Below are 121,896 nucleotides of genomic sequence, written 5' to 3'. Positions count from 1 at the left end.
GTTCATCCCAAATTCCATCTCCTAGTATAAGAGATAGCCTAAACAAATCATATTCAGACAACTAAAACTAAGGAAAGTATAGGAAACATTATTTCTCCTTAAAGAGAGAATTCAGCATTGCAGAGACTGTCAGATTGTGGAAGGTCTTAATTATTAAAGACTAAAATATACTATGAAGAAAATACCAAAAACTAGCAACAGGATTATTAGACTTTGAATTTAATTTCCTTCCATTGGCCAGTGGTTTATCACAGCAGGGGAGGCAGAAAATGGCCCAAATTATAAACAAACCTGTTTTCTTTACTAATTCCTGCCTCCAGGATTTTGGTAAAGCACCAAACAACAGTTTCACATCCTGTAAAACCACACAAACTGTACAAGCAACTCTCTGTAACCAGAGGCTAAAATAAATCTTTATTCTTTTTAAGTTGATAATTTCAGGTAGTTTTCTTTAGCAATATAGAAGTAACTAGTATCCAAAGAACAAATTTATTTGAAGAAAATTATGTCTAACTCAGAGAGTAAGAGTTTACCCGTTAGTTAAAAGGTATAGTTAAAAATATTGAAAGACCCAGAAAACATGCATTGATTATAGAGGAGGCTTGTCAGGGTAACCCCTGCGCATGGGGTGAGCATTCTGGGACAAGGCTTGATGCTCAGAGAGGATCCTTTGTATTTTGTCCAGGCAGACTTTGTTTGCTGCCTGCCATGCTTCCAATTCCTGGCGTTCCTCTTCCTTTTCTGCTTCTCTAGCCTGCTGCTGGTAAGCAATTTGCATCTGAAGTTGATTCCTATACTCCTTGGCCAAAGTGCAGCGCCTAATGTTTGAAAGATAACAAAGTATAACATTAAAAGTTACCATTTAGTTTTATTTATATCATTATGGTTAAGTATAATGTGTATTCTTAATGTTTCCATTAATATAGACATGCAAATATCACTTTGAAACCAAGAACTGGGATTGTTAGGTCCTGTGACAGTTCTGGGTTTTTTTGTTTTGTTTTGTTTTGTTTTGTTTATGTTTTTATTTTAATATTTTAAGAAACTCCAGGGCTGGAGCAATGGCTCAGTGGTTAAGAGCACTGACTGCTCTTACAGGGGTCCTGAGTTCAAATCCCAGCAACTACATGGTGGCTCACAACCATCTGTAATGAGATCTGATGCCCTCTTCTGGTGTGTCTGAAGACAGCAATAGTGTACTTAAATATAATAAATAGATAAATAAATAAATAAATCTTTAAAGAAAAAAAGGAAAGACGTTCCAGTTCCCAGTGCTGGAGAGATGGCTCAGAGGTTGAGAACACTAACACTTTTAGAGAATCCAAATTCAGTTCCCAGTAACCGAGTTATAGGTTACAACCATCTGTGACTCCAGTTTGAAGGGTTCTAATATCCTCTTCTGGTTTGAGGTTACCAGGCACATGTATGGTACTGGCAAATACACACACACAGACACACACACACACACACACACACACACACATACAATAGAGATAAATACTTTTTATAGACAAAAAAGGCAACTCCAGTTAGTTGTTCCAAAGCGATGCTGATGGAATGACCCTGGCACTATCTTAACCCAAAACCCTTGTCTGCAGAGTAGGCATGGACAACTCTTTAAACACTCCTAACAGTCTCATCCACACCTGCTGTGGGCTCTCCTTTGCTCTATGACCCATCTCTAATGGATCATGGAGACCTTCTCCAGCCTCCCTTCCTCCCAATCATCTCATAATCCCAACCCCACCCATAAGCAGTCATTCCCTGAAAACATGAGGGTCACACCAGCCAGGGAACCAAGAAGGCTAACTGCAGTTCTTCACCTCCTCTTCCTCCTCTTTTCCAAATCCAAGCCCGCAGTCTCATCATCAGCTCTGTAGCAGAACACTACTTCACCTCCTCTGCCCCCATCTTTATTGGAACACATGAATATCAAGACCTCAAATTACAATCTTCTCAAACCCAGATGCATAGATGGCAGCATAAACAAACAAGAGCCAAGAAAATATGTCTCCACCAGAACTCAAGAACTACCACAATAGGCCCAGAGAAGTGAAACATGCCTGAAACCCAAGACAAGGACCTTAAAATCACCTTTATAAATATGATGGAGCTTCTTAAGGAGGAAATGAATAAACCCCTTAAAGAAATCCATGAAAACACAAAGAACAGAAGCCGATGAACAAAACAGTTCAAGACCTCAAAGTGGAAATAGAATTAATTAAAAAAAATCCAAACTAAAGGAAATCTGAACATGAAAACTGTAAGAACTTGAATAGGAACCAAAGAGGCAAGCCTCACTACCAGAATATGATATATGGGAAAAAAAAATAATCCCAGGTATTGAAGACATGATAGGATAAATGAATATTTCAGCCAAAGAAATATTACATCTAAAAAACTCTCTCCTGGCACAAACAACTTAGAAAATCTGGGATACATGAAAAGATCAAATGTAAGAATAATAGAAATAGAGGAAGAAATAGAAACTCAGGTCAAAGGCATAGGAAATATTTTTTACAAAATCATGGAAGAAAAATTTTCTAACCTAAAGAAGAAATTGCCTATCAAAGTAAAAGAAGCATACAGAACACCATATAAGTCTGGACCAGAAACAAAATTCATGTGGAGCATAATAAACAAAGCTGTAAACATGCAGAACACAGAAAAAACATTAAAAGCTGCAACAGAAAAAGACATAAAGACAAACCTATTAGAAAAACACCTGACTTCTGAATGTAGTCTCTAAAAACCAGAAGGACCTGGAAAAATGCTCTACAGACTCTAAGAGACCATAGGTAGAAGCTCAGGTTACTATACTCCCAAAAATCAATCACAGTAGATGGAAAAGAAAGACATTCCATGATAAAATTAAATTTAAGCAATATAAATGGACAAATCCAGCCCTACAGAAGGTGTTTAAAGGAAATCGCCAACCTAAGAGGTTAAGCATACCCAAGAAAACACAAATAGTAAATAATCCCAGACCAGCAAATCAAAACAGTAGAAACACACACACACACACACACACACAAGCACACACATGCACACAAGCACACACATGCACATGCACAGACACACCAACAAAATAATGGGAATCAACAACAAATTCTGTTCATTAATTGCTATCAATACCAGTGGTCTCATTTCCCCAATAAAAAGACACAGACTAGATGTGAAAACAAGTTCTATCCTTCTGCTGTATCCAAGAAACACACATTAACATCAAAAATACCACTTTGGGGTAAAAGGATAGAAAAAGATATTCCAAGCAAATGAACCTAAGAAACAAGTTGGTTTAACCACTTTAATATCTAACAAAATACTCATTGAATTAAAACTAATCCTAAGAGATACATAGGGAAATTCCACCAAGAGGACATTGCAATTCTTATCATATGTGCACCAAACACAAGGCCACCAAAGTTTATAAAAGAAACACTATTACAGTTTAAATCACATATTGACCCTCATCCATAGATAGTGGGAGACTTTGATACCCCACTCTTGACAATAGACAGTCCATCCAGACAAAATGAGGCAGAAATGCCATAGATAACCAACATTATAAACCAAATGAACCTAAAAGATATTTACAGAAAATTTCACCCAAACACAAAAGAATATACCTTCTTCTCAGCCCTTCATGGAACTTTTCCCCAAATTGGCTGCATATTTAGTCACAAAGCAAGTCTTGAAAACAAAATCAAGGAAGAACAAAATTTTCAACTATCCAAACCCACCACAGTTCCCAGGAACTAAAACACCAACCAATGAGTTCGCATGGAGAGACCCATGATTCCAGGTGCATATGTAGCAGAGGATAGCATTTTCTGACATCAATGGGAGAAGAGGCCTCTGTGTTTTCCCAGTGTAGGGGAATGCCAAGGTGCTGAGGTGGGAGAGGGTAGTTGAGAGAGGAACACATTCATGGAAGTAATGAGAGGAAGAGAGACAATGGAATCGTGAGAAAGGGATAACACCCATAATGTAAAGACAGAGAACATCCAATAAAAAAAATTGGGGAAGAAAATAATAACCAAAATATTGAAATAATGCACTGCATCCTGTCTGACCATCATGGGTTAAAAAAAAAATATATGAACAATAGAAACACCAGAAAGCTTACAAACTTATGGAAACTGAACAGGTCTCTACTGAATGAAAAACGAGTCAAGGAAACAAAGAATTGAAGACTTTCTAGCATTGAATGAAAGTAAATTCTCTACATGCACAAATGGATGGGACTCAAGGCAGTTCTAAAAAGAAAGCTGATAACACTAAGGGCCTACATTTAAAACAAAAATGGAAAAAAATGAAAAAGTTTGCATACTGGTAACCTAAGAGCACACCGGAGAGCTCTAGAATAAAAAGAAAAAAAAATCAAACCCAAAAGGAGTAGCAGGTAAGAAATAATCAAACTCAGGGCTGAAGTCAATAACCTAGAACTATAGAAACAAACAACGATAACAAAACAACAACAACAAAAGTATACAAGGAGTCAAAAAAAAATGTTGGTTCTTTGAGAAAAATCAATAGGATTAATAAAGAGTTATCCAAATTGACTAAAAAGCTGAGAAGGGGTATCCAAATTGATGAAATTGGAGATAAAGGGGGGCCCATTAACAGACACTAAAGAAATGCAGAGAATAAATAATGGCATACTTTAAACACCTACATTCAACCAAATTGGAAAATCTAAAAGAAATAAATAATTTTTTGATAAATACCACTTTCCAAAGTTAAATCAAGATTAGATAAACAATTTAAATAGACCTATAATCCTCAGTGGAATAGAAACAGTAATTAAAAGTCTACTAAAAAAAAAAAGAAAGGAAAAGAAAAAAGAAGTACAGAATTCTTTCAAAGAGTTAATACCAATACCCTAAAAGTTATTCCACAAAATAGAAATTCAAGCAACACTGCCCACTTCATTTTACTAGACATGGTAACCCTAATACTCAAATCACATAAAGACCTAACAAAGAAAGAAAATTACAGACCAATTTCCTGCATGAACATTTGATGCAAAAATTCTCAATAAAATACTTGCAAACAGAATCCAAGAACACATCCAAGGAATCATCCTCTGTAATCGGGTGGGCTTCATCCCAAAGATGCAGGAATGGTTATGAAAGGTAAAAGATTTACGGTTGCCATTGTAGACAGAAGTTTAGGGCAAAGAAAAGAATAACAATAAAATAGTCTGGCCTTAAAACTACCTGTTCGAGGAATTGACTGACCATGGAACAGATAATTCAAAAGCTGGTTCAGAGACTATGTTCCAGGAACTGGCTGACCACAAGGGTAGATTATAATCTTGAAAACAATCTTGAGAAGCTGGGCATTTACCCCTTGTGATTTCTGGTATTTTCCAATGATCCCCTCCCTTCCTCCTTGAGTTGTGGTTTCTTCCTTTAAATACCCCTCTCCCAGCTACTCGGGGTCAAACTCCTCTACCCCTGTGTGGGATATGAGTCTCTCGACACCAGTGCACTGGTTCCTGTCAATAAACCTCATGTGATTACAACATGTGATCTTGTGCGTTCTTGTGGGTCGTGTAATTCAAGACTTGAGTGAGGGTCTCCCCACACTGAGGGTCTTTCAGTTAAATATACATAAAGCAATCATTGTGATCCACCATATAAAGAACAAAAGCCACATGATCATCTTCTTAGATGCAGAAAATGCCTTTAAGAAAATCCAACACCCCTTCATGATAAAAGTACTGGACAGTTTAGGGATATAAGAGAAATATCTCAGCATAATAAAGTTTACAGCAATCCCAGAGCAACAATTTAAGTAGAAATTGGAAGTGATTCCACTAGTTTCAGGAACAAGACAGTTCTTGAAAGACAGTTCTACTCTATACCTATTCAATATAATACTTGAAGCTTTAGCTAGAGCAATAAGACAACTGAAGGATTTGAGAGTTTAAAGAGATACAAATGGCAGAAGAGAAAGTCAAAATATCCCTATCTGCAGATGATACAATAGAATACAGAAGAAACTCCTACGGCTGATAAAACACTCACAATAAACTCACAAAATCCGGCACCCTTACTAAATATAAATGACAAATTGAGAAAGAAATCAGGGAATTATCACCTTTTACAATGGTCTTAAAAATATAAGGTATCTTGTGGTAACTCTAACTAAGCAAGCAAAGATTTAGATGATAAAACCTTAAGACTCTAAAGAAAGAAGCTGAGGAAATAAGGACTGTCCACAGTAGGCTGGGATATCTCAGTAGCCCTCCCTCCATAGCTCTTTGTTTAAAAAACAAAAAACAAAAACTTTGTTCCAATTTCAACGGCTATGTAGATTTCATTTGTGCATGACTACTTTTCAGTTGGCCTTGGTGTGCAAAATGATTCTATTATATCTGACTTTCCTACTCCCTTATTCTGCTCTGAAGAATTCTGTGAAACTAGATGTTCCTTGATGTAATGATTCTTAAATAATTAAAAATTGAGGCTCAGGGGCCCAGCACAGCACAGTCCTAATGGCCCAGATGCAGGCTGGGTGCTCTCATCTCGGAAACAATGTAATAACTGCACAATGGTGGCTCCAGGTTAATGTTGACTTGCAAAGAAAGTTTGAAGAAATGATGTTTAGAAATATCAGAAAATGACAGAGCCTTGTACTGCTGGAGTCATACAGGGTCCTTTACCAGAAAGGGAAGGAATTTACTGGAATCATGAAAAGGCATTAGCACGATCCTGGAATAAGGGGACACAAACATGGGATACTTTAATTCAGAAAGAAAAAAGCTACTGGAGTTAGGAAATGAGTTTTGCACAACATTTGAGAATAGTTCCTGCTCTCCTTTAGATTTGTATGGATAAGAAAGCATAAAATGCATAAAATTATATATTAGTAAAATTAAGTCGAAACACTGGGACTCTTTAAGAGAGCCATTGTGTGTGATGTACAGAAGCAGAAAGCTAGCGGACTTATTGAGTTAAGGGTTAACTTGATTCTTTGTGGCCACCACCTGGCAGTTTGGCCCATGTCATTTATCATTAGAGCTTCACAGAAAAACACATGTAGCTGACTACGGGGCTCTGAGCTCTGAAGTATAATAAGTCAAAAGGTAAAATTTAAATAACGAGAAGTTTGTGATTATTATTTTGGCCACAGGCCTGGGAATAGAGGAAACTTGAAACTTTGAGGAAGAATTGTAATTCTTGATTTTTTGTGGGCTATGGGATTTTTTGGGGGGGGGGAGGTTGTTTTTGTTTTTGTTTTAATTTGATTTGGCAATGATTATTCTTTTTTTTTATTTAAAGATTTATTTATTTATTTTATGTATGTGAGTACACTGTAGCTGTCAGACACATGAGAAGAGGGCATCAGATCTCATCACAGATGGTTGTGAACCACCATGTGGTTGCTGGGAATTGAACTCAGGACCTCTGGAAGAATAGTCAGTGTTTTCAACTGCTGAGTCATCTCTCCATCCCCACAATTATTCAATGTCTTTTTTTTTCTACTTGCTTTTGGGGTAACAATAAAAGACTGGGGCAAATTAAAGGTGAGAGAAAGTGTGAAGAATGTGAGGAGAGAGTGTGGAGTGAAAGAGAGAATGTGAGCTGTATGGGGAGAGAGAGAAAGAGAGAGGGGGGAGGGGAAGCATGTAGTGTGTGTGTAGAAGAGGAACACACAGAGTGATTGTGTGCATGTGAAAAAGTAAGTGAACAAGAGAGCACAACCTCCAGCCCGAGGAGGGAGCAAAAGTATGTACAGGTTCAAGCTGGGGGGGGGGGGGGAGGTGAGAGAGAGAGGGAGAAGGAGGAGGAAGAGAGGGAGGGAGACAGAGCTCTGAAAATTTGCCTGTCAGCTTGTACTGAAAAGTAGTCTGTGTTTGTTTATTATGCGACTTCCAGATATCCCTGCTTCCAGTTGAGAACCCAGATCCTATGTTGAGGCTGGACCCTGACACAAAAATACTTTGTGATTCCATCGTATATCTGTCAGAAAAGCTAAGATCAATAAAACAAGTGACATCTCATCATGGTAAGGATGTGGAGTAAGGGGAGCACTCACCCATCCCTGGAACTGTAATAAACTTGTACAGTCACTTATGAAAATCAGTGTGGCATGTCCCCAGGAAATTGGGAATCAGCCTACCTCAAGACCCAGCTATACAACTCTCATGAATAGATCAAAGCAACATACAATACACAGAACCACAGAGGTTAGGTATAGATTAAGCAACTCTCTCATCCCTTACTTGATTAGCACCTTTGCAGTGACCCTATCTAACCCTCTCATTCCTTTCTTAATTTGTACCTCCACATGCTCTTATCTAACCTCATCCCTTTCACTAAACCTCCACTGTGGTCTTCTCCTTAAGGATGATCCCTCTTCCTAATGGTCTTAACCACTACCTCCTTTCTTATCCCAGAAACTCTAAAACCTACTTCTCATCAAGCTTTCACTGTACCTCATGCCACCAATTACACATTTACCCATCACACCCATCCTACCTTTCATGTCTCTATCTTCAGACTGCTCTTCAAATCCCTGCACTCAGCCCTCCTCTAGTCTCCCATATTCTGGTATCCACCCCTCACCTAAATGGGGATACCTTACTGCCAATGGACGCCTCTCCCACAGATCGCCTTCACTTCTGTCCTCTAGTTATGGACAACACTCTTATAGTGTTGTACTGTGGGGAGCCATGGCTAAGAAAATAGCCAAACTACAGCCATCTTGACACAGCAGCCTGTGAGCAGCTGCACCCCAGCCTGTGGGAACCTGACCTTTCACCTGAGCCTTCCGGGAAGCACCACAATGGGCCCTGCCAAGAATAACTGCCAGGTGACAAAACAGGATGTTCCAGAAAAAGCAGGAGACCGTGAGCACACCACCCTCTTCTGTGTTCTGAAGATTTTGTAAAATTCCACTGCATCCTGCCTTCCCCCTGCTTAAGCTTATATAAGCTGTAAGCATTCTATCCTCAATGAAGCCTTGACACCATCCAGACTGACTCTGTGTCATTCTTTGTGTGCTTGACTTCCTTTCTCTCTCACCCCCATGACTTTCAGGACAAAGACCTCTTCGGGACCCTGAATAACCTGACCTGCTGGACGGGTCATTGTACTACCTTACTAGTGTCCCTGTCCAGAGACTTTATTGATGCTTTATTTATGGCAGTGCCTTAAAAACATAACTGCCTCATCACCTTCCAAGAACAGCCAAATCACTCCCCACTCGCTCAGCTCATGGAGGCCAGCCTGATTCTTCCCAAGCCCACCTTTCATTAGGCAAAACTCACTATTCTCATTTTAGCACTGATCCTAGCCACCAGCGCACATGTCTTAGTCAATGTCCTATCACCATGAAGAGACACTATGACCACAGAAACTCTAATAAAGGAAAGAATTTAATTGGGGCTTGCTTAGAGCTTCAGAGGCTTCCTGTATTTTACTCATGGCATGGAGCAGGGCTGTACACAGGCAAACATGGCAACTGAGAGTTTGACATCTGGATCCAGCGGCAGCAGGAAGACACTGTGCAATCCACTGTGCCTGGCTTCAGCTTCTGAAACTCCAAAGCTCACTCCCAGTGACACACTTCCTCCAACAAGGCCACACACACACCAACAAGGCCATACCCCCTAATCTCTCTCAAGTAGTGCTACTCCCTAATCGACCAAGCATTCAAATATTGGAGACTACAGAGGCCTTTTCTATTCAAAACACCATAACAAATATTAACATTAAGCTTGGGAGCAAGTGAGAGAGAGCCCCAGTTTGGAACTTCCCACTAAGCCTTAGGGAAATACCTTGAGTCCCCCTCCCTACCTAGGAAATTGGTGAAAAGGTCTCCAGGATCAGCAATCATTACACGCCTAGTTGTTCTTGCTATAATCAATCTGCCCTCAAACACTGTATAAAAAGCTTATGAAAGAAAGAGAGGGGGTTGCCTCTCCTCTGGGTTCAGGACAACCCCAGTGTGCTGGAACAATAAGCCTCTTGCTTTTGCATCAAACTCCATTCGTGAGTCTCATTTGGGGAGTCTTCTGGTAGCTAAGTCTCACTTTGAGTCTTTCATTTGGTGCATTGGCCGGGAAGCCAGACCCCCAGTGATGGTGAGAGAAACAGTGATTGGAGGAATGTTTGGCTTAAGTCTAACAGAGTCAGGTATCATGGTTGTCTGTTCTCGTGTGTGTGTGTGGGGGGGTGTTCTGTCTCTCAGTGTGTTGTGAACATTTGTAAGGCTTAGAGAAGCTTCTGGTCTGTCTGGTCTGGACAGTTGATTGTAGTGGGCAGATGTACCTTAAAAAACATGACTGTGGGGAGTCTGGAGGATGCTTTGGCTACCCTGGAGGGGGTCAGGAGGACCCCACTTCTGGAATCTGGTTAGACTCACTCCGGAGAGAGCTGGTGAGTCATCTGGTCACTGGCTTATTCTGTCCTTGGAAGAGACCAATTGTCTGTGTCTTTCTTGTGTCTCTTTGTGTTATTGGACTCAGACTGACGTTATTTTTGAACATGGAACAGACTTTTTCTCACATTAATCTTATTCTGACTAATTTAAAGAAAGTTAGGGCTAAGGACTACTTAATGCAACTTGAAGTGGCTTGCTTTTGATGTTAGATAGCCACCAGAGGGTGGACCTTTTATCTTCCCAGGGTATCAGTAGTAGAGGATAGAGTATTTCAAAAGTCTTCCCTCTTTCCCCTAGGCTAACACTTCTTTGTCAACAGAAACAGTAACTAGGAACAACAGAAGCTGAATCCATCCCAGCAGCCAGATCTATTCTTCCTGGCAGCATCAGCTTTAGGGCTGGAGAGATGGCTCAGAGGTTAAGAGCACTGACCTCTCTTCCAGAGGTCCTGAATTCAATTCCCAGCAACTACTTGGTGACTTCCTTTGTTCTCTGGGTTTTACGGATCACACAGGCTTATCCCAGTTCCTACTGTACCCAGCCTACAGTTGACAGCTATTACAGAACTGAAAGATGATGATTTAATAGGGTCAGAGCTACCCAATGGACTCATGAATATGTTTGGACTAAACTATGTGCCCTCTATAAAGCAGGCTTGGTTCCAGAACCACACAAGTCAAAGAGACTGGGTCTATGTGAAGAGATTTCACCAAGGTGTGCTTAAACCCAGGTGAAAGAACGTTACATAACCCTGTTGATCACACCAACTGCCATCAAATTAGATAAAATTACTGCCTGGGTGCACTAAACTCTAGACAGACCTGCTTCTCCAACAAAAGAAGACTACCTAGCTCCAGCTGTACCAAAATTGAGGGTTCAAAAGGACACTAAGTCCCTCAAGTTAAAGTTGACTCAGTCTTAGTCCTTCGTCTATTGTCTTATATGTACTGTGTGTCTTATATTCCCCTCATATACTGGTATAATTCTTCCCCCACAGTTAACTACCTAAGTGTCAACCCTAACTGGACCTTTCATTATTCTACTTTTGCTGCTAACTTTTGGGCCCTGCATTTTAAACCACTTGGTTACTTTTATTAGACAGCACATTACTACAGTATAGCCGGTGATACTTAGACAACAGTTTAAAAATGTATCCCCCAATGATTCTACCTATGAGTTAACAGAATGTGGTTAATTGCTTCAAGATTAAAACACTCACAGGAAAAAGTGAAGAATGAGATAGAGCCCCAATTTGGAACTTCCCACCAGGCCTTAGGGAGGGTCCTTGAATCCCCCTCCCTGCCAATTATCCAGCCACCTGGAGATATGAAAGATCCTTGAGTCTCCCTTTCCTGCTCAGCCAATTAGTATGAAGGACACCAGGACCTCTAATCATTTTGTGCCTAGTTGCTGTTGCTATTAACTGCCCTCAAAAACTGTATTAAAAGCTTATGAAAAAAAGAGAGAGTGTCACTTCTCCTCTGGGTGCAGGACAACTCCAGTATACTGGAACAATAAAACTCTTGCTTTTGCATCGAACTCCAGTCTCATTTGGGGGATTCCTGGTAGCTAAGGATCACTTTGAGTCTTAAAGCAATCACCTACACCTACTAACCCATTTATCTTGGGTTCCTTTATTTCCTTTTATTGAGACAGTTTATTCTGCATTCTGCACTGGTCTTGAATGCACTATGTAACCAAGGCTACACTGAACTCCTGATCTTTGCTTCCATCTCTCCAGTGCAGGTCTAGCTTACACGAGTACAGTTCTTTAATATTAGCTGGTGGAATAATGAGAATTCTATTTAGCCTTTGCCTCCAGTAGGAAAACAGAGTTACAGCACTCTAAACCCTTGAGAGAATAACAATGTCTTTTTTCACTCACTGAATCAAGTTTGCTTATGCTAAAGAGGCAGTTCCCTAGGTAGGTTCAGACAGGCTTGTAGTTACCAGTTCTCTGGCTGCCCAGGTAGACACTGATCCCACTATGTAGCTGAGGATGGCCCTGAGATCCTTTTTATTAAAAAACTGTTTAAGGAATTTTTGTTAGGAACTGATGTCCCAAGCTACTCCACAGTAAAGAATTACAAAATTAAATAAAGGAATGCTTTACATTGTTGTACTTTGCTGAAAATTTTACTCCAGGGTCTATAAAATATTAATTTGTTTTTATATTTTGCTAATTTTTTGCATTTTTTGTTTGTTTTAAATCAAGTAATTTAAAACTAGCACTGTTTGCTAGACCTGGCATTTGCTTGATACATAAGGCTCAATGTTTCCTTTTCTTTTAAAATTTATTTTATATTTTGCAATGTTTGTCTTTCATAATAGGCCCTGAACTCCTAATCCTCTTGCCTCTACCACCTGAGTACAGGAATTATAGGTGTGTGCTACCACATCTGTCTTGGCTGGGTTTTTTTGTTTGTTTGTTTGTTTTGTTTTGTTTTTCTTAGACTTGAATTTAGAGCCAGGGAAATGGCTCGGTGGGTAAAGGGTTTGCCATGCTAGCACGGGGACCTGAACACCAGAACCACAAGAAGTTGGTCACAGGAGCCCGCATCTGTAATCCTAGCATTCAATCCCCATTCTTGTTCCCTTAGTTACCAGACAACTAGAACAGAGGACTGGACCCAAGGAATTAGAGTTTGACAATAACAGAATGCCTTGATTAGAATTAAAAAAAAAAAAAACAGGAAAAACCAGATTTCTGTGAGGTCACAGCTGGCCTTTGCTGAGACATCCTGTTTCCTGAAATAGTCTATCCTGCTTGAGCAAACAGTTCCAGGGAGAAGAGATCCTTGTAACCTACATGTACCTCCCAAGGCACTGCCTAAGTCCTTACCCCAAAGTGAAGCAGAACACCTGCCCCTAGGAACCCAGGTACACCCAAAGTCCCTCCCCCACTCCAGGGCAGAGCCTCCACTCCCATAGGAGAGAGTCTGTCCCTTGCTGTGTATGCTAATAAACCCAGTCATATGTGGAGGTTAAACTTCCAGCCTTTCTTTCCTTACATTGCTCTGCAGTCCAACTTCTAACAGCTAAGGAATACCCTTCTGGCTGGCTCTGGGGACAGCCGATAAGAAGTATGTCTCCTGGCAGAAGACCTGCAACGTGTCAGGAGAGACTGCGGCTTTACTGATTTTTTTCCATATACCCTTCTCCACTACTTTTCTTCCACCCTTTCAACCCCCTCACACTCGATAGGAGAGGGAAAAAAGGACGTGAGCCAAGTGAGCCGTGTGACCAGGGGTCCAAACCTGGTCAGGTCAACACCTACCCAAATCGCCAAAAGTTTCATTTTGAGACCAGCTGGAGAAAGTATGGCTCCGTCTCTGTTCTGAGCCTTCCAACCCATACCTTCACCACCGCTGAGGCGGTCACATAGCTACGTGGAAATATTACAGGCTTAACTTCCTCTCCCTATAAGGACATGTCCAGCAAGCACCTGGAATTCCTGTTCTTGCAAATGAAGCCTTTCCGGCACCTTGAAAGGAACCTGTAATGTACACTCACCATGAAAACTCACTACCGCACTCTCCAAGGAGTATGTAGCCTGGACTACCCTGAATAAAGAGAGCTGTGTGGCAGAACACCTTCCCAGAGAAGGCTGCTTCTCCCCAGCACTCAAGCCTAGGAGTTCCTAATGGACAATCTTCGTTTCTCTCAGTTTGGCCCAACATACTGGGTGGCAGCTGGCACCCAAGTGAATTCAACAGTAAAAGACCCCCGCTTAGCAGCAATAACGACATTTCTGCAAGGCTGTGCACACACAGGGTGGGCCAGGTCAGGGACCCAGGTGGCCAAACAAGATACCGGTGGGCAGCCAGCTTGTAACAGACAGAGAACAGAAAGCTCCCAGATAAGCCCAAGGCAACTGCTCTCAGATAAGCCCTATAAGGCAACTACTCTCTCAGATAAGCCCAAACCAGCTATTCTCGAAAAAACCGAAGCCCTGGCTGATACCTGGAGCCGTGTCCTTGGACTCACTCCCTGGGCACAATTAAACTAACCAATTAGAACCCTGTAACTATGCTTCTGCCTCTGTACCTCATTCTGCCCCCCAAGCCCTATAAAAAGGAAACTGTCCCTTTGTCCAGTGCACCAGTCCTCCGAATAGGCTGTCGCCCACGGACACCCGTGTGTGAGCAATAAACCCTCTTGCGACTTGCATCCAGTGGTCTCGGCTGGTTCTTGGGTCCTGGGGTCTCCTCAGATAAAGGTCCTCTAGAGGAGGGTCTTTCATTTGGAGGTCCCACCGAGATTGAGGCCCCAGACCCGGAACCCCCAACCCACCACTGGGAGGTAAGCCGGCCGGCATTCCTGTTTGGTGGAGCGCTCCTGTCTTCTGTCATTCTGTTCAGTGTTCCTTGAAATCGGTGTACTTCTCAGATCTGAGTTGCTCTGTATCTGGTGGGCCAGAGAAGGAGCTGACGAGCTCGGACTTCTCCCCTACAGCCCTGGAAGACGTTCCAATGGTAGCACCTGGGGCCCGATTTTTCCGAGCCCAACCCGTATCGGGAGGATACGTGGTTCTGTCTGGAGCCCGATTTTTTGGAGCTCAGCCTGTATCAGAAGGATACGTGGTCCTGGTAGGAGACGAGATAGCAGGCCCCTCAAGGTCTCTGTCTGAAATTCTGCTTTCGGTTTTACGCCGAAGCTGCACGGCACAGTTTTGTCTTGGTTTCGTTGTTACTGTTTGTGTTTGTATTGTCTCTCTGTTGGTTTTCTTTGAAGAAACTATGGGTCAGACAGTAACCACCCCCTTGAGTCTTACACTAGATCACTGGTCTGAAGTGCGTGACCGTGCACACAACATGTCAGTGGATGTGAAGAAGCAAAAGTGGCAAACGCTGTGCATGGGGGAGTGGAATTTAATGGGTGTTGGGTGGCCTAAAGAGGGTACCTTTAACTTGGATATTATCTCCCAGGTCAAGGAGCGGGTCTTTGACAATGGACCGCATGGCCATCCCGACCAGGTGCCATACATTGCTACCTGGGAAAACCTAGCCCTGGAACCCCCACCTTGGGTGACTCCCTTTGTACACCCCAGGGGACCCTCACCAGTAACACCAACTACGCCGACCGCCCCTATCCTGACCTCTTCCTCTTCCTCTTCCCTCTACCCTGCCCTCACTAAACTCCCTAAACCTCTCACCCCCTCCAAAGAGGTGATCCCCCCCAGACTCCAATATCCACCTTATCGACCTCCTTTCTGAAGAACTCCCTCCCTACGGCTCACAAGGAGCGGGGACCGGTGGGCAGGAGAACCAGCCTAGGGAGCCTCCGGCCCCCTCCCTGGTGGCTGGGAGACTCAGAGGGAGGTGTGAGCCCCCGGTGGAACCTCCCTCCCACCTGTTGCCCTTGAGAGAAGGTTCAGGTGGCCAGACCCAGTACTGGCCCTTTTCTGCCTCAGGCCTCTACAACTGGAAGCAGCACAACCCCGCTTTCTCCAGCGATCCTGCAGCCCTTACTAACCTGATTGAGTCTGTTCTAGTCACCCATCAGCCCACCTGGGACAATTGCCAACAGCTGCTGCAGGCACTCCTGACCTCTGATGACAAAGGGTGTTCTCAGAGGCCCGCAAAAATGTTCCAGGGGAAGATGGCCGTCCCACTCAGCTGCCTAATGAGGTCAATGCGGCTTTTCCCCTGACCCGACCAGACTGGGACTACCGCACGGCTGCAGGTAGGGGAAGCCTACGTCTTTATCGCCAGTTGCTCATGGCGGGTCTCTGAGGGGCAGGCAAGCGCCCCACTAATTTGGCCCAGGTGAAGCAAGTGTTACAGGGACCAGATGAGCCACCGTCAGTGTTTCTAGAAAGGCTTAAGGAGGCCTACAGGAGACATAATCCCTATGACCCAGAGGATCCAGGGCAACAGACTGGCATGTCGATGTCATTCATTTGGCAATCGGCCCCGGACATTAGAATAAAGTTACAGAGACTGGACAATCTCCAGGGATTCTCAGTGCAGGATTTGCTTAAAGAGGCAGAGAGGATCTTTAACAAGAGAGAGACGCCAGAAGAAAAAGAGGATAGATCACGTAGAGAAAAGAATGAGAGAGACAAAAAGAGAAATAGAGACTTGAGTAAGTTGCTAGTCACCGCCATGCAGAAGAATGAGAAAAAGGGAGATAGGGGAGATGAAAGGAGCCAACCCAAACTGGATAGGGACCAATGCGCCTACTGCAAGGAAAAGGGACACTGGGCCAAAGAGTGCCCCAACAAGAAGCCTTGGAGATCCCGGAAGCAGCGGCCCCAGACTTCCCTCCTGACACTGGATGAGGATTAGGGAAGTCAGGGCCAGGAGCCCCCCCCCAGCCCAGGATAACTCTCCAAGTCGGGGGGCAACCTGTCACCTTTCTGGTGGACATCGGAGCCCAACATTCAGTTCTCACCGGGACCCCAGGCCCATTAAGTTCTCGAACAGCCTGGGTTTGAACAGGGGGCTACAGGCAGTAAGACCTACCCGATGGACTACTGATTGCCAGGTGGAGCTGGCCACCGAGCAGGTAACACATTCCTTCTTACATGTTCCTGACTGCCCATATCCCCTGCTGGGGAGAGATCTCCTCACTAAATTACGGGCCCAGATTCACTTTAAAGGGGAAGGGGCGACAATCACTGGACCCAAGGGGAGGCCTCTTCATGTCCTCACCTTAAATCTCGAGGACAAATATCTCCTCCATGAATCTGAAGTCACCAAGGAGAACTCGAATCCTGATCTTCAAGACTGGGTAAGCAAGTACCCCCAAGCTTGGGCAGAGATGGGAGGAATGGGACTTGCTGTATCACCGCCCCCGTTGGTAATTGGTCTTAGGACATCAACCACTCCTGTCTCAATCAAACAGTACCCCATGTCTCATGAGGCTCACTTAGGAATTAGGCCTCACATAAAGAGACTGTTAGATCAGGGTTAGATCTTAGTGCCCTGCTGGTCTCCCTGGAATATACCCCTTCTACCAGTAAAGAAGTCCGGGACTGGGGATTACCGACCAGTACAAGACTTGAGGGAGGTCAACAAGAGGGTCGAAGATATCCACCCGACGGTCCCCAACCCCTACAATTTGCTTAGCACACTGCCACCCTCACATCAATGGTACACAGTGTTGGACCTGAAAGATGCCTTTTTCTGCCTCCAATTGAGCCCCCAAAGTCAGCCAATATTTGCCTTTGAGTGGAAAGATCCTGAGCTGGGGATCTCAGGACAGCTAACTTGGACTAGACTTCCCCAAGGGTTCAAAAACAGCCCTACTCTTTTTGATGAGGCCCTACATCGGGACTTGGCTGACTTCTGGGTACAGCACCCATCCCTCGTCCTTCTTCAGTATGTCGATGATCTTTTGTTAATTGCACCCTCCCAAGAAGAGTGTACTCAGGGAACTGAGTCTCTACTGCAAACTCTAGGACGAGTAGGCTATCAGGCCTCAGCCAAAAAGGCCCAGATATGCCGAACCCAAGTCACCTACCTTGGGTACCTATTAAAGAATGGACAGAGATGGCTAACACAGGCCCGTAAGCAGACTGTGGCCAGCATCCCCGTCCCCAAGAGCCCTCCACAATTGAGGGAGTTTCTGGGGATGGCGGGGTTCTGTTGCCTCTGGATCCCTGAGTTTGCCGAAATGGCATCCCCCTTGTATCCGCTGACCAAACAAGAAGTGCTCTTCCAGTGGGGAGCTGAACATCAAGTGGCCTTCGATAACATCAAAAAGGCCTTATTAACCTCCCCAGCGTTAGGGCTCCCTGATCTGACCAAACCTTTTGAACTATTCCTGGATGAAACCCAGGGCTTTGCTAAAGGAGTTCTTACTCAAAAATTGGGACCCTGGCAACGCCCAGTCGCCTACCTGTCCAAGAAATTAGACCCTGTAGCTTCTGGGTGGCCCCCTTGCCTCTGTATGGTTGCTGCCATAGCAGTGCTCATTAAAGATGCCAGCAAACTAACTTTGGGACAGCCCCTGACCATCTTGGCCCCGCACGCGGTGAAGGCTCTGGTCAAACAGCCACCCGACCAATGGCTATCTAACGCCAGGATGACTCATTATCAGGCCCTCCTGCTCAATGCAGACAGGGTGCAGTTCGGGCCCGTTGTCGCCCTGAATCCGGCAACTCTACTCCCCCTCCCAGGAGGAGCAGAGACCCACGACTGCCAACAGATCCTGGCAGAAGTGCATGGAACCAGACCATACCTCACGGACCAACCAATGACGAGTACCAACTTCACCTGGTACATGGACGGCAGCAGTTACCTTGTCAACAGAGAATGGAAGGCTGGAGCAGCCATCACTACCTCAGACCAGGTAGTATGGTCAAACGCCCTCCCAGCAGGGACTTCTGCACAATGCGCTGAACTAATAGCCCTGACCCAGGCACTCGGATGGCAAAAGGTAAGAGACTCAATGTCTACACTGAAAGCCGCTATGCCTTTCCTACGGGCCAAATACAAGGAGAAATATACCGGAGAAGGGGGCTGCTCACGTCAGAAGGCAGAGAGATTAAAAACAAGACTGAGATCCTAGACCTCCTAGAGGCCCTCTTTCTGCCAAAAAGACTGAGCATTATGCAGTGCCCTGGCCGTCAAAAAGGCAATGATCCAGTAGCAAAGGGAAATCGCCTAGCAGACGCCACAGCTCGGGAGGCAGCCATGGGAACAGTCGTCCTGTCCCTCCAAAAGAGAGCGGGCCCTGACCCAGGCCTATCCCATGGAAATATTGCCAAGAAGATATCCACATGCGAGAGAAAATGGGGGCCTCCTATGACCCGTCACTACAACTTTGGGTCTATAAGGGGAAGCCTGTAATGCCTGAAAGCTTAACTTTTGAACTCATTTCTCATTTACGCAAACTGACCCATCTAAGTCCCAAAAAGATTCGAGAACTGTTAGACCGGGACAAAGGGGGTCTCTACCTTTTAAACAAAGGAGGAGCACTCCAACGAGTGGCTGAAGAATGTCAGGCATGTGCTCACGTCAACCCTGGAAAAGCAAAAATAGGACCTGGAATAAGGCCCCGGGGACACCGGCCCGGTGCTCACTGGGAATTGGACTTTACAGAAGTTAAACCTGGAACGTATGGATAGGTATCTGTTGGTTTTTGCAGACACTTTTTCAGGATGGGTAGAGGCCTTTCCGACAAAGACTGAAACTGCCAAAATGGTGGCCAAGAAACTGCTAGAAGAAATCCTGCCCTGGTTTGGGGTACCACAGGTACTGGGTTCTGATAACGGACCTGCCTTCATCTCCCAGGTAAGTCAGGCGGTGGCTAGGATACTGGGGATTAATTGGAAACTTCATTGTGCTTATAGACCCCAGAGTTCAGGACAGGTAGAACGGATGAATAGAACTATCAAGGAGACCATAACCAAATTATCGCTTGCAACTGGCTCTAAGGACTAGGTTCTCCTCCTACCCTTGGCTCTATACAGAGCCCGAAACACCCCGGGGCCCCATGGGCTGACCCCATTTGAGATTGTCTTTGGGGCACCTACACCCTTGACCAACATGCTGGGGTATAAACTGCCCTCGGGTGCTAACCCCCCTTCTCTGGAAGCTCACTTACAGGCCCTCCAGATTGTGCAGAAGGAGATCTGGAAGCCCCTGGCTGCTGCCTACGAAACCCAGCATGAAGTAGGAGCTCCACACCCTTTCGAGACTGGAGACTCCATGTGGGTACGACGGCATCAGACCAAGAACCTGGAACCCCGCCGGAAGGTACCCTACACCGTACTGGTCACCACACCCACGGCCCTCAAGGTTGACGGAATCGCCGCTTGGAGCCATGCTTCCCACATAAAGAAGGCGACTCCTGGTGAAAAAGACACTCCTTCTAATCGGTCATGGCGAGTACACCGGACTTCCAATCCTCTAAAACTCAAACTCTCTCAGGACTGATCCTTATCCTGTGCTTGAGTCAGATAACTGCTATAGACGCCAAAGATAGCCCCCACCGAGTCTTTGATGTCACATGTAGAGTATCCAATCTAATGACTGGAAAGGTGGCAAATGTCACTACGGTGCGGGGGGCACTGCAGGATGCCTTTCCCACTATCCATGTAGACTTGTGTGATTTAGTGGAAAACGAATGGGGCCCCTCACCTCAGGACCCTTCTAGTCCCAGTTATGGATGCAAATTCCCCGCACAGAGAGAAAGAACCCAAAAGCTGGATCTATATGTATGTCCTGGGCACAAACCCAAACCAGACTGTGGGGGACCCGCAGAGGGGTATTGTGCCCAATGGGGCTGTGAGACCACAGGAGATGCATTTTGGAACCCCTCTTCTACATGGGACTACATAACCCTCAAAAAGAAACCCCTCCCCCTTTGACCCCCGGCATGAGCGTAGCAAAGTCGTGTGCGGCCCTTGCTATGACTCTAATACCAGCCCTGGGGTACAAGGAGCCACCCCAGGGGGAAGGTGCAACCCTTTAATGATTTAGTTCACTGACAAAGGAAAACAGTTACTCTGGGATTCCCCTAAATCCTGGGGTCTTAGGCTTTACCACACAGGAAAAGACCCTGTAACCTTGTTTTCCATCACTAGACAGTTCCTATCGCCCGCTACCATACCGATAAGTCCCAATCCTATGTTGCCTGCCCAAAAACTTCCATCTCTCCCAGCACCTGTTCAGCCACCAGCAGTACCTGCGGCTCCGAGGCCCACCCAAGGTGCGGTAGGCAATAGGACTGACACCACTCAGACCCCTACCACGCTCCAGCAAGAGACCCCACCGCCGCTCCACTGGGAATAGGTGACAGGCTCCTTGGCTTAATCCACAGAGCTTATTCAGTCCTCAATTCCTCTGCCCCTGACAAGGCTGCCGAGTGCTGGTTATGCCTAGTCTCCTCCCCACCCTACAACGAGGGAGTGGCAGTACCAGGCAACTACTCCACTCTGAGTAGTGTTCCGGCCAATTGCACCAACACCCCCCCCCCCCGGCACCGCCTGACCCTCTCGGAGGTGTCAGGCCGAGGACTATGTTTAGGGCTAGTTCCAGCGTCTCATCAGGCTCTCTGTAATCAGACCCATAATGTTACCAACCAGTCGGGGAAATATTTAGTAGCCCCCCCGAACACTTATTGGGCTTGTAATACTGGTTTCACCCCTTGTATATCCTCCACTGCCTTCAATCACACATCTGAATTTTGCATCCTTGTTGAACTGTGGCCCAAGGTAACTTATCATCTTCCTGAATATGTGTACTCTTTAGGAAAATAGGTATACTATAGGAAGGTTTAGGAGGGAACCAGTGTCTTTAACTCTAGCCCTACTTCTTGGAGAGATAACCATGGGAGGCATTGCTGCCAGAGTAGGCACAGGAACCACTGCCCTAATCAATCTAAATCACATAGGGCAACTACAGGCAGTCATGCATAATGATATTAAAGCTCTAGAAGAATCTGTGACAGCACTAGAGCAGAGTCTTACTTCCTTGTCAGAAGTAGTCTTGCAAAATAGAAGAGGACTAGACATTTTGTTCCTCAGAGAGGGAGGCTTGTGTGCCGCTCTAAAAGAAGAATGTTGTTTCTATGCAGACCAGACAGGATTGGTCCGAGATAGCATGGCCAAACTCAGGGAACGACTAGCCCAGAGGCAGAAACCAGAGGGTGGTTCAAAAGTTGGTTTTCTAAGTTCCCCTGGTTGACCACCCTGCTCTCCTCCCTGATGGGACCCATAGTGATCTTACTCATGATTCTGACCTTTGGGCCCTGTATCATCAACAGACTCCTGCAATTTGTCAGGGAAAGAATTTCTGTTGACCAGGCACTGGCCCTGACTGAACAGTACTACCAAAGATTACAACAGCAGGATACAGAGGTACCCTGATGCAAAATAAGTGAAAGATTTCTTTTAATGCAGAAAAGAAAATGGGGGAATGAAAGACCCCCACTTAGCAGCAATAACGCCATGTCTGCAAGGCTGTGCACACACAGGGCGGACCAGGTCAGGGACCCAGGTGGCCAAACAAGATACCGGTGGGCGGCCAGTTTACAACAGAGAACAGAAAGCTCCCAGATAAATCCAAGGCAACTGCTCTCAGATAAGCCCTATAAGGCAACTGCTCTCAGATAAGCCCAAACCAGCTATTCTCGAAAAATCCAAAATCCGCAGCCCCGGCTGATACCAGGAGCCGTGTCCTTGGACTCACTCCCTGGCCACATTTAAACTAACCAATTAGAACCCTGTTACTATGCTTCTGCCTCTGTACCTCGCTTCTGCCCCCCAAGCCCTATAAAAAGGAAACTGTCCCTTTGTCCAGCGCACCAGTCCTCTGAATAGGCTGTCGCCCACGGACGCCCGTGTGTGAGCAATAAACCCTCTTGCGACTTGCATCCAGTGGTCTCGGCTGGTTCTTGGGTCCTGGGGTCTTCTCAGATAAAGGTCCTCTAGATGAGGGTCTTTCAACAGGACCTCCAGTTTGAGCAGGGAAGGATGAATGTCCCCAAGCCTTTGGCAAGAGCCCAAGGGGCCTAAGCCTCCCCACTCTCAGGGCCGGCAATCTTAACTTTTCCTATTTTATTTTCAGGATAATAAAGGCCATCGTGTGGATTCAGATAACATTGTCAGGACAGTAGGCACCTATTACTCTCTGCTATTGGCAGATTTCTACACCTCTGTCTGGAACCCAACAGCCATGATGGGGGTTGTTGGAGGCAGTGGGGGTGGCAAATCCTCCTATCACTGTTTTCTACTTGAAACAAAAATTAACAACCGGTTATGCAGTGATCAGTAAGTGCCACTTAGAGCGATCACTGGAATTCTTAAAACCTGGGGACAGGGTGACATTTTCTGGCCTCTGTAGAATTCCCTGATAGCCATAAGACCAGGGGGCAGAAAAGTTCTCATTGGACCAGGCATTTTCTTTTTCTTTTCTATCATGGGAAACAACTGTCGTTTTTTAAATCCTTAGATTAGGGAAATAAAATGCACCTTTAAAATCTCATGGAAGGGCTGGAGAGATGGCTCAGTGGTTAAGAGCACTGACTGCTCTTCCAGAGGTTCTGAGTTCAATTCCCAGCAACCACATGGTGGCTCACAACCATCTGTAATGGGATCTGATGCCCTCTTCTGGTGTGTCTGAAGACAGCTACAGTGTACTCACATATATAAAATAGATCTTCAAAACAAAAACAAACAAACAAACAAACAAAACCTCATGAAGTAAGACTCGCCAAAATATAAGCCTCCTTCAAGTAGTAGGATGCATGGCCATGGGTAACATTTACAGTCCTGACTCCACTGACCTGACAGCTGAAGGGAAAATCTCCCTCCCCTGATTTTCTTCCTATAATGTATTTTATCCAACAATGCATAGGTCCGCTTAGAACAGGGCTCACCAATAACGCTCCATCCTGCAGTCATACAAGTCTGAGAATCAGCGCCCTACAGACTGCCCTATTCCTTATCTCTGAGCCTCTGAACTAGAAATCAAAACCATGGACCTACTCCTACCCCTTTTCTACTCTTTGGAGGGAGCTACACAAGCCCTCAGCCCCACCCACCCTTTCTTCCCCTGCAAACCAAGCCTAGATCCCATAGGACACCATTACAAAGGAAGGCAGAGTGCTCTTGAGGATCCTCCTACTACACCTCCCTACCCCAAAGCCAAGAGAGCATTCCGTGCTTCTTCTTCCCCAAGCTGACAAAGCTACTCCAAATCACACACACACACACACACACACACACACAGAGAGAGAGAGAGAGAGAGAGAGAGAGAGAGAGAGAGAGAGAGAGAGGACAGGGGAGTGCTGGCTGCTTTTTGTCTTAACACTACCATGTTTACAATCTCCACAATTCCCAAAGTGTGGGGGGGAATGCCAACTAAACCCCTGGTTAATTCCACCTCCCCCTCTACTCATAACTCTGATATGGACCTGGAACTCCAGACATTCCCAGTTAATATGAATCCCACATGAAATAAACCACTTAACTAGTAACCACTCACACCAGCTCAGAGTCTACAAGACCAAACAGGAGCAGAGTCCCCACCCCACCCCTGTCATGTCTGCTCACCCCAGTCCTGAAAGCAAAACACGAACACAAAAGCAAGATAGAGGAGACACAGACAACTGCTCCAGCAGCTCCTCTAATTCACTGTCCTCCTGTGGGTCCCCCAAAAGAGGTGGCTTCCTGGACAATGCACCAAGTATGAGGTTCAGATAGGACCTTTACTGGGACCCTCTGGGTGAGACTCACAGAGACGATGATCATGTAAACAGAAGAGGAGCTTTATGGTTCCAACATATTGGGGTCACCCCACTTCAAGAGGGGGATGACCTTGAGCAGATTCTAACAGGGAATTATACACATTTGATAAGGGCATAATTCAGAATGGTAACTGGGTGGGGTACTATTGGTGGGGTGAAGTGACCTTCAAACTGACTCAAGGTCAGTGGGCAGTTCAGGACTTTGGGGGGGTTAGTTGGAAGTCACAGGTTTGTTTGGCAGTTTCACTTGTTCCACAGTTGTTCTAGGAACTAAAGTAGCTCTGCTCTTCCTGGAAGGGATGGGTCTTTGTGCTCCAAGGTTTGTGGCAGAATTTTCCCACTGACCTTAGACTGACCTCAAACTCTGGCTCTTTCAACATCACATGACATAACTGAGTCTCCAGAACTGGAAATGTCCACTTTGAGAAGGCATAACTCCTGAATCAAGGCTTGCCTACCAAGGTCTCAAAAATGACCGATATGACCGGTAAGTTGTGGCTACTTAAGGCATAGGAACATCATCACATCAGGGAGGTTCCATATCTCAGGCTTTATCAGTAGCAATAAAAACAGAAGGGATCTGCTTTAAATGTGGAGAAAAAGGACAATGGAAAAAATGTGCCTAAATAAGGCCCTCCCCACAAAGGACTCCAACACCCTAAGACAGTCTGCCCCCAAAACGTTGTCTCTGCCATTATAACAAAAATTGCAAGCAACTAGAGCCTTTAAACTTAAAACAGGGCAACCCTTAGCCTCAAGAGTAAGAGGAAAAACAGCTTCCATAGAGGAGTTATTGCTGGCCAGAGTCTCAGAGGGCAGCTACCCAAAAATAACCATAAAAGTAGATAACAAGCCATTTAAATGCCTTATTGATACATGGGAAGACAAAACAATTTGAGACAACAAGACATCTCTCAAGATTGGTAGCTAATTCCTAGACACCAACTTCTAGGCATAGGGGACTGCTCTCACGCACTCATCCTACAGATAAGAAGACCCTGGTGGAGTTTCCGGTCTGGTATGTCCTGTAAAAGTCAATATAGCCACCAATCTTCTATGGAGAGATATTTTAGAAGCTCTGGAAGTGATGGCTGGTATGCAATCAAAAAGGAATTGCACCAGGTTAGATGACCACACCTATAAAGTAAACAATGCCCTAAGAAGCCCTAAATACTCCCTCCATGTCACCCCCAATTCTAAGGGCAACTGTTCATTTTAATACTCCCTGGCATAATTGGCTTTTAGATAAAGTCATCTGGGTTGACCAGTGACCTCTATCAAGGGAGAAACTTGAAGCCCTCATGCAACTAGTAAAAATTCAGCTTCTACTACAGCATGCCTACCCCTCCCACAGTCCACGGAACACCCCTGTGTTTACTATAAAAAAAAAAACCTTGGGGGGTGGAGACCATTACTAGATTTAAGGGCATTTAATTAAACCATTCAAGTCTGGGGTTCTCCCTGAAGGAGGCTACCCTGTGTCCCAACATCCCTGCCAATGTCTGTCTACTGGTGTTAAAAGAGTTAAAATTTTAAGTTGGCCCCACTGACCCTGCCTTGAGGACCAGTATGTCTCAAGGCTCAGAACAAAATAACATGTTCAAAGAAATGGCCCAACCCCAGACCACCTGGTCTCAATAAGGTCTGGCTCCACAGTCCTGAGTAAAACAAGTATGAAGGTCAGCGTGCCCCAAATAGAGTGGCCTAGAGTTGAATCATGTTCAAAAGAGACAGAGTATGCCAATTTAAATAAACCAATACAATTGCTATGCACCTGTTGCTAACTGCTTATGTGATTTTCCCTATAAATACTTCTCCCCATTTGAGTTCAGGGTTGACTCCTCTATCTCCTGTGGGAGATATGTGTCATCCCCAGAGCTCTGGAATAAACCTCTTGCCTAATTGTAGCAATACAGGCTCTCTGTGAGTTCTTGAGTTCTCGTTCTCCCAGTACTTGAGTGAGGGGCTTCTCCAATTCTGGGGTCTTTCAGTTGGGGGCTCGTCCTGGAATTTGCAACCACCCACAACTCCAAGACTCTCTTGGAGGTAAAAGGGGATTCCCCAATTCGTGTCTGAGTATGCGGCCGCTGTCTGTCTCTGTTCTGATCTGTATCTGAGAAGCGCTTTCGGTTTTGCAGCTGCTCTCAGAGCCATAGGTTCAAGGGCTGTGATCAACAAACATGTCTGGGGGATCGCAGGCTGCATGGGGATGCCCCAGGAGGACAGGAAAGTCAGAGTTCCCTGGCTGTCTCCTATGTGGGTAGGGGAAGATCCCATGATCCTCTTGGAAGAGAAACCTCTTCCCTCTGAAACTGCTTTTGGCTGGTGCCCACGGACTAGGCCCAGCCGCTGTTGTCTGGATATTGTGGTCTCTCTGTATTGTCTATTGCTTGTCTGTTTGGTGATTTTTGTGACTGTAGGGCAGATGGTAACAACTCCCCTACACTGATGCTAGATCACTGGACTGAAGTTAGGGACAGAGAACACAATATACCACTTGAAGTTAAAAAGGGAAGGTGGTAGACTTTCTGTGCCTCTGAGTGTTCGGCATCGGGTCTCCCGATGGCACTTTCGACCTGACTGTAATTTCTGATGTTAAAGCCATTGTTTTCCAGGAAGGATGGGGATCACACCCTGGAGGAGTCCGTGGGAAGGAGGAGGCTCGTATGTAGAGCAGGGGCTGCACGGAAAGGGAAGAAGTGTGGGGAACAGTAGGGCCTGGCTGACCAAAGGGCGCCCTCACCGAGGGGCCCGCGAAAGAGGCCAAGAAGTTTGGCGGCTAAGAGCACAGCACCCCTGAGTTGCAGGGGCCACAGTGAGGGCAGCTGGGACAGCAGAGCCATAGGAGAGAGCGTAGAAGAGATGAGGCCCGCAGCTAGCTCCTGGAGCGGCACGGTCGTGGTCGTGCCAGTGCAAAGTTAGCCCGGGAGGACAAGCTCTATAGCCTGGGCCATGGGAAAGCACCCCAGCCGCCTGCACCCAGGCAGAGTACATCGAGTGGCTGGAGCCAGAGGCTGAAGACCGACTGTCCCCTGCGGCGCACTCCTCGACCAGCGAGGAAAGACAACCACCACCAGAGGATTCTTCTCAGATCACGCTTTATTGTGGGAGCCTCTTGGTTGAAGGGGAGAGCAGGAAGCGAGGGGCCCGAACTACCCTAGCTGTCCGCTTATATAGGGAGAAGCGCATACGATTGGTTGTCACCAGTCTGCTGACACCAGAGGCCTTGGGATTGGCCGGAGATAGGTTATGTACTGCGCATGAGCAGGGTGCAGCGCCTTAGCTGACAAGAACATTACTATATATGGAGTTGTTTACCTCAAACCGTGAGGGAGCCAGCGCCATCTTGTAATGGTGTCCACATTTGGCTCCCCACAGTTCCCCCTTCTGTTTAAACTTGAGCACAAGCAACATCGGACTTACTCCCGTACAAGTCCCCACCTCATGATGTGTGGACGGCTCGAAGGAGGCAGTGTCCAAGGCGCACCTTCTCCCATGCAATGGGAACTAGCCCAGGGAGGTGCAAAGGCTACGCCAAAGACTGGGTTTTACACGCACTTTCCCTAGTGCAATGAGAACATGGTCTCGTGGGGGTGCAAAGGCTGCATGTGCAACCTAACTTAAGTGCTCTTTAAGGCTGAGAGCCAAATTTGGGGTGAGGCACCATCCTCCAATGCAGCAAATGCCTGGGTAATAGCAACCTTATCTTGCTGAGTCTGGGCACGAAGCCAGCACACCAACGATAGACAAAGTATGCAACCTCCCAGACAGCAAGCTATAAACAACCCCACCCCCACCCATTCTTTAAAGTAGGACACAGGAGAGGAGAGCCAAGAGGTAAGTCCCTCAGCAAATCCAGGATCTACTTGAGGAGCATTGATGGCAGTTACTGCTCTTCTTAGTTCGTCAAGGTTGGCATTGGAATTTTCAGACCAATTTTGGGAGTGGCAGAGTAATTTTTAGTCTCAACCACAGGATTTTTCAGGGTCCAGCAGGCCTCAGTTAAATTTAGCACTTGTACATCTTCCACTGAGGGCGACTCATTCTTGATGGGGTGCGTCAGCTGGGCTGGGACCCAATGAGGTGTTTCCTTTCCCTGGGGGAAAACACAAAACAGCTCCCCTGGATCTCAATATAACCAGATCCGGTCCATACCATTTATTATCCAGCACATCTTTCCACATAACTAGCCTCTTCTCATCTGGTGGTCTCTCGGAGGCATGCCTGTCTGCAGCTGATTTTCCATCATCATTTAGATGCAAAAAATTAAGGGTAAAGAGTGCAAGAGAGACTCTTTCCCGGGGGGTAGCTCCTTCTGCTATACCCCCTTTCTGTTTTTGTAAACATTCTTTAAGATTTCTATTGGCCCTTTCAACAATGCCTTGGCCTTGAGGATTATAGGGCAATCCTAGTGTATGGTTTACTTGTAATTGCTCACAGAATGAATGGAAGCCCTTGGATGTATAGGCTGGGCCATTGTCTGTTTTCAGACGCAGGGGTTTTCCCCAGGCTGCCCAAGCCTCTAAGCAATGGGTCTTCACATGAGACACCCATTCACCCACCAATGGCATGGCATGAATGATCCCAGAAAAGGTGTCTACTGAGACATGCAGATATTTTAGTTTACCAAACTCGTTTAAATGGGTCATATCCATCTGCCAGAGGGAATTAGGTTTTAAGCCTCTGGGGTTAACTCCAATGTTAGGAGGATGAAAAAAGGTCACACAAAATGAGCCAGCTTTGACAATGTCTTGGGCCGTGTGTCTGGAGATGGCGAACTTTTGCCTTAAAGTATTTGCTGAGACATGATATAGTCTGTGGAACTCCTTTGCAGACTCAATGGGATCAGTAGCTAAAAGTGCCACATTTCGGGTGGCATGGTCTGCAAGTGCATTGGCCTTAGACATTGGTCCTGGTAATAATGTGTGACCTCGGATATGGCCAATGTAGAAAGGGTGATCTCTCTTTAGGATGCAATCTTGAATCTTAAGCAGAACATTAGAAACTGTAGTGGTCTGTCTAACAGAGGTGGCCACTTCTAGGGAGGCCACTGAGTTGACAACATATTGTGAATCTGAAAATAAATTAAATGGCTCAGTGAATCTCTGAAAAACTTCTAATACTGTAAGGCATTCTGTTATTTGAGGTGAATCTGGTCTAAAGGTAAGTACAATGGGCGCTTGATCTCCTACCACCATCACACCTCTTCCTGTCTTTGAGCCATCTGTAAAAATGGTCAGGGCTCCTACTAGGGGGTCCCTAGAAGTTATCTTAGGAAAATAGACCAAATTTCTTTCAACAAAACTAAGAAGGGGGTGTTTGGGTGTGGGGAGCCGAATGTGGACACCATTACAAGATGGTGCTGGCTCCCTCACGGTTTGAGGTAAACAACTCCATATATAGTAATGCTCTTGTCAGCTAAGGCGCTGCACCCTGCTCATGCGCAGTACATAACCTATCTCCGGCCAATCCTGAGGCCTCTGGTGTCAGCAGACTGGTGACAACCAATCATGGCAAGCCCGTATGCGCTTCTCCCTATATAAGCGGACAGCTAGGGTAGTTCGGGCCCCTCGCTTCCTGCTCTCCCCTTCAACCAAGAGGCTCCCACAATAAAGCGTGATCTGAGAAGAATCCTCTGGTGGTGGTCGTCTTTCCTCGCTGGTCAAGGAGCACGCCGCATTTTGGGATAATGATTGTCTATAATTCCTGAGAAGGCACAAAGCATAACTGCCCACTCATCCACTGTGGCTGCTAAGGTCTCAACCTGTTCCCTAGTGTAGGGGATAATCAGTTTTTCAGGCATTTTTGCAAAATAGGCCAGGCAGTATTTAAGTCCTTGTAAAGCCTGAGTGGCCACTAAATTGGGGTAGTACTGGACAGTTCTCCCTCCCAAGGAGTTACCATGGACCCACCATAGCGGCCCGTCTTGCCAGAGGACACCAGTAGGGTAATTTTTTGTTTTTAGGATACAAAAAAGGAGTGGTTGTGCTGGGTCAATTGGGCGCTAGCCATGGCCTTTTCGATCTTTTTTAAGGAGCACAAAGCAGCTGGGGTCAAACTTCTGGGAGAGGTAACATCAGGATTGCCTTCCAAAATGGAGAATAAGGGCAGCAGTTCTGCCCGCGGGATATTTAGGAATCCTCAGACCCAATTAATGTCTCCCAGCAGCTGCTGAAAATCATTAAGCGTTGTTAGATGATTTGTGCGAATAAGAATCTTTTGAGGTCTAACTGCCTGAGGGGTTACAACAGCCCCCAAAAATTTTACAACTGTAAATTGCTGAATCTTATCAGGGGCAATTGTAAGCCCTCGCTCGGACAATACCAAGGTGGTTTTTGGAAGGCCTCGAGAAGCTTTTCTCTAGACGAGGCTGCCAATAAAACATCATCCATATAATGGATCATTCTAACCGTAGGGAATTTCACTCTTACTGACTCTAAGGCCGAATCAACAAACAGTTGGCACATGGTAGGGCTATTGGCCATACCCTGAGGGAGAACCCTCCACTGATAGCGAGCATCTGGTTGTTCATGATTAACGGAGGGCAATGTAAAGGCAAAACGTTCCCTGTCTTGTGGGCTGAGAGGGATGGAGAAGAAGCAGTCTAATGTCTAAAGCCATAGCAGGCCAGTCACGCGGTAATGCAGAGAGAAGTGGAAGACCCTTTTGTATTGGTCCCATAACCTGCATCTGAGCGTTGACTGCTCTCAAATCGTGAAGTAATCTCCACCTTCCTGAGGCCTTTTTAATGACAAAAATAGGGGTATTCCATGGAGATAGAGAGGGTTCGATGTGACCCAAGTGCAACTGTTCCATTACTAGCTGTCTAGCGGCTTCCAACTTTTCTTGAGAAAGGGGCCACTGGGGTACCCAAACCGCCTTCTGGGTTAACCAGGGAATGGGTACCAATTCTCCCATGGAAGCCTTTGTTTCAGCAGCCCCTATGTAAAACCCAATCCACCCCTGTCTGTTTTTGGGACTGGTTCTACTGGATCCCTTCTCCCGTGCAGATGCTTTCCAAGTCCTCGAGAAGGGACATAGCCCTGTTGTACCATCATGTTTTTACTGGCTTGTGAATAATCATTAGTGAGTCTGAGCCTAAATTGTGGTTGGATATCTCGGCCCCATAAGTTGATGGGGACCTGGACCACAAAAAGCTGCACTACGCCCTTTTGGCCATCAGCTCTCCAGGTAAGCTCTCTGGTGCTGATGTACGGAGTGTGAGCGTAACCAAGTCCCTGTAGAGACTGGGAGGACCGCTGAAGGGGCCAACATTTTGGCCAGGCCTGTGCTTGAACTATACTCCGGTCAGCTCCAGTATCCACCAAGCCAGAGAAAACACGTCCTTCAATTTCCAATTCTAAAACGGGTCTTTGGTCAAGTTGTAAAGAAAGACAGGCGAGATCAATTCCTGAGGACCCCAGGGCTGCCTTCCCCCTTTTCACGGGATGTGCAGGAAAACACTCATGTTGGGAGGGCAAAATTAAGAGCTGGGCTACTTTATCTCCCGGGGCGATAGGAATAACCCCATAGGGGGAGTGGCAAAGAATCTTAAAGGTCCCCGAGTAATCTGAGTTGATGACTCCAGGGAAAACAACAAGCCCCTTCATGGTGGATGAGGACCGCCCCAGTATGATGCCCACAGTACCCTGTTCTAGTAGGCCAGTCATATCTGTGTCTATAACTTGCACTCCCATGTCCGGGGTCAATACTGCTCTGGAGGTGGCACAGAGGTCCAACCCTGCGGAGCCTGCCGTGGCCTGTCGGACTGGGAGGGGCGGGAGAGGCTCGGGACTGGAGCCGGGCTCTGGAATGCACGAAATATTTTTGGGCCCTGGGGACGAGGGCCCCTCACCCCGTTGTTTTGTTCTGAAGGAGATAATTGAGGGATAGTCTCTCCATTAATGTGTTTAACTGACCTGCATTCATTAGCCCAGTGTCTCCCCTTTTTGCATCTTGGGCATGTGCCTGGCTGTCTCGGGGCAGCCAGAGGGGTCTGTCCCTTGGGCACTTGTTCACCCTTAAAGGGGCACTGCAGGTTAAAATGTCCTGGACGGCTGCATTTAAGAGCCCTTTTCCTTTTGCTCGCAGGCTAGTTTTGTGGCCGAAAGCATAGCTGCAGCCAGACCTGCATTAGTTAGTGGTCCACTGATTTCTCGGCATGTCTTTATCCATGTCTCTAGCCCTTTGTCTCTAACAGGGGCTATAGCCCTCTGACATTCCTTTGTACTTTGCTCATAAATTATCTGCTGGACAAAAGGCATGGCTGTCTCTAGATTCTCAACAATCTTTCCCGCCGCCTCAGTCATTCTAGCTACAAAGTCAGAAAACGGTTCATTCCGTTCCTGGATGATTTTTGTGAGGTTACCGGCTGCTGCCCCTTTGTTGGGGAGGGCTTTCCATGCTTTACAGAAAATAACACTAACTTGCTGGTAGACTTCATATGGGTAGCCGGTCTGGTTTATGGCCCACTGTCCTTGTCCCATCAACATGTCGACTGTCCAGTCAGGATGCCCGTTTTGTAAATAAATTTGGGCTTGGGTTTGGGCCTTGTCAGTGACTATGGATTTAGAATCTAGAAATTGTCCTAAAGTCAAACATGCCCGGGCCACCTCAAACCAATCTGTGGGGGTCAAGGCTGAGGTGCAGAGCCGGCGGAGGAGAGTGATGGTATAATTAGCAGTGACCCCGTAATTTCTAACCAACTCTACTAAATCCTTGAGCTGTTTGTAAGGAACAGGCTCGTACAGTCTCTGATGAGTTTGGGTGTCCTCAAAAACTGGGAAAGCAGACGCTAGATGTCTCCAAGTCTCCCGTTTAATAAAATGGCAACCTTCACTCGCCTGAGTGTAGGCGGGGGGGGGGGGTGCAGAGGGCAGAGGCCGGGGGCCGGGCAGATGCCTAGGCCCTTCGTTCATCTCCGCTGAAAAATTATAGGCAGGAGGCCAATAACCCCCATACCTGTCACTTTCATAGCTCGCTGCGGCTTCCTCTAGGTCTTCTTCTTCTTGCTGGTCTAGCTCATCATCTGTTAATTCCAGCCTAGCAAACTCAAGTACGGGATACAAGGTACCCTTACTTTCTTGTTCCTTTTGGTTTTCTTTTTCACCTCCAGAGCTCTGGAATTAACCTCTTGCCTGATTGCAGCAAGATAGGCTCTCCATGAGTTCTTGGGTTTGTGTTCTCCTGGTACTTGAGTAAGGGGCTTCCCCAAGTTGGGGGTCCTTCAGTATTATTTATCAAAGACTGCTTTTTTCCTATCCCTCTCAAACCTTGAGACTATAAACATTTTGTATTTCCAGTAACCCCCATTAATAACTCTGGGATGGCCTCAAGACATGAATGAACAGTTCTTTCTCAGGGACTAGCCAATGGCCTCACCCTCTGACATCGAAGAAAATGAGAGATCATTTTTTCTGCTCATCAGGCTGGTCTTCCAGTCACACAGGGCACCATGGGAGCTATTGGAGCAGATCTCATCCAAACACATTGTCTAGCCAGTGGCTTCCAGGAAGAGCTTGACCAGGCTCTGGCTTTCACTACAAACAGTCTTGAGTCCTTTCAATGACACATCCTAGTGGGTATTGTTTTCTGAAATTGGAGGGCCCTGGACTTAATGACTGCTAAACAGAGAGGAACTTGTGTTGGGGAAAGAATGTTGCTTTTATGTCATTGGATCTAGGATAGTGGAACAAGACATACAAATGCTCCAAGATCTTAGGTGAGACCTCACACTATGCACCCAACAACCTTAAGTCATGCTACTCAAACCCTTTGGTAGCTTGGCTTCTACCTCTCCTTGGTCCTGCTCAGGCCATTGGAGTCATACTCCACCAGACATCCTGCCTCATCCAATGTCTAAAATGATGACAAAGCAGCACTGACAACATCTTTGTCAATTAGGTTCATATTCAATATCAAAAAACTGCCAAAATCTCATCTCAACAGCAGTAAGCGTGTGGTTTGCTCACTCCCTGTTCTGAGCCTGCATGCCACTGTGCATGTAGTCTGTGATCCCCACCTCTACCATGGTTGAGGTAGTCTTGCAGCCTGGTGGCCAAAACACAGGTTTAACTTCTCTCCCTATAAAGACATGTCTAGCCATCACCTGAAATTCCTCTTCTTGCAAATGAAGTATCCATAGTGTTTCAGTACCAACCAATCATGTAAACCTTCTCACCATAAAACCCCTACCCACTCCCCAAGGTTTATATAGCCCAGATTACACTTCCTTTCTCAATAAAGAGAGCTGTCCCATTGTAATCTTCTTGGAGAAGGCCATTTCTCTCCAACACTCAAGTTGATGATGGAGTTCCTTTGAACCCCCCCCCCACCCAGTACACAGCTGTGTCTGAATATCCTAAAGGCAAAAACAGATCCTTCCAGGATAAAGGGGAAAGGGTGCAATGTTATCATTAGACTTCTTCCTGCTGATTAGGGACACTGAGTTCCTAGAAGCAAGTTTGAGCTTCACTGTCAAAATATCTAATTTCTTCGTCCTTCTTCTTCTTCTTCTTCTTCTTCTTCTTCTTCTTCTTCTTCTTCTTCTTCTTCTTCTTCTTCTTCTTCTTCTTCTTCTTCTTCCTCTTCCTCTTCCTCTTCTTTCTCCTCCTCTTTCTCCTCCTCTTTCTCCTCCTCTTTCTCCTCCTCCTCCTCCTCCTCCTCCTCCTCCTCCTCCTCCTCCTCTTCTTCTTCTTCTTCTTCTTCTTCTTCGTCTTTGTCTTCATCTTCTTCTTCTTCTTCCCCCATCCTCCTCTTCCTTTTCCTTTTCTTCTTGCTTTGTACATGACCAATTAACAAACCATGACCATAAGCAACCAACAGCAACCAACCAACAACTGCAACCCTTATTTCCTCTCTGGGAACTAGCATCTAATCTACCCACTCAAAAACTCCAAGAATCTCAAATGTCAAACAATCACAGAAACTACCTGCAGCTGACAAAATCACACCCCTGATAGACCTTGAGGCAAATCATAATCAATTGCTGTGGACAATCTGAATCAGCCCCACAAAATGAAAACATATTCTTGTAATATTAAGGTGTTTTTTTTAAATAAAACCAAAATTTCAATACAGACTTGTCCTTTATTTATATCTTACCCTAACAAAGGATTTAAGGGGTTGCTGGGTCTCTTTGTCCCTTTTTCCAATGTGGCCACATTCAATAAACTTCTTTTGATTTCCTGCTTTTAACTATTAATCTGGCTTTTTAAATTGGCTTATACAGGCTAAGTGTCCAAACCTAGGTTGTTAGGGCTAACGTTGTGACCCATATTTGATAAAAATCAGGCAGGATGTGAGGTGGCTGGGTGAAAGGTAACACTGAATCTGCTAGCAGGAGAACTTGAATTCAGTTCTCCAGCAACTACCAGAAAGTTGTACATGGTCAGATATGCCTGTAGTCAGGCTATTCGCAACAAGTAGCTCCCGGCTCAGTGAAAAGCTGCTTTAAGGCCATAAAAGTGGAAAGAGATAGAGAAAGAACAAACTCCACTCTGGCCTCTGTTACAGGTTTTTTTTATTTCACCATGTATCCAAAACAATGCAGGTAATGTTAATTTGTAGATAGAAGCACTCTTGTTTAAAGTAATGTCTAATTGAGTGGCAGAAAAAGTGATGAATCAGAGAAAGATTTGACAATATAGGATACGCCCAACTCTCACAAAAAGAGAGAACAAAGGGAAACTATTTAAGAGAGAGCAGTCCAGTAAGAGAGAAGAGGGGGAAGCAGTCTTATTGGGAGAGTTTCACAGAGGCAGGATGAAGAGAAAACAAGCTAGACACAGATGAAGACAGAATGACCCAGAGAATGAGAAAGAACTGGAAGACTAAACAGATTTCCAGAGTTGGTTTAAGGCCAAGCAGAGCAATTCAGTGAGAAACTGACAGAAGCTAGATTAAATCAGTCAAGTTGGAGAGCAGTTTGAGCTAGAACATCTGGGTTAAGCCAACTGAGTTCAGAAAAGAACAAGAAAGGGTGAGCTTATTTAGCAGTAAACTGAAGAAATTGAAAATATTCTATACCCAGATTAGATTGTATAATGGCTAGAAACTTCCAGGACTAAACCTAGGTTAGCAGACAGAGGCAAGATAGCCTTGAAGATGACAGTTACTTCAGAAGAACGAAATTTATCATTTATAGACCTCTGGATATGTGAATACTGTCACATGGGCATAAGCATATGCTCACATGCTTATAAAGTACACACACTCCCTAAAGCTCCACAGTCAGCTACATGGTATGAACAGCAAATGAAAGAATACCTCAACCAAGATTCAAGGGCAGATTTGACCTCCACCTGTGCTCTAAGGTATATTCCCACACTCGAACAGGAGCACACACATACATCACATATGCACATACAGTTTGCAAATTTTGAATTTTACCATGTGTTAGGTTACACACCTATATTGCTTAATACTTAGAAGCCTGAGGCAGGAGAATCCCCGTAGGATTGAGGGTAATCTATCAATGTTGAAACTGCAGATTATCCAGGATAATATAGTGAAACTGTCTCAAGACAAATCAAAACAAAATGAAAAACAAGCAAATACCAAACAAACAAACACAAATCTTGGACTTGCCAGGTGTGGTGGTACACACTATAATTGAAGAGTAAAAAGTTGTCAAAGGACACTGATTCCTTGCCCTAGGGCCCTCAACTCTGCAGGTAATCACTCCTGGAAGTTTCTTGAGATTTGAGTTCCCAAAATAACCACAGAAGATCTGGATGACCTCTGTGGAATGTTTCTACACCCTAGGTGTGCCCCGGTGTACGGTGTACGGCTAAAAAATGTATGATTCTTCCCCTTTGAATTTCCTCATTACCCCCTTTGAATTTCCTCATTCCCCCTGTCCTCCCCCTTTTGTGGTGTTTGCCTTTATAAGCCCGTTACAAGTTCAGGCCAGGGTCAAACTCCTCTACCCCTGCGTGGTGTGTGAGTCTCGACCCCAGCATGCTGGCCTGAGATCTCACTCTGTTTCACTTTCAATAAACTTCTCGTGTGATTGCAGCAAGTCTGGTATTGGTGCCTTGCTGGGTGCGCGCCTCTCCTGAGATTTGAGTGAGGGTCTCCCTTCAGGGGTCTTTCATTTGGGGGCTCATCCTGGATTTGCGCGACCACCCAGGGGTCCTATATCTACTTGGAGGTAAGGATTTTCTTTCCTTTCTTTCCTTGTTGTCCTGTTGTGACTCTGTGTTTGTAGATCGTGATTGTTCAGATTGTGATTCTGTGTTTGTGGATTGTTCAGAGGTCTGGTGCGATCACAGTTCTGTTTTCGCAAACGCTCTAACTGAGTCTGCTCTTCCAAGGGAGGAGCGAAGTGGATGGGGATAGACGTGTCCAGGTGTCCGCCATTTGCTCACCCTGGGAGATGTCCCAGGAGGACAGGGGGAGGACCAGGGACGCCTGGTGGACCCCCGCGGGAAAAGTCAGGAGATCAGTTTTTCTCCTTGACGAGCTGTGTCAGAGGGACAATTCTGGGCCATCTGGCTCTTTTCAGGATTTCGGGTCGACTCAAGGTCGGCGACTGACTTTGTCTCTCTGTTTTGTAGTATCTGTGAGTGTTTTTTTTTTTTTTTTTTTTTTTTTTTTTTTTTTTTTTTTTGTGTGTGTGTGTGTCAGAACTAGAAATGGGCCAGACTGTGATGACCCCACTAACACTGACTTTGGACCATTGGACGGACTTTAAGACAAGGGCTCATAATCTTTCTGTTGAAATTAGGAAAGGACCGTGGCAGACTTTCTGCTCCTCCGAATGGCTGAGTTTTGGCATAGGATGGCCTTCGGAGGGAACTTTTAATCTATCTCTCATCTCCGCTCTTAAGCGAATTGTTTTTCAGGCTTCAGGGGGACACCCTGATCAGGTTCCATACATCATCGTGTGGGAGGACCTGGTCCAAAACCCGACATCCTGGGTGAGACCCTGGACAGCGGGGGCAGAAACAGCAACGGTGGCTGTGGCCGCGAAACCAAAAGTACCTCCTCCAGACAAGCCGGCACCTGCTCCATCGGCCCCCACGCAGATCTATCCTGAAATTGATGATGGTTTTCTTCTCCTCGACAACCATCCACCCCCATACCCTCAACCAGTTTCTCATGCAAGTCCCCCACAGGCGCTGACTCCCACTGACTCCCAGATGACCTCTGAAACAGGACCAGCGGCCGGGACCCGAAGCCCAGGGTGAGATGGCGCGGGGCTTGGCTCTGCTATCGCCCTACCATTACGGGCTTATGGACCCGCCCCAGCTCCGGGAGAACTAGTCCTACTACAGTATTGGCCGTTTTCATCAGCCGATATGTATAACTGGAAAACTAACCACCCCTCTTTTTCAGAGAACCCCTCGGGCCTGACGGGACTCCTTGAGTCCCTGATGTTTTCTCATCAGCCCACTTGGGATGACTGCCAGCAGCTTTTGCAGGTCCTCTTAACTACGGAAGAGAGGGAGAGGATCCTCCTGGAAGCTAGAAAAAATGTTCCAGGACCAGATGGGACCCCCACCAATCTCCCTAATCTTATAGATGCAGCTTTTCCCTTGATCCGCCCTGACTAGGATTACAACTCTGCAGAAGGTAAGGAATGTCTCAAGGTCCACCGCCGGGCTCTAGTGGCAGGTCTCAAGGGAGCCGCAAGGTGACCCACGGATTTGGCTAAGGTAAGAGAGGTTCTTCAGGGACCTGTTGAACTGCTGTCTGTGTTTCTTGAACGTTTAATGGAAGCTTACAGGGGTTATACCTTGACCCAACCTCTGAGGGTCAGCAGGCAGAGGTGGCTATGGCCTTTATACAGCAGTCATCATCAGATACTAAGAGAAAGTTACAATGGCTAGAGGGGTTCTAAAACTATACCTTGCAATATTTGGTGAAGGAATCAGAGAAAGTGTTTCATAAGGAGGAGACTGAGGAAGAGAAGCGAGAAAGAGAGAAGCAGAAGGCAGAGGAAAGAGAGGACAGGAGGGTAGTAGACAAAAAAGGAATTTGTAGGATTTTGGCCACAGTAGTGAAGGGCCAGGGAGTTAGGAATCAAGTCTGGCACTAGGAGAGAGCCTCTTGACAAAGATCAATGTGCTTACTATGAAGAAGAAGGCCACTGAGACAAAAATTGCCCCAACAAGAAAAAAAAGGGGACACCAGCAACAGAAGCCCCGGACATGTGGCTCCAAAGTTTTAAATATTTATGGACTACCCGAAGATCTGTGGATCTTGGAGTGGGCCGGGTATCCCACTTATTCATTGTAATGCCAGACTGTCCCTGCACCCTGTTGGGGAGAGACCTCCTGACTAAGATGGGGCACAGATTCACTTCTACTCTGATGGACCACAGGTTAGAGGTCCAGAAGGGGAGCCTGTGCAGGTTCTAACCATCCAGTTGGAGGACAAGTACCAACTCTAAACAGCCTGCCTCAGATCAGACGGACTGGTGGCTGCAGGCATATCCACAGGCCTGGGCGGAGACTGTAGGAATGAGAGAGGCTAAGAACCAGCCCCTGCCCATATGGAGCTGAAAGTCCAGGCTAGTGGTGCCTTAGTACCCCATATCAAAGGAGGCATGAGACGGGATCAAGACACTCATCATTCAGTTACTCCAACAACTTCGTATGTGTCCATCATCCTGAGGTGTGCCTCTCCTACTGGTGCAGAAACATGGAACCAACAACTGCTGGACAGTTCAAGATCTCTGAGAGGTAAACAAATTGGTGGCAGAACTCCACCTCACAGTACTTAACCCCTATAACCTGTTGAGCTCATTGCCCTATCCAGGACCTGGTGTACAGCACTGGACTTGAAGAAAATGCATCAATGGACTCATGTAGAGGTAGACAAACTTGTAAAGACTGTCTTGAGGTCAAATTCTTTTGTGCCAGATTTGACTAGATAACTGTGTGCCATGTTAGAAAGCAAATGTATGTAGAAGGCCGGAAGGAGAGAAGATAGACCTGAGGTTTACTGAGAAGTGGATTTTACAGAACTGAGCCAAGAAGACATAGATATAAGTATCTATTAGTCTTTATAGATACCTTTTCTGGGCAGGTAAAAGCCTCCCCACAAAGAGAGAAATGGCAGCAGCGGTCATAGCTAAGAAGATTCCAGAAGAGATCTTCCTTAGGTTTAGCACCCCTAAGGTAATTGGATCAGACAATGGGCCATCTGTGTTGCCCAGGTAAGTTAGATATTAGCTTGTTTATTGGGGACTAATTGGAAATTACATTGTGCTTACAGACCCCAGAGCTCAGGACAGGTAGAAAGAATGAATAGAACTCTAAAAGAGACCCTTACTAAATTAGCTATTGAGACCAGCAGCAAAGACTGGGTGACCCTCCTCCACTTTGTGCTTCGTAGAGTCCAAAACTCACCGGGGCGTTTCGGCCTTACCCCTTATGAAATTCTACATGGGGGACAGCCCCCCTTAACGGAGTCGTGTGGGATATTGGGTCCTAGCACTAACTCTCACTCCTCCTCTGTTCTATTTACCCACTTAAAGGCCTTAGAAGTTATTCCTCCTCTGTTCTATTTACCCACTTAAAGGCCTTAGAAGTTATTAAAACACAGATCTGGAGTCGAATCAAAGAAGCCTACGCTCCAGGAACCACCGGGGTGCCCCCCTGGTTCCAGGTCGGAGACTCAGTCCTGGTCAGACGACATCGCGCTGGCATGCTTGAGCCCCGGTGGAAGGGACACTACCTGGTGCTGTTAACTACCCCCTCGGCAGTCAAGGTCAACGGGATTGCTGCTTGGGTACAGTGGCAGTCAGTGACAATTCTCTTATGCTGCGCCTTCGTCGTAGCCCCAACCTTGGGTAATAACCCCCATGCCCCTCAAAAATTAACCTGGGAAGTGCTTAATGAAGAGGGCGACATCGTTTGGTCAACAACCGCAGTGCACCCCCCTTGGACTTGGTGGCCTGATCTTGCACCCGATGTCTGTAAGTTAGCAGCCAGCTCTATGGCCTGGGATCTTTCCAGTTATACCAATTTAGAAAAGCCACCCCCAGAAGAACAGTGTGTCCCTCATGGCATAGGGAGCACATTGGGGTGTTCAGGACAGTTTTTCCGAGCTAACCTTCAGGCAGCAGACTTCTATGTCTGCCCCGGACAGGGACACACCAGGGAAATGAAGAGACGGTGTGGAGGGTGTTGGGATTCTGTAAACCCCACCTCTCAGTTACCTAATAACAGCCAGGTATACCCCACCCCTCAATTACCTGGCAGTAGCCAGGTATGCTTCGCCCCAGTGACCTGACACTATAAAAGGAGCTGCTTGACCCCTCCTCTCTCTCTTGGCCTCTCTTGCCCTTGTGCTCTTGTAGCCTTGCTCTCCCCTTTCCCTCCCCCCCCCCATCCCACGTGCTCATGGCCAGCCTCTACTCCTCTACTTCTCTCTCTCTCTCTCTCTCTCTCTCTCTCTCTCTCTCTCTCTCTCTCTCTGCCTCTACTACCCTCTTAACTCTCCCATGACCTGAATAAACTCTATTCCGTACTATACTGTTGTGTGGCTGATCCCTCAGGGAAGGGATTCCCAACATGGGCCCCTCAGAGGCATCTCCCTTGCCCTCAGGCCTCTCTGCACCTCCATGGGCCATATGCCCTCCACTCTCTTCATCCTTCCCCTAACATTGGTGCCGTGACTTGGATCGTCATCCTTTCACAACATTGGTGCCCTGTGACTTTTCCTTTCAGTGACTTTTCCTTTCATTGGTGCCCCGTGTGAGGAGGTTAGAGAACCCTGATTTCCCAAAAAAGGCCTGGCCCGCCTTTGCGGGCAAAGAGGGTTAATTCTCTATAGCCACAGTTTTGAGACAGACATTGACCATTGAGAAGGTCCCTTCGGGAGTGCCCTTCACTCTTTATCCCTTCCCCCAGGGCTCTAGCAGCTGGTTCACTCAGCCGAAGACCAGGCCTGGCGAGGGCACACTCTGCCAGATCCGGGATCTGGTGAAGCCACCAGGAGTCCAAGTGATGACTCTCGACCCCTGCGCATAGGCGAAACTTTTCTACCGAGTTGAATCCACTGGGACACTGGATTGGATGGCTCCGTAGCCCCCTCCCTGTACCTTCCCAATGGACAACTTAATGTCTCAAAACGGGTCACCAGGCTCCCCACTGGGATGTCTCCTGGAAAATTTTCAAATCTCTAACACTGACACCTCAGCTAAAGACATCTAAATTGATACACCTCTACAACAATGTTTGGACTCAGTATCCACTAGATAATGACTCAAAATGGCACCCTAGACTCATTAATTTTATGAGACCTTCACTCATACTGCCAAAGATCTGGTAAATGGAAAGAGGTTCCCTGTGTACAGGCATTTGTCTATCTCCGCTATAATCTTTCTCTGTGTTCTTGTAACCCCACCCACCTCCTTTTAGCAATGAGGCAATAAGGCAGATGACACCACAGCTCTCGATCCAGCCAACGAGCCATCGCCGCAAGATCCAAACCTGTACCTCAGCTTCTACTCATGTTATTCTAAGCTTTTCAAAACTCCCCGCCACAGCCAGACTCACATGTGGACGTGGACACACCACCAGGCCTCAAGCACCACTGCCGGTGCCCCTTTCCTCCCTTTCTGTCCTCTTCTGTGCCGCAATCTTATAGTCTGATGTTCCATGCTTTACTATGAGACTCACTAATAATTTACTTCCTGAGGAAAGCCAGCGAGTTTGGGAGCAGAAAAAATGCATGCAGACAAGATCCATCAAACAGATAGACACTAACTTAGACCCTAAAAACCCAGAAGGTAAACGACTTCTAATGACCTATTTCTTTACCCAGAGCTACCCCGACATAAGAGACTAGCTTAAAAGCTTGAGAGGGGACCCCTAACTCCACAGGCAGAAGTCTTGGTGCTGGCCTTTAAAGTGTACCATGGAAAAGGTAAAAAGGCTCACAAATACCATATGCTGGCAAAGGCTTCCCGACCAGCCCCAGCCACTGCTACACCACTGGGCCCCTGCTACAGATGTGGTCAACAGGTCATTAGACAAAAGCTTGCTCCAGCCCTCACCAGCCAAGGGGCCATGTCCTAAGTACGATCCAGAGGAACATTGGGCTGTCGATTGCCCTGTGTCATGCAAGACAGAGGGACATCATGCCCAAATAACCCTCCAGCCTTCTAGGCTTGGCTATGGACAACTGAAGAGGCCCAGGGTCCCTTGACCTGACCACTGCCATCACGAACAGGGAGCCACGGGTAGCTATCATGGTATGTGAGCGGCCCATCTCCTTCCTCTTGGACACTGGAGCCACTTACTCGGTTCTGACGGAGTTTTGGGGACCTACTTCTCCCTCCCATTTTCCTATTGTTGGGTAAGAAGACACCTTACCTTCCTCACCAGATTCCAGCACTTACATTTTTAAGAGTGTACCTCTCAGTCATTCCTTTTGGTAGTGCCAACATGTCCTATCCCTTTATTGGAGAAGAGATCTAGCTAAGTTGGGAGCCTCTATTTCCTTTGCTTCCCCCCCCCCATTTGCCTGAACCCAAGCTTGCTAGCAACCCCTCTGCTTCTTCTATCCAGTCAACCTACTAACACAAACATGTTTCCTTTACCAGCTTCTCAGGTAGACACTGAGCCTGTTGCTAAACACTCTTCTGTTGTCATCCAATTACTAGACCCTACCAAGACCCTCTTAAGGTGATTCTTGAGACACCTACATCTCTTTTACCACATACAAGATCCATGAGAACCCAGGTGGGAGAAAGAAGTTGTTGGTAAGCTCTACTGTAAAAAACCAGCCAGAGTCCCCCCTGTAAGTACTATCAACGTTCAGCTGCCCTGACTCTGACATTGCCATGACTCCACACCTTTCCCCTATCCCTCTTCAAGGCATGGCAAGCCGTTTTAAAATATCCGGGACACATTATAGTAATTTGCTCCAAACCTTATCAATCTTCTGACTACTTCAACAACAGACCAAAAATTTCTAATCAAACTATTAATTAGTTCCTGTTACAGGACTACCAGCCACTGTCCATAGAGGAGCCTGATGTGAACATCTGCCAGGTGGATCCCGATGGTGAAAGCCAGCTGCACCCCCTTACAACGCCCCAAAACAGCAGGAAGTAGTCAATGAGACTCGACGCCCCTATTCCCCTTTCACCATCGGCCTCCCCCTCCCTTTTTTCTCCTTTTTATAATAAGAAAAGGGGAGGAATGGCAGCATTAGGACTGCTCCTGAAAAATCTTTCATTCTTCCAAACCAAATGTACTTAATCTCTACCTATAATGTATACATATGTGTGTTCCAGCATCTTGTCAAGTCTAGGTGCTTATTACATCTAGAACAGCTCCAGAGAAGCAACCTACAGATGCTTCAGCCTTCTCTCTCAGACACAGATGCTTCCACTGGACCTGTTACTTCTGACCTATCCTCAGATGGTTCCACAGACCCTGGACAACAAGGAAACAGCCAACTCTTAAGACTGAAACATCCCTACCCCCACTTTTCTGGCCTCTCTAAAAACATCGCCCCAAACCAGCATGAAGCAGTCAAGAAATCACAACGACCCTATTCCTGGTCCACCATCACCTCTAATTTTTCTTTTTTAATTAAACAAAAATGGGGGAATGTTGGGATTCTGTAAACCCCACCTCTCAGTTACCTAGTAACAGCCAGGTATACCCCACCCCTCAATTACCTGGCAGTAGCCAGGTATGCTCTGCCCCAGTGACCTGACACTATAAAAGGAGCTGCTTGACCCCTCCTCTCTCTCTTGGCCTCTCTTGCCCTTGTGCTCTTGCAGCCTTGCTCTCCCCTTTCCCTTCCCCCCCCCCAGTCCCATGTGCTCATGGCCAGCCTCTACTCCTCTACTTCTCTCTCTCTCTCTCTCTCTCTCTCTCTCTCTCTCTCTCTCTGCCTCTACTACCCTCTTAACTCTCCCATGACCTGAATAAACTCTATTCTGTACTATACTGTTGTGTGGCTGGTCCCTCAGGGAAGGGATTCCCAACATGGGCCCCTCAGAGGCATCTCCCTTGCCCTCAGGCCTCTCTGCACCTCCATGGGCCATATGCCCCCCACTCTCTTCATCCTTCCCCTAACAGAGGGGCCTCAGACTATTTTTGTAGTAAATGGGGATGTGAGACCATGGGAGAAGCCTTCTGGAACCCTTCCTCCGCTTGGGATCTAATTATAGTTAAAAAGGGTCATAGGCCAGGGGAGCCAGAAAATGGGGAAAGAGATCCATCCAAATACCCGGCTTATAGGACTGGGTGTGCCTCTGAAAGCTCCAGTAGCCCTCAGGGACCATGCAAAGACAGTTATTGTAACCCTCTAAATATCAGCTTCACCCCACAGGGAAAACAAGATCGTCAGTGGGTAAGAGGAAACCGTTGGGGATGGAGAGTCTATACTGGCAGAGGGGATCCTAGATTCGTTTTTGTTATTAAGATAAAGATATAGAGTCCGCCCACACGACCCATAGGCCCCAATTCGGTGCTTGATAACCCTGTACCCAGGCCTGAGAGACCTCCTCGTCTCACTCTGTCACCAAAGGAAGATTTGTATCCCCTTTTGACCACACCCTCCTATCTCCCTATGAGAACTGAGGACTGCCTGTTCAATCTGCTTGATAGTGCATTTGTTGTTTTAAACCGCTCTAGCCCTGCCGCTACTCAGTCCTGCTGGCTGTGTTTTGCTTCCAATCCCCCTTACTATGAAAGAATAGGTCAGCTATGAAGCTATAATGCTATAAAAGAAAGGGTGAGTGCTGTACAGGTAATGGTCCTAAGACAACAATACCAGATATTACAAGAAGCTGAGGGATCGCTCTAAGATGAGAGCTTTTTACAAAAAGAAAAACGGGGGAATGAAGAGTAAAAAGTTGTCAAAGGACACTGATTCCTTGCCCTAGGGCCCTCGCCTCTGCAAGTAATTACTCCCGGAAGTTTCTTGAGATTTGAGTTCCCAAAATAACCACAGAAGGTCTGGATGACCTCTGTGGAATGTTTCTACGCTCTAGGTGTGCCCGGGTGTACGGCTAAAAAATGTATGATTCTTCCCCTTTGAATTTCCTCATTGCCCCCTTTGAATATCCTCATTCCCCCTGTCCTCCCCCTTTTGTGGTTTTTTGCCTTTATAAGCCCGTTACAAGTTCAGGCCGGGGTCGAACTCCTCTACCCCTGCGTGGTGTATGAGTCTCGACCCCAGCATGCTGGCCTGAGATCTCACTCTGTTTCACTTTCAATAAACTTCCTCGTGCGATTGCAGCAAGTCTGGTCTCAGTGCCTTGCTGTGTGCGTGCCTCTCCTGAGATTTGAGTGAGGGTCTCCCTTCGGGGGTCTTTCATAATCACAAGGCTTGTAAGGCTAAGGAAGAGCTGTGAGTTAGAGGTTGGCTTGAGTTACATGTTGAGTTTGAGGCCAGCTCAGGCCATAGGAACATTTGTCTCAAATCAAAATGAAAATATACTAAAGCCTTTTAGGCAATGCTTAGAGAGCTTCTGGAATGAAAAGCAAGGTACCTCTTTTCAAAGTGAGAAGCAGGTAAAGATATGTAAAACATGCATGTAAGACCCAAATTGAGTCTTATCTATTTGAGGCTCCTATGAATGAGACAAGAGATCGGGGATCAATGTAAAAGCAAGAGGGTTTATCAGTCCAGTGCACTAGAGTGCCCTACATCCAGAGGAGAGGCAATCCCGAAAGGCTGTTACATCAGCAAGGTTATAATTTAAATTGACTGGCTAAGCATATTGACCTTTAAACCTGTTGGTTAGTGAGCATAAGCATCAGGACCCTGTCTGGGACCAAAGGGGTCAGATAGCTATCACTCAGCACATTCTATGATTCTCCTGAGAATTATTTACTTAAGGCAAGTTGCTTAGGCCGAGGTTAGGTGGACCACTGGGCCATTGTTTCAGCACGGGTAGGGAGAAAAAGGAGAATTTAATGAATGTGTAGTGCAGGGGTATCAAAGGTAGAGCATTTCCTACTGTGACTTCTTCATGTATTACATAATTACATATACTTAATATATGTAACTACACACATATGTGAATATATGTAAAAATATATAGGTGTAAAAATATATATGTAAATATATGTAAAATATGTCATATCAATAAATACATAATATGGGTAAATACACATATTACATATATCTAAAATATGTTTATGCATATATACATATACTACATATATGTGATGTGTATACAATATGTAATCCTGTGTGATCTGTAATATTCATGGGTTTTGGAATGTTTTTTTGGCACCAGTTGACTGCAGGAATTTTGACATTACCAGGACAAAGGAAATAAACTCCAGGCAGGAATGTGACTCTGGCCTAGGGCTCAGGAAACAGGCGTGGAATAAGAACATTTACATTTGAAGCTCTGGGCGGGCTCAATGGATGTAGGTGTGGCAGTTCCTTTCTTTCTTGGAAGTCCCTTTTGTCTGTTTCCCAGGTCTAGCAGACTCGTCCCCAAAAACATGTTTACAGGATTTTTGATTAGTGCCTGGTTTGTTCCTTTTTTCAGAACTGATCTTATCTCTCTGCATGCAATTAAAGTGGTTTAAAAGCAGACTGAAAAAATAAAAAGCTCAATTCAGCCTCCGAACTGGCTGGAGTCATGTTATAGTTTTGTCTCATTGTTTTTTTTTTTTCCTTTCAATCCTAGTTCCTGCCGCGGGGAACCTGTTGTTTGACTGAGCTGGACTTGGTCAATGGGTAATTCTATAATTTAAATGAATAGTTGGATAGTTGTTAGTAGCAGTTAAAATAGCTATCAACTTGCCTTTCAGCCTTGAGAGCCATTCCAGCTGGGGTGGAGCTTTTTTTCTCCACCACTGGGAATCTGCACATTCAATACATGCCAGTGTGACCCACGGAAGGCAGCAAAAGTAGTTCTCTGCTGGTCCTGGGCCTGGCAATCTCTGTTTCTTTCTACGAGCATGTTCTCTCTCTAAACAAGTTACCTGACTATTGAAAGACCCCTGCTTAGCAACAATAAATGTCATGTCTGCAAGGCTGTGCACACACGGGGCAGGCTAGGTCAGGGTCCCAGGTGGCTAAGCAAGATACCGGTGGGCAGCCAGCTTACAATAGACAAAGAAAGGGAGACACTCAGACAAGCCCAGCTTTCAAATAAGCCACAGCCCCGACTGGTACCAGGAGTCCTTGGAGCCATATTTCTGCCACAGTTCCCACACTTAGATAAGCCCAAAGCAACTATTCTTGGGAGCCACAACCCGGGCTAGTACCAGGAGCCATGTCCTTAGAGCCATATTTTTGGGCTCACTTTCTGGCCACATTTAAACTAGCCAATTAAAACCCTGTTACTATGCTTCTGCTTCTGGACCTCGCTTCTGCCCCCCAAACCCTATAAAAAGAAACTGTCCCTTGGTCCGGCGTGCTAGTCTTCTGAATAGGCTGTCGCCCATGGACATCTGTGACTAATAAAACCCTCTTGCGACTTGCATCCAGTGGTCTCGGCTGATTCTTGGGTCCTGGGGTCTCCTCAGATAAAGGTCCTCTCGACGAGGGTCTTTCACTATCAGTATTCCAAACCTCAAGCGAGGGAAGTGCTTCAGCTGCTCCCACCGGTGAGATCCCCTACCAGTGAGGCGCACTGCCAATGACAGAAGTTGGTATCTTCAGTGCTTACCGAGCTAAGCCTCCAGGTGGATTCAGCTTCAGTTCATATCTGACTTCAAGCTCATGAACTATCCTGAGCAAGGCCCCTGGTCTGAGCCTTGCCAACTTGCAAAATAAGAGGAAGTAAGATGTTTTACACCATAAATTTTGAATATTTCCAGGTAGCAATAGGGATCTACGGTGCTTCCAGTGGACGGTCTTTTCTCATCTTTTAGTTGAGTGTATATTGGATGCGAAGAGGTGGTAGTTACGAAGACCTTTACAAATCTCCAGCAACAAGCTTTTCAAAGCAGGGAGGAGGGGCTCTCAAGGTGGCTCGGCAGGTAAAGGAGCTTGCCACCTAACCTGATAACTTGAGTTTGTCCCCTAGGACCCATATAGTAGAAGGTGAAAACTGACTTCAACAGTTTGTCCTCTGATTTCCCATGCATGCCATGACAAGCTCACACACACACATACACACATGGGCTGTGTGTGTGCATGTGCTTTAATAAAACAGGCCTCTGGATTTCCAGCCCACAGAGAAAGAGAGAGTGCCAGGTCACCGCCATCAGGACTCAGGACAGGCCCACAGATGGCTGAGCACCTAGCAGAGGCACACAAGCACTCTCCTATCTGAGCCCACAGAGAAGAATCGAGTCACTGGCATCAGAACTCACTGCCTGACTGCAAAGAACCGAACACCCAGGACCAATCTCCCTCCTGAGCCCACAGGCCCTCATACTAACAGGAGAAACAAGCTCCAGTCAGAGACAAGATCGCTTAGAATCACAGATAACAAGATGGCAAGAGGAAAGCACAAGAACGCAAGTAATGGAAACCAAGACATCAAAAGGATCATTCACCATGATCAAGTAGCCTTTATCCCAGGAATGCAGGGATGGTTCAATATACAGAAATCCATCAATGTGATCCACCATATAAACAAACTCAAAGGAGAAAAAATACAAGCATGATCATTTCACTAGATGCTGAGAAAGCATTTGACAAAATTCAACACCCCTTCATGTTAAACATCTTAGAAAAATCAGGAAATTCAAGGCCCATACTTAAACATAATAAAAGCAATATACAGCAAACCAGTAGCCAACATCAAACTAAATGGTGAGAAACTTGAAGCAATTCCACTAAAGTCACAGGCTAGACAAGGCTGCTCACTCTCCCCCTACCTATACAATATAGTACTGGAAGTACTGGCCAGAGAATTTGGCAACAAAAAGAAGTCAAAAAAGATACAAGTCAGAAAGAAAGAAGTCAAAACATCACTATTTGCTAAAGATAAGATAGTATACTTAAGTGATTTCAAAAATTCCACCAGAGAACTCCTACAGCTGATAAACAACTTCAGCAAATTGGCTGATTATAAAATTAACTCAAACAAATCAGTAGTCTTTCTCTACTCAAAGGATTAACATGCTGAGAAAGAAATTAGGGAAAAGAAACCTTTCACAATAGTCACAAACAACATGAAATACGTTGGTGTGACCCTAACTAAGCAAGTGAAAGACCTGTATGATGAGAATTTCAAATCTCTGAAGAAGGACACAGAAGAATATCTCAGAAGATGGAAAGATCTCCCATGTTCATGGATTGGAAGGATCAACGTAATAAAAATGGCCATCTTGCCAAAAGCAATCTACAGATTCAATGCAATCTCCATCAAAATTCCAACTCAATTAATTCTTCATAAAGTTGGAAAGAGAAATTTGCAAACTCATCTGGAATAACCAAAAAAACCTATGATAGTGAAATTTATTCTCAACAATAAAAACTTCTGGAGGAATCACCATCCCTGACCACAAGCTATATTACAAATCAATCGTAATAAAAAGCACATTGTATTGGTACAGAGATAAGAAGATAGATAAGTGGGACAGAATTGAAGACCCATATATGAACCCACACAACTATGGTCACTTGATCTTTGACAAAGGAGCTAAAAACATTCAATGGAAAAAAGATAGTCTCTTCAACAAATGGTGTTGGTTCAACTGGCAGTCAGCATGCAGGAGAATACAAATTGATCCATTCTTATCTCCTTGTACAAAGCTCAAGTCCAAGTGGATCAAAGACCTCTACATAAAACCAGGTACACTGAAACTATTAGAAGAGAAAGTGCGAAAGAGTTTAGAACACATAGGCACAGGGAAAATTTTTCTGAACAGGACACCAATGGCTTATGCTTTAAGATCAAGAATTGACAAATGGGATCTCATGAAATTGCAAAGTTTCTGTAAGGCTAAGGACACTGTGAAGAAGACAAAAATGGCAGCCAACAAATTAGGAAAAGATCTTTACCAATTCTACATCTGATAGAGGGCTAATATCTAATATATACAAAGAACTCAAGTAATTAAACAACCCTATTTTAAAAATGGGGTACAGAGCTGGACAAAGAATTCTCAAATGAGGAATACAAAATGGCTAAGAACCACTTAAGGAAATTCTCAACATCCCTAGTCATCAGGAAAAGGCAAATCAAAACAACCCTGAGATTCTACTTCACATCAATCGGAATGGCTAAGGTCAAAAACTCAGGTGACAACAGATGCTGGTGAGGATGTGGAGAAAGAAGAACACTTCTCCACTATTGGTGGGGTTGTAAGCTGGTACAACCACTTGGGAAATCAGTCTGGCAGTTCCTCAGAAAATTGGACATAGTACTACCTGAAGACCCAACTATTCTACTCCTGGACATACACCCAAAAGATGCCCCAACATATAATAAGGCCACATGCTCCACCATGTTCATAGCAGTCTTATTTATAAAAGCCAGAAGCTAGAAAGGACCAAGATGTCCTTCATCAGAGGAATAGATACAGAAATGTAGTATATTTATACAATGAAGTACTACTCAGCTATTAGAAACAATGGCTTTATGAAATTCCTAGGCAAGTGGTGGAACTAGAGACTATCATCCTGAATAAGGTAACCCAGTCACAAATGAACACACATGCTATGCACTCACTGACAAATGGATAGTAGCCCCAGAAAGATTAAAAAACCCAAGAAATAATTTACAGACCTTATGAAACTCAAAAAGAAGAAAGGCTAAAATGTGGATGCCTCAATCCTTCTTAGAAGAGAGAATAAAACATGCACAAGAGGAAATACAAGATCAAATAGAGGAGCAGGGATTGCTGAAAAGATCATTCAGAGGCTGTCTCACCTTGGGATCCACCCCATATACAGTCACCAAACCCAAGCACTATTGCTGATGTCAAGAAGTACTTATTGGCAGGAACTGAAAGGCCAGGATAAATCATGACCCCCTAACAGGTAAAATAGAAGACCCCTATCAAGTAAAATAGAACCAAAAATGAGGGCTAGCCAGTTCAGCAATTCTATTTTTCTATTCCAGAAACTGGCTGACCATAAAAAATTTATGACCTCAAGGTTAGGGTAACTCTGTTCCAGGAACTGACTGACCATAAAACCGTAAAAGTTGTAAACAATCTTGAAAAACTGAGTATTTCTCTTGTGATTGTCACTGGTATTTTTGCTTTCTCCAATGACTCCCTTACCCCTTGGGTTGTGGATTTTTCCTTTAAAAACCCCTTCTTCCTGCCACTCGGGGTCAGACTCCTCTACCACTGTGTGGAATACGAGTCTCGACCCCAGTGTACTAATTCCTGTCAATAAACCTCGTTTAATTACAGCAAGGACAGTCTCTCATGAGTTCTTGGGGGGTCGTGTCATCTCAAGACTTGAGTGAGAGTCTCCCAGCTCTGGGTGTCTTTCAGACCCAGATAGAGATGCCTTTTCAGGGGTTCTTTCAGAATCATACAGATACAGCTGAACATGCTTGCAGCTAAACACTGGACAGAACACCTAGACACCAATGAAGGAGTTAAATAAAGGACTGAAGGAGCTGAAAGGGGTTGCAAACTCATGGAAATAACAACATTATCATCCAACCAAACCCTCCAAAATTCCCATGAAGTAAAACACCAACCACTGAGCACACATTGAGACACCTATGGCTTCAGCTGCATATGTAGCAGAATGATAGCAGTGTCTGGCATCAGTGTGAGAAGAGGCCTTTGGTCCAGTGAGGGTATGTTTTCCCAGTGTAGGGGAATGCCAAGGCACTGAGATGGAGAGGGTTATCAAGAGAGAATGCATCTTTATGGAGACAAGTGGAAAGGAAGAGGGGATAGGAGTGGGGTGGATGAAGGGGATAACATTTGAAATGTAAATACAGAGAGTATCTAATTAAAAAAAAAAAACAGGCCTGTGGAACAGAAACAGTCAAAGTCAACAGCATAGGTTACATACCTTTTTTTTTTATCAGACTACAAAAAGGCTAAGATACAAAATCATACTCTTCTAGGAAAAAAATAAGAACATATTTCCATATACCAAGTATCATGAATGAACATAAAGGCCCCCTCTCCAAGGCAGAGAGGATGTCTGAATGAGAGGAGGTGGGCCATCTTCCTCTGCTGCACGCTGGGAAGGTAGTAAGAAAAGGCTACAGGAGACAGTGGCCAGCGTTTTCCTGTGAGTCTGACTGGGTAGTCATAAGCATGACTTGGTGTCTCTGTTCTGTGCCAGGTGTCTTTCTCAGTCACTCTCCATCTCTCTCCATGTTATTTATTGAGGCAGGGTCACTTGTTGAACTTAGAGCTCACCACGTGGTGAGTGTAGCCAGTGAGCTGGCCCGGAGATCACCTATCTTTTGGGTCCACGTGCTGCCAGCTTTTATGTGGGTTCTTTGGTTTGGTCTAGGCCTCGGGCTTCTTCCCCAAGCACCTTACCATCCACTGAGCCACCTCCCCAGCACCCCAGCCTGGTAGTAGACACCTTTAACTAGAACCTTCTTGGAAGTCCTGTGATCAGTGGACCCTGGCGGCAATATTGGGACCTCAGCCGGCTCCTGCGTTCCAGTCATGAGGTTATTACCTATTTGTACTACCTCACTGAAACTTGGAAGCTGTGAGGGGAAAGAACCTCTTTAGAGAGAAAAAGACTTGGTGATGGAGGATAAAACCGTGAAGACAGGATAAGGACAGCTGTCTGCAAACCCTTGCGTAACTCCTGAAATGGAAGAAAAGAAGAATCTCTCCTTGTGTAGGAAACATGGAGGTCCTTGTGCTCACAGATAAGCTCTAAGAGAACCAGAAATGTTCAAGACATGGTGCTGTCTCTTCAAAGGGAGTCATATGTGACCTCTTTTCTGCCCAGAAGAGTAGACGCAGACATGGTTAAAAGCCCCCTGGCCTTTGTGCTGTCTGTGTGGCTGAGATTGCTGGCTCCTCACCCAGACCCTCATTATGGGCTTGTTTTATTTTTGGTTTTGGTTTGGTTTTTTCAGTCAATCCATAGAACCCATGTCTATGGAGTGTGTCACGTATGTTTACAAAGACTTTCGGCATCGACCTGTCTTGAGCTTTGCTGTGCACATGGAGCAGAGTTAAATAGCACCAGGACATTTTTCAACAAATTGTGCTGTGCTTGAGTGTGCCTAAAATAATCAGTCTCGAAGTTCAAGCCTGCTTTCTTCCCTCCCATGGATCATTAACTCTGTAGGCCATGGTGAACACAGAACTCCCCCCTCACCTCCCCCCCCCAGCCCCTGAAAATTTGTAAGTTCTTTACTTCAGGTATTTGTTAGAAATTATAGAAAACATTACTTGAGGGGAGGGGGGACACAGAGGGAGAAAGAAGCTCAGCTGTGGCTCTTCAGTGCAAAGGGGGAAACTCCTTGAAAGAATAATGTGGTGACAAGGCAGGTTACTTGCTCTGGGGTTTGACAGCAGCTGAGGCAGCTTGAAAAACAGCATCAGCATATTGCCTCCCCCATTCCCCCCACCAACTGCCCACCCCTGCTTCCTCTTCATGTTCCCTCCTGCCTGCACCAGGCCCACACCAGGCAGTGCCAACTGTCAATGGAGCTGGAAAACATCCATGGTTAACAAGGTCTTACTAAAAGCCCTGGAAGGGGGAGGAGGATAGCACAAAGGGAAAAGCAAGAAGTGGAAGGAAATCCTGAGGTTTCCTCACATCAGCCAGTGTGAAGACCTCCAAAGGACCATAGATAGAGATGACTATAGTCTATGGTGACAAGCAACCATCTGGGAGACTGCTTCCCCCACCCCCAACAGTTCTGTGAAACCAGGCCTGCACTGGAGTGCTACGTTCAGTTCCTGGACTTAGTGGTAGAATATGAAATTACTCCTGATGAAAACCTTCAGGCAAAGGGGAAGGAAATAATGACCAAGTACCTTACTCCAAAGTTCCCAGTTTTCATTGCCCAAGTTGGACAGGACCTGGTCTCCCAGACATAGAAGACATTCTTTGCTGTTTGTGCTCAGTCTGTCCACAACTACTTGAAGGGAGACCCTTCCCACGAGTGCCTAAACAGCATGGATTTTGACCATTTTCTGCAGTGGAAATGGTCAGAAAAACAACCAGTGATCAAAAATACTTTATGGCAGTGCCGGGAGCTAACAGAATAAAGAAATTCCCTTAGCCTGAGAGCTGACAGAATTAAGAAACTTCCTTAGCCCGAGTAACTCCCTTTTACATAGATCTCAGCCTAGGTTTGTGTTTCCCACAGTAAAGGCCTTTTCCCAGAAAGGAGGTGATCTCACTTTGGTCATGTAGCTAGCCAAGTAGAAAGATCACCTAGGCAATGGATCCTGCTTGGCAAAACATTCCCTCCTGCACCTAGGTCATTCCCCTCCTCAAGTAAGTCTTCACAAAGGGTATTGTGAGAAATCCTTTAACTGGAAAGTTCCCTTAGTTCCATGCCTTGTTTTCCCATGCCTTATTTCTTTCTACCCATAAAACGAGCATGTGAAAAAATAAAAATTTGTCAGTTTGATCAGACCACTTGACTTGCTGGTCTTCTTCACACCTCTTGCTCCCCCTTTCTCGTCTAGGTGACCCCGGGTTCCCGTTGACTGTCCCTCGGGTTGGGGCATGGCAGTACTGATTGCAGGGCAAAGGGAGCTTTGGAGAGGTCTGTGCCTGCCAGGGTGGGGCCACTGGTAAAATGTATGCTTGCAAACGCTTAGAGAAGAGGATCAAAAGAGGAAAGGCAAGTCCATAGCACTCAACGAAAAGCAGATTGTTGAGAAGGTCAACAGCCAGTGTGTGGTCAACCTGCCTATGCTCATGACACCAAAGATGCACTGTGCCTGGTTTTGACCATTATGAATGGGGGTGATCTGAAGTTTCACATCTACAACACGGGCAACTATGTTGTAGCTTTTGAGGAAGAGTGAGCCTTCTTTTATACAGCCGAGATCCTCTGTGGTCGGGAAGACTTACACCGTGAGAACATCTACAGGGATCTAAAACCAGGAAGCATCTTGCTGGATGATTGTGGCCACATCAGGATCTCAGACCTAGGACTGGCCGTGAAGATCTCCGAGGTAGGCTTTACCGGTGGCCTGGTAAGGCACTGTTTGCTACATGGCTGCAGAAGTTCTGAACAACCAGCGATATGGCCTGAGACCTGACTGCTGATCCCTGGGCTGCCTCATCTATGAGGTGATCGAGGATCAGTTACCATTTGAGGCTGCAAGGAGAAGGTGAAACAGGAAGAGGTGGATCGATCGCAGGGTGCTGGAGACTGAGGAGCTGTATTCCCCCAAATTCTCTGAAGAAGTGAAGTCCATCTGCAACACACTGCTTACCAACGACTCGAAGCAGAGGCTGGGCTGCCAGGAGGAGGGGGCTGCCGAGGCCAAGAGGCACCCTGTCTTCAGGAACATGAACTTTAGGCGCCTGGAAGCTGGGATGTTGGACCCTCCCTTCAGTCTAGATCCCCAGGCTGTATACTGCAAGGATGTGCTGGGTGGACATCGAGCACTTCTCCACTCTAAACGGTGTCAACCTGAACCACACGGATGATGACTTCTACTCCAGATTCTCCACGGGCTCTGTGCCGATCCCATGGCAAATGAATTGATAGACACAAAGCACTTCAAGGAGGTGAATGTGTTCGGACCTATCAATACTCTCTCACAGGATCTGAACAGAAGCCAGCTTCCAGAACTGCCAAAGAAAGGGCTGTTCCATAGACTCTTCAGATGTCAGCACCAAAACAATCCCAAGAGTTTACCTACTCCTAAGACCAGTTGTAATCACCACATAAATTCAGAACACATCAATTCAAACTCTACCAGAAGCAGCTAGTTTCAGCTCTGGCCTTGAAGTCAACAGTGGAACCAGGTCAGTGCCTTCTGCGTGGAAGCAGAACTTGTAACCAGCGGAAGAGGTTCCCACTGTGGCTCAGCAGCCAGGAAAGCCCCACTGGGAACCAGGACCGGATACAGTTCCCCCAGTAACAAACCTCCAAGTTTCTCAAAGAAGTTTCCACTCAGGTCTGTTTGTCAAGCTACGGTGCACTATAATTTATCTTGTTGAACATTGCAATAGAAACCCAATGAGCTATGACAGTTTGCATGGATTTCAATAGCATCCTAACTGTGGAGAGTGGGTGTGGCGATATGGCACAAGATGGCGCTTGGGACTCCAGCCAAGTCTTGTGACTGGCCCCTGCCTTTCTCCCACTCCCGAATACAGCCACGCCATTCCGTTAAGCTGTGCAGGCGCTCCCATGATGCCAGATCAGGCCAGATGACTTAGACCTATGAACTGCAGCCATGCAACATGGACTGAGGAGGTGGAGTTGAGAGAGGATAAAAGGGACTGTGCTTGGGGGCAGAGAGAGAGATTTTCACTTGCACGCTGTAAGGTTCCTGAATAAACCGCTTTGAAAAGAATGCTGTGTTGTCCCTCCTTTTCTGCTGGTTGGAGATGGTAGCGACACCTAACTAGAACTGAATTTTCTCTTTCTTATTTTTAAAGGGAAACTTTGAAAATTTCTCTATTGTCTCTGTTTACATTTTGTATATTTGTATTTAAATGAAAGTCGGACTTTTAAAAAAGAGAAAACATTACTTAATTATTTTGAACATTTTTTTGCTGAGTCTTTTTTTAACAATTATTTATTTATTCACTGTGTGTGAGTACACTGTAGCTGTCCTAAGACACACCAGAAGAGAGCATTGGATCCCATTACAGATGGTTGTGAGCCACCATGTGGTGCTAGAAATTGAACTCAGGACCTCTGGAAGAGCAGTCAGTGCTCTTAATGGCTGCACCATCTCTCCAGCCCCCTACCTAACTTCTTTTTTTAATCCTTGCAAGTTTTATGTTTATAAGATGTTCATCCAGCTTAAAAACCAGTGTGTATGTTCAGACACACCATGACAGTAGAATTTAATTTTACCAATACAGTTTGTGCCTATTTTTGTATGAAATCTTATGATTTGTTCTGATGCTCTGAAGAACCAGTGTGGCACTGATATGAAATAATCAGTAATATATGGATTAATGGTGCATCACCCTCTATGCCACAGATACATTTTTGTCCATAACAAAAAGATAATAGAGAGGACACAGTCGTACCTGGCATAGTCTTCCATGTTCTCCTGGTGAAGCACCTTCAGGCTTTCGTTTATGCGCTGTTCATGCAGAGCAAGTTCTTCTTGTTCTTTGAGTTTTCGCTGCACTGAGAAAGGTAAGAGAAGTTCTGTGACAGATAATTTTTCTCTTTCCAAACAAGACATACTGCTGGTCACTTTCTGGGCCACATCATCTTTAGAACTGTTAGGAAGGATGTTGGATCAAGACTGGAGAAGGACCAGTGAGGTGGCTTAGAGGAGACAGGTTGAAGGTTTGATCCTTGGGATGGAAACATGGGGGAAGAAAAAACTGACTCATAAATTGTCCTCTGACTTCTACAAGTGTCATGGTGTGTACATGTTTGCATGCCCCACACTGCCAACCTCCAACGTACATGCACTCCAAGACAAAGAAATAAATGAATATAATGAGAGAATTTTAAAAAAATAAGGGAAGAGAGAAGTACGAACGACATATAGTTGTACACCTGTAGTTCTAGGTATTTGGAAAGCTGTAAATAAATAATGACCCATCCAGCAGGTCAGGTTATCCAGAGTCCTGAAGAGGCCTTCGTCCTGAAAGTCATGGGGGTGAGAAAGAAAGGAAGCCAAGCACATAAAGAATGACACAGAGTCAGTCTGGATGGTGTCAAGGCTTCATTGAGGGTTTGGTGCTTACAGCTTATATGGGCTGGGCAAAAAGGGGGAAGCAGGGTGCAGTGGAATTTTTACAGCATCTTAGTGATAAGGAAAAGGGTGGTCCTGCAGTTACAGGTTAACAGTCAGGTATGTGTTTCAGGATATCTTATCTTGCCACCTGGCAGCTAATCTCCACAGAACCTCAGTGTGGTGTTTCTCGGAAATGTCAGGCTCTCACGGGTGGGGGTGTAGGTACAGCTAGTAAAGCATTGAGCAGTTCTAAAGTGGCTGCTGTGCAGCCATTTTCTTAAGCATGGTTCTCAGGCATGGCTCCCTACAAAATAAAAGGGAAGCCCTTCTCTCCAGGAACAAAGCTTCTCACACACCGTGATCCAAACAGACTTATTCTCATTATATTCTGAAAAAATCTATGAGTGGCCTTTTTCATACCGGGTCAAAACGTATCAAGGCCATGCTTGCTTGTCAAAGACCAGGCAAGATGGTCCCTTCATCCCCAATGCCTATGGTCCATCCCTGGCCTTGGAACCCTACTCTGACCTACTAGCCATAAGCAGTCTAGCACAAGGTAGACTTAATAAAACAACCCCATCTTTTCCCTCTACTCCTCCCATCTTAAGTTTGGTAAACTTTGACGATATTAATGATACTCTGTTATGCTTACAGACAGGAACTTAGTATGGCTGTCCTCTAAGAGGCTCTACCTGACAGGTGCCTGAGACAGATGCAGAGACCCACAGCCAAACATTGCATGGATCTTAAGTTGGGGGAAGGACTGAGAGCACTGAAATGAATAGGAACTCCACTGGAAGTCCAACCTTACGAGTGCCTTTTATACATTTTTTAGAGGGCAGGTTTACAGTAAACAGCAACTAGGCACTTGGTGATAGGTAGCTAGGCTGACCTTTTGGCTGACTGGCTGGGCAGGTATCGGATCATCCTGGGAAAGTACCTTTGTTCCCCAGAGGGCCCAGGTGGCCTTTGGCCAGCACATTTTTGTGGTTTTTCTGAGAAGTGTTTTGTCAGAGTCATTTCTGGGAAACCCATCCTGGAGCGGAGACAATGAAACTCTCCCTTGGGACCTAATGCCCTTCCCTGGAACCATCTCAGTATCGGGTCAGAGTGGCTTAATCTTACATTAAGTGTGCACACATTCACATGCACACGTCCACATTCACACACACAAGCCAAAACACTATTTTTAAATAGTTTTTTTTAATTAAAAAATGAAGTTAAAAGGGTCCGTCTAGGACTGGAGAGATGGCTCAGTGGTTAAGAGCACTGACTGCTCTTCCAGAAGTTCTGAGTTCAAATCCCAGCAACCACATGGTGGCTCACAACCATCTGTAATGAGATCTGATGCCCTCTTCTGGTGTGTCTGAAGACATCTACAGTGTACTTATATAATAAATAAAAGCATCTTTTAATAATTAAAAAAAAAGGATTCATCTTTTGTTGCCTCTAAGAAACATACCTTATCATTAAGGATATATACCATTGGGATTCTATAAAGCCCAACCCTCAGTTACCTAGCAACAGCCAGGTATACCCCACCCCTCAATTACCCCGAAGTAGCCAGGTATGCTCCGCCCCAGTGACCTGACACTATAAAAGGGGCTGCTTGACCCCTCCTCTCTCTCTCTTGCTCTTTTGCAGTCTTCTTCTCCCACCCCTACCCCTCCTCTTCCCCTTCCCATCCCCCCTCTCCCTCCATGTGCTTAAGGACGGCCTCTTCTCCTCTACCCCTCTACTTCTCTAATCCTCTCTCTCTCTGCCTCTACTACCCTCTTAACTCTTCCATGACTTAAATAAACTGTATTCTGTACTATACTGTCACTGTCGTGTGGCTGGTTCCTCAGGGGAAAGGATTCCAGAGTGGCCCCCCCAGAGGCATCTCCCTTGCCCCAGGTCTCGCCGCACTTCCATGGGCCATATGCACCCCACTCTCTTCATCCTTTTCCCTAACATCTTCTAACAACACTGATGCTCTGTGACTTTTCTTTTCAGTGGTACCCCATGTGAGAAGATTAGATTTCCTCTCGACGAGATATCCCTTTTTCCTTTCATTCTGTGGCTCTTAACAACACCCCATGTGAGGAGATTAGATTTCCTCATGACCAGGTTTGCCGACCCCATTTGCCGACCCGGTTTGCCGAAATTCAAGAAAATGCAGGTTCGAATCCCGACGCTCACTAGCCCAAGACCTGGTAAGCTCCTATTAATTTACAGTAAACAGAAAACAAACTGCACTCCCTTGCTAATGATCCAACGTACAGATTCCCTGGTCTGCTGTCTGTTACCCTGTTTGCTGTGTGAAGAGCAGGTCTGGCCCCACCCCTAGCCTCCCCTTGGGACTCTATTTGCTAAACCTAGCTGTTCCCATCCCACATGTGCTTTCTCTGTACCCGTCTCTGTCTCAGACTCTGTCTGCTGGGAGCTGGTGAGCAGGCATCTGGTCCCACGGGAGGCCCAGCCTGCGGCAGGAATCCAGAGCTAATCAGAGTTTAGAGCCTGCCAGTAGGCGGGCTTCCTGGAAGCAGCAGCAGCCAGGGACACCACGCCTGCAGAAGCCGCGAGTGGGCCGAGTGCCCCACTCCTGGGGGGGCCAGTGAGGATGGTGGCGATTGGGTTTCTGCAGGGACCCTGGCCCTGCTGTCAGTCCCTAGGGAAACCATGATAGCAGACCTCCTGGTAAGCAGCAGCTTAGCCTATTACACACGTGGTCCGCGCCACCATGGTGATAGCACAGGTACTTCCCCGCCCACCAAGGAATGGGGTGGCACTGCCCCTGGTCGAAACCACACTTGCCCTACCACCACAGAACCACACCCCCTCCCTGTATGTGAGTGCCTCCAGTGCCCTAACTGCACTCTCTCACCTGTGTGCAATACTGCCTGTCTCAAACATGTTTTATTTCCCTTCACTATTTTCAGTCTTTTTCTGCTTGCTGAATTGACAGCTAAGGTAACTGCAGCATAACAACCAAAAAAAAAAAAAAAAAAAAAAGCAGATTTCTATTTTCTAAAAAGTAGTTCTACAGATACGACTGGTTACTTTCTTACGTAAACTCAGGTTTCATTAATGCTTCATGTTTCCTTTTGCTAAGCTTCCTTATCCACTATATATAATTCTTGCTCCTTCTGCTCCACAAAAGCTCATCTTAAAAATGTTTATCTTGTTAACTCATGTTGTTATCTCTTTTATAAACTTATGAGCTACAGGAAACCCACTCAGATCTACCTACCTCCAATGAACCAAATAAGACTCCACCCAGATAAGTACATCTGCCCAAAGCTCACTACCTATTCTAAAGGGTGGGACTCCTCTAGATTTCAAATGTACAGCTAAATATTTTTCTTTCTTTTCATGACTATAGCTCCCACCGTGTGGGCAACTGGGATAGATAAACCACATACCACACGGTTTCACTTTTCCTGATACCAGATTGTGGCTAAAGTTCCCGTACAAACACCGACAGACTGATAGGGATTAACACTCCAGTTGGCAAAGAGAATCCCTGAATTACCAAATAAGGTCTGGCCAGCCTTTGCAGGCAAAGAGGGTTAATTCACTATAGCCATAGTTTTGAGACAGACATTGACCATTGAGAAGCTCCCTTCAGGAGTGCCCTTCAGTTTATCCCTTCCCCCAGGGCTCTAGCAGCCGGTTCACTCAGCTGAAGACCAGGCCTGGCAAGGGCACTCTCTGCCAGATCCGGGATCTGGCGAAGCCACCAGGAGTCCAAGTGACAACTTGAGACCCCTGTGTATAGGCAAAACTTATTCTACTGAGTTTTATCCACTGGGACGCTGGTTTGAGATACCTTGGTAGCTCCTCCCCTTCTTCCTTCCCAATGGGTAACACAACGTCTCAAAACAAATCACCAGGCTCCCCACTGGGGTGTCTCCTGGAAAATTTCAAATCTCTAAAACTGACACCTCAGCTAAAGAAATCTAAATTGGTACACCTCTGCAACAATGTTTGGACTCAGTATCCACTAGATAATGGCCACAAAATGGCACCCTAGACTCACTGATTTTATGAGACCTTCACTCATACAGCCAGTGATCTGGTAAATGGAAAGAGGTTTCCTGTGTACAGGCATTTATCTACCTCCACTCTAACCCTTCTCTGTGTTCTTGTAACTCCACCCAACTCTTTTTAGCAATAAGGCAAACAGCAGATGACACCACAATTCTTTATCCAGCCAATGAGCCATCCTCTCTCCACTGCAAAATCCAGACCACTGCCTCAGCTCCTACTCATGCTACTCTAAGCTTTTCAAAACCCTCCCCTCCATGGCCAGACTCACATGTGGACGTGGACATGCCACCCGGCCTCAAGCACTGCTGTCAATGCCCCTTCTCCCCCTATCTTATCCTCTTCTGCACCACAATCTTATAGTTTGTCGTTCTGTGCTTTACATATGATTCTTACTAATAATTTACTTCCTGAGGAAAGCAGGTGAGTTTGGGAGCAGAAAGAATGCATGCAGACGAGATCCATCAAACAGATGGACACTAACTTAGACCCTGAAAACCACGAAGGTAAACAACTGCTAATGACCTATTTCTTTTCCCAGAGCTACCCCAATATAAGAGACTAGCTTAAAAGCTAGAGGGGGGGACCCCTAACTCCACAGGCAGAAGTCTTGGTGCTGGCCTTTAAAGTGTACCATGGGAAAGGTAAAAAAGCTCACAAACAAATACCATATGCACCAGAATAGTTAAATGAACTCATAAGTCAATAGACCTAACAGATATCTACAGACTATTAGACCAAAACATAAAAAAGAAAAAAAAAAAAATGCACATTTGTCTCAGCCACATAGTATGTTCTCCAAGTAGGCCACATTTTAGGACAAGAAGCAAGCCTTAACAAACACAGGGAGTTGGAAATAATAGTCTGTACTCTGTCTGACTATCATAGAATCAAGTTAGATATCAATACAATATGCACATCACAATACACACACACACACACACACACACACACACACACACACACACACACGGATATTCGACAACTCAACAAAATATTAGTGAACAATAATTGGATCGCCATAGAAAGAAAGGATATTTAAAGCATTCTAGAAATGAGAGAAAACAAAACCACAGTGTTCTAAAGTCCAAGGGACACAATGAAGACAGCTCTAAGAGAGAAAGAGTCATGTTGTCTACAAAAATAGATATTTTGACTTCTTTTCTGTTTATATCCATTCATTTCCTTTTCTTGTCTTACTGCTCTAGATAAAACTTCACCCAAAAACTCCCTTAAAACTGATAAACACCTTTGGAATATAATGCAGAGTGGCAGAATACAGAATGAAAATGTAGAAATTGGTAACCTTCCAAAAGATCAATGACCAATATACTGAGAAGGAAACCAATGAAAGCATTCTACCCACTATGCCCACTCAAAAATAAAAATCCCAAAGATAAACCTAACAAAGAAAATTAAAGACACTGACACTGGAAAATGTAAGACTCTGAAAGAATTAAGGAAATCACTAGAAGACATAAGAACCTCCCATGTTCATGGATCAGAAGACCCAATATGGTAAAAATGTCCATCCTATAGAATTATGCCAGGTTGAATTTACAGATCCAATGCAATTCCAATCAACAAACCAAAGAGATTCTTCAGAGATATAGAAAAAAAATAATACAAAATCTTAAAATGTATATGGAAGCTCAAATGACTCAGGATAGCCAAAGGTACCCGGAGCAAATGGAACACTGTGGAAGGCACCCCCATACCTGAATTTAACTTATACTGCAGGGCCATAATACTGATCAGTAGAAATGCAAACCCAGATATAAGTCTATGCACTACAGATAAATGAGTTTTGACAAACAAGTAGAAAGGATGTCCTCTCTCTGTCTATGTCTCTCTCTCTCTCTCTTTCTCTCTCTCTCCTCTCTCTCTCTCTCTCTCTCTCTCTCTCTCTCTCTCTCTCTCTCTCTCTTTCTCTGTCTCTCTCTCTCTCTGTGTGTGTGTGTGTGTGGTTTAAGACCTGTGCCCTTTCCTGTTGGGTACCTAAATCCTTTGGCTTTGCCAGGTTGCCCAGAGACAGCCAAAAAAACAAGAAACAGCAGCAACAACAACAATGAGAACAAACACACAAAATAAAGACCAAACAATATATTCCACCTGTCCTAACCCCCAGGATGCTCGCTTGCATATTTAGTTGTTTGCTTTCCACTAAGGGTTCAGGTGGGCAGAGCAGCTGAGCTTTCTTACCCCTGACCCCCTGCCAAACCCTGCCACCTAAGCAGGATGCACATAGGAAGGTACTTATCCCTGGGTTCCTTTACCTGCTCTAAGCAGCCCCAAGAAAGGGGGGAAGAGGAAGTTCCTCTCCTTTTCTCTTTCATGATTTATGTCTTTCCAGCCACTGATCCATATAATTGGAACACTCAAAACCTACCTTTCTCTGAAAAAAGTAGAAAAACTGTCCCAGGGTCAGGTAAGAGGGAGAGGGGACTGCTATTAGAAAGTGCAGTCAGGCTGAAATGGAATTTCCCTTCTGTCCAACACTGACTGATATTTCTTTGCTGCTACAATGAGCCAGAAAAGTTCCTGAACAGTTACTGACAAATTGCTTCAACTGAGCCCCACACTGCTACCCAAGATGGCCCCACAGCCTGGGCAGCCAAGAGACCACTAGATCTTCCAGTGAAAGACCCCCGCTTAGCAACAATAAATGCCATGTCTGTAAGGCTGTGCACACACGGGGCAGGCTAGGTCAGGGTCCCAGGTGGCCAGGCAAGATACAGATGGGCCGGCCAGCTTATAATAGACAAAGAAAGGAAGACACTCAGATAAGCCCAGCTTTCAGATAAGCCACAGCCCCGACTGGTACCAGGAGTTGTGTCCTTGGAGCCATATTTCTGCCACAGTTCCCACACTTAGATAAGTCCAAAGCAACTATTCTCGGAAGCCGAAACCCCGGCTGGTACCAGGATCCGTGTCCTTAGAGCCATATTTTTGGGCTCACTCCCTGGCCACATTTAAACTAGCCAATTAAAACCCTGTTACTATGCTTCTGCTTCTGTACCTCGCTTCTGCCCCCCAAACCCTATAAAAAAGAAACTGTCCCTTGGTCCGGCGCACCAGTCTTCTGAACAGGCTGTCGCCCATGGACGTCTGTGACCAATAAAACCCTCTTGTGACTTGCATCCAGTGGTCTCGGCTGATCCTTGGGTCCTGGGGTCTCCTCAGATAAAGGTCCTCTTGACGAGGGTCTTTCACCAGGACTTGGCTAACTTTCCGGGTTTTTTGCTCACACTCCAAATTGAGTCCCAGGAAGTAGTCATGTCCCCAGGAATTAGTCATGGATGATTATTAATTTATAATTGACAAAAGGCTGGGACATTTGGTTTCCAGACCTGGGACAATGGACTGAGAGGCATATTTTACATACCAAAGCAGACCTGGCCTCCAGGTTCTCCCAGTCATGCTCCCAACCCTGAGCTCTCCAGCCCAGGGGCTAGGGTTCCACCCCCCCCCATATAATCCAGACATTTTGCATTCTTATCTCTCCCCCCCTGCAAGTTCCTTTCTTTCTCTCACCTCTTTTCTCTCTCACTGTATAGACCCCCTTCTTCTCTCTACCTCTCTCCTTCTCCTACCCCCATTGTCCATAGTGTCTTCACAGGCCTTGGGGGCCAGTGAACTCAATAAATCTGCCTTTAATATAATCGAGTCTGGTTTAATTTGGCTCATTTCACCAATGCTGAAGACTGTCTGAAAAGACTTTAAACAGATGCTGCTAAGCTCTTTTTAGAAGGATTAAAGACAGCCACTGAAAAAGATTTTCTTTGTCACCTAGGTGGCCCCAGATATTAGAAAAAAAATGTTATAAAAGTTTTTTTTTTTTTAAAAAAGATATAAATAGGTCCCAGTTGCTGGAAGTAGGTCAAATGGTATTAACAGTAATGACCTGATGGGGACAAGGACTGTTGAATAAACTAAAAGCTACCTTTACCTTCTCTGATAATAATACATAGTTGGACTATCTGTCAGATTAACAACAAATATTCCTAGGGTAGGGGCAGAAACCTACCCCCTGTACTCACTCAAAACCAAGTTCCTATAAATGTTTAACTAACTAATTCAATTACCCACATTCCTTTCAAACAATACCCAATGGCCCTAAAAACAAAAGGGGAATTACAGTCCATATCAGGTGGCTCAGAAAGACAGGCAGCCTGATCCTCTGACAGGTGTCATGGAATATAGCTTGCCTGCCTGAGAAGAAACCTGGAACCTCTGACTCTCAATGTTGGAAGTTATGCCCACTGCCCCTCACCACCTGCTAAGGGTTAGCTGGAACTGTCAGCTTGCATGCCTTGACTTTGAGAAAACATCTTCCTTTGTAATACTAATGCCCAGTCACAAGCTTGCTCCACACCTGTTCCTGTTCCTACCTCAGGATACAGCCTTCACCCCAGGGGGTGATGCCACCACCCAGCAGCTAGGGAATTTACATACTGCCTTTGTAACTACCTTTGTAAGTATATAACTTACAAACTATATGCACTAACTGGAGCTGCAGTCAGTGCAGTTCACTTGTACTTGGAGATGGAGTAAAAGCATTTCTGGTAATGAAAGGAAATTAAATTCAAGGTCTAAAAAACTCATGTAAGTTGGGAAAAAGAGGGTAGTTTGCAAGCTTAAAGGCCTAGGACTGAGAAAGTTGTAAAACAAGTCCAGGCATGCTCAGCTAAGCCCATTGTTAAAACATTCCTGAGGCTAGGTTAACTGACCTTAAAGATAAGATAGGAATGCAAGAAGCTGGCCCAGGCCATCTTTTACAACTGAGTCATATGAGACCTTCCTGAGTCTATTCAATAGTAAATTAGATGTTAACCACAAGTATCCTGACTTAGATAAGCATCTGCTCCACCAGTCTTCTGACTTCCTAACTGCACGTAACAGCCCCCCAACACCCTCCCTATAAAAACCCCCAGCTTTCGAGTCTTATTACCTCTGTCTCCTGCTTGAGATACGTATCGGCCCGGAGCACCGTCATTAAACTACCTCGTGCTTTTGCAGCAAGAAGGTCTCTTATGTTTCATTGGGTAACCCTGTGTCCCGAGACTTGAGTGGGGGTCCCCGAGAGGGGGTCCTACAGTAACACGAATAATTGAGTTGTGTCTTTCTTTCAAATCCCACCAGGCCTTCGCCCGATTCAAAGTAGCTGTTCGTGGTGTGGGTACCACATTTCAAGAGTGTGATTCTTCCAGACAAACAGGCACACACTGTCTTAGACCTGAAAGGTGCATTTGAATTGAGCTGTCTCAGCTTTGAAATGGACAGACCCAGAGGGAGGTTATAGTGGACAACCTACCTGAACCAGACTTCCCCAAGGATCTGAATATTTTCCAACTCTGCTCAATGAGACAATAAATGCAGACCTCCTACCCTTCCACTGAAGGACCCTAAAGGATTTTGCTAGCCTTACACACACCCACCGAAGGTCAAGGCTAGACCATGTTTCAATGGAAGGAAAAGGCTAATAATTTTTTCACTGGCCTCAGGAAGCTGAGTAACCCTGTCCCTCCAGGAAGGATGCTTCAATCTTATCTAGTCACAGTTTCTGGAATCTCACCAGGGTGCCAAGCAGCCCTTCCTCCCAGGAAGAATGTCCCATCTTTATCTAACAGAGCCCCTGGAATGTAGGTCTAAGGCCCTGATGTGGCCACATCGGCAACGGCCAATAGGTCAGCTGAACCCACCAATGCTTGCAAGCCCAGTCACCATCACTATAGGCCACCCTTTTATGAAATGTATAAAAACTGTACTAACTAATAGCTTGAAAAGCTCAGTGTCGCCTCTTCTTTGGATATAAATCGGGCCCAAGCACACTGAAACAGCAATAAACCCCTTGCTTGTTGCATTGTTTGAAAGACCAGGATAAAGCCTGAGCAAAGTAAAAGACCCCTAGAAGGTAGAGTAGAGCCAAATGATGTAGGCTAGCCAGTTCTGCAATACTATTTTTCTATTCCAGGAACTGGCTGACCATAAAGAATGTATGACCTTAAGGTCAGGGTGACTCTGTTTCAGAAACTGACCATAAAAACCTAAAAGTTAAATAACATCTCATAAACAATCTTGAGAAACTGGGTGTTCCCTTCACGATTCTTCACTGGTAATTTTCACCTTATAAACAATCTTGAGAAACCCAGTGTTTCTCTTATGATTCTTTACTGGTATTTTTGGTATTCTCCAATGATGTACTCTCTCTGCCCTTGGTTGTGGTTTTTTCCTTTAAAAAAAAAAAAAAACCTTCTCCCAGCCACTTAGGGTCAGACTCCTCTACCCCTGTGTGGGATATGAATCTTGACCCCAGTGCACTTGTTCATCAATAAACCTCATGTAATTGCAGCAAGGATGACCTCTCATGAGTTCTTGGGGGTTCGTGTTATCCCGAGACTTGAGTGAAGGTATCCCCTCTGTGGGGGTCTTTCAGATCTGATACCAACTTCCCACCTTTGGGCAAGGCTAGGCCAAGTTCCATTCTCCATCCACAGGAACATTCTTGAGTAAAAAATTTTCAGAATATACTGACTAATGCCTGCTAGTCAATAGATTTGGGAGGAGAAGGAGCAGAGAAAGAGAACGGAATAAAATGAAAGGGAAATGATAAAAAAAAAGAAAAGTGATGGAAAGGAATTCACAGAGACTCTTGGCTGCAGTAGTTAGGGAAAGCAGAGAAGAGAGACCCCAACCAAAGAAAGACAGAAAACCCCTTGAAAAGGACCAGTGTGCATATTGCAAGGAGAGGGACCATTGGGCCTAAGAGTTCCCCCCAAAAAAATGGAAGCCAGGGTGGGAAATCCCAGACCTTTGGAAAAGCACCCCTAAATGGTGAAGGTATTACCCCTGGGGGAAGACAGTGACTAGGGAGGACAAGGTTCGGACCCCCTCCCTGAGCTCAGGATAACCTTGAAAGTGGAGGGGAAACCCACCCAATTCTTGGTGGATACTTAGATCCAACACTCAGTCCTCCTCCAAGCTGATGGCCAGTCTTCAGAAAAAAAAAATGTGGGTTCAAGTGGCCCCTGAAAGTAAACAATACTCATGAATTACTGGAAGAATTGTAGACCTGGGCATCAGCTGGGTATCCCACTCGTTCATGGTCATCCCTGGCTGCCCCTATCCCTTTCTTGGGAGAGATTTGCTCTCCAAGATGGAGGCTCAAATCCATTTCCTTTCTGAGGGCCCTCAATTGAAGGGGCCTGCTGGAAAACTGGTCCAGGTTCTTACTATTAGGCTGGAGGACAAATACAAATTGTTTGAGACTAACACCCAAAAGACAGAGGATATTGCTTGGTGGCTGGAAAAGTTTCCTCTTGCTTGGGCTTAAATGGCAGGGCTAGGTCATACATGTCTGTGTATATGGAGCTTAAGACCTAGGTTGATCCTGTCTGGATGTGCCAGTACTCACGGAATGTTGGGGGAAGCACAAGAAGAAATTAAGCCACACATCTCCAGGCTCCTCCTACTTAGGGTGTTGCTTAGTGCCATTCAGCCTAGAACACACTGTTCCCGCCAGTTAAGAAGCCAGGCACTAAAGATTATCACCCAGTTCAGGACTTATGAGAGCTAAACTGTTGAGTGGCTGACATCCACCCTACTGAGTCTAACACCTACACTCAGTTGAGCTTTTTGCCACCTTCCAGAATTTTGTGCACAGTCTTAGATTTGAAAGATGCTTTCTTCTCACTGACCTTGGCACCCCAAAGGCAAGAATACTTTGTCTTTGAATGGAAAGAACCAGAGGATGGGACCACTGGTCAGCTGATGTGGACAAAATTTCCACTGGTTAGGCTCAGTCTGGCCACCTTGCTATCCAATCCCAACCTCGAACCATCATAGGATAGGCCAAGTTCCACTCTCCATCCGCAGAAACATTCTTGAGTAGAAAATTTTCAGAATATACTGACTGATTCTTGCTAGCCAATAAATTTATAAGTCAATATGCTTAGCCACTAAGTTTGAACTGTGACCTTGCTGATGTAACCTGTGCCCCCCCCAAAAAAAAACCAAAACCAAACCAAACAAAAATTGCTTGTAAATTCTAGGTTGCTTTCTACTACTCACTTGCCATGAGGGGCTGATTGAGGGTCGACACTGATGTGCCAGAGAATAAACCTCTTAAGTTTGCATCGAACTCTGTTCTCATGTCTCATGTGGGAGGGGGGTTGTTGGAATTGTGTAAACCACACCCCTCAGTTACCTAGCAACAGCCAGGTATACCCCACACCTCAGTTACCTGGCAGTAGCCAGGTATGCTCCACACCAGTGATCTGACACTATAAAAGGGCTGCTTGACCCCTCCTCTCTCTCTTGCTCTTGCTCTCTTGCAGCCTTATTTTCCCATCCCTACCCTTCTTCTTCCCCTTCCCTTCCCCCCCCCCACAATGTTCTCATGGACGGCCTCTTCTCCTCTACTCCTCTATTTCTCTATTCCCCTCTCTCTCTGCCTCTACTACCCTCTTAACTCTTCCATGACTTAAATAAACTGTATTCTGAACTATACAGTCATGTGGCTGGTCCCTCAGGGAAGGGATTCCCAACATGGGTCCCCGAGAGGCATCTCCCTTGCCCCAGGTCTTGCTACACCTCCATGGGCCATATCCCTTCCACTTTCTTCATCGTTTTCCTAACAGGTCTCTTGGTAGTTAAGACTCACTTTGAGTCTTACACCATTGGAAGTTTCCCAGGAAAACAAAATTATACAACCACCATTGAGGAACTGCTACAAAAGTTAGAGACCTAGGGTTATAGATTGTTGTCTATAGAATGTTGAAGGATGGCAGTAAACTGCAGTAAACAGGGGCAGTAATGTTTCTCCAGTATTACCTCAATGAGCAGGACAATCTCATCTATACTCTGAAGAAATTTGACCCCAATGGGACAACAGACTTTCTCTGCCCATCCTGCTCGGTTCTCCTCAGATGACAAATACTCAAGACACAGAATCATCATCAAGAAATGCTTCAAGATGCTCATGACCCAGCAACCTCGACCTGTCCTCTGAGGGCTCATTAATCTCTTGTGTTTCTCATCCCCTGGCTGATTATCAGCAACCAAACTTGTCAATCCATGAGCCTTGAAGCCTTCCTGTGCCGTTCAGAATCCCATCTCAGACTACAAGAACGAATCTATAGTGATGGACATTGCCAGTAAAAGGAACCATCTTTTTTTTCATCTTTTGATTCACTGCCAGCTTATTAAAGGTACAATAACTTGAGGGAAAAAAAAGTCCTACCTTGTATATCAGAGGCTACCTATTCTGGCTACTAGGTAAAGGGAGACAAAGGAGCCCGTATGATTGCGGCCATTCTTTGGATCCCAACCGCAAAGACACAAATTCGAAAGTTCCTGGGAGTGACTAGGTATCTTGACCTCTGGATTCTAGAGTTTGTAGAAATAGCAAGGCCTCTATACACTAGAACAAAGAGAGGCACTGAGTTCCAAATCTGGAGTGAGACTAGACAAAAGGCATTTGAGGCTTTAAAAACAATTCTGGGGGCTGGAGAGATGACTCAATGGTTAAGGGCACTGACTACTCTTCCAGAGGTCCTGAGTTCAATTTCCAGCAACCACATGGTAGCTCACAACCATCTGCAATGTGATCTGATGCCCTCTTCTGGTGTGTCTGAAGACAGTAACAATGTACTCATATATGTAAAGTAAATGTTAAATAAAAACAGGTTTGTGTTGCAGGATATTTGATCACACTATAACCACCCCCCAATATTGTGCTGTTTACTGGAAAAAACAAAAAACAAAAAACAAACAAAAAAAAAAAAAAAAACAAAACCTTTTTCTAGTTGTGGTATGGCTCAGCCCTAGCACATACTTTTAATCTAAGAGCTTTCTGCTTATTGTAAACAGTACTAAATAAACTCAGTCATAAGTCGAGGCAGAGCAAGGAACCAGCTGACAGAAAGAACATAAGTAAAAGTCATAGAAAGTAAGAGGAAGTGAAGAGGATGGATAGAGAGATGCACAGGAAGTAGAAGGGAGGGACATTGCCTTTGAGACTGCATGGGAAAGGAGAACTTCCTTTTGGGACGTAGACTGAAGAGGAGGATGAGCTAGGGTGCCTTTTCTGCCTTTTTAGCCAGGCAGGCTTCCACCCCAGCATTTGGCTCCTGAGTCTTTATTGGTAAAATTGAATGACTGAAACTTAGTTAGAAATAACAGCTCTGACTTCAGCTCCAGCCCTAGCACATCCAGATGTCTCAAAACCTTTTCATCTATTTGTCCATGAAGCAAAAGACATTACGAAAGAGGTTTTAAGCCAAACTTTGGAGCTATGGGAGCTCCCTGTGATATACCTGTCAAAACAATCAGACCCTATCCAATAGCCACAGGGTGATCTACCTGTCTGTGAGCTACCACTAGTCTACAGAAAAGAAGTTAATTCTGGGTCAGGATCTCACACTCAAAGCACCTCACACCTCCTCCAAGGAACACCAGAATACTGGCTAGTGATGCCTGTGTTTCCCCCTACCAGGCCCTACTCCTAGACTGACCTTAAATTCACACTGAGAAACCTACTGCCATCAGTTTTGCTAAACCTCTTGCCAGATGAAAACCTGCAACTTCTCATCATCCTGACTGTAAAGCAATGAAAGGGGAAGCCAGGTATGTGGGAGCTGCAGTTGTTATTTTCACTGAAATGACTTGTATCCAAGACAGGTACTATAAAAGTAACTTTTATTCATGTGAAGTACTTGTTATCTCTAAGGCTTACTGCCTCCCTCTGTTCCATAGTCTTGGAAGCTTCCAGCCTCCGTGCAGTCCTGTGTAGGCCTAGAATGTTTCACCCTCTGAGACTTGCTACTGAGTAAGCTCACCATTTCTAGCTCTTTCCGAACTCTGCTTGGCTGATCAACTCAGCTGTTCTGGCTCAAAATTCCTCTCCTTGCTGACTGATTCAAACTAGTTTCTTTCTTGGCCTCTGACTGAGTTGCTCTGCTTGGCCTCATACTAACTTTGACAATATGTTCTAAACTGCTGGTTCCTTCTCATTCTCTGGCTCATTCTATCTTTACCTGTGTCTAGCTTGTTTTCTCTCCAACCTATCTCTGTAAAACTTTCCCAATAAAGTTGCTTCCTCCTTGCTTCTCTCACTGGACTGCTCTCTCTTAAGTAGCTTCCCTTTCCTCTGTCTTTTTGTGAGTGTTGGGAATATCATATTCAATCAACTCTTTCTCTGATTTGTCACTTTGTCTGCCCACTCAATTAGACATCATTTTCAGATAAGGGTGCTTTCTTCTAAACTGACTTTACCTTCATTGTTTGGGATTAAAGATGTGTACAAAGGGCATGTCTTTATTCTAGCCAGAGTAATTAAAGGTGTGTTCTAAGGGCTGAGCTACACCACAACTAGAAATGAATTCTTTTAGTAAACAACACAATTTCAGGGTTTATGGTATGATCAAATGTCCTGTAATAAGGTACCTCAGCTCAGAGAACAGAAGTAATCAATCTGACCAGGTTCTTAGATGAAGAAAAGTCCTCCACCATATTTATGGACAACCCATATTCCTTTACTAATGTGCATCTCCAGAGTATGATCAATAATGAAGGAGGGCTTCTCACCACTGGGGGAAAGAACATTACATCGTAGCCCTCTTAGAACCTATTTGGATGACCCTCAAAACCTAAAATCCTAAAATCCTCCACTGCTCCACTTCAAGGTTATAAAAAAGAAGACTTTCCTGAGGCAAGAGATAACCTGGCTGCTGAACTAGCTGCCTCATAAATGGCCCTAAGACCCAGGGAGCCCATTGTTATTCTGAGGATATGTAGATTGCTGTTTGTAAGCAGGTGAGAGCAGCTAAAAACAAGACTAGAGCCTGTGATTGGACAGTAGAAAAGGAGGGTGAGCACAGGGTTTTGAGAGGTGGGAGAGATAGGAGAGATGAGAGAAGGAAAGAAGATAGAGGAAGAGAAGGACAACTCAGATCCATGTGTCTTTAAATAGCCACAGGTAGCTATGAATATCTTATAAGGAATGAATAATTGCAGGACAATTTGTCTTACCTAGGTGAGCAGTTTATATCAATATCAATTGGCTCTGAGTTTATTGTGTGGACATTTTGTGGGGTGAGAATTTACTGACATAAATCTGATTACTAAATTACAAGTCTCTAGAGTTTTGATTTTACTGGGTTATTGGGAATTGTAATTATAACCACAGGTGGTTGTAGCATGGGATGGACCATTCTTTTTAAATATTTACTGCTACAAGGTTATACCCTGACTGGGTGTTGAAGAGTAAAAGGTTGTCAAAGGACACTGATTCCTTGCCCTAGGGATTTCCTCTGCCGCTCCCAGGAAATCCCACTTTCTTGAGATTTGAGTTCCCAAAATACCACAGAAGGTCCAGATGACCTCTGTGGAATGTTCCAACGCCCTAGGTGTGCCTGGGGGGTGTACTGATAAAAAAAATGTATGATTCTTCCCCTTATGAATTTCCTCATTCCCCCTGTCCTCCCCCTCCTTTGTGATTTTTGCCTTTATAAGCCTGTTACAAGTTCAGGCCGGGGTCGAACTCCTCTACCCCTGCGTGGTGTATGAGTCTCGACCCCAGCATGCTGGCCTGAGATCTCACTCTTTCACTTTCAATAAACTTCCTCATGCGATTGCAGCAAGTCTGGTCTCGGTGCCTCGCTGGGTGCGCGCCTCTCCTGAGATTTGAGTGAGGGTCTCCCTTCGGAGGTCTTTCATTTGGGGGCTCGTCCTGGATTTGCGCGACCACCCAGGGGCCCTAGACCTACTTGGAGGTAAGGATTTTCTTTTCTTTCTTTCCTTGTTGTCCTGTTGTGACTCTGTGTTTGTGGATTGTCCAGATTGTGATTCTGTGTTTGTGGATTGTCCAGATTGTGATTCTGTGTTTGTGATTTGTTCAGAGGTCTGGTGCGATCGCAGTTCGGTATTCGCAAACGCTCTAACCGAGTCTGCTCTTCCTAGGGAGGAGTAGAGTGGACGGGGATAGACGTGTCCAGGGTCCACCGTTTGCTCGCCCTGGGAGACGTCCCAGGAGGACAGGGGGAGGACCAGGGACGCCTGGTGGACCCCCACGGGAAAAGTCGGGAGATCAGTTTTTCTCCTTGACGATCTGTGTCAGAGGGCCAATTCTGGGCCATCTGGCTCTTTTCGGGATTTCGGGTCGACTCGAGGTCGGCGACTGACTTTGTCTCTCTGTTTTGTAGTATCTGTGAGTGTTTTGTGTGTGTGTGTCAGAACTAGAAATGGGCCAGACTGTGACAACCCCACTAACACTGACTTTGAACCATTGGACGGACGTTAAGACCAGGGCCCATAATCTTTCTGTTGAAGTCAGGAAAGAACCGTGGCAAACTTTCTGCTCCCCGTCCCGAATGGCCGAGTTTTGGCGTAGGATGGCCTTCGGAGGGAACTTTTAATCTATCTCTTATTTCCGCTGTTAAGCGAATTGTTTTTCAGGCTTCAGGGGGACACCCCGATCAGGTTCCATACATCATCGTGTGGGAAAACCTGGTCCAAAACCCGACAACCTGGGTGAGACCCTGGACAGCGGGGGCAGAAACGGCAATGGTGGCCGTGGCCTCGAACAAGCTGGCACCTGCGCCATCGGCCCCCACGAAGATCTATCCTGAAATTGATGATGGTTTTCTTCTCCTCGACAACCCTCCACCCCTCTTTTTCAGAGGACCCCTCGGGCCTGACGGGACTCCTTGAGTCCCTGATGTTTTCTCATCAGCCCACTTGGGACAACTGCCAGCAGCTTTTGCAGGTCCTCTTTACTACGGAAGAGAGGGAGAGGATCCTCCTGGAAGCTAGAAAAAATGTTCCAGGACCAGATGGGACCCCCACCAATCTCCCTAATCTTATAGATGCAGCTTTTCCCTTGATCCGCCCTGACTAGGATTACAACTCTGCAGAAGGTAAGGAGCGTCTCAAGGTCCACCGCCGGGCTCTAGTGGCAGGTCTCAAGGGAGCCGCAAGGCGACCCACGAATTTGGCTAAGGTAAGAGAGGTTCTTCAGGGACCTGTTGAACCGCCGTCTGTGTTTCTTGAACGTTTAATGGAAGCTTACAGGGGTTATACCTTGACCCAACCTCTGAGGGTCAGCAGGCAGAGGTGGCTATGGCCTTTATACAGCAGTCAGCATCAGATATTAAGAGAAAGTTACAATGGCTAGAAGGGTTCCAAAACTATACCTTGCAGGATTTGGTGAAGGAATCAGAGAAAGTGTTTCATAAGGAGGAGACTGAGGAAGAGAAGCGAGAAAGAGAGAAGCAGAAGGCAGAGGAAAGAGAGGACCGGAGGGTAGTAGACAAAAAAGGAATTTGTAGGATTTTGGCCACAGTAGTGAAGGGCCAGGGAGTTAGGAATCAAGTCTGGCACTAGGAAGGAGCCTCTTGACAAAGGTCAATGTGCTTACTATAAAGAAGAAGGCCACTGAGACAAAAATTGCCCCAACAAGAAAAAAAGGGGACACCAGCAACAGAAGCCCCGGACATGTGGCTCCAAAGTTTTAAATATTTATGGACTACCCGAAGATCTGTGGATCTCGGAGTGGGCCGGGTATCCCACTTATTCATTGTAATGCCAGACTGTCCCTGCACCCTGTTGGGGAGAGACCTCCTGACTAAGATGGGGCACAGATTCACTTCCACTCTGATGGACCACAGGTTAGAGGTCCAGAAGGGGAGCCTGTGCAGGTTCTAACCATTCAGTTGGAGGACAAGTACCAACTCTAAACAGCCTGCCTCAGATCAGACGGACTGGTGGCTGCAGGCATATCCACAGGCCTGGGCGGAGACTGCAGGAATGAGAGAGGCTAAGAACCAGCCCCTGCCCATATGGAGCTGAAAGTCCAGGCTAGTGGTGCCTTAGTACCCCATATCAAAGGAGGCATGAGACGGGATCAAGACACTCATCATTCGGTTACTCCAACAACTTCGTATGTGTCTATCATCCTGAGGTATGCCTCTCCTACTGGTGCGGAAACATGGAACCAACGACTGCTGGACAGCTCAAGATCTCTGGGAGGTAAACAAATTGGTGGCAGAACTCCACCTCACAGTACTTAACCCCTATAACCTGTTGAGCTCATTGCCCTATCCAGGACCTGGTGTACAGCACTGGACTTGAAGAAAATGCATCAATGGACTCATCTAGAGGTAGACAAACTTGTAAAGACTGTCTTGAGGTTAAATTCTTTTGTGCCAGATTTGACTAGATAACTGTGTGCCATGTTAGAAAGCAAATGTATGTAGAAGGCTGGGAGGAGAGAAGATAGACCTGAGGTTTACTGAGAAGTGGATTTTACAGAACTGAGCCAAGAAGATATAGATATATAAGTATCTATTAGTCTTTATAGATACATTTTCTGGGTGGGTAAAAGCCTCCCCACAAAGAGAGAAATGGCAGCAGCGGTCATAGCTAAGAAGATTCCAGAAGAGATCTTCCCTAGGTTTGGCACCCCTAAGGTAATTGGATCAGACAATGGGCCATCTGTGTTGCCCAGGTAAGTGAGATATTAGCTTGTTTATTGGGGACTAATTGGAAATTACATTGTGCTTACAGACCCCAGAGCTCAGGACAGGTAGAAAGAATGAATAGAACTCTAAAAGAGACCCTTACTAAATTAGCTATTGAGACCGGCGGTAAAGACTGGGTGACCCTCCTCCCCTTTGCGCTTCTTAGAGTCCGAAACTCGCTGGAGCGTTTCGGCCTTACCCCTTATGAACTCCTACATGGGGGACCGCCCCCCTTAACGGAGTCGTGCGGGATATTGGATCCTGGCACTAACTCCCCCTCCTCCTCTGCTCTATTTGCCCACTTAAAGGCCTTAGAAGTTATTAAAACACAGATCTGGAGTCGAATCAAAGAAGCCTACGCTCCAGGAACCACCGCGGTGCCCCCCTGGTTCCAGGTCGGAGACTCAGTCCTGGTCAGACGACATCGCGCTGGCATGCTTGAGCCCCGGTGGAAGGGACACTACCTGGTGCTGTTAACTACCCCCTCGGCAGTCAAGGTCAACGGGATTGCTGCTTGGGTACAGTGGCAGTCAGTGACAATTCTCTTAAGCTGCGCCTTCGTCGTAGCCCCAACCTTGGGTAATAACCCCCATGCCCCTCAAAAATTAACCTGGGAAGTGCTTAATGAAGTGGGCGACATCGTGTGGTCAACTACCCCTTGGACTTGGTGGCCTGATCTTGCACCCGATGTCTGTAAGTTAGCAGCCGGCTCTATGGCCTAGGATCTTTCCAGTTATACCAATTTAGAAAAGCCACCCCCAGAAGAACAGTGTGTCCCTCATGGCATAGGGATCACATTGGGGTGTTCAGGACAGTTTTACCGAGCCAACCTTCAGGCAGCAGACTTCTATGTCTGCCCCGGACAGGGACACACCAGGGAAATGAAGAGAGGGGCCTCAGACTATTTTTGTAGTAAATGGGGATGTGAGACCATGGGAAAAGCCTACTGGAACCCTTCCTCCGCTTGGGATCTAATTATAGTTAAAAAGGGTCGTAGGCCAGGGGAGCCAGAGAAAGGGGAAAGAGATCCATCCAAATACCTGGCTTATAGGACTGGGTGTGCCTCTGAAAGCTCCGGTAGCCCTCAGGGACCGTGCAAAGACAGTTATTGTAACCCTCTAAATATCAGCTTCACCCCATAGGGAAAACAAGATCGTCAGTGGGTAAGAGGAAACCGTTGGGGATGGAGAGTCTATACTGGCAGAGGGGACCCTAGATTCATTTTTTGTTATTAAGATAAAGATAGAGAGTCCACTCACATGACCCGTAGGCCCCAATTCGGTGCTTGATAACCCTGCACCCAGGCCTGAGAGTCCTCCTTGTCTCACTCTGTCACCAAAAGAGGACTCGTATCCCCTTTTGACCACACCCTCCTATCTCCCTATGAGAACTGAGGACCGCCTGTTCAATCTGCTTGATAGTTCATTTGTTATTTTAAACCGCCGCTACTTTAACCTTAGCTGTCTTGTTAGGACTTGGAGTGGCAGCAGGAATTGGAACAGGGGCAGCTGCCCTCATCCAACAACCTTACTACTATAATGAACTCAGAGCAGCTATGGACGCGGACCTGGGAGCATTAGAACAGTCCATAACCAAACTAGAAGAGTCATTGACTTCATTATCAGAGGTAGTGCTACAGAACAGGAGGGGATTAGATCTGCTTTTTCTAAAGGAAGGAGGGCTCTGTGCTGCCCTAAAAGAAGAATGTTGCTTTTACGTAGATCATTCTGGTGTCATAAGAGATTCTATGGCAAAGCTTAGAGAAAGACTAGAAAACAGAAAAAAAGAAAGAGAAACATACCAAGGATGGTATGAAAATTGGTTTAACCGGTCACCCTGGTTCTCTACACTAGTCTCTGCTTTGGTCGGGCCTTTACTCATTTTAATGCTAATCCTATTCTTTGGGCCATGCATCCTCAATAGACTGGTGACTTTTATAAAAGAAAGGGTGAGTGCTGTACAGGTAATGGTCCTAAGACAACAATACCAGATATTACAAGAAGCTGAGGGATCGCTCTAAGATTAGAGCTTTTTACAAAAAGAAAAACGGGGGAATGAAGAGTAAAAGGTTGTCAAAGGACACTGATTCCTTGCCCTAGGGATTTCCTCTGCCGCTCCCAGGAAATCCCACTTTCTTGAGATTTGAGTTCCCAAAATACCACAGAAGGTCCAGATGACCTCTGTGGAATGTTCCAACGCCCTAGGTGTGCCTGGGGGTGTACTGATAAAAAAAATGTATGATTCTTCCCCTTATGAATTTCCTCATTCCCCCTGTCCTCCCCCTCCTTTGTGATTTTTGCCTTTATAAGCCCATTACAAGTTCAGGCCGGGGTCGAACTCCTCTACCCCTGCGTGGTGTATGAGTCCCGACCCCAGCATGCTGGCCTGAGATCTCACTCTTTCACTTTCAATAAACTTCCTCATGCGATTGCAGCAAGTCTGGTCTCGGTGCCTCGCTGGGTGCGCGCCTCTCCTGAGATTTGAGTGAGGGTCTCCCTTCGGAGGTCTTTCAGTGTTACCTAAAACTCCATGGTACAACAAAGAAGAAACAGAAGATGGGGAAAGAAAAGATGGTCAGCTCAAACCTACAGGTTGTTGGAGGACACCAGAGGAAAAGATCACTCTCCAAGAAACAACTGGCAGCACTCAGGTAGCTAACTTTCACCAAGCTATTCACCTGGGGTTCACAAAAATTTTTACTTGCTCAAATTATGATATATATGGAGGACGTTGCTTACTGGCTTGCTTCCCCTGGCTTGCTCAGCTTTCTTTCTTATAGAACCCAGGTCTACCAGCCCAGAGATGTTACCACCCACAATGGGCTGGGCCCTCTCCATTTGATCACTAATTGAGAAAATGCCTTACTGCTGCTGGATCTCAGGAAGGTATTTCCTCAAGGGAGGCTCCTTTCTCTGGGTTAACTTCAGCTTGTGTCAAGTTGACACATAAATCCAGTCAGTACAACTGACCCCTGTCAACTTGACATACAAATGTATCACTATTAAGCCTCAACACTTACTTTCTTGTTTATTCTCAAGATCTAAATGACTTTAAAAGTCCCAGTCTTTATATTATTTATATTAAACTTTCAATTCAATTAAAATATCCAATCTCTTTTAAAATTGAAAGTCTTTTTTCAATTCAAAGTCTCTTAACTGTGGGCTCCACTAAAATACTTTCTTCCTTCAAGAGGAAAAATATCAGGGCACAGTCACAATCAAAATCAAACTCTAACCATCCAATGTCTGGGATCCACTCATGATCTTCTGGGCTCCTCCAAGGGCTTGGGTCACTTCTCCAGCTCTGCCTTTTGTAGCCCACACCTTGTCTTCTAGGCTCCAGCTGCCTGTTCTCCACTGCTGCTGCTGTTCTTGGTGGTCATCTCATGGTACTGGCATCTCCAAAACACTGCTGTTTTCTGCTGCAACTGGACTGCACTTTCACAAATAGCCTCTCATAGGCTCTTTTCATGGTGCTAAGTCTCAATTTCTCTGTATGACTCTGAAGAGTCCTTGGCCTTCAACTGTCACTGAGGCTATACCTTCATCAATGGCCTCCCTTGACCTCTCAGTGTTGAACATCAGCTGCTACCCCTTCATGTTTCAAAACCAGTACCACCTGGCTAACTCATAAATTATCAAGTCTGGCTTCGAGCACAAGGTACAACTGTGGCTGCTTCTGATGCAGAGCTTCTATGTGTTCTCAGGAAACACTTCTCAGAACATTTCACCTTGGTCATCTTGGTCAGTTCTTAATCACTGCTAATTTCTTAGCTACAGTTAACCAGCATCAATCATCCCAGTAATGCAAAGGTTTCACTTTAGTAGTTCTGGTGTCTTGTTAATCACAGCTAACCAAAACCACAGAATCTTCACAACTAAACAGCAACAGCCCTGATAAGAGTCTTTAAACTTTGTGAGCTTTCATATTAAACCTAGAATCTCCACTCAGAGGGCCCATCTCAATAAACTCAGCCTGATGTGGTTTTAGCGTCCTTCCACCACATCCATACACTTAAAATCATATTCCTCAGACTTCTGCTTGAAGGAATTAGGAAACTCATTAAGCTACATAGTAGTATAACTCATTTCCTTATGGACTACACTTTCTACCTCCCCTCTGGGGCCCTGCCTTGCCTTGAGTCTGGTGAAACTATTGGTGGGCTTTGAGGAACATAAGTATTGCTTTACCCAGCAGTTTCTTCAGAGAAAGTCACTGCTGGTTTGTCAGACTCTGAGGGACTAATTTTCTCATGTGAAAGAGGCATTATTTTAAGTGGTGGGGCTGAGAGCACTACTTCCTCAGTTGAGGTGAGGTAAGCCCTTGAGAATCTGAAGATTCAAAGTTCTCAGCTTCAACAGGGTCTTCCCACACAAGTGAGATAACACAGATCTAGGAAGACAAATATTGCATGTTCCCTCTTATGTGGATCTTAGCTTTGAATCTTTCAATTTGTGTGCATAACCTGAAGTAACTTTAGAAAATAGGCAACTAGTAAGAAACTGTTGGGGAAAGGTAAAAGACATCAGGAAAAGTGGAACAACAGGACTCAGGTTTTTTGAAGGGGGAAAGGAGAATAATGGGGAGGGGTAGATTAAAATTGGGAGATAGGACTACAAGGCAAAGAAAAGAGTGGTTAGAAGAAATAACTAACCCAAGGGAGATATATAAAGAAATAATCAAATGGAAATCTACCATGTTTAGGGACATTGCTTTTGTTTGCTTTGAGACTGGGTCCACTGTGTAGCTCCGACTAGCCAGGAGCTTGCCATATGAACCTGACAAATCTTGAACTCAAAGGTCTGCCTGCCTCTGCCTTCTGAGTACTGGAATTAAAGGCCCACAATACAAATCCTGGCAGAAACCTGTTATTTCATCAGTTTCCTGAACAAGGGGATGTGGGGGAGGGAAGACGGGGCAAGGAGGAGAGACTGAATTTGAGGTTGAGATTAAATGGAGTTTCCTACTACACAGGAGTTCGTACAAACACAAGCCGTATATTGTCAAATAAAAAAATTCTACTTGTAATTATGGGATAACTCCTTCTGGGGTGTTGGTTAGGAGGCTTCTAAAGACGCCCTCTGAACAATATAAGTTAGTATAATTGTCCTTAAAACCAGTTGCCGAAGACAACAAATACTTTGGTCACGAGATAGAAAAAAACAATCTGGTACCAACCTGCCATATTTGTGGGGAAATAAACTCATTCCTTTAGCATAAAACCTCATTTGGGAAGAGAGATTTGGGTGAAGACACGAATGGTTATAACTGCTTTCCTATGTTTGAATGACCTGATCCACAGAATCCAACCCAGGGGTGGGAAACAGTGGCTTTAAGCCTTTGAAGATCAAACAAGCTTTTCAGGCCAATGCACCATATAATCTGGAGTATCCCCAGAGAAAATGCCTGTCTTCTTCTGATTGGCTACCAACGGAAAAATCTGGCCTCAATCCAGGGGATTGCCTGTTATTCTAAAACAGGTTTATAGAATTATGCCAGGGTCAGGTGCAATGTACTCTCTCACCCATGGGTTGCTATAGCGAGCCATGATGGTACTGACCCATCTGATGACTCCACTAGTGCTGGAGAACATGACCATGAGAATGTTCTCAGGTTGTAGGACCTTAACAAGGGGCTGGCAGCCAATCATACTACCCCTTTCAAGCTTACCAACAAATTAATATGTCTGCTTTAAGGGCACTGAGAGAATTGTCCTCCAGAGGGGAAAACACCTGGTCACTGACTGAGATTTGTCAAGGCCAGAGGGACCGTATCCAGTCTTTGTGACCTTGCTCCTACAAACAGCCCAGAGTGAGGTGTGTTACAGCGGGCAGGAAGACCTTAGGGCTTTACAGTTTTTCCAGTCTTTGAGCAGAATGACTGGAAGAACCCAGGCCAGAGGCCAAGGTGTTTTGCTTTTCTTCTCAGTAAACTTCCAGAGACTTTGTATGCAGAACTGCTGCAGGACCTAGAAGTCAAGCTACGGTGGTGCATTTAAGAAAGAAGAAAAGAAGCAGATAAACAGTCCCGAGTGAGTGTGAATTGTTAGCATAAGCACTGCCAAGTCATAGACCTCAACCCCTCGACTGAAGGAAAGCGCCAGGCCCTCCTCTGGCCTAAGTGCAGGTGTTGACAAATGTTTGACCTCTAGCTAAAACCAATGTGTGCATAAAATAGCAACTGCACCCTAGACTTTACCCATACAGAGTCCTTCTAGTCAGCTTAGCTAGCACACCTAATTAATGTGCTGAGGTTTGTTGCAGGATCTGGTTGATAGGCAGGTGAGGGCAGGCACGAGATAAGACAAGGCCTATGGTTGGGCAGTGAAAAAGTAAGGCGGGTCAGAGTTTTGGAAATGGGGAGAGATAGGGGAGGAGAAGAAGCCAAGATAGAGAAGGAAGAAGATGGAGCCCCCTCCGTGTGGCTTTAAATGGCCACAGGTAGCTATGAATATCTTATAAGGGATGGATAATTACAGGAAAATTTGTCTTATCTAAGTGGGCAGTTTATGCCAATATCAAATGGCTCTGGGTTTATTGTGTGGATATTTTGTGGAGTGAGAATTTACTGATATAAATCTGATTGATGAATTACAAGATTCTAGAGTTTTGATTTTGTCAGGCTAGTGGGAATTGTGACAATAACCACAGGGGGGTGGGGGGCAGATAACCAAGAGGGTTGCCACTGCTCGGGACAGAGAGTAGCTTGAAGTAATGTGGCATGGTACACTGGAACCTTTTGCCACTTTAAAAATATTTACTGCTACAGCAAGATGCAATTGGTGCGTCTCCATGAGAGTGCAGTTCTCACCTTACTCCTGCTTTTCTGTATGTGTCTATCACTTCTTCCTGCCCAATTGCATCAGTGAAGTTTAGACCCTAAACTGTACAGGTCATAGCAAGAAACAAAGGCTTTAATGTTTTCTTATTAATATTCTCAGCATGTACCGGATTTTGAATTGTGATGTTAGAAAGTTCGATTATTGATTAATGTATTACTGTTGTTGATATTTGAATTACTGACTTGCATTTCATTTAAAAAGATCAGTAAATAGATTTTTTTCAACTTGGGATGAGGGCAGAATTTCCAACACTTTCTGAAAGGCTCTTCCACATAATTCTGCCATTTGGAACTATGCGTCTATGTGAAATTTTGATCTCACATAATCTTGGTGATTATAAAATAGAAACATCAGTCAACTCTAAAAACATTGAAAGTGCTATTAGTTCTTCATTATGAAATATTCACCCAAGATTTCATTCTTCATGTGAAATAAGTAGAAATATCCATTTTGCTTGTATCTTTAATAAATAGTAAAAATATATATAACAACGAATTATTTTAAAATAGATGTATTATCAGTTTATGTTGGATCTGTGTACCTACCTATTTTATACGCTCATATAAATAGGTCTTTTAACAATTTTCTGAGTGAAAGAGATCATGAGTGGGAAACTTTAAGAAGTTATAATCTTGGGGCTGGAGAGATGGCTCAGCGGTTAGGATTACTGACTGTTCTTCTAGATGTCCTGAGTTCAGTTCCCAGCAACCAGTGACTCACAACCATCTGTAATGGGATTTGATGCCCTCTTCTGGTGTGTCTGACGAGAGCAACAGTGTGCTCATGTACATTTTTATAAAACAGTTTTAATCCTGACATACTGAGGCTTTAAGATTGATGGTCTTCTTAAGACCCTTTTAGCATCTAACTGAAAGGCTTTGCATTTAGAGACTAAGACAGGTGCTCAGGTGAATTATTCTTTTGGGTAAGAGATTCATTAAATGAAATATTAATTTTCAAAAGGACAGGAATAGAACAGCTTGGCAGGAACTCGGGGGGAGAGCTCAGACCCATGTAGTAGAGTAAAGGTTCCCTATGGGCCTCAGTAAATCCACAGTGAACATTTATAGTCAGACTCTCTCTGATTCCAGGTGCTCGGGGGAGGAACGAAAGTCTTGCCTTTTGAGGACGGAATATATGAGCTGTAGGGTATGGCATGAGGAGAGAGGAGAGATACTCTAGATTATGTGTGTCTGTCATACAGTTTGGAGTGTGTCAGGGCCAGTATGCAGAAGCAGCTTGAGGGAGGAGGAAGACACTACAGATAGGCAAGGTCTGGGCAGCGTCTAGTCTGGGTTCTAACAGAGAGATAATAAAATCGGTCACTTAGTAGTATGGGGCAGTCGGGTCCAGGGAGATCCATAATATGGGTGTGTGTGGGGGGGTGTTACTCAGGTTGGCTGTATTTGTATGGGGGAACACAAAGAGTCTCAAGGGAATGAGACAGTTGAGTGGACTTCAACAGATACCTGGGATTTCTCAAGGTTCAGCACCTCACACGCTGTTTAAAAAAAGGACTTCGGTAAATTTATGGAGAGAAACACCTTCAAAAAGGAAAGAGGGGCAGATGAAAGGGAAGAGGAAGAGGTTCGGATCTCTATACCCCACCATTTTGTATCTTTTCTCATCATCAAGGTAAATGGCACTCAAAGCACACTGTTCTTAGACCTTGAGAACAGCTCCCCTGGAACTGTGCAGTGTCTACTAGGATGTGAAGTTTCTCAATCTTTTATGTCTCGTGTTCTAATTAGGTAAGACTTGCAAAAGCAGGAATCTCAGTACTTGCAAGACTCATAGAATTTCACAGATATACTCTTAAATATTTTGATTAAAGGAAGAGCAGGGGGAGTGAGAGGGTACAAGAGGACCATGGGGGAGGGGTAAATGAGAGCACAGAATAATAAATATTATAGATGTGTGAAAATGTCACAGTGAAGGCTGGAGAGATGGCTCAGTGATTAAGAGCACTGACTGCTCTCCAGAGGTCCCAAGTTCAATTCCCATCAACCACATGGTGGCTCACAACCATCTGTGATGGGATCTGATGCCCTCTTCTGGAGTGTACTCACATACATTAAATAAATAAATAATTCTTTAAAAAGAAAATGTCGCAGTAGAAACCCATCATTTCGAATTGAATGTTAATGAAACAATTAGATTTTAAAAAGTAAGAGCAAAAGATAAGAAAGATAGAATCTGATTCCTTACATTTTTCTTGAACTTGGAGTTTCCTCGTGCACATGACTTCATTCATGAGTTGCTTCCTTGCCTCCCTTTCAAGTGCCAGCTCCCGATCCTTCTCGGCCACCTTCTTTGCCTTTATGTCCTCTAGTAGTTTGTCCAGTTCTTTCTCCTGGGCTTTTTCTTCCTTTTTTCTCTGCACTAGATAGTCATTGTATATCTTCTGTTCTCTTCCTATGTCTTCCTACATAGCATAGAATTCAATTCATGTTATGAGAACACATCAGTGAGTAAGAACAAGTATATTGTTAAATTATGTGGTAATTTATTTGATATGTGAGCGTGTGATGTGATGTGTGTGGGTGGACACACATGTGCCATGGTGTATGTGTGTGTATCAAAGGACAACTTTCAAGAATAGGCTCTTTCTTTCTACCTGGGGATAGAACTAAAATCAATAGACTTGATGGTGGTCTTCTTTATCTGCTGACCTTTCTTGTCAACCCCATGGCCAGCCTTGAAAGCAGTCATCCTGAAAGGTACAATCCTAATCTTGTGGTGCTATGTACTTAGGCATACACTGATATACTGCTGTGTCTTCGATTTACTTCAAAGGACTCCGAGTGATTGTAGGTATAGACAACACAAGAACAGACTTTACTTGAAGGTTGCTAAAACTTGTTAAGAACTTAAGGGGATTCAGGCCTTTTGTTTTTAGTCTGAAATGTTTGAGAACACATTTTCCAGAAAGTTGGTTCAAATACTTTCTCAGAGAGTTTCTTAGAGCAGTTGTTAGCACACCCTCAATGCTCTACAGTCTTAACATCAACAAAGAGACACCTCACCTAAGAGACTCTAGGGAGGGCAAGTAAGGACACACAAAACATCATTCGACATTGTTAACCATTAAGGACATGCAAGTTAAAATGACTTACTAGTCAGTGTGCACCGTACTAAAGCAAAAAGGGTGACAATATTGAATGCTAAAGAGAATGTGGAGAAACTAGAGTGCTCATGACTGGCTGCGGGGACTAAAGCTATCTTTTAAACTCTTCCCTTCCTTCCTGACTTATTCCCCCTCCCTCTCTTCCTGTCTATTGTTAGAGACTGAGCTCAGGGCCTTGCGCAATACAACACACTGAAAGTAACAACCTATAATAAGACTGACAACTCAACAGACAGTCCGACCGGCATTTAGTAAGCGCTAAATAAATATCTTACTCTCTTCTGCTTCTTCTTATCTGCCTCGTCCTGCAAGTCTTTAAGGGCCCTTCCCACAAGTTTCATGTTCAAGTCCAGGTCCTCTCTGTACTCCTGCTGCATAGACTCCAGCTTCTCTTGCACGGCTTTTTTCAAACTGTTCCTAGTTTCCTGTCTCATCTTCTGCACCTGGAGCTTTCCTTGTTCGTCCTCTCGTTTAATCTGTGCTTTGCTCTGCTCCTAAGGAGGAGTAATGAAGACAAATCAGCATAGTTAAGCAAAGCGAGTTAGACCACACGTTTTTGTCGTAAGGGGTAAGCCTAAGAGACTTCTTGGAAACGGACACACACGACTCCGTTTAGAGAGGCTGTGGAAGTGGAGCTTGCCTTTCGATACAGCTGAGTCCGCCATAAGGCTCTATATGTGGTTGTAAACTAAGTATTGAGTAGGTGTGTAGTCCAAAAACGACCCCTCAAAAAAAGGAAACGATCTTTGACCCCAGTGCTAAACAATTCGCCATCATGCCCAACATGCTGGCCCCGTCTTCTGGGCATTATGCTTCTGTGCACATCTGCGCATCTATTATTAAGCGACAGTGAGACTTCAAACGTGAAAATGTGGTTAACAGACCAGCCCCATGCTCCAAACAAACTATATTAACAAGCGGGAAAACAGCTGCACCCGTGGAGCCCGTCGCTACAGGGCGGTTGAAAGGGCTCACCAGGTTGCGTGCCTCCTCTTCCTTCATCCTCCGCGCAGCCTCCCTTTGCGCCTGGATGCTGGTGACCTGAGCATCCAGCCCCAGGCGGGTATTTTGTACCAGATCTCTCTGTCTCTTCTCATCTTGGGCTTCTCGTCTTTCCTTGGCTAATCTGTCTTCCTCCCAAAGCCTGGCAAACAGCTGCTCTTCCACCAGCTTTTGCCTCTTCAGCTCCTTGTTGAATTCTACCTGCGCATTCCGGTCCTCAACCACCTTTTTCTCATGGATACTAAACAATTTAGTGCGGAGCTCCTCACAGCGTTCCCTGAAAGGGAAAATTTTAAAAGAGCAAATCCCGGCATTTTAGGAAGTACGGCTGTATTTAGGAGTGTGTCTTCATAGTGAAAGAGGCCTATGAAACTGGGAGTCCAGACGTACCCCACCAGTTCCAGGTCAGAGACACCATCCTGGTCGGACACCATCGAGTGGGAAAACCTAGAACCTCACTGGAAGGGGCCATATCTAGTGCTTTTGACAACTCCTAGCAGTTTTATTGGGGCTTGGAGTAGTCACGGGTGTGGGAACAGACACAGCAGCACAAATACAGACTCTTCAATATTTCCACACATTGAGATCTGCAATGGATGAGGATTTAAAAGCCCTAACAATCCATATCTAAGCTTGAAGAGTCACTGACCTCCCTCTCAGAGGTGGTCTTGCAAAACAGAAAGGGCTTACTGTTCCTTAAGATAGAGGGCTATGTGCTGCCTTAAGAGAAGAATGTTGCTGTTACATAGATCATTCAGGGGGTGATTAAAGACTCTATGAGTAAGCTGAAAGAAAGACTGGACAAAAGGAAAAGAGACAAAAACCAAACAAAAAACAAAAATGGTTTGGGAGATGGTTTAACAGATCCCCACGGCTGACTACTTTAATTTCTTCATTAGTGAGGCCTCTTTTAATTTTGCTTTTGCTTCTTACATTTGGACCATGCATCCTTAATAAGTTAGTAGTTTTCGTTAAAGAAAGAGTTAGTGCAGTGCAGATTTTAATGCTTCGCCAGCAATGTCATGCATTAAAGGACTTCGAGAGGGCTGAGGAGCAGGATACTGAGTTCTAAGATTAGAGCTAGCCACTAGAACAAGTGGGAAATGAAAGAGTTAAAATTTTAAGTTGGCCCCACTGACCCTGCCTTGAGGACAAGTATGTCTCAAGGCTAAGAACAAAATAACATATTCAAAGAAATGGCCCAACCCCAGACCATCTGGACTCGATAAGGTGTGGCTCTGCAGTCCTGAGAAAAACAAGTATGAAGGTCAGTGTGCCCCAAAATAGAGTGGCCTAGAGTTGAATCGTGTACAAAAGAGACAGAGTGTGCCAATTTAAATGAACCAATGAAATTGCTATGCTCCTGTTGCTAACTGCTTTTGTGATTTTTCCCTATAAATACTTCTCCTCATTTGAGTTTGGGGTTGACTCCTCTATCTCCTTCGTAAGACTCATGTTGTCCCCAGAGCTCTGATCTAAATAAACCTCTTGCCTGATTGCAGCAAGATAGGGTCTTCGTGAGTTCTTGAGTTCGAATTCTCCCAGTACTTGAGTAAGGGGCTTCCCCAATTTGGGGGTCTTTCAAAAGTACCAAAATAACCTGAATGCTGGCCATCCAGACAGAAAAAATGTGCAACAACAGCAGGGAGGGAGGCAGGTCCACAAGGATGTCACAAGATGCAAGCACTGCTGTCCTTAGGCAGAACCAGCTTTGAATCCTCGCTCTGCCGATGCCTGGAAGACTTTGGATCAAAAGTTTAACTTATCTAGCTAGATGTGGTGGTGCATATCTTTAGTTCCAGCAGGGGCAGAGGCAGAGGCAGAGGCAGGCAGTTTTTTGAGTTTGACGCCAGCCTCACGTACACAGCGAGTTCTGGGACAGCCAAGTACATAATGAGAGCCTGTTTCAAAAGGCAAATAAAACAAACAAACAAAACAGAATTAACTCATCCTGGCCAGTTGCCTCATCTTTAAAACACCTACCCAGAAACCTTTCCCTCTGGGTTCCTAGGTCTGAATCCACTCTTTGCAGCGGTGCCTCAACCTGTGTTCACTGCTCATGGTAGCACGTTTCTTTCCTACTGGCTTCTGCTAGGAGGGATCAGGGTAGGTGTATTGTTAATGAGATCTCCTGAAGGAAATTAAATTCAAGGTCTGAAAACTCATGTAAGTTGGGGCAAAAAGGGTAGTCTGTAAGCTTAAAGGCCTAGGACTGAGAACGCTGTAAAACAAGTCCAGGCATGTCCAGCTAAGCCCATTGTTAAAACATCCCTGAGGCTAGGTTAACTGACCATAAAAATACAATAGGAATGCAGAAGCTTGTCCAGGCCTTTTACAACTGAGTCAGGTCACATGAGCCCCGCCGGAGTCTATTTAAAAGTTACACGTTAACCACGTTTTCCTGACTTAGATGAGCATCTGCTCCACCAGTCTCCTGACTTCCTGACTGCACGTACTGTTCTGCTGATGCATAGTCACACTGTGGGTGTTGGGTGAACCTTGTACTCCGGCTAATTCTTCCCAGCCCCGACCCTCTCCCTATAAAAACCCCTAGTTTTCAAATCGCAGGGTCGATTCCTCTGTCTCCTGTGTGAGATACGTATCTGCCCAGAGCTCCGCCATTAAATTGCCTCGTGCTTTTGCAACAAGAAGGTCTCTCGACTTTCATTGGGTAACCCCGTGTCCCGAGACTCAAGTGGGGGTCCCCGGAAGGGGGTCCTACACCTTAACCTGTGTTCACTGCTCATGGTAGCACGTTTCTTTCCTACTGACCTCGGTTAGGAGGGATCAGGGTAGGTGTATTGTTAATGAGATCTCCCAGTGACTTGGGAACCTAATTCATTTGTCTTGAGTAAAGTGATCTAATATTCTATCCAAGTTTGACATAATCTCAATATTTATTGAAGCCAGGAATAGTGGCAGTACTTGGGAGGCTAAGGTAAGAATATCTTTAATTTAGGGCCAGCCTGGGCTACACACTGAGCTTCATGCTGGCTTGGGTTACGATGTTAGGTCTTATCTCAAAAAGTACCCATTTGGGCTAGTGAGATGGTTCATTAGTTAAAAGCTGCTCTCACTGAGGACCCTAGTTTGATTCCAGCACCCAGTAGCTCATAGATGTCTGTAACTCCAGTTCCAAGGCCTTCTTGGGGACTAGACACACACATGGTGCCCTTATATCCATGCAGGCAAAATGTTCAAAAATATAAAATTATAAAATAATAACAAATATTATTTAATTTATTAAACGAATTAAAAAGGCTAATGACTATATTTTAAACACTTCCAGGAAATACTGAACTTTCTGAATCCTTTCTGAGGATTAAAGTCAGACATATGAAACTGACATTCATATCAAGTGACAGTCACTACATCGAAGAGTTGAATAAAAAAGAAAGCAAAATGAAAAAACCAACCTGATAATATAATAACAATTTAAAGGTTTGTTTTTATTATTTTCTTTAAGTATGTGTGCGCGCGTGCATGTTCATGCATGCATGTGTGTGTGTGTGTGTTTCTGTCTACATGTGGGTATGTGCACATGAGCACAGGTACCAATAGACTCTAAAAGAGGATATGTGGAGAGCATTTTTGGTACCTCTGGAGAGTTGGTGGCGAATACTCTTATTTTACCAGGACATTCTAAAGCTGACCAAAGGCAGGAACCAGGCCTTAGAGCTATGCCCTGAAAGGGCTATAAGGAAGTACATTTGCATCTGAAGTTCAGGGCAGAACCCTGAGGAATGTAGCTCAGGGTAGGGCAGATTCCATGAATGTGGGCGCAGCAGTCTCCTTGTCTCTTAGAACCCCCTTTTTGTCCCTGACCTTTACACCTGGCCTCCAGAAAGATGTTTGCAGGATCTCTGATTGTTAACTTACTTGTTCCCTGTCTCAGAACTGATCTTATCTTTCTGCATGTAATTAAAGTGGTTTAAAAGAGGACTAAATACACAAGGCTTTGCTTCAGCCTCAAATTGGGCTGAAGTCACGTTACAATTTTAACTAGCCATGTCTTTCTTCCTTCAGTCCTCGCTCCAGCCCTGGGGAACCTGTTGTCTGACCGAGCTGGTCTCTGACAAGGAAATCAGCTTCTCTGGAGTGGGTCTTACAAACGGTTATGAGCAACTGGACCTGTGGGCTGCAAACAGAGCTTGGGGCTTCTGTAAGAGCAGCACACAGCCTTTAACATCACGACAGCAATTCTGAATGTCCATCTCCATGAGAGTCCAAGGTTCTGCAAATGATGGCTATTTGTAGTCTGTGTCGGGAAGTGGATCAGAAGCCCAGGTGGTCAGAAAAGATCCTGGTGCCAGCGAAAACCAGAGAGTAATAAAGAGTGGTCCATCGCATACTTGGCAGATGGAGAAATGGCAGCCACAGGGGGACAGACCAATTTACTAAACAATTCCTGGGCCAGAGTTTCCAAGACCATGTCTCCAGGAGCAGCGCTGAAGTTGGTAAGTACTATCTCATTTGGCACTTGGCGCTTCCATACTTGGGAGACGAGCACTACAGCAGGACTTTAAGACAAACTGAGCCCCTGTATTTTAAGCGACATAGGATGTGATCGCCAAGATTTAAAGTGTGGTTCCTGGTTATGATTTACTATAAGTTAGCATTCCTGAATCATTTTTAACATGCCTGTTAAAAGGCAGGATTGTCCATTTAAGACAGTAGTCACCCTTAAAGAGGACAGTTTCCACAGCTGGAAGAGAACAAGCTATGCTCCTGATGGCTACCTCTTGTGCACAGGGAATTCAAAAGCCAATCTGTGTGCCCGACAGCTCTTAGTTTATCCTGGCTCTTCTGTGCCCTTTGTTGAACTAAATCCCTGATGCTAAGGGTCCATTAGCCTCACAAAGGCTTAGGGGAGTTCACGTTTCCTCTGTTCATGAGGTTGCTCTGGGGACTTTCTCAGAAGAGTTTCCTCTGTGCCCAACACCCACCTATCCCAGGTGCTCCAAGGTCATGGGGACTCTCTCCCTCTAGTTCCTCTCCCTCCCTTCTCTTCACCCTCTCCCCACCCCTTTCCACTCACCTCTCTCTCCTTCCTCTCACCTCTCCCCTTTATGACCTCTTCTCCCACATGCTGTACTGTTTCCTGGTAAATGTTCTCCCTCCCACCTAAAGGATCTATCATGGTCTTGAGGCTCTTTGTCCTAATAATTGCCATTTCTGAAACGAAATGGACGTATCTTCCTCCCTTCCTGGACTGTGGTTCTTTTGTTGTTCTCTCTGTAATCTGCTACATAACAAACCCAGGTTCCTGCCGCTTGTATACTCTCCGGAATTATTACCTGAATTGCTGTTCTAACTTTTCAGCTACAAAATCCTGCCTCTCTTTTTCCTTCTTCTCTCTTAATAACTTGGTTCTCTCTCTCATTTTGTCTTTTTTCTCTTCAAGGGTTTCTCCTTTCAATTGCATTTCAGAAAAATATTTATTTTCTTCTGATGCCAAAAGCTCACGTAGCCTGAAACAAATGAACAAAATGATTAAGTAATTAATTAATCAAAGTTATCATTCCAACTGAGTTTTTGTTTTATTGAATTTCTGAATTAGTATCTAAGCATGTTTTAAGAAATGAAAGGCCACTATGAGGCTGAAAAAATAAGTCAGTAAAGAGATTCTCTTGCAGGTGCAGATTTCTTTTTTTTTTAAGATGTATTTATTATTTATTATATATGAGTACACTGTAGTTGTCTTCAGACACACCAGAAGAGGGCATCAGATCTCATTACAGATGTTTGTAAGCCACTATGTGGTTGCTGTGATTTGAACTCTTCCAGGACCCCTGGAAGAGCAGTCAGTGCTCTTAACCACTGAGCCATCTCTCCAGCCCACAAGCACAGATTTCATCCCCAAGAACCCACTCTGAAAGAACAGAATAATAGTCTGGTGGCCTAAATTTGATCCTGAGAACCACAGAGTAGAAGGGAAGAAGCAACTCCCAAAAAGGTGTCTTCTGACCTCTACATGCACAATGATATTCCCTCCCTCCAATAAACAGTGTTCAAAAAAATCTCCATAAAATAAGAATCTGAACAACTGAGTCATGACCTTTATACAACTTGGCTTTTTTTTTTTTTTAAATGCCCAATATTAACCACTGTGGTTTTGTGAGCTCAGGGCATAGCAAAATGTTAGAGAACTCGCCTAACATGGGAAAGGCCCTGAGGTTGATGCCCAGTAGTCAGCAGGAATACAAAGTGTTCCTTCAGTTCCTGGGCTACCAGGTTTGTGAGTCTTACTTATTTCGTCTCTCTTCAGTATTGATGACAAAACCTTGCATGGCATCCTTGACTCTTGCTTGCACGAGACTGTCAAAGGACTTGCGGTCATTGTGCTGGATCCAGTCACATTTCAGGCGATCCTGCTCATTTGATTTGATGGAAGCCAAAGTAGTTTGGTGCTTGTGGTAGCTGCGCTGGATTCTTTTTAGATGTTGCTCAGCCCTCTGAGCTTTGGGTGGCTTGGCTCTCTGAAAATAAAGAACAGTTGTCATTTACAATATATAAAAATTAAGAGCCTGACCATCTATAGAAAAACTATATGTGCATGTATACATATATAGGCACACATATATAGGTACACACACACACACACACACACACACACACACACACACACACACACATGCATGCACATACATATCTACCCTGCAATTACAGCCAAAACCAACTTAAGTATATGAGGATTAACTTGTTTGAATCTCTGAGTTTGATATTCATCAAATCAGTCTGAAGTACAGAAAGTCTTTGGGTTTTGATAGGATTAACGTAATATTAACAAGAGATAATGTTAGTAAAATTGTGTTTAGTACTGAAAGACCTCCGAAGGGAGACCCTCACTCAAATCTCAGGAGAGGCGCGCACCCAGTGAGGCACCGAGACCAGACTTGCTGCAATCGCACGAGGAAGTTTATTGAAAGTGAAACAGAGTGAGATCTCAGGCCAGCATGCTGGGGTCGAGACTCATACACCACGCAGGGGTAGAGGAGTTCGACCCCGGCCTGAACTTGTAACGGGCTTATAAAGGCAAAAATCACAAAGGAGGGGGAGGACAGGGGGAATGAGGAAATTCAAAGGGGGCAATGAGGAAATTCAAAGTGGACAATGAGGAAATTCAAAGGGGAAGAATCATACATTTTTTATCAGTGCACCCGGGACACATCTAGGGTGTTGAAACATTCCACAGAGGTCGTCCAGACCTTCTGCGGTTATTTTGGGAACTCAAATCTCAAGAAACTTCCGGGAGTAATTACCTGCAGAGAGGGCAAGGAATCAGTGTCCTTTGACAACTTTTTACTCTTCAGTACCTATAATCTACCAAACATAAGAGATACTAAAGAATATCCATTATTCAGCTATGTTACTCATGTTACTTATGATCTCCCCTGAGCCTGGCATAAACTTCATTTCAATGTCTTGCTCAAGACCTTGAGAGTAACCTTTCTGTATATTGCTAGTCCAGGAAAAACTCCAAATTCCCATTTTAAAGTATAACCTACAAAGGCCTATCATTTTTGCAGTAGAGGAATATTAATCTAGCAAACTAGATGCTATCTCACAAGATCATATACAAAGACCTAGGTCTGGATGCTCCAGCTGGAATACAAATATTCCACACACCTTTAATCCTTCTAGATAGAAGACAGATACATCCTTAGTACACACCTCTAAGGGAAAACTAGTTTCTAGAAGGAGGCAACGTGTTTAAAAATGACTTCTAACTGAAGGGTAGTCAAAGTGATGAATCAGAGAAAGATTTGACAGAATGAGTCAGATCTAAGATATGCCCAACTCTCATGAGAATAGCACAGGAAGTAAAGCTATTTCAGAGCAGCTCAGTGAGAGTCAGTCAGCTGGGTGTCAATGCAGTGACTGCAGTGCAGTGGCGTTGCAAGTCAGTGCAGGTCAGCAGAGGCAGTTGAACCCAGAGAATAAGAAGGAGTCAGACAATGAGAACGAATTGCTAGAGTTAGTTTGAGGCCAAGCAGAGCCACATTGAATCAGTCTATTTGGAGAGGAGTTTGGGCCAGAACAGCTGAGTTGAACCAGCCAGCCAGAGATCAAAAAGAACTAGAAAGGGTGATCTTACTCAGCAGTAAGCCTCTGATATGACAATTACATCCGAGAATTAAAAGTTACTTTTACATTTTGTGCACCATCATTTAAAAAAGCCAAATATTGATTATAGTTCATTTATTTTTCAAAAGAAAAGCCATTTGACTAAAGTTAGATATAATTATTAAAGTTAAAATTTGAACACTTGGAGCTGGAGAGATAGCTCAGTGGTTAAGAGTACTGACTGCTCTTCCAGAGGTCCTGAGTTCAAATTTCAGCAACTACCTGGCTCACAACCATCTGTAATAAGATCTGATGCCCTCTTCTGATGTGTCTGAAGACAGCTACAGTGTACTTATAAATAATAAATAAATAAATTTTTAAGAAAATTTTGAACACCTATTTGCATCCTTTCTGTATATTCCTACCATATAAATATATCACTCAAACCTTATCAGAAGTTTAAATTTGCAGTAAACAGAGATTAACTTAGACACCCACAACAACTGGCCAGAGTTGTACCTACAGCCTTTATTTGGACAGAAGAGAAGTGGGCAGGGTTTCAGTTCCCAGACTCAGAGTCTGTTTTAGTTAGGGTTTTGCTGTGAACAGACACCATGACCAAGGCAAGTCTTATAAAGGACAACATTTATTTGGGACTGGCTTACAAGTTCAGAGATATTGTCAAAGTGGGAACATGGCAACATCCAAGCAGGCATGGTACAGGCAGAACTGAGAGCTCTACATTTTTATCCGAAGGCTGGTAGTGGAAGACTAACTTCTAGGCAGCTAGGGTGAGGGTCTTATAGCCCACACCCACAGTGACACACCTACTCCAACGAGGTCACACCTATTTTAACAAGGCCACACCTCCAAAGAGTGCCACTCCTTGGGGCCAAGCACATAGAGCATCACAAAGTTTGAGGCATAAACCATGAGGGGAGGGAAGGGGAGAGGAAAACAAGAGGAAGACACCACAGGACATGGCCATGAGGGCCAGCCAGTTGGAGTAGGAGTGGTCTGGGTAGAACATGGCAAGTCATATCTTAGGAAGAATAAGAGACTACAGAATGCTCAGCCCAAAAGAAAACATATACTGTACCCTGAGTCCTGCCCCCACTTCCAAGGCTCAGAGAACACAAAGAGGTAGTGGATGACAAGAAAACATCAGTGCACAGGAAGACAACTGCACATGTGAGCTCAGAGTGATTGCAAGAGCATGCACACAGCCTGTGCAAGTCCAAGACAGACCAAATTTTAGTCTGGAGAGGGAAGGTGAGCACACAATCCCATAGCTAGCTGCAGAACAAAAAGTGGCAACAACTAATAGCTGCTGGGAGAGAAACAGACTTTCCTCTCAGAGTATACTTCCTGATAAGCTGACCATACTCAGAGGAAGACTATACATCCAAGAATTTGAGGCCAGCCCAAATTGGTCTATAACTGCTAAAAAAAAGAAAAGGATACAAGTTGGGTGAGTATGGAATGAGGAAAGAGTTGAGGTGAATTGCTAATATAATGTCTATTTGCCAGAGATAACTGTCATCTCTGAGGTTTGCTGCTTCTGTCTGCTAATCTTGGTCCAGTTCTGGAAGATTCTAGCCTCCATACTATTTTATCTATGCCTACAATGTTTTCAGCCCCCGAGACTTACTGCTGAATAAGCACACCTGACGTGGAAACTTAAGGACTCTTTGGAAAGTTGGTTGGATGGTGTTTTGCTGGGGCAAATACATGAAGAAACATTTTGTTAAAGTGGACACAGACTTGTGAAGGGATATTTCCCGGAAGCAGACACTGGAGAGAGGATGTTCTGCTAAAGTAAACATGTGAAAGAACACGTGATAAAAGATGCTTTGCTAGTGACATGCATGTATTACTGTACCTTACATTGTGCAGTTAAGCTGCATTTATCAGGACTCCATAGAGAGAAACACATATTAAAAAACTTCTAGTGCTGTGCTGCAGTTTGTTGCCGCTTCCAAGGACTCGAGCTGATTGGATGCATGGTAAGACTTGAGTGAAGGCAAGGCACATGGAGGACATGTGGTGTTTAGAGGGTATAAGTAAGACTTGACAGAGTGATGGAGACAGAGCTTGGCTTGCTGGTACAGCTAGCTGTACAAAGCTTGTGGGTCTCTCCTCTTTGCTGATCTTTGCTTCCCTGAGAGAGGCACAGCAAAGAACTTCTCCTGGTGTCCCTGTTCGTCCCTTTTGCTGACTCAAGCTGAGGCTGAGGCCTGGCTTTCTCAGCTAGGTCGTGTCACCACTGTTGCTATCCCAACTCTACTGAATTAGATTGTTGGTATATCCATGAGGTGTTTGCGATCAAGCTGCCTGTTAACCTGTGAACTGAACTGCTGATTTCCAAACAGCACAGATGGGAACTGCTCCAAAGAACCTTCCTAAACAGGTCCACTTCCCCCATATCCTTTCTTCTCTACTATCTCTGATGGGTGGTGGGTTACAAGGAAAGTTAAAGTGTTTTAAGAAACATCATTGAAAATAAAGTTTAAAAAAAATTAAAATTACACACACCCTTTCTTATTCTTTCTGAACACTGGCTGGCTGGTTCAACTTAGCTGTTCTGGCTCAAACTGCTCTCCAGGCCAACTGATTCTGACTCCTCTCCCAGCCTCTGGCTCAATTGCTCTGCTTGACCCCATACTAATTTTTGCATCTGTGCTAATCTTTTAGTCCCTCGTTCTCTGTCTCTGTCTTTACCTGTGTCTCACTTGCTTGCTCCCTGCAACCTGCATCTATATAACTGTCACAGTGAAACTGCCTCCCTTTATCTGCACTGCTCTCTCTTAACTAGCTTCCCTTTCCTCTTTTTATGAGAGCTGAACAGATCCTATTCTGCCACATCTCTCTCTGATTCACAACTTTGTCTTCTACTTCACTAGAAGCCACATTCAAACATGAGTGGTTGTTTTTTTCTTCAAACTTACTTTACCTTTGTTGTTTGGGATGTGTGTGCTAAAACTGAGCCAAACCACAACTAAAAACAGTTTTGGTTTTTTTTTTTGTTTGTTTGTTTGTTTTGTTTTGTTTTTGCTTTGTTTTGTTTTGTTTTTATTCTCTGGTAAGTAACACAATTTTGTGGTTCACAGTGTGATCAAACATCCTATAACAGCAAATACAAGCAAAACAGAAAAGAATCTGGAAACACTCAAAGAACTAATATAAATAAACAAACAAACTTGAAAGGCAGGGTTCTAGAAATGACTTAATCCACCAGAGATGTGAGTGCTACAATCAAAGGGTTTTAAAAGAATGGACTGTTATGCCCAGATCTTGAGGTCCTCAAAGACCACTAGGGACCACTGGGAGTCCAACTTGTATGCAAAGTAAAGAGTCTTTATTCAGGCTGGAGTTTGGACCTTCCAACCTTTCCAGACAGTGGAAGGTGTGGAAGGTGTTGAGCTAGTACAAGCCTTGCCTATTTATCATGGTTGCTGTAGCAGGGTGAGGGACTTTCCAGCTTGGCAGTTATATGATTGGTTGACATTTGCTTGGCACACTTCTATTGGTCAGTAATGATCTCAGCTTGGTATGAACAATGGTTATTAGTTTAATCAATCTATTTTAAGACATTAGGTACTTTCCCCTTAAGAACTGATTGGTCGTTGCTAGGAATGGAGTGGCTATTTGTCCAGGAGAATTGTGATTATTGCCAGGATGACATGGTTCTTGGAACAAGTTGGAGGCTTTCCAGTAGCTGAGTACACTCAGAGAGCAAGTTAATAACAAATGGAATCTGAAGGCAAAATTGAGTTTGTAATGTTAAGATGGGCCCTTCACAGGCCTGTTGAAGCATGCTACCCCAGTATAGCTGTAGCCATTTTATTTCATGCTTGCCAGTCATTTTGTACTGCCAGGAAAATGCTAGTGATCCCCCAAAACATAGACAGGAGCCAATCTGATATAACTCACAGGATCTTTATTCTATTTGAGCTAGCTCAGCACCTCTTCCACAAAACACACTGCCACCATGTAGGAAAGTTTTGGTGGTTAGGGATCCCTGAATGTATATCAGGACAAGGCTTTATAGTAAGCGGCAAGCAGGGAGTACATATACAAGCATCTAATTGGAAAGTTACTGTGGCCTTTAACATAATTAGCTGGTGCTGGGAATCATAACATAAACTTAATTTCTGCTCTTCTCTGCATTAGTGATTATTAGCCAAGGGGTAGAGCTTGTAAACTGGGGGATACAGGTTTGTTGGGGGAATAACCTGGAGATGCTGGTCATGTTGGGGATTAGCCTAAAGACTGGAGCTAGGCTCCAGTTTTTTGTTTGTTTGTTTGTTTTTGGGAGGGGACAACTTGGAAACTAATAATAGGTACCAGCCTGCTAGTTTACCTGAATTCAAACTTAGGTCAGGTTCTCTAAAATAGAGTCCGAATTTAAAAGATTTGGCATCTCAGTTTTATGTTATTGATGCAGAAAAAAATAACTTGGAGTCATGCTGACCACATACTCTATTATGTTCTTTCTGTATGTTCTGAGGTTTATTAGTCTTTTTAGTTTTATTAGTGTATTAGTCTTAAGAAATTCCACAACCATAAGCTCCACTTAGGACCAATCAAAATAAAGGTCAGTTAGAACTTTTCTGTCTAGCTTGAGTCAGAGTTGACCTCCAGGCAGTGCTTCCTGTACCTACACAAGAGCTCACTGTGGTTTTTACCTTTACAAACTGACCCTGAGAAACACCCGAGGATGAAGCCTAGTTCCTGAATCTATGCTGTCTTCCTGATCAGCCAGTCTTGGCATGTACATTCAATAAACCAGCCCTGTTTGACTGAGATTGGTGCCTGAGTGGTTTGTGCAGTGGTTCCAAGAACTCAAAAGTTTTAGTTTCTTTACATGTACTGTTCACACAATGGACACTCAAAAAACAAAAGTTGTGAAGGGCTCAGCCTAACATACAAACTCCATTTTACGTTCAGACTCTGTCTTATGTTAAGCTAGTCCTTAGTGTGAACTCAGTTACAAGAAAACACACACACACACACACAACTTGTCCCAGTAACCAAGACACCTCTAGAAACCACTACAACTCTTCTAGCAAACAGCCATTCCACCACTAGGAACAGCCAACCAATCAGCTTTTAGGAGGAAAGTACCTAATGTTCCAGATGTCTCAAAATAGGTTCCTTAAGCAAGCCACTATCGTTCGCCAAGTTGAAATCATTACTAGCCAATAGAAATGGACCAAGCTGTAACTTCAAATGTCAACCAATCATGTAACTGCCAAATGGGAAAGCCCCTCCCTCACCCTGCTGAAACTGTAATAAATAGATAAGGCTTTACTGACTCTGGACCTCTCCAATGCGCTACATTGGAGAAGTTAGACGGTCGAGCTCGAGCTTAAATAAAGACTCTTTGCTTTTGTGTATGAGCTGAACTCCTGATGGTCTCGGGTGATCTTTGGGGCCTGGGCATTACAGGTGAAAGAATGTGTATGTACATTTTGAAAATATATCATCACACTAAGTGAAATCTCATTGACTGTATTTTTATCACTTCTGTATTCCTAGCATTGAGCCTACTCCTCACACAATTAGCCTCTCACTGTGACTGAGTGGACAAGTGTTTCTGGGTGGTCTTGGTGACTCAGCGTCTGTGCTTCCTGGTGCCATCACAAAACCAATAGTCCTGAGCTTCCTGTTTTCAGCAGTGGGTTTTATCTAGTCTCCTTGGTTAAGTTGTGACATGTTGGTGCTAATTCATAGTAACAAGTCCTTAAGGTACAAGGCAGATTCATTCTGATGAATTACAGTTAGAACACTGGTGTCAGAATACCTGAGTATCTGGTAAAGCATTGGTTATCTGTAGTGACCATTCAAGGAGGGAGGGGGTGAAACAGCATCCAAAGATAAACTGATGGAGGGTTTCAGGGCTTGGTGTACATAAAGAGGCACCTAGATGCAGTCAATAGGATGAAATGGAAGGCAGACCCAAGATGAGCATGGGAAGTGTAGGGACCACAAACCCACATCAATATCACTTGAGTCTAGAGTCATTTAACTCAACTACTATTGTTTAACATCCCTGGTATCTAATGAGTGCAGATTCTGTGGTGGTGAAGTAGAGCAGGGTCAGTTGGACAGGAGACACAAGAACTTAGGGTTCTGGTAGATATACGGACTGAAAACAGGAAGCACACAGGTCAGCTAGATGCTATTGTCACCAGTTGTGAGGACAGGAATCAAGATCCGAGTACACTTTGACTAGAAGGAGGAACACGGTGAGAAACAGTACCAGTGGTAGCCAGACCTAGGAGCCCTGTAGGACTTGTGGCACTGAGACCTGATGTTATGTAGCTCAGGCTGGCTACAACTGAGCACCTGACTCTACCTCCATTACAGGATATATGGTCACACAGTGAACTCTGAGATTGGGTTGTTTACTGGGAAACCTGTTTCTAGATGTGGTGTGGCTCAGCCCTTAGCACATACCTTTAATCCCTCTGGTTGAAATAAAGACACAACCTTAGAAACAAACCTTTCATTCCAAACAATGAAGGAAAAATTAGTTTGTAGAAGGAAGCACCTAAGTTTGAAAGTGATGTCTAACTAAGTGGCAAAGTGACAACTCAGAGAAAGATTTGACAGAATAGGAAATGCCCAATTTGCACAAGGAAAGGGAAGCTACTTGAGAGAGCAGTCCAGTGAGAGAGAAGGAAGAGGCTTGTTCTACTGGGAGAGTTTCACAGCCAGTTGCAGAGAGGGAACAAGCTAGACACAAGTGAAGACAGAACAAGCCAGAAAATGAGAAGAAACCAGAAAATTAGGACACATTGACAAAGTTAGTATGAACCCAAGAAGAGCAATTCAAGAGGCCTAGAGAAGCCAGATTGATTCAGTCAGCTTGTTTGAGCTGGAACAGTTGAGTTGATCAGCCAGCCAGAGTTCAGAGATAGAAAAGGTGAGTTTATTCAGCAGTACATCTCAGAAACAGGCTTGTGCTGACCAAAATTCACACTGTTTAATAAAAATATAATAAAAATAGATACATTATTAACTTTTTTAGTAACTGTATTAGTTAAGTGAAAATAAGAAATTAATTCTGATAATATATTTTACTTATCCAATATATCCAGAATATTTCCCTTTCAATACTTAACCCCAAGCAATTTCAACAGCTATCCAGAGGTCAAAGCCAGGTGTGGCAATCAACTACAACAGACACATACACTGGGATTTGTGGAGATCAAGGAAAGACTTTGCTACTTCGACATATCAGGCTCCAATTTAAAGAACACTGATTTCATCCAGGTTTTACTGTGGCCCATACTCATTAGGTCACTGTGTTATCTAATCTCCAAGTCTAGGGTTTCTCACCTGTCAAATGAGAAAAAGAAACGTGCTGGTGGCTGCTCACATCACTGTTTACATTGCTTTCTCCTAAGACATTCTTACACTTAAGACAACTGAGGAGAATCATGTGCAGTTTCTTTTGCCTCCTTCTTTTTCTGTGAGCACACAGAGTGTTCAGTAGGCCTGCTTTGGCTTTAGCAGTATGTCTTTAACTTTTCCTTACTGGTTATGAACGTAAATAACAGTCACCAACAAATGGCCTGGATCCTGAGCACTGCATGTACATAACCCTAAAGTGTTGTTTCTGCCCCTCATGAAGTCATCTTGTCACCTTACAGCCCACAGCAGCTTCCAGACTAACCTTCTCCAGGTCCAGATTCTACAGTTTCAGACCTGAAGAAGAGGGAGGTCTGTAAGCAGACTGAAATGTGGCATGTGTACTACAGGCTGCAATGCAGCTGCATTCTTTATCCCAAATCTTTCTTCCGCAAGTTGCCAACACACCTAGTACTTCCCTTTAACAGCCTATTTGGGAGGAAAGAAGCAGCAGGAGGGTGGCCTTTTGAATGAAAGGGGAAACTCCCTGGGTCCCCTGATTCACTCCTGTGTGTTCTTTAGGTCTATGCATCCAGTAAGGACACTGTTATAACCGATTACACATGGTAGAGTTTCTGGCTTGTATAAGCCAGTTTCTGCAGAAATAAAGGAACCCATATGCATGAATGAGGAGTGCCTGGATCGTTAGCAAAACGCATCAAATTATTTTCTTATGGACTACCGCAATCAGGCAACTACCTGGCTTATTTCCAGTCTGTAGGGGCAGTTTTGTTCAACACTAGTTATTCATTTAGCTAGCACAAGAAGCGTTCTATTATCACACACAGCATCCAAAGCCCAACTCTGTTTCCATAGACTATTTTCCTAGGACTACACGTCCAATTCAATGTCATACTGTTGAACCATAAGCAGTACAGATCTGTAAACTTGACTCCCAGAGCCCTTTCAAAATACTCACACACCCACAACTCATAGCAAGGAGTCAGATCTCATTTGAGGAATGATGAGAAATAAACAAAAACACCAAGGTCCCAATTGGTGAATAAAGCTGGAGATTGGGGAAAGGGGAAAGGGTGTAATAGTAATTAGATAAGCAACAACCTTGTCTTCCTCAAAACCCGCTGCATTCCTGGTGTGTCCCAGGTGAAGGAACCCAGCCAGGTCAGGCTCCTCCAGGAGATGGAAAAAGTCCTAAGCTTCCCTGAACAAACATCCGCAGTACTTACTATGATCACCGCTTTGGGAGTGGGGCCCTTAAATTCCCTTGGAACAGTGCCAAACCGCTGGCTGTACATCTTCAAGTCTCTTTGGAACGGCGGAGAGAGGAAACTAGAAAGCCCAGGAAGCCCGGTGGAGTCTACTTCCCAGACACAGGCCGGTTGCCATGGTGCGCCCCCTGCCCCCCCCCCCTCCCCTGCGCGCGCAGAGTGAAAGGTGGGCGGGCCAAGTGGAAGTAGTCCCTAGTCACTGGCCCAGAAGAGCGAAATCTGCTGTCATCAATTCGCCCAGCCACTGCCCATCGCAGGGACACCTCCTTCCATCTCCTCTTCCTCTGGGGCTTCCCAGAAAGATGGGACAGGGGCCCGGACCTTAAAAAAACCTTTAACTATAAGGGTCAAAACAGAACTTCGTGTGTATTTTGCTAGTATCACACATAACAGACCTAAAAGCATGAGAAAGGTTAGTGGACCTGAGGTTAAATTTCGTACTATGAAATTAATCTTGATAATAATAATCACATGGCAACCTTATGCTTGTTATTGTTTTTCACAATTCACAAAGCATTTCCAGAAACAGCTTCTGAGGGTGACAAAATTCTTACAGGGCCAAAGGAATTGAAGCTATTAGTTTGCAGGGAAGTCCGTTAAGACTCAAGAAGCCAAAGTGCCTTGTCAAGCCACGCAACCGGTAATACCTGTGTACAAAATCTTCCTACTGCACTGAACAGAAAATGGGGCACATTGGGCTAACACAGGAGGATGGCAGATCAGATGAACTGGCGGGGCAGTTGTCTGACTGGGCTGGACACAATAGTCTGAATGGAGGAATCAGCTTCGGATCAGAAATCTGAGTACTCAATTCTTGACAATCAGGATCCCAGGCAAAACTGCCAATACAGCATAGGAAACGTAGACAGACTTCAGCATACATGGAAACCAGAGCTGTAGCTCCCTGTAACAGGAAAATGGAGTTATACTGCTTAAGAGCCAACTGACTGCTGTGGTGTCCGTTAAGAGGGCTGCGGATGGGGGAACAAGAACAGGAGGGGGAGGGCAGCAATAAGGCCAGTCACTGACAGATACTAAGTGCAATTCACATGTATACATGTTTAAGGTGGGTTTCTTCAAATTAGCGTTGCTTAATTATTTGTAACCCGCCCACTTCAGATTTTCTACATGGTACATCTCTAGATTTGGATTCCATTTCCTGAATTCCAGGTTCAGCTTTTCAGCCACAAAAGAATGTCTTTCTTCTCTTAATAATAATTGCTTTTCTCTCCTACAATATTTCTTCTTTCAACTGCAGCTCAGTAAAATACTCATTTTCATTTACTGCTAACAGTTTATGTAGCCTGAAACAAAAAAAAAAAAGAAAAGAAAAAAATTAAGAGGCTGTCTGGGTTCCCAAACCATGTCCTGAGAGGTAACTCATTCAACTGAGTGCTCAATTCAATTCAGTGGTGGCCTTTAGATGGGTGTCCCCTCGCCCCCAGCATACCTTCTACAGTGGGGAAAGAAATCCCTTCAGCAGGATTTGTGAAAGATCCCAGAGACGGGGGCTGCATACCCCTTGAGTCACCACAGAGGTCTCGTTGGTGAGTCTGGGAAGGCCTAAGGAAGCTGACCCTTACAGACAGACAGCAGCTTGTAGACATCGCAGGACCACCCTGAGCTCACACGGAATAGCCTGGCAGCACTCTGAAGACTGGAACCAGCTTTTCCATACACCAGGAGGCTCTGCAGGCAGAGGCTCTGCTCCAGGGCAGCTGGCACCAGCTTCAAAATCTACCCAATGGTCTTCTCAACCAGCATAGACCTGGAGCCTTATAGACTACATGGTGGGATGAGTGGCAAGTCAGTACCTCAGCCTGGAGCCACCCACTCTCCCAGTTTCCCACAGCAGTCAACACTGTCACCACCATCAAACATCCTCACAAAGAATTACTAACATTAAAAAAAAAAGAACAAGAAAATTTGTTTTAAAATAATTTTACAATAAAACACTTTAGAAATAGATTGTTTCCAAATTCTATACTATTTTGAAAACTCAATAAAGGACTGGCTTCTCCATAGTATACTCAATTCTATATTTTAGCATCAAAGTCCATAATAAACTGGAGATCTTTTTATCACTTATAATATATATTGGTGCATTTTATAAAACTGTATTTCTGAATTCTCAGTATTATATACAGTGATAACTATGAGTTAAGCTTTCAAGACTTAGGTGAATGATACAAACACAGCTGAGACCAGCAAGACCGTTATGAATGAGCGTGACATGATTTCTTTGCTTGCTGGGACCATCATGAAATCCATGGTCTGCAGCTTTACATTTTCAGCAATGTTGTTTTGTTATGTCATCCTCAGGTGAGTGGTGAGCCCTCGTGGGAGCTGAATCATGGTAGGGTGGCTTTCTAATATGTCACCGTGACTAGACTATGCTTCCTGGGATCCTTCCCCACATACTTCAGTTAAGAACAGCCACAGAAACACTGTGGCTTTAGAAGTGTAGCAGCAGCAAGCCGTTCTTAACACTGGAGAGGTTGGTGCAGGAACACCAAGCATGCTGCCGTTCATATAAGCTGTCATTAGTCTGCTGCTCACCTTGGTATGGGGAAACAGCAAGTCCTACAGCCAGGCCTTCAGCTGCTACAATTTCCCTGGGTTCTTCCTTTAGTTTCTCTAGTCCTAGGCCAGACGTTCCTAAGGACACTGGCTTCTTCTGCAGGATACAGACATCACTGAAGCTGGAGGTGGTGAGACACTGCATGGGTTCCAGGCCGTCTTCTTGAATTCCAACTCTTGTTCATGGGCTCCCATATGTCCATCCACCTTCCATTCCTGACTCCCATCCTGAATACTTTAAGGCCCAGCAATATACACAAACACAGTCCTAGAGGTTGCTAAACCATCCCCGCAAATTGCATAATGTAAAACGTTCCCCAAAATGTCCTTAACACACACACATTAGCCTTTGTGGTAATGGCTTTGATCTTTTGATTGTCCCCTAGTCAAACATACATAGTCATCAGAATCTTCATTCAGAAGTCAAATGCCAACCAAAGACATATCCCTTACTACCCCAGTGTGAGAGCTGACAGGACAGTAGGGACAAGTGGTGTGCTCTAGGGCTAAGAGCAGTACGACTCCAGGACACAACTAGGCAGAGAACAAGGTGGCAGAGCTCTGTCTTGTGAATTGGAAATAAAGAGAGTGATCCATAGCTGCTTTACCTAAAACGGGGTACACAGGACACACACATGGTGAGGTACTCAGTCCTGGCCTGTGAAGCTGGCTAAGTAACAAACTTTATACTTTTTGGCATTTTTAAGGGTGGAAAATGAGGTAAGGCTGAGCCAAGACTGGTCCTTGGGCAGAACTCAATGCACAAATTCACTCGGCCTACTAACAAACCTTTGGGCTCAGGGCAAGAAACAAGCACAAAGGTCATCAGAGAGAAGAAGCTGTCAGGAAAAGAGGGGTCAGGCTGACAGCTTTAGTTCTAAGCGTCACTCTGCCTGAAGAGTGTGTCTGGGCACAGCAAACTGTCAGCCGGCAGTAGGGAAGAACACATTTATGAAAAGAGGGAACCTATGCAGCGTCCAGGGCCTAACCCATCCACCCACAGCCTGGGCATTCCCTAAACCAAGACAGAGGCAAGTGTAAAGGATATCTTACAGTGTTCATAGTGACCCCTGCTATCGTCAATGTCACTAAAACTGTTATTGTAATAGACATTATTGCACAGAAGACTGTAGTTAACAGTTTAGTGGCTTAAAGAACAAACTTTTATAGCCTAGACTTGTTTCTAGACTACCAACACTAGCTGTTGGCAGACACTAGGAAAGTTTATTTCTTCTGAATCTCTTACCCACCTGCAAAAGTGCATAATATCAGTGTGTTCCTAAGGACTACTGTGAGGGTTAAGTATTGCTTGGCTCCACAGGGGAGCTCAGCAAACAGCAGTTCCTTCCCTTTCTTTATTCACATAGCATTGCACCTGCTGTTTTCCTGAGAAAATGTTCAGACATACTGTCGGGTCATCCAGAAACTACCAATAAACACTATGAAGACGGCTTGTGTCAGTTGTCTGTAGTGGCTTCAGCTATCCTTCCCTACCCCCACCATCCAACTTCTCACTGCATCAAGATCCTCGGAGGTGCAGATGTTTCTACCAGCCTTCTACTCTTTTTCTTCCTCTCCAGCTTGCTTCCTCTAAGGTCCAAGAACTAAGCAGGGCTGCTCCTTCTTGTGCTTGTAGGTTTTTCTCCTAGAGATGATTCACAAACAAGCTCTGCAACCAGGCCCCAGCCCCTGGAGGATCAGGGTTGTTTTTCATAAAGCAGGTCTGCAAATATCACCTTCAGTCCTATAGTCAGCAGAAGCCTCCAGTCTACTGCATTTTAGCTTCAGGTTTTTTAAGGTCCTTGGACCTAGAGAAGAGGGAGCAGGTCTGTGTCTGTTGAATGAGGTTTGCTATGTACAAAACACAGCATCACAAAAACATTCTCTACTATTCTGTATCTCCATCCATTTCTCCTTATTTATCTTATAGTCGCTTTTCTTTCTTCGACAGACTAGCAATGTAAACAGTATAGCACTTATCTATTAAAGGGTACTAATTTCATCTTCCAGAAAATCATAAGCTCCCTGAGAGCAGGGGTCCTGTATCTCCTCTTAAGTGCAGTTAACAGTGGAAGCCCCCAACTGCTTTACACCAGGCAGATCTCAGTCATCTCCACCTGTATCTACAAGGTATACCAAGGTTACTAGTTGTTAAAACTGATTACCGAGAGCAAAGGGAGCCATGCTTGCCCAATCATCTTTTTAATCATGGGGGTAATGTGGGGTGTCTTCTTCCCACCACAATGGCAGCTACCCTCACTTCTGTTATTAGACTTAGAAGGACAGTTCTACACAGTATCTGAAACTCAACAGCAAAGGTTGAGAAGCATAGCCCAGTCTACCCACAAAGGCTGCTCTGGGAAGTGAGATCATATAGCTAACTAGACAGCTCGCACAGCCACATAAAACCCAGTCCCCTAACCAACTCTACTGCTTGGGCAAGTCAGTGTCATCTGTGTGATATACACTCTTCCCATCATCGGGACAGTGCCCAATAATGGGCTCTTAGGGACCCCAAAGGCCTTTAAGACCACACAGAGTGATCTGAGTAAGAATGTATGTCAAGTCTAACCCTTCAAGGATTTTCTTAGGGAGGTTGGAACCAGCCTCACTTTATCTGTTTTCTTTCAAATCTTATCATGAAGCATCAGTCCTGTTCCTTCCCCAAGAGAGCCCTGAAACCACTGGATTGGGTCTCAGGAACAATCTTTACAGTGCTCAGTATATGCACTCACACTAGCAAACACACACACACACACACACACACACACACACACACACACACACAGGAACACACATGTCCACGCCCACTCCCTTACTGGCTGTACAGTGTAATGGCTGCATACCTTTCTGTCCCTCTGCACCAAATCAAATTACTAACCCTAGAATCAAACCTCAGGGCATATCCAACCAGCACCCACCCCAACCCCAAACCTAACTGTATGGGGCACACCTTGGCAACCAGGCTTCTGCATCCCGGAGGCGGGTTCCACCCAGGCTGAAAATCTCTGTGATCTGAGGAAGAATTAACATCATGGGTTAGTCCAGTGGGAGGAGATAAGGCAAGTTCAGGACAGGGTTGGTGCATCCCCACCCCGGCACTGACCACTGGAGTGCCAACCCCTCCTGTTTCCTCTGCTGGGGCTGATTCAGAGATATAATCTTTGTTCTCTTCTCCATCCTCCTCAGGGCCAGGGGGCTCTTGTTTCACAGGTGGAAGGTATGGGTCTAGCGTCTAGAATAGGGAAGGGCAGCAATTAGGACAGGAATGGCCAAAGGCAAGTTTTTGTTTTTTTAATCTATCAACTACACCATTTTGCAGACAGACCTTGCTTTATCACATGCCTGTGAACCTTTCCCATTCCTCAACCATCTGCAGACACCAGTAAGCTGGGCAAAATTAGATGCCTATGGAAAATAAGGCATCTGCTAGATAGTACATCTGTTGGCTAACTTGACAGAACAGTCATCAGTAGCACCTATCACTCTGTCACAGTGCCACCATCATGGCTTACTACCTCTTGTTTACAGACAACCTACGCAGCACCAACAGGACACCCATTATTGCCCTAACCTTGCCAGGGAAGTCAGACTGCAACGTGGAAGAAGTCAGGGAGGTTGTGACTGCTGTCCACTCTTCTGGGGTATCCACCTTCTCTTGCTTCACCTGGGGTAAGGCCATAGCACAACTCAGGGCAGAGCATTGGGCCTCCTGCATAAGGGAGGATGGCAGCTTACTTGGTCTCAGCTCCATAGACGGGGCTGGGTGGAGCTGGAAAGGGGAGCAGGATCAAAGCCTTACCTGTATCGGGGCTTCTGTGGAAGCTGCAGCAGGGCCAGGTACCTGCAGGAGATTGCTGGTACCCTCTCGTAAAAGTACAAGGTCTGTGTCAGGTTGGGGCAGTACAGAGCCTCTACCTGCTTGCCACTTTCCTGAATATTGGACAGGGCCTGGTGGGGCTGTGACCACAGTCAAAGGGGCCTTTAAGGGAGAGCTCAGCTGGCGTTGTCGAGCAGAAGGCTTCTTTCGACGAGTATGATGTGGAAGCAATCCTGCTCCCTCCTCAGACCCTGACCTAGTACTGGGCAACAGCCGCTTCTGTGAGAAAAAGATTTCGTGCTGTGGTCAGCTGGTGCCATCTGACCATCCGTGCCCACCTTGCCCTACTCAGTAAGCCTGCTAACTTTCCATCAGACAAAGCACTGAGTCTGCTGCTTCCTTGAGTTCTCACTACTGAGCCTGCTACTCAATCTCCTGTTAGCAATGGCAGTACCAACTGGACTCATTTACCCCAACACAATGTCTGCTAATCCTCAACCAGAGTTACTAGACCACCCACCCATTCACCAGGCCTGCCCACCATTGCCAAGCACTAGGGGGTGGGTCAAGTCCTGCCTAGTCCATGCACCTAACCCCTCCTGCCCCACCCACCATGGCAAACTGCAGGCACTGTCGCCAACGACACTTCTGGCGCTTCTGGTTGCTGCCCCCGAATTTGGGCTTGTCCCAGCAAAAGTCGCAGTGGCCACAGTCCATCCGCCGTAGGCAGGCTGCACAGGCCCCACACTTGCGGTTCTGCCGCTGGCTCGTGTAGGGCTGCTGGGGTGGATGGAATGGTGGTACCATCACTAAGGGCCATCCTCAACACCCTCATGGAAGAGCTAGCTACACACCAGGCTCAGCCTAACTCTCCCCAGCATCTGCGACTTCAAAATGCTACAGTGACTGTGCCAGCTGGCCTCCAGGACCATTAGGACTGAGGCTGCTCCATCGCTGTGTAATGCATTACAGCATCTGCTATCCACACAGTATCTCTGGACCTCACCTCCATAAGGACTCTACTGACTTTCCATCAGTTCTCACTCCTGTGCCAGCTGCGGTTGACTTACTTTATACAAGTGTTTCTTTGCACCCTCGTGAGGGTAACTATTCAGCTTGCTTGTGCTGCACCAGCCATCAATGCTGGTTCATCTGACACCTAAGCACTATCATTGTGCTGTTAACTCCTAATTCCTTCCTAATTGCTTATCCCACCCTGGTACTATTACCCCCTACTAGTTCCATTACAGCATCTGCTTCCTTGAGGTTAGAGAAGCAGCTGGAGAGGTTGGGCTTATCCAGGGAGGGTGGGGCCACTCACTAGCTCGTCCTCGTCTACACAGTAATAGATGAACTCAGCAGGTGATGTGGACACTACGTCGCTGATGTGCTGCAGAGGCAAATATGCTGGGGTCAGGGCAGGTTCTAAGGAAGTTTAAGGTTATGCCTTCCCCCTTCCCACCAGGGCATTACCAGCTCTGTGGGCTCTGGGTGCTGTTTTGCAGGATGTGGAGGAAGTGGCGGGGCTTGGGAATGATGTTGAGAAGCTACCTTCGAGCCTCTCTTACTATGATCACGTTTACCCTAGAAGTCAAAAGAACAGTTAAGGCTTGGTGGCACCAGATAGACACTGAACCCCAGGAAGCACAAAGCATGCACTGAGTGGTCACGCAGAGTGTGCAGTCAGCCACTCACAGTGGGGGAAGCCACAGAGTGGGGAGGGCACTGCTGACATCCTTGGGGGTGGCCTCGGAAGCGATGAGCTAGGTGCTGGCAGGGAAAAGCAGGCAGGCAGAACCAAGGAGATAAGCATGGGATAGAAAGGAAAATAAGACATGAGGCAGGAAAAGCCAGATTGGGAGGAGCAACAGCAGTGGTGGTGGTGACTTTAATAGCAGAATGAGCTCTAGTCCAGCCTGGGCTCCACCATCACCAGTCCCTCCAGCCTGACTCACCCAAAAACAGCGCCGTTGCAAACACCTCCACTGGCGCTTGAGACCAGGGTGAAGGCAGACACGGCAATGGCCACAGTCCTCTTGGGTCTGACAACCCCGACACACGCCACACCCTCGGCTCTGTGGGGAGGCCGAGGTGTGACGTCTGGAGTCAGGGTTACAAAGGTGAGCCTGGGCCTACCCTGTGAGACTGGACTCACCTTCTCTATAATCCGTAGGCAGCGTCTCCGCTCACACTTACAGATGAACCCTGAGGCCACGTCACGGGGCAGCTGCAAGGAACAGATGGAGCAGGTCCCGCAGTCTTCTTTCACCAGGCAAGCTGTGCACTCCCCACAGCCAACTCGCTGTCAGAGACAGATGGGTCAGGCCAAAGCCTTGGCTCCAGGACTGCTGCTCTCCAAAAGCTTACATACCTACTATGCAAGTCTCCCATTAGCGTCCTTGCCATCCACAGCTGATAAATTATAACTAGCTTGCCGACACCAAGGTCACTACGACATCTCCTATAAGTGCTCTGTTAAATGCATCCCATTACTGGATCTACAAACAAACCAACAGCTAGGTCCCTAGCTAAAAAAACAAAACCCAGTGCATCGATCTTAAACCCTCTCTCAGTCCTATCATACCCTGTTCCCCTGTAGACTACAAGAGACATACTGTTCTTACCTTAAACATTCTCTGTTCTCGGTTGAAGGCAATTCTCTGTGCTGGTGGAAGAAGGAAGAGAAATGGAAACCAGGCATCAGACATGTAGCTTCAGCTACTACACAGTAACCCCAACTTTTACTGTTTTACCTCTGGCAACAGAGTGGGACTCACAGGCCAATTCTAGATATGCCAAAAGCTTCTAACATATAAGTTCCAGCTTAGCCTGATACTGAGTCAATAGTGTGGCTTGTCTAGTGCCCGTTACCTCGGCAGTCTTTGCACAATGTCTTGAGTCTCTGCCTTTTGACACCATCCCATGAAAAGTGGATTCCACAATTCTCACAGCACCTAAAGTGAAAAGAGCAGAAGTAAGTATCTTCAATCTCAAGCCTTACCCACCTGGCTCACTTTAAGCCCACACTCACTCAGGTGCAGACTCAGGTGCAGACGCAGGTTCAGACCCAGGTGAAGACGCAGGTGCAGGTGCAGATGCAGATAATGAAGCTAGAGTTCTGGCAGCATCGGCCTTATTTTTCTCCCATGAAGTCTCTTTCCAGACCTCATTTCTCTGTGGCCCAACCTTTTTCTTTGCTTTGGCTCGTTTAGAAGGCTTCTTTTTTTTCTTGCTGGGGACAGGCAAGGAATGGGTCTGAAGATGAAGACAAGAAGCATATAGATTAATGTCTGAGTGTCATGTGACACAATTGCCCTAGCATGGGCACCAACACTGTACCTTGGGAACTGGATGGCATACGATGCCTTGTCTGAAGTCAAACAGGGTAAGGTCACATGCAGGGCCCAGGTATCGAGCCAGCTCAACTTTGCTTCGGATCTTTTCTCCTGTGGGGCTGAGAATGAACCAGAATGACTTCGCACAAAGATGGAGCCAATGACATGCCCCTCACATATCCTCACAGATCTGATGAGATGCAGGAAGCAGTCTGGAGTCTGTGTGCTCCACCCAAGTCCTACCCTAATCTAAGTCACATGAATACAAAATGTGAATATACATACCAGCTTGCATACAAATGTTAATAAATAATACAACTGTAAACCCCATTTTGACCTATAACATATATTCTATAGTAATCCCATAAAATCATAATACAGTGGAAAATTCTATTATCTGTCAATACTGTAACAATTTTCATGTCATAACAAGAAATATTATTTGGGCATCTGCAATAGTGTTACTATAAACAAGTCCAGTGCAATGCCTATAGCACAATGATACATAGCACATAAACGATTAATGATAATTACAGTCACTAGTTATGAACTTAGTATTTTATCACTAGAGCCCTACTTTTGAAAAACAATAATGTACTATGAAACTGCAATGCTAGACTAGCAGTAACCTAGTATGAATATGATTAAATGTTCACTGCTTCTCTTGATTTCCTAATTCTCTTTTGTGCTTGATTTAATCCCCTGACTTTTGTTCAACACAGGAACAGTATGCCATAGTTTATACATAGTTATATGGTTCTCGATGATGCTTCCATCAATAACCAACTACATATACGTGATGGTCCTGTAAAATATGTTGTCTAATGATACCACCCATGTCCTAGTTTTATAATCTACGATTTTCACAATAGCCCATTAAATGTTTTTCAGAATGTATCAGTACCAGTAAGCAATGTATGAATATATGAATATTTAGCTTACATGTACAGTATAATAGTGTTTGATACCACCTGAGTTTGTGTCACTGCAGTCACTGTATATTTCTCACATTGGATTGCTATTGATAACTGCATATAGATACATAAATAGGCTGGACATGGTGGCATATGCCTTTAATCACAGCACTTGGGAGACAGAGGCAGGGGGATGGATTTCTCTGAGTTCAAGACCAGCCTGATCTACATAATGAACTCCAAGGCTCTGTAGAGATCCTGTCTCAGAAATAATTAAATACTAAAAACAAACACATATAAATACACTTACAACATGTAACGTGTTAAAAATTATATGAGTAAAAATCAACACAAAATACAGACATATTAAGTAACATGTAAATATGTATTTTGTTTTTGCTTTAAGATGGAGGTATCATTTTAACCCAGAGGCTTTGAAACTATGTAAAGAAACATGACCTAGAACTTCTAATCCTCCTGTCTCTACCTACCCTCAAGTGCTAGAATTTCAGCAGTATACTACCATGCTTAGTTTACGTAGTGCTGACAAACTCAAGGCTCTATGCTCATTATTACTAACAGTACTTAATAACTTTCAGTACTTAATACGTTGTAATGCATGCAAAAATGAGTAATCATAAAAGTCTGTGACAGAAATACTTTTTGTGTAATTATGTTGTTTTAAATTTCAGGAATATTTTTAAAACATAAAAAATGAAATCTTATGCAAAGCAAGATATAAATATAGTTAATGCTGAGGAATGATACTCCAGGTCTTTTCACTTCTGAATTGTCAGAGGCATTCATTGTCTCTTGAAACAAACTATCTACTCATTGCATTGTTTGTAACCAAAAACAAAACAAAACAAAACAAAACAAGTAGTTTTAGAAAAAGTCCCCTTCCAGGAGAAAAGAGCTGATATTTGGTTATGCAAGCTCAGACAGGGGACCTTTCCTATACAGAGTGCATCACATAACGCTACTGAGCCTTCTGCATATCAGCCTATGGGAACTGGGATTCAGAGAAATGCCAAAGCATAGTATTGTGGACTCTGATTCTACTGTGAGAAACTTTGTTATTGCTGGCCCAGCAGTATCACATTTCCTACCAGCAACCACAAAAGTAACAAACTGACTTACTAATCTGATGTTTGTACAAATACAAATACTTAGAAGTTATGAGATTTTTATACAACCTTATATGTGAAAAATATATGAAATTTTATTATAATCTTCTAGGGAAATGATAACTTAAACAGAGTGTAAAGATTTTAATAGCTCCATCAATAATACCATGCTTATAAACAACAATGTTGACATATTTATAGTCAATTCTCATTACATATGATAATTATGTGTTATGAAGTTGCTACAAACCCTGAAATCTTGGAACAAGGGCCACTGTGCCTACAGAATACACAGGGAGGGTCCAGCAAGCCTGACACGTTTTCAAGCAATAGTCCTGCTTTATGTGTCTCTGCTCAAAAACACCTGAACATTTGTTTCTTACAAATGACTCCTTGATTGTTAATGACTAAGAGCCACTGGCTTTAGAAGATGTTTTATCTAGATTTGTCTGCTAATGTTTTATTGTTTCTCTGAAGACACCTGATGTACAGAACCTGTAAAATAAGTACAATGTTTTTACATCATATCACCTTCTAAAACATGCAAGCCAGCCAGCACCTGCTGAGATGGTTTACATTTCCCTGGTGCTAGCTGACATGTCTTTGGCTTTCCTTATTACAATACTGGTCACTATATTTTACTGGCCATTGGTTCAGTTTCACAAATTTTTACCAACTTTTCTGAACTTCATTAAATACAGATGTTAATTTTGTTGTTTTTAAGCAAAATCTCAACCATTCGATTTTATCAATGAAGACTTGGGTGCCAGATGCTGGGGTGAAAGCCTGCTAGCTCAGAGAGGCAGAAAAAGCATCCAGCTGACCTTCCTCCTCAGCTGACAGCCCAACAAGTATTTCCCACTCACGCAAAATCCCTTCTTAAACTGAAAGTCCCTTTCTTCTACTTCTGGTGCATCTCTCTATCCACCCTGACCACCTCTTCCTCTCTATAATTCTTTAATAATCTTATGTTCACTTCCTGTCAACTGGTTGCTTCTTCTGCCTCTTGACCTAATGTTGAGCCACACCACAACTAAAAACAGGTTTTTCACAGTAAATACAGTCAATCTCAGAGTTCACAGTGTGATTAAATATCCCACAACAATTTTTGTTCTTTCCAGAGCAGCCTCATACACATCTCAGCAAGTTCCCTCTTCTCTTTCTGGATGGACCATTTCTGATTTTGAACACCATAACTCAGTCCGACAGCTCTGCAATTCATGTGTGGAAGAAGCTTATCTGGCTCGAAGAAAAGGCAGTCTTCTTGCACTCAGAACACTGGAAAATACTTCAGCACTTTATTTGGGAGTCATTTTCAACAATAATTTGCCAACAAAAATACGGCTCTAAAAAGACAGTGGAAAGGATGACCAGTTTACAGAACCAGAGAGAAAGAAAGAGAGGGTGTGTGTTCTTATTCAGCTTTCATTCCGAACACATGTACTAGACAATACAAATTCTGAGCTACTCCGTGTGTGTCTGTGAACAACCATGGATGCACTGTGAATATTGACTTTGATCAAATAAACTTTATTAAGAATAGGTGATTAAGAAAACATAAAACTTTTAATAAGGACTACTATGTGTACAATTTTAACTACATCCACAGATTTAAACACATCCCTTTAATTACTAACAATGTCCAACTCCACTGTACACTATCCACAGCCCACCCGTTACCTCTGATAATAGATGTCTGAGCGTCCACAAGAGGCCCCTGATTTTCGAAAGGACTCTCGGCGTTTCCAGCCGGGGCCCAGGGCTGGGCAGTCCTGCCAGGCCACATCCATAGATGTGTCAGGGACAGAACAGAAGCCTGCAAGATTAGAAGAAGGTAGAGTATGGGGAAAAGTGCCAAACTATTTTCAGGCCACAAAAGCCATGTGTTTCCTTTAATATTTACCCCAGGCTAGCACATGTATGTCCTTGGTGCAGGAAATACTCCCAGTCTTTGACTTAGCAGCCCCATCCCTCCTCTCCATCCGCCTGCAAACACACATATTACCCTCCTAAGTCTGAGAAGACTCATTCCTCCTATCCTGGGTAAGAGGTCCCTATTTCTCATATTCTTAGGACCCTACTTCAGTGTTCTAACCACACATATAAATTTTCCAGTGTTCTAGCTGCATTCACGTGTCAGAGCCCCCAACACCTCCATACATTGGATCAAACAGTATCCACAGTCTTTCCACCCCTCAGTCTGAAAGCCTCCCATGTGTCCCCCTTAAGTTCAAGAGCTCTCCCCAAAGCTTATTTTTTCCCCTCATTATTCTGACCCATAACTCCTTTCCAGTCTCAACCTCAAATGTCTCTACTACTCACCCCTACTGCCAGTGGTAGCTACACTTTCTCTTAACTTTATCATTCTCCATTTCTCTTATCATCTTGTGAAACTTCCTTGTTCCTCCACAGTGACCTGCCTCTCAAATTCTCAGTTTGTGTTCCAGGACAATCATCAGACATTCTACTTATTTTTGTCAGCCACGAGTCTCCAGTCCCTCATTACTCTAACCCTGGTATTTCGACTGTCTCGAGGCCCTATCTTTGCATTATCAGCTTTGGGACCCCGATTCTACCCTGTTAACACGAAGGCCCAGTGACTCTCTGAACGTTCTCTCTTCTACTCCTCGCCATCGTAGTCCCAGACTCTCGACAGCGCTGTCAATGCCCTGTGCCACATCCCTTCCTTTTCTGCCTTCCTGTCCAGCCCCTCCCCTCCCCCCAGTCCTCTCTTTCAACATTAAGAGGAAGCCATTCCTTCTCTAGACGCAAGGGCTCTTCGCGTCTCCCCGCCAGTTTTCGGAGCCTCCACAGATTCCTCCCGAGCTCTCGCCACTCCCATGGATGTCTCACCAGCTTGACACCAGGTCCGCAGCTTCCTCCACTCTAGGCCCGTGGACCCATGGGAAGGATCCCGATTGCGCGACCAGCCCGTTCCACTCTTCCTCCTCCTCCACGGGAGCCTCTTCCAAAACAGAAGCTGTCGCCTCTGCGGTGGTTGGTTACTCCCGGAACCGGAAACCCGATGCTTGCCTTTGGGACTCCGACTAGGACGAGCACCTGTGTGTGCTGTCTCGTCACGCGTGCCCTCAATGGGGCGGCTCCGCGCCTGCGTGTTGCGGCTTCACCCGGACGCGCGGGTAATCGGGAAACTGCAGCGCCTGCGCAATGACAACACTCGCAGCCCGCCAGGTCTCTGTTGCCTGTGCGCCTGCGCTCCTGGGTGCCTGGTCAACGCTCCCTTCCCGGCAGCTGGTCTCCAAAGCCTCTCCCAACACAAGGGGGCGTGAATGGCCGGGTTGGCTCACCCCCTCCTAATTTCTGTCTCCACTAATAGGAGGAGCACAAACCGGAGGTTATGCCTGTCCACTTCCTTTTCAAGGAGACTCCCCCCCACACACACTTGTTCCTGTGATTACCTTATTCAGGATTGGTACCCACTTCTTCCTAGAATAGGATCACTGCATCCTGGCCAAGGTTCCTTTCTTGGGAACCTAGGAGGAGGCGTGGTGTGCAAGCAAATAAAATGAGGGCGCCACGTGAGAGCTTGCCCATTCCTCAAAGGTCCAATGGGAGAGAATGGTGAACTGACCA

The 121,896-nt window shown here is 45.1% G+C and overlaps 2 protein-coding genes and 2 pseudogenes across 10 annotated transcripts; 2 read left to right on the top strand and 2 right to left on the bottom strand.

Moving 5' to 3' along the window:
• Positions 1-589: 589 nt before the first annotated feature.
• Positions 590-106,553, bottom strand: CFAP53 (cilia and flagella associated protein 53; the record flags this gene model as incomplete). The annotated part of the gene is made up of 8 exons (XM_080919756.1): positions 590-818; positions 58,630-58,732; positions 87,891-88,107; positions 89,085-89,303; positions 89,785-90,088; positions 95,109-95,282; positions 96,061-96,290; positions 106,485-106,553. The coding sequence occupies 8 exons, from the start codon at positions 106,551-106,553 to the stop codon at positions 590-592; spliced, it is 1,545 nt and encodes a 514-aa protein (XP_080775882.1).
• LOC308423114 (G protein-coupled receptor kinase 5-like) lies at positions 55,095-57,351 on the top strand (annotated as a pseudogene). Its single transcript has 2 exons — positions 55,095-55,655; positions 56,150-57,351. The product of its transcript is annotated as a G protein-coupled receptor kinase 5-like (transcript).
• LOC308423116 (H/ACA ribonucleoprotein complex subunit 3-like) lies at positions 72,138-72,333 on the top strand (annotated as a pseudogene). Its single transcript has one exon. The product of its transcript is annotated as an H/ACA ribonucleoprotein complex subunit 3-like (transcript).
• MBD1 (methyl-CpG binding domain protein 1) lies at positions 95,514-121,279 on the bottom strand. 7 transcript variants are annotated; one of them, XR_013975090.1, is made up of 17 exons: positions 121,156-121,279; positions 119,983-120,118; positions 116,266-116,380; positions 115,958-116,181; positions 115,798-115,880; positions 115,551-115,591; positions 115,082-115,228; positions 114,882-115,001; positions 114,400-114,510; positions 114,248-114,316; positions 113,539-113,706; positions 112,909-113,205; positions 112,681-112,818; positions 112,213-112,341; positions 112,060-112,121; positions 107,174-107,830; positions 95,514-96,290 (listed from the first exon to the last, which is right to left on the bottom strand). XR_013975090.1 is itself a non-coding variant. In XM_080919754.1 (17 exons), the coding sequence occupies exons 2-16, from the start codon at positions 120,090-120,092 to the stop codon at positions 110,875-110,877; spliced, it is 1,854 nt and encodes a 617-aa protein (XP_080775880.1). In that variant the 5' UTR covers positions 120,093-120,118; positions 121,156-121,279; the 3' UTR covers positions 109,125-110,751; positions 110,843-110,874. The 7 variants fall into 7 exon arrangements, 4 of the variants coding, with proteins under 4 accessions (XP_080775878.1, XP_080775880.1, XP_080775879.1 ...); XR_013975091.1 differs by having other exon boundaries at positions 112,681-112,773; XM_080919754.1 differs by lacking the exons at positions 95,514-96,290; positions 107,174-107,830 and adding exons at positions 109,125-110,751; positions 110,843-110,914.
• Between the last annotated feature and the right edge of the window lie 617 nt (positions 121,280-121,896).

This window comes from Micromys minutus (assembly GCF_963924665.1).
Source record: "Micromys minutus genome assembly, chromosome: 8".
Taxonomy (NCBI): Eukaryota; Metazoa; Chordata; class Mammalia; order Rodentia; family Muridae; genus Micromys; species Micromys minutus.
Note: the sequence above shows the minus strand (reverse complement) of the source record. Positions and strands in the feature narration are given on the sequence as shown.

Excerpts from the sequence above, each read along its gene's own strand:
- MBD1 (XM_080919752.1), bottom strand. The coding sequence starts at position 120,092 with ATGGATGTGGCCTGGCAGGACTGCCCAGCCCTGGGCCCCGGCTGGAAA. Across the intron at positions 116,381-119,982 it reads TCAGACATCTATTATCAGAG|CCCCACAGGAGAAAAGATCC; the intron begins GTAACGGGTGGG and ends GTTCATTCTCAG. Across the intron at positions 115,229-115,550 it reads GAGAACAGAGAATGTTTAAG|CGAGTTGGCTGTGGGGAGTG; the intron begins GTAAGAACAGTA and ends TGTCTCTGACAG.